Raw genomic sequence first — 129,263 nt, 5'->3', positions numbered from 1 at the left:
ACAGACCTTATTTAATCAATGTAAGTATTATATTTAAAAAGCCATATAACGGTATTTTTTTCTTATTAAAATGTAAGTAAATACTTAATAATAAAAAAAAGTCTTAGCAAAATCTAACTCTTTATTGTCAGGACTTTATAGTTGGACTGTAAGGGCGCCTTCAAATTAGTCGCTAAGTGTCGCGCGGCTGCAGCGCTGCTGCAGCGCTGAAGCCGCGCTGCTGTCTAAATTCCATATAAATTATTAACGCGCGACTGCAGCGCTGCTGCGGCGCTGCAGTCGCGCATCTTTTAAATTACAAAATTTATATGGATTTTGACAGCAGCGCGGCTGCAGCGCTGCAGCAGCGCTGCAGTCGCGCGACACTTAGCGACTAATTTGAAGGCGCCCTAAGTTGTTGCAATCATACTTACATAAGTATTTTTTGTCTGTCTTTACGTTTGTATTCCTGTCTGCACATAAGTAATCTTCTCGATTACAAAAAATACATGTATATGCGGTTATTCATGAAGATAAAACATGTTTTAGAGAGACTACAAGTTGGCATTGTCATTGTCACATCTAAATCTTGGAGCTAAAAAAACACGTAAACCTTATAAGGAAAAGCTATTTTTTGTATTATTTTTTGTACTAGCTGTCCTTGCGAGCCCCGCAAGGACAGCTAGTACAAAAATAATTAAAACAGATTTAAGAATAAATAAATGAAATGCTCTTCAACCAGCCAGAAGTTGCTCAGCTTCGCAGATTAGGCTGCAACCACGGAGAGGGGGGGGGTGGGGGCCCCGGCTGCTACAAGGGGGGAACTCCAAGGATGGCTTAGGACGCAAATGTAATCAACCGACTCTGCACCCTAAATAGGCAATATAGGAAAATAAGGTGCAATTTGTAGCCATTTGGCATGCATCATGGCGTGTATTCATGTGAGACTCTGCAGTTGAAGATGCAGCCGCGTATCTGATGGTATTTGTTAAAACTAATGTACTGTTTCATTGTTATTTGCGTAGTGACTTCTGTTCATGTTCACTTGATTTTGAGGTTATGTTTTGGTAAGTTTTTATAATACTTATATTTTTTTACTTTTAAAAGTTTTTGTTTTATAGGTCGTGGGTTTTTAAAATATTATGTTCAAAAGTTATAAAACCATTTTTTATACACTTATATTTTAAAAAAAACGATGTCTTATGCCATAAGACACGATTACCTACCACCCCAAAAAACATTTATTTACAAATGGAGCCTGCATCTAAATCTAAAGTGTTAATCAAGGTAGAGCAGTAGCGGTAATTACAGTTTGTGGCGACAAATGAGCAACTAACCATCAGCGCTTCTGTAGTGCTACTAGCTAGGTATATCCCTACGTATTTAAGTTAATTTGCACTGCACTAAATTTCCGAAGTAAGTAAAAACTAAGATCACAAGAATTGTGCCCAATCTAAAGGTAAGTATAGTATGCTATACTTAACTTTTTTGTGTTTTTCTGGAAACTTATCTACAGTTCTTAGCGTCTAAAGTTAGTGGGAGTTCACGTAAGTTGGATTTTAAGATACCTACGTTGTGGTTACATTACTACAGCGATACATTACATTACACACAGATACACGTAAATCTTATGACACTCGTCATTCTCATTTCATCGGATGAATAATAGTCGGAAGAATACCACTTAGCAATACAATGAGGAGGAAAACTCGCCCCGAAACAAACATTTCTAGTTAGTTGAAAAAGTGCTTAAGCCGGGTCTACACGGGGCTTAAATGAATGGCACAGAAGTGCACCCATCTAAGATGTGACCGCATCGGGTCCTGTGCGATCGTTACCAAACCGCATAAGCCCCAGAGCACTGCTGCCGCTCTCACGGCTAAAACTTTTAATCCCCACCTAGATACATTAGGTTGCGGCTCCCATACTGGAAACAATAATAAATACCTACACTCGGGACTGCACACCTCTGCGGGGGTAGTCAGAAATAATATTTTATGTAGCTGCAGATAAAGAAAAGCAAAACGAGTATTGTGTGTTCAAATCTGACTCTTACGGCGAGCGCATTAGATTTCGTTTACGTCAACGCGTCTCGGGGGTCACTCTATATGACGAAAGGCGAAGTTTGGGAGCAAAGCTGTTTAAGTCACGACTCTATCTCGTTATATTAAACGAGCCGATTACACGGCAGCTCTCGTTCGTTCGTTTTTCGTCTGCATAGAGTAACCATGTACGCTTTTCAAGTCCTTTTTTACCGTCTATCACCGTCACGTCCACACCTACCGCACATTTGGTCCCTGGAGGAAGCGCGTTATCTCGAGGTGTGTACGGCAATAAGACAGCCACTTTACGTCATAATCCCGCTCATAGATCATATTGTGCTTCCGTACCGGGAAGGGTTAAACGCGCTATTGTTGTGAATTTGTGATATTCAGGGACAACATTGTTACGCAGAGTAGGCGAAAAATGAAATGTTCGCATGTTATCTGCCCTTAAGAGAATATAATATATACCTGATTTTATGTACCTTTTCTCTTTCTTTGAAATGTTGTATAGCACACTATCGGGGACTACTGTTTTCTCATAATATTTATGCCCACAATCGTGCTCGGCTAGTCATAGTTATAATAATAATAATGTACACATCATAGAGGTATAGTCATAGGTTTATTACTCAAAGAAAGTGGTACAAAAACTAAAACTGTGTATAGTATTCACTATTCACCTGTTCCGCCTATATACTGGCTCGCTGACAATTAATGTACCAGCACGTCCAATTTACGTGACCGGAATAGGCAGTACTTAGCTATTAGTGCAATATTATGCCATGGACAAAATTGACCGATCACATCATACCTATTTTGCGTTTCAGAGCCAATGCTTATCATGACATTCATGACCAATAAAAGTGTGCTGGGTGTAATTATCCAAACTCAACACTATCCTCGGCCTTCCTCATCCTCCAACTAACGGCTATTTTAGCACGTAGGTCCAACGGGTTCGTGGGCGTCCCACAACGGCTGAACTTTTAATTCCTGAGAGGTTTCAAAACCCATTCAATTAATAATAAAATAAGCTGGGTGCAACCACATCGATGGTCTTACCAATAGAACCAATATTAAAGCTCTAGATCTAGATGCGCGCTTGTTCTCTTTCCTTATGTTATTAATAAAACTTCGCCTGACTGTAGTTTATACTGATGTTATTAAACACCGTATATAATGGCTACCCGCTTTGCCTAAAATGTAGGTCGTTGCATGCTGAAAGTAGACGAAAGTAAGTTGTTCAAAGATTTTGCGGAGAAGACTCGTAAATATACTGTGGACCGCAGTGTGGATAAGGATTACCACAACTTAATTTGCTTGCTATTACGTAAGGACTTTTAGGCTCGTGTTCAGTGGTTAATTAACATCGCGGCAACATCAGTGTAGATATTCTAAAGCTACCAAACCCTATGTGGTTCGTTTTTGTATGTATTTTAAAGGTTTTAATCGATGGTTTTTAAATAAATATCACTACAAAATAGCCTCGTAAATATGCGTGTAATATGTATATTTAGGTAGGCATATAATAGGGAATATGCAAGAGGTTCAAATAAAGGTCAAATATTATTTATAATAAACTTTGTTATTTCATAACTACGCCTCCATCAATATTTTTGATTATAATTTATTTTTGAGCAAGTAAATGAAGTTGAAAAGTACAAAAAAAATTCGGTAAATTCTAACTTCAGAGAAACGTCACCCATTTTCTTAGGGCGGATGTGACGTCAAAATTCTTTATATATCAATCTCAGAATAATAACTTCTTTGCGTTTACGGCGGAAGTTAAATAAATGTCAAGTGTAAACAAAGAAATGTTAATGTCACCGAGTGTTTGTGATGCTCGTTGTGATCAGATACGATCGATCACATAAAAATTCTTCCAATAGATCCTAGCCTCCTATAACCTCTCCACTTCTTGTTTGATATGCTTGTTTGTTTGCAAAGTTTAGGACTTTTTATATTTTTTGTTGGTAGTGTATAGGCTGCCACTAGTTGTTCTTTTGTAATGAGGCGTAAACAGCCATTCGCTAGTCAACGAGCCACTCAAATATGCTCCATGTTGCAACACAATAAAATTAAATTTGTATTGTAAGTATTATGACATGAACATGACACAAGTTGCTCTTTCTACTTTTAGGTTATAATGGCAGTCGTTAGTATATTCCAAAAGTTGTTATTTTTTCTAAATTAAGTTATGGAAGAATTCTCGTAATCAGAAGAACTGGACACATTAAATTTATTACGCAGTATGAACGAGTAAACTGTGGCCAGCTGCGGAAAAGTTTTTATTATAAATAAAAGATAATATGTATGTTATACGTTATTATTTTTGTACAATTAAATTCGGGGATAATCATGTAGCATGTGAAAGAAAACATCGTGAGGAAACCTCAATATTTAGATTAAACACATTTAGATATGTGAACCCACCAATCTGCAGTGGACCAGCGTGGTGGGAAATGGTCCAAGCTTAGGAAGGGGGTTTAGACCTTTGAGATATGCACAATGGTTCCATTCAAGAGAGCCAGGTGCAGGTTCTTACACCCCCACAGATAATAGAATAGAATGACCCACTAACCCTAGCCTCTCTTACTGAAAACCAAAGTTACAGTAAGTACTTACATACAATACAAATATTACTTTATATTCATATTGCCATAATAGCGTAATATTGTGTACAAAGGTCCTCTGGTTTGCGCGATCCCATTTCAAAAGAGCTACTAGTAGCTATTTACGAGCTCCCATTACAAAACAGACACTGGTCACACTTTATTACCATTACAAAACAGCCACTGATCACACTTTATACACTTCCTTTTTTGTTTGTTACCATGACAACATTGGTTTGTTGAAAATACAAAAGTACTCTGTGATTACTTGATTAGGTAAAAAATCTATGCCGACTGACGGGACTCATTATTCTGAGCCGTGAAGTTAAAAGATTATGACGTCACACCAGCCCGCCATCCTGACGGGAATTTCAAAGTGGTCGTGATGGATGTAATTTTTTAACTTTCTTTAAAATACCTTAAATTACTTATTTTGGCGTTGAATTTTTTTTTACTATAATAAAGTGATGTAAAACTATCCAATAAAAGTATTAAAAAAAATTATGCATATTCCCTATTATGATAGTCATAAGATGGCATATATGAGAGTCATTAGATGGCATATTCCAATCGCAATAAGTATAAAATGATAGTCATGGCTTTGTAGTAAATTTTAAGGTTAATCCTTCAGGGTAAGTATAGGAGATTTTATTACTCCAACCAAGCGATTTTTACGATTCAAACGAGTGAAGTTTTTCAAAGGATTGTGCTTAGTAACAGTACACAGTTAAAACATATAGTACCTACATAAGCTTTTATAGTGCAATAAATGTGAAAACCGACACAAGCACGGATCTAAATAACGTATGCATTAGTACGGGTAGTTAATGCATTTATAATTATTTTAAAATGGATTTCAGCAGCAGTTTATTGTCACCATAAATTTTGTTTAAGATATTTGTTCCATTTCCGTGTTAGAATACATAAAGAATAATAATTAATAAGCCTATGGCGAGTTCGGAGCATGGTTAAAAATTAAGTATGATTAAAATTTTGTGTGAGTAACATGAAGTGATGAAAAAATAATAATTTTGCCTCCTCAAAACATACTATTTGGATCACGTGTTTCTATGCAACGGCGACGTTCTTAAGTTGATCTTTTTACTTATTTCATTTCCATCTAGTATTTCACTACATACTTGCTAGGCCCTATTTAGCGCTAGGCACCGAATAAAGATGTTTTATCTTTTATCTTTATCTATTTAAATGCGTCCAGTCCTTCAGTTCAGATTAAGAACCTAGTCACACAGCCACGCAACGCGACGGCGGCGACGCGGCACTGATAGCTTTGCTACAAACATTCCTTTGTTAAAAACCTCTTTTATGTGTTCACAAAGGAGGAACAGTAAACAGATATCGTTTATGTGGTCTTCAGAACTTTATTTAACTACATACGAGGACAATGTCGGCTAGAAACTCGTGTAAATTAAGCTCCACGATACATGTTGAACTTAGACGGGCGATACATAAAGTTCAACCTGTGTAACCTTTATTTCCTCCCGATTTCACAACATTGTCGATACGATACCAGGGTGGCAGGGAGACGGGAGAATGCAGCACCAATAATCTAACTTTAATGGTAACAAATATGTCATACTCCGTGCGAGGAGGTTTTATATTCTATTAGAAACTGTAGTTTCAGTAAGTATACCCAACTTATCAATTTTGTTTGCAATAAACTTAAGCTTTGACTACATGATATTCATAGCTTATTTCTTTCTGAGATATTTATGTGTGTGGCACTTAGACGATTTCTTAAACTTCTAGTTGACAAAAAAACACAGAGAAAATGCCAAAATGATTATAGTCAATTATTCAAAATTCTTAAAGTATTACCAGTCAGCCTTAAGCATAAATATTTATTAGCAATGAACAACCATGGCAGTATGGAGCATATAACACAGCACCAGCATGGTATAGGTACTAGGATGGTTACTCAGGGTAAATATGAAATACCTAGGGTTAATAACTTCTATGGAGGTCGGACCTTAACAAAACAATTACCAAAATTATTAAATGATCTACCTACTGAAATAAGGGATGAAACAAATAAGGCAAGATTCTCAAGATTGTTAAAAAAACATTTGTTAAGTAAAATATAGATACCTATTGTCTGATGTTTAAACAAGTATCAAGTTAAATTTATTGTTAAGCACTAAGTTTCTTAAAAATATAATATAATTAGTTTATTTAAGAGTGAAGTCTGAATCCACAGACAAACCAGTAAACTGGTTTTGTGGGTCATTGTTAATTGTACTGTGTTTTTTTATGATTACTTAATAAATACATTGAAACAAACAAACAAACAAAATAATGCAACATAGGTAGAGAAAATATTTACTGTATATTTACTTTTACTTTAAGCCATTGTTTTATAACATTTAACATTAAATCCAGCAAAAAGTGTTAGAATAAGCATTCGTAATAATAGTCATAATAAAGGTCATAATCATGAACAAAAGTAGGTAAGTACGTTCTATCAATGAGCTCAGTGTCAATTTTTTAAACGTACCCTCATCTTGTAGTAAAATATGCGGCCCACGACCCCGGGGGGTCATCAATCAACGACGTCAGGGCCGCGGACGCACAACCACAAAATTCATTTAAAATATCATCAGAATAAAGGACAGTCGTCTTCAATCTGTATCATTTCAACAAAGTGTCCCCAATATAACTATAGTTAAACAAATGAAGGTCACAGTCTTTTCATAAGTTGCAGGGATTCCTTTCTTTTATTCTTTAAATCTCTAATGCCTTTTAAAACTTTCTGGCCATTTCGTATCATCTTTAAACTACAGGTAGAGCTTAACATCACTGGAATATTACCTATAGTAGTAAAAAAAGACTTAAGTACTTACTCACAGTTGAAACGTTCCAACTTATCTGGTATTCGCTAAGCAATTTAACTTTGAGCAAAGTCATTTTTCTAGAATAAAAATAGCCATTTTGATTTTATTTCCAAGAGTGGTTTTTGATGAGATTGTGGAACCAGTTTATAAGTTTTTGTGGGGTTTTATTAACTTTACATAGGTATTATTAAATTCATCATGCAAGACATCCAACAGAGATATGGTTGGGCTGCATTCAAGAAACTTTGTCATATAGGTATATTATAGCCCCCTCGGCATTCCCCAATGCCAGAAGACAGAAGTCTTCAACCAGTGCGCCTGGTCGGTGATTGATGACGAGTTCTTATGCGGTGTGGAAAGGTTGGACTTGTCCTCTTTACTTTAGATTTCTCTGATGGTCCGTATAAATTTGATAATAGTTATGCGATTGCAAAAAAGTTATGTTAGGTACCTACTTAGTTTAAATGGTTCAATGACTCAATCTCTGGTTTAATCTGAAAGTGTGGTGAGTTGTTAATTCTTCTTTTTCTTAGCAAAGGTAACAAACACTAGAGCTGGGCTAGTTATTGTTCCTTCATTTGTGTGGCGTTAACTCATTCCTAGTATCGTAGCACCTTCTTGTAGTAGAATGACCACTGTAGGTAGGTGTAGTGAGTAAACTACATATTATGTATGCCACCCCGGCGCAAACAATTTTATGTTGAGACTCATGGATGGAAGATGAAATCATATTTTCTCAATACATACAAACAATATCTACTTATTAGTTAAGTATATATTGATCATGTCACGTACCCGTCAGTGGATCATAAAATTTATGTGTATGAAATGGGGTGGCCTATGTAGCTCCTTTTCTGACTGTACACAGTATACAGAAGGCAATCTTGTCGCCTTATGCATGTAGATATAATTATTACTCTCTTGGTAGTGATGGTCCTTTCATCAGACTGTCAGACACACTAATTACGAAAATGTCGTACAGATTGAAATGTCAAATGAGCGTGTGCCTCGTAACGTAATTAGCAGATAATTACCACACACATAATTAGCCAATCTTCCATATGGCAAACGGTTATTTACTTAACATTAATGAACCGTCGTAATGAAACCTTCTCTTCGTGTCGATTGGTATAAACTTTGAGTCGTATGACACCATACTTGTCATCTTCATCATAAGTCCGTATTCGTCTGTTTACTGACTGTTCTAATCAATGCCGAAAATAGGCTTCTTCTAATGAGTACCACAACACTCTGTCCTCAGTCTTCCTCATCCAGCCACTGCAGGCTGTCCAAGGTAGGTCCAGCAGGCTGGCAAGCGTCTCACGTTACCGTTTCTAGCCGTTCCAGCATTCTACACTTACAGTAACATACTTAAGTACATAGTAAAAACTAGAAAGTTCTGAGCATATTGTTTGCTAGAAAGTTTTGCGAACGCGGAATAAACTTGAAGATTCTGTATTATACAAATAATTACAAAGCGAATGCTCATCCTCGCTAGATTTGTCTTTATTACGTACTTTCCCTAATTAATTATGAAATGAAAATGATACATTCCTGCAGGAAGTAAGTCAAGACCAAGCGATTTCCTGAACCCTGAACTGTAAGTTTCGGGCATAGTCCGATAAATGATATGAATGCATATGATAATACAAAAGTTTGCTAACCTAATCAAATGAAAACAATATACACTCAGTATTGCAATGAAAACACACCATGACACCAAATATTCATTTTTTTTACATTTATTTTAAAATTTCATCATAATAATTATTTACGGTTTTAGTTGGTAATTTTCTGATGCGCTGTTAAATGTATATCAATGTTGCAGACTTTTTCATGGTTCGCGAGTGTATTTCATATGATTACCAGTGCATGATATTCGGTACTAAAGTGACGATGTATATCCTTTATTCCGTACCTGGCCTATTAAGGATGGGTATTTTTTTTTCTTGTTGTGTGCTCCTATTGCTACGTAAAGTTGAAGCAACCAATAAATTCAAAGTGATGTCATATTTTATTTATAAAAATTGAATCTGGTGATGAATGAATAGAGCGTTGCTATTTCAATTTGGGAATATCTAGTTTTCAATGCGTTTGCGAGTTCTGCGCCAGTAAATACAGTTCGTGTATCATAGACACATGCCTACTGTACCTACCTATCAGAAATATGTAACAGTAAGTACATAACTTTCAGTCACACATCGTCTATTTATGAATAAAAATTAATGTAATGGTAGAATTAAAAAAAAATCAAGTCCATCCCGTTATTGTTTAATCTTATTTACCAATCTAAAACATATCCTTTGTATTTGATATTTGGCACAAACTATTTGTTACGTTTGTCTGATAATGATTCGGCACGTACTTGTACCTTTAAATCACAGGCCACAACAGCCATTATTTAATGTCCAATAGGGTTTAATGTTTACTCATTTCCAGCGTCACGACAGCGTTGCAGCAAAGTACCTCTGAACATGTAAACTCTTCGCAAAAATTGGACCATATTCACTAGAGGATAAGGTTGTTCCTAGATTCGGTTGCTGGACCATGGACAGTTCGCTGGGTGATGTATGTCAACACGGTAATACCACTCTAGGCTATATCACTTTACAGAGCCGTACGCGCGATCTGATTCCCGATTCTATTAAACCATCTAAGCTCAGTTTCAGTTACAGTGAGAGGTGATCAATGTTAAACATACAAGTGTTCTTGAACTGTAACTGCAATTAAGTAACTGTAGAAACATAATGTAACCGTTAATGAGAAAGGCCAAGGATAAAGGCGATCTCTGTTTGCTGATAGTGAGGTGTGAAAAAGTCAACGTCATTAAAAATGCCAGACGACACACCATTCATTTAACATCCCGCGTAGTAGAATGGGCAAGTGAACCGCAGCGCAAAATTTCTATATTTTCATTTCATACTGCGAGCGGCGATACGAGTCCGAAGGGCCGGTCCATAATTGGATTTATCCAATTTCACTCGAACTTGTGCTACTGTCGACACAGCTAATAAAAACCTAGCGCTGTCCTCGCAAGCACACTCGCACTGCTCAATCACCGTATTTCTCCTCGTCATATTTATGCGGATACGATACAAACGCACCAGCCTCTTTGTTTGAATATTTTGTACCGTATCAGTATATTCAGTATTCCTATTCCTATTCACTTTGTCGTGCCGGGATTTAGATATTGATAATATTTTATCTGAACACATTTATGTAGTTTGAACTGACAACTCATGGAGAAGTATTATACGTTTCATAATATTATGATGTCAAAACTATTTTTAGCTCTGAGAATGATGTACTTAATGGTGAACGATTTTATTAAGATTTATAATAAAATTAATTAAAGTTGAATAAGCCATTCATAAGTCATACGCTCATTATTCACTATCGAGCGTGTTGAATCATAATCATAAGTCAATAAAGCTTAGGAACTTAAAATATATTTTATTATTATACAACGTAAAGAGTAAGTAATATTGAGAATTTCCTATAGTAAAAGCCATCAGTCCAATTAGCGATAAAATACGAGTTGGAATAAAAACATGTTTTTCGTGCCAAGGATTGAAGGTATAAATCGACATTACTTCGCTAACAAAAGCTACAATTCCGCGATCTAACCGAATCGCTGGATATTCCGAGCTCCAAATTAACGATAGTCATTATGACGCTTTAGTCGCTAAAAACAAATAAAAATTGTCGCCCGCCTTTTACGGAAAATAAAGGTTCAGAAGCGGATACAATAATTCATTTTTATAAAATATTCATTCTTTTTTAATTAAACGCTTGAAAGAAAAATATAACACTGTCTCATATAACGGTATTTAGAGAGAATATGAAGACTCGTCAAGGTTCTTAAATGATTTAAACGTACCTATAAAGAGGTTACACGCCTGTAGCAAAATATTTGCATAGTTTACTTGACTGAGGCATGCCATACATGATAAAATTATATTATAGAGGTGTAGGTATAACATTCTCTGTATGCAATAGGTACTTAGGTAACTATACATTTTTATACTTTGTGTGTTAAGAATTTTTGAAGTAGTTATTTTGATTCATTGTTATTTTTTGATAAAAGAACGTTACCTTGTAATGGCTAATGATGAACCTTGTACGTACACATCTTTTTTTAACAAACGACGGTTTACAAAGTTGCATAATTTATATTTAGTCAGCTGGCGCTTTCTGGTTTGGGTATTTTATAAAATTTAATAAAATGGCGTGGGTTCGAATTCTGCCATGTACCCAAAAATATATAGAAATAATTAATTAGTACAATAATATCACTTAATCTTACGGTTAAGAAAAAACATCATGAGGAAACCTGCACATCCAGATTCTAGATGAGTACCAAAAGTGAATAGTACTCATTCATTATGTTCGCGTCCTATCACATGAGTATTAATTTAAAAATGTACAGCAAAAAGTCTTGAACCACTGCCCACTGCCGAACTTAGAGTTTTTGCTTTAATTTTCGGTAGGAGGGTCACATTGTCATAAAATCAAAAGTAGATTTCATACAGAGTAGAAGGTGTAAAAAATAAGTGAATCAAATATAGACATGTGAGTCTCATTAGAACCGCTTCTGTAAAATCATTAAATTAATGATAACTTCCATGAATCCGCAATGCATCAAGATCATTAAATTTAATGATTTATTTATATACTCATGACTGTCATGACTAAATGCATTTAATGATATAGGTGTATACTTAGTACTTAAATTTATTGCGTATGTCTATATTTACGTCAGTTATTTTATATCATAATATCTTTGTCTGTAAATATCTGGATCAAGACATCTTTCGTCAAAATAGGTTCAGCAGAGCTGCTACACTTCGTTCGTATCGGAGTTTTAAACTTCAGGTTATATAAAGTTTACTAAAAAACTAGTCTTGAGTTTGTTTGCGCCCTGATGAACAGCTGTTTCCGATAATAAAACTAAATTTATTCTGGTCAAGTAGCGCGAGCAAGCTGGGCTTACTCCGCTTTAGGTTCCGATTCCGTAACTATTTTATTATTATTTTACTTGTCTATTCATCAAGTTTACATTCAGAAGGAAAAGGCAGTATTTTTTAATAGAGATGTAAGATTCTTTATCACTACTATATATTATATTCTTTTACTTTATTTTATACAGTACTTTAAAGTATGAAAGATTGACTTAAAAAGCGTTGCGACTTGACTACTGTAAATGAGTCACTATACATCAAAATTGTATATCCCGAAACGATAAAATTCCTAAGAGACGATCGTAAAGTGAAAACAGAGATTATTTTCAGTAATCTCTCAGTCATAAAAGAGTGAGGAATATTAACTATATAGCTATGTAGTTCTTAAAGAGATTCAAAAAACTTTATTTTTACACACGATATTACTATTTTGAGGCCGTAGTAGCTCATTTAGGTAATTTCCCGCCTCTCACGCCAGAGATGCGGATTCGAATCCCGGCGCCCACCAATTCGCAGTGATGCAGCGTGGTGGGAAATGGTTCAAGCTTAGGAAGGCAATTCAGACCTGGGGGATATGCACTAAGGTTCCATTGGAGACAGCCAGGTTAAGGTACTTACATCCCCACAATGATTAGAATAGAATTACTATATTAGACTTAGTTACTAATTTGTCCATCAAATTATACTTTGACCTTTTGTCGACCGGTGCATATGTCGCAGCCATCTGGTTTAATCTCCTGTTTGATTGAACCTCTAGTCCGTTCATTGGACGGCGCTATTCAGTTGTATGACTAAAGGAAATTCGTCAAGTCGTTGATTGTAACGTTCGACGTCTTGACTGAACGTCATTCAGCGAAGTCGTTGAATGGGATATAGTATAGCAACTTTGTAATGTCTGGTTAGGGTGAACATGACCAGACAAGAGTCAACAAAAAGACTATGTTACAAAGCTCTTATCTCACAAATTAACTAAACAAAAACAATAAACGTAGGTACCTTCATATTGTTGTTCATAATTATCCAGTTACGCCACAATTTTTTCTTTGAAACTATCCGCTCGCGGCGTAATAATAGGTAAATCCATGTTGTCACACTATTTTAACCCAAATAACGCACTTCAAAGCTAATTTATTTGCAAAAAACTAACAATATAGGTGCTTTTTTTGTCCACCACCTGACTGATTTTAAGTCAGCTAACTAGTTGGACGTTTTGTGACGCTTGTACAATCAACGTTCGGCCTAGTCATACAACTGAGTAGCGCCATCCAATGAACGGGCTAGTGGTTCAATCAAACAGGAGATTAAACCAGATGCCTGCGACACATATATTATTATGATTTCATCACAAGCAAATGCGCCTAGTGAAGGACTGCCTTAACGCTCAGTCAAGCAGTCGGCAAATTTGTTACTAAGTAAGTTAGCTAGTATCACGTTGCGGCTCGAGTATTAGATGCAACTGCTTTTACTTGATCAAAGAAACTTGTTCTGTCTCCTTCTTGTTAACTTCAGCGTCCACTTTTGTAGAAAACCCGAACGGCGGGCGGCGGGAAAACATGGAAAAATTCCGGAACTTTTCGGTTCGACTTAAATTCTTTTCAGTATGTTCTAAGCTTGGTAGGTACGGTCAGGTGATGAGAAACCTGACCCCCTCTCATAGTAATAATACTTCTGAAGGAGATCAGGATTCTGTGCCCCTTACTTTTGTCAAAAGTAAGTATCTAAGTAAGTGTATATATAATGGTCTTCGCACATTATTTGAACTTGAACATATGACACAGGGCTTAAATATCAATGTCTAGCATAGAGTCGAGTCGCCGGTGAGTTGTTATAATGTGCGAAGACAATTAGTGTCTCTGATTACGGGGTGAAAGCTTTTGTTCAGAAGAACAACCTTTAGAATATCGTTAAAAAAATGTTATTCCTTCATAGTAAAATATCACGTGACCGAAAAAAAATCTCTTTATAGTTAATTATATTATTATGATAATAAATTATTTTGTTGCCAATTGTCACAACTCAAGTATCAAAAATGTTTTGGGGAAAATTTTAAACATAGTATAATTTAAGGGAAAATAGTGTGATATGGGGAAATTTTATCTTAGCACCGTACACTAGATGTAACATAAGTAGGTATACCTGTTCCTGTACAATATACGAGTACCTACACTGCAAGAATCGTTTTGTGCCAGGAAAATTAAAATCAGGTGCATTGCATTAGTTTATTTGTTTAATTATTTTATAAAGGTCGAATTACTCATTCATCGGATACAATTGTTAATGTAGGCTATCATTATTGTGCGACTTTCGTTTTGCTATTTTAACTTATGATTGAGAATCCCGATACGAAAGAAACCTACAAAATTTATCAAAAATAGAAACATAATTGCATAGTCACATGAAATGAAGACTGTCACTGTCTGTTACTTCTCATATAATAAGTAATTTAGTTGTTTTCTATAGGAGTACACACATTCATGTTCGTAAAATCTCCAACAGTACCGAATATAAATTCAGAGTTTTGACGTTAATCTACGCTAGAGTTAAATGGTGCAAAACACAAAAGTGGATAAGTTTTTCGCAAGCGTAGAAGTCATAAACATTAAACTACTACATATCATACTATACCTATTATCATCAGCATTAGTTGGATGGTTGGATCAAAGATCGTAATAAAATGTGAGTGTCTTTGTCCACTGCGACAGACAGGACCCAGGGGCACTAGCGCGAAGTCAAAATGAAAAACAACATTTACGCAGCAATTAGGAAAATCTTTGTCAAAACAAGTTCGCGATAGGTACACTGTGGCCACGTGGTCCCACTGGCCTAGTCCGATAGCCACTTTTGATTGTTATTGTAAGGATTAGGTTATTATGGAAGAAAAATTAACCCAGTAATAACTAAATAAAGACTTACTATGAATAAATAGAGCCCCATTATAGTGAGTTACCTAGCCAAATGAGTGACTTCATTAAATCAGAACATAGGTATAACAACAGAGAGAACATACATACATATGTACATAATAATTATGCTCACGACTGCAAACCCCGAAGGGGTAGTCAGAGGTGACTCGCAAGCGAGTCACCCGCTTTTCGCTGTACATTTGTACTCACTTGATAGGTCGCGAGCCGTACCGCCGAGAGAACAGCTAGCAGTAAATAAAATAATGATCAAACAGCACACATTAGACGTGGAGATCAAAAAGTCGTCGCTAACGTAAGTATTAATTTGCAGGAGGAAGTTTGTTCATACAGCAGCGACCGGCCGCGCTAATGGCGGACAAGGATCGAACTTGTCGACAGTAAATTAACACCGCAAACGATGTCAAGACATTATTAAGTTTGTTCAACAATGTGGAAGTAAAATTCGTTAGGTATATAAACTTACATAAACAAAGTGGTATATTAAGCCGAAACGTAGCTAGCCATTCTGAACCACGTTTGAGAAATTCTAAAAAAAACGCCAAGTTGAGCAAAAACCACCATACCATCCTTTTTTCGAAGCAGTTCCGGCTATTTTTGACCCGCGACTTTCTTGTGTTGTGTTGTTGTAAAAAGAACTAGATGTCTGGATTTTCAGTATATACCTACAATTACGCATTGCATAAAAACTCTTCAAATTGCATTCAATTTGAACCAGTAGTAAGAATTGTAAATTGTCATAGTTCATTTCTGGAAACAACTCCATCGATCATCATTATATCAGTAAAATAATTGGCTGGCTGCGAGCGCTGTATTGCTCTATTATTATGAAATCCGATTTACCGTCGCCGCGTAGCAAGCTACTACGACGTACACCGTAGCAAGCTACTACGACGTAGCGCCGTAGCAAGGTACTACGACGCGGCGTAGCGCTGCAATTATCACACTTCCTAGCTTCGCAGCATTTTCATCGCCACTCCTCGCTCATTTTAAGGATTCTGTTGTTTTTTGCTAAATCTTCAGTGTTGAATTAAAATATAAAAACTACAATATAATGTTCAAGTACCTAAGTACTCGTTGTGGAAATAGTTATTGAGATTCACTAGCAACAAAAAAATCAAGTCTCCTTTGTGGAATGATTTTGAAGACACTTAGTACTTACCTGAATATTGTATAATATGTACGTAAGAGAGACTATTTGTATCAGTATTTTGCATCAGGTTGCAGTTCCATTTAATTGAGTCAGTTGCTGGCAACTAACATCCTTAGCACTCTAACACAGAATAGAATGGGTTTTACTATTTAAACTTAATCTGTGTTACTAACAAGCTACTTCAAGAAAGCAAGTAATAGACTCTCGGTCAATATGTTCTACAATAGGAATGTTTTCAATATGTCTGAAAGCTTTAGCTTTGAATCAGCCAAATATACCTAGTCCATTTATAGATTCATGATTTTTCAAGTTTTATTATTATCGCATAAAATATAACAATTACTACTTTCTTTCATTAGGTCGCTCTTTTAAACGGTTACTTAACATTATCCATACTTTTATGTTTTTTTAGATAATTATGCAATTAAAATCGCGAATGTTTAATAAAAGAGTTTGCACATAATATGAATCCCAATAATAGAATCAACAGCAACACAACTATTTTTTTATGTAAATTATAATAAGTACTAAACAATAATTATGTTTTCAAGTACCTAAATTAAAATATCAAGTACGCGTATTAAGATAAATTTCATTCATTAACTTCTATGATAACTTCCTACCAAACCATTCCATCTTCTGAGCAATTACAAACCATGATATTGTAATTACGGAGGAAGATAATTACTGTAGTATTTAATCCAGTTCTGGCGGGTTACAGCAACAGCTGGCAACTTGGGAGTTGTTAGTGCGCGTTGCGGCGGATTTACATACCTTAGAACTGTCAAAACCTTAGTTTCCGATGCGGTATTTATAGTTATGACAAGATTAACGCTTCCATAATCAGTATGATTGTGTGTTTCCCCTGTAACCTCTACAGCAGCGGTCGCTCTAAGGCTTAGCGTACCCATTTGCAGATCCGGATTATTCAGGATTACAGAAGTGATTCATTAGTCGTATTTGAGTGGAGCTCCCGAACCTACGGTGTTTGATTGTATCAAAGCCATTCTAGTGTTCTAGGCTGTGGCGAACCCGAGCGGTTTAATTCCGGAAAAGCATGCTTGTCCTGAGTAATCATGTGAGATGATAGCCGAGGTAGCACGGTGTAATGGATGTGTGATTGTTCTATTGATCTCAGCCCATCTCGTAAGGGGAGTAGCATTGTTCCTTGAGCGAGCTGCATTAATTGACCAACATGTGCACATGACAATGACAACCGCATACGTGCTGACAAACTAAACATTATTTAATTTCATATATAAACCTAGTTCTTAGAAATCTACGTATAGAATTTGAGGAAAATGGGGACGTAATACTTAGTTGGTTGTTGTGTTTGAAGGTAGTAGATTCGCGTGGGAGTGCGGGGGAGGTTGTATCAGGTTCTGTTACACCATCTTGAGGAAATTCAGATGCAGCCGTGCGAAAGGTTTCAAGCTTGTTATAATTTATATAATAGATCATTAAAAGACGTTTAGCGCACATACATACCAGAGAGATTTGCAACGTTATAGTTTTTATTTTATTACTAGCTGTTCTCTGCCTTAGAAAGTTATCTTTGCCTTAAAAAGTTTTCCCGTGGGAATTAAAAGTAAAAAGTAACCTATATGTCAGGCAACTCCATAATTTCATTAAAATCGGTTCAGCCGTTTTTATAGATGTAACATTTAGGTGGTTTTTCCACCGCACAACTTCAACCTCAGAGTTATAACATACGTTTGACAGGCCACTAAACACGTTTAACATTTGGTGAAAGTCAAGCTCCTATTTCTAAAGCTGGTATTGTTAGTGGATAGAAAATGTCCTCGTTACGGCGAAGGTGTCTCCCAGATGGTCTGAGGTGGCATTGTCTCTGACAGGTGCTAATAAACAACCAGCCATTGCCACCAGCAATCGACTGCTAGAGAGCTAATTCTCGTGTTTAAAAGACAATTCCAAAACTATTCCAATGTGTTTTCATGTATATCAGTTGATATTGAGAGCATAACGCTTTTAATACAATAGCCGTATTGTATACTTATTCATATTTATAAATAGCTATAATACAGGGTGAGCGTCGAATTACAAAACGTTTCTGATACCTTTGCGGAAATTAATCCTAGTGTCATTTTGGCCGTAGAACTGTGTTTGTGACCCGAGAATGACACCTCACATGTCACCCAGTAATTCTGGAATCTCCTTGCGGCTATTTATTCCAGAAAAGAGTATTACTATAGATACTCACCTACTCGTGGAGAATTAATGCTAGTCTCTCTGTGACAAATGCGCCTATATGCGTATGTCGTTTCGTATCGCCCTAAAAGGTTTTTCTATTCCTTTATCCAATGTCCAATTTGTCTACGACGAAATTCGTCAAAATTTTCTTAAATATAAAACAAGAACTCCAGAGGTGCATATTTAAGGAAATGTATAACTATTTATGGGTACGCACTTACCTACCAATGGTATGCTATTCCAGTAAGGACCGTTATGACGACCTTAATAAAATTAAATTATGTACAGAAATGTTTTAAAAATGTAACTTACTTAGAAATATATGAAAATATATAATTTAACACTGCTTTTCCAGAAGAGGTTTCAAATTATGAGCGAAACGCGGTTCAGCACTCTGCCTACAGTTGTAGTGGTCTATTTTTCCGTCTAAACAGTTGTTAAATGTTTTCTTTAAAAGGGTACAGATGTCGGGAATCTCACAGGCTTTCAACCAAAGACTTAAATGAGAAAAGCTTACTCAGAGTCTTAGCGTAAGCTTTTTATTGTACTCCTACTTTGTCCACAGGATAAATAAAGATAATAATGTATGTTTGAAGATTTCTGAATACAAATGTATTATTATTTATAAAGAAGGCAACGGACGGTATTTTAATCCGTTGGACTGACAACTTCCTGTGTCAGTAATCATGGCCGGATATGGTTGTAGAAATCCAGCAGTGGACGATTGATGGCAGATGATCATATTTGTGAAAGTTAATAATTAATGCTAATAATTGACAACATTTCAAAATTTTATACAGTTGAAATTCGAAAACCATTTAGAGATATGGCTCTAATATTCACAAAAAAAAATGTTTCCGATTTTTCTATTGATTTATTTCAGAGAAAAACATAAAAATCTAAATTATCATTCGTGACATCACGATGTGGCATAATAATTAAACGCGCTTTTACTTCTAAAACATGAACAAAAAAAAAACATGTTATGTCACTTTGACAATGACAATGACAAACATCACTCAAATGTCTGTCACTTTTATGTGTCCTTGTCAATGACGGAAGTTCGTGATTGGTCCTTGCCACAAAATAAAGTTGAAGTTGAAGTTGATTGGTCCTTTGTTCATGTCAAGTTAATGTCATCCAACTTTTTTTTTTAGGTTAGGCAGGCAACGAAAATATTTTTATCCAAAGCCTCTACGTGACGTCACTCATACTATAAATATTTTGAACTTTGAAATTAAAAAAATATATTAAAACATTGAAATATTAAGAAATAAAAAAATACGGGTCATCTAAATTTGTGATATCTCGTCGAAAATAAAATAAAATCGGTGAGCATTTTATTTGAAATGTTGTCAATTGTAGTCAATGTTAACTTCAAAAATAATCTATTTCGCCATTTAGGTATACGTATATGAGGTGGGGAAATTCGTATTTTTTATACTTAAATTAAATATTTTACGAACGTGAACTACCTCAACCACAAACAGGATAAGGGTAAGATATTAATAGCCATTTCAGGAAATGATCAATGTGACTGAAATGACCAACATCAGGGACGTCGGTAGTAGGAAATAGTAATCATATCGTGTAATCATCATTGCTACAATTCGAGAAATTCGGCCGGCAGGAATTTGAAATTAGAATCCATAATTTCAAACCACGAAACACGGAACGAGCGGATCAGCAGAAAAGGTTGATGGTAGTGATCAGCCGTCCCGGGATCAATTCCGACCGGTCCGATATTCATTGATCATTAAACACAAGTTACTCAGATAGTACATATTATGGGTGTCCCTGAAAGTACTAGAACTACCAAAAGAAGTCATCCGATGTTGTTTGGCTCTCTCTAAATTTTTTTCTAAATGAAAAACTTCGATTCTGTTTTTTTATTATGTTTATTGTATGAATCAAACGAAACAATATAATGGTAACAAGGAATAAGTATCATCAATATGAGGTAGTATTTTCATTACTTTTGAAACCATCTTTGTAACCTACATTTTTTGTTCATTATTGTCCATTCGTGTACCTAACTACTTTGTTTCCCAACACGTGGGTACTTTGGCGAAATCCTGAGTATAATAATATATTATGATGGTCTTTGCAAAGTAATAATTGTTCCAAATCACGAACTAGCCTTCGGGTAGCGGGTACACAATTGCTTTTTAATAACGTACAATACAACATATTGTGTTATGTATAGGTATTTCTTACTACAAAGAAATGGTGCTAACGTTGAAAATGATTTATGAACATACATAATTATCATGTAGGTGTGCAGTGATATAAACATACTTTCTACTAAATCTAACTACCTAGTTAGGAATTTGATAATCATCATAAAATAGTACTTATAGGTACAGTTATGTAACTCTTTACATGAAACGGTGATTATTGATTTTTGCGAAAGCAGACTTGGCCCTATGATGGTCATGGATAGTATAGTACGTATGTCGGGAAAGAAGTATTGACGTCACCTGCCTTCTGTTTTAAGTGCTGTAATAAAATGTTATACTACGTATAAAACAAAAGCTCTAATTGTAGGTTTTTAGTCATTTCATTTTGTCCTAGCAAGTTTCCGGACTAACATTAAATGAAATTCCTGAAGCACATGTACGTAAAAAACAGGGGAATTTTATTATTCGTTCCCAACAGTGATAACAACTACCTCCGGGATCAAGCGAGGTAACTTTATACATCATGTGTGCCTCGGACTAATCCTCGCCTGAATATGCGGATATATTATGAAATAAAATATAAGTACCAAACTACTCATACTTATTTCGTATTTAAAAATTAATAAATATTAAAATAATCTAAATTAAATAAAAAACTTCAGTCTGAATGGCCAACGCACGCACAGCCGAACCGAGCAGAACATAATCCTGAAACTTGCAGGGATTGTTTTTTGTATGACGTGGGTGCCTACATCATACTTAGAAACGATTTAGCTAAGAGCGATAAGGTTTTCCACTATTATGCTATGTAGTGTGATGCTGATGATAAACAAATAAATAAAATAGAAACATTTCTACGGGTCTAAGGATGTACATCAAAGTTAAACGAGCGCCAAAAGACGAAAATATGCTGCTTCAATATTTGCGCTGCGGAGACCAGATTCTAATAACTTGAATATTTGGGGATATACGAGCCCAATTAATGTTTACTTTCCAAATTGGAAAAATAATTGCCGATTCTTTCGTCTATATATGAATGTATATTGTATACAGAAGGGTACCTTTATTAAACCAAATAGGGATGACTTAGGCCCACTTGCGTGGATCACAGGGTTAAAAATATAAACTCAGAGGTAACTAACTCAGGGTTAACTTTGTAAAATTTTAACCCGGACTTTTGATTGCGCTAATGGAAAATAACCCTGAGTTAGCTAACCTGACGTTTCTTTTTGCACTCTGTGAATCTATGTCCCGTTCCAGGCTGAAAGGGACCAAGTTTCTATTGCCGTAAAAAACATTGTCTTCTATCTCACCTCACGTCCTTGGATAAAACTATCCCTCTCTATTTCCATTTTCGCAATCTGTCAGTAATTTGTATTTTGTTTACAAAGTGTCATATTTGTGATTTCCTTGTAGATATACATTACGAAAATTATAAAAAATTTAAAAGAAGCGGCGGTAGCTCAGTCGGGTAAGCGCTCGCTTCTCACACAAAAGATGCGTGTTTGGATCCTAGCGCAGACATACCAATGAGTTCTTTGGAATTTAAGTACAATGTGTGGCAACTTACTACCACACATTCTACTTACCACAAAACGTTCAAGAACCTTATCATAAGCAGCTCTCTTCAATTTAACCGTACCAGCAAGCAATACTCAACCAATAACAACAGCAAGTATTGATTTTATTGAACACATCCCGGGTGCAAGTTGTGCTTTAGATAACAGCAAAGATAGCCCTGAAAAGAGCTGTTTCTGGAAACAAAGAGGGAGTTCCGAAAATAACAGTTCAGCAAGCTCAAGCAAGCAGCAGCAGCGACCACCACCGTCACCGCGGCAGCTCGGAGAGGAGAGCCTCCGACAGCGCAGAAAAGGAACGAGTCCCCGTGCATTCCCAACGCCACGAGTATTTAAGTTAGCACCGCGCGTATAAGTAGGCTTATTTTCTGTAAATAAATTATTATTATTCTGTCCACTCTGAGTATTATTTTCTACCTACTCTACGCAATATCTCCAAAAATGTATACCATAGCTCTTACGGTGAAAAAAACATCGTGATCTAGATGTGTACCCTAAAGTGCATTGTACTCTTTCAAAAACGGCGATACGGCATCACGTGAGTACCAAAATGTACAGCGAAAAGTGGGTGAGTCACCTCTGAGTAACTACATTACAGTCATAGTCGTGAGCATATATGTATGTAACCACACCATCGTGCTCTTAATTTCACAAGTGGGACCATTTGCTACTTTGCTAGATAGTGGAAAAATATAAGAATGATGAGTTAATCATCATAATCAAACATTTCCAACGAATACAAGAATATTGATAAAAACCTTTTCTTTTGACGTAAGCCGGGTTAGCGTCTTAACCCTCCAATATTGGGGGGTTAAATATTTAAGAGTTTATCCCAAGGTTAGCGCTCATATTTCAGCGATGCAAGACAAATTAATAATCTAACCCTCCTTATGTCAAATATCTCCGAGTTAATTCGCTAACCCAGGTCTGCGCAAGTGGACCTAGGGGGACATTTATTTTTAAACAACTTTTTCATCGCTTTGGAAAGTGTTTGCCATTTGTCGTACCCAATATGTTACAGGCATTATAAAGTTCGGATAAGGCTAAATGGGAATGCAATATGTCTTCTATTTATGTTTGTTTACGTGGGTATACCAAACTTTTCTACTCTCAACAGAAAACGGCTGAGTATTATAAAATTCACGAATTTTATTTCTCCTTTCCTACTGAATTCATTAAAAGTTTTCGTCTCAAACCCGTAGCTCATCTAAATATTTATTCGTTAAAGTTATGCATTACAAATTTACAATACAATTGAAAAGAAAGTAGTACAAACGTGTACACTCTGAATTATTACATTATGATCTGCAGTACGAGTAGCTTTAACATTATAAATAATAAGTAGGTACGTATATTATTTATGTGACATTATATTTCTCAAATGATTCCATTTATTTGTTCTTTAGTATCATATGCTTATAATTATGTTTGATTTTAATATTTTTTATAAAATGCCATTGCGCCAACCCATAATATAGTATATTTTTTGTCAACTAATTAATAAAGTATTTTTTAATCCACAGTTCATTATGTAGACCTAATACGTAATTTATATTTCGTTACGTTTATAAATCCGTGTAAGTAATATTTCATCCCGTAGTAGTTTATTAACGAAAGTTCCAGAATCACACAACAGTCCAGAAAAACCACGGCTTCTCAAAGTACCATGTCCTCATTTCGGCAACCAGTGACCGAGCCCCATCTGCGTGACTTAAGTCGAGTTTAAACCGGGTTTAAAGGTGTAAATAATTAGCATGCAGTTTTAGGAATTTCGTGTTTTACCTCAAGTTAATTAAGCCTTCGTTTAATATTGAAGGGAATACCTACTCATGAAATAATTTTGAATAAGCCGCTTTACGCTAGTATATCAAGTGTATTATAATAATGTTTTGCCCTTTGATTATAAGGTTTTTCCAGCAATCGATCACATAAAAATACTATTCTGATTTATCAGAATGGAAAGTTCTTTACGTGGTATGTGCGTAATGTGCGTTGTTTGACGTAGTCGTAACGGAACTTGTGTAATAACATGCACGGGTTGAACAGAGAAAAACAATAGAAAAGTTGATGAAAAACAGATCTATAAGGGTGACTATTAAAGGCAGTAAACGTAGTATACATTTATTTGTTTGATACCCATCCGTTATTGACAGAATTATATCATAAAAGTTCTAATAAAATCTAAAATTACTAGCACAACATATCGAATACGGGATTAAACTTCGATTTCTAGAGTATAAATTTTTCCATCATAATATTTCTAGCAAAACCGGCGATGCGGATTCGGGCAATCCGTTAATTGTTCCCGGAATCGATATTGATAAAATCGTTTTAACAAATTCACGAATTGACCCATGCGGAGACAAAATGAGAGGGTTACTCTATACTAACGAAAAACGAATGAACGAGATTTGGTTTGCAATCGGAACGTTTAATACAACGAGGTAGAGTCGTGACTCTTGTAACAGCGCTCTGAAACTTAGGTTTTCGCCATATAGAGTGACCCCTCTGGAACGCAAGCAGTGTGACGTCACTCTATCATGTCATATGTCAGGTCATGCCTTGTCACTGCGCGCTACTCATCCCTTGTCATCGCATAAAGAAAGAAGAAAACCTTTACAGGATGTAATTCCACAATACTGAAAGCTCAAGATAGATGAAGTGTAGTCAGTAACTTTTACAAAATTTGTTACACATAAATATCCAGCTACACCAATTGAGAACAAAAAGTACCCAAATCAATAAAATATTAAATATAAGGCATACGTATAACGTACATCATAGTCATCCTACCTAAATTCGTACATATTATATTTCCCCCATACAAAATTTAGCTAAACAAAAACTAACAATCCTTATTCTTAATTCTGTTTTCTGTAACGCAAGTTTGGGTCCCATGAGGCTTTTGTTCCACCCTGTACGAAGTTCCTGACTGCCGAAACCGCTCTGTCACCTCCAGATCCATCACTTACGGGTTCCCAGTAAGGAAATTGACGAATTTTCTTTTGCATACACGGATCAGATAAGCCCAATGGGCCATGAACGGCGGTCGGTAATACGAGCATGTACTATATCTACTGGCAAATCAAGCGAAATTCACAGTTCGATTTCACAAGATAATCTGGCTACCACGGCGAGTGTTGTATGTATGGAGTAAACAAATATGTAGGATATGTAGGGTGTGGACTAAACTAATTCATACAATCGTACGGGGTGATAGAATAACACAAACATATACTTTTGCATACTGTACTCAGTGGTAACCACATGGGTTGCGTGTACGATCACTACGAACGAAAAGTCAAGTAAACCCATGGTAGACACACAAGTAGTAACAAATTATACCGTCGAAGCCTCGTTAGGCTCACACTCTTATAATAATATGTTTTAGTTAAACCTACCTATGTAAACACAAAACCTCTACAGGGTGTTGCAAAAAGCTTATACTAAACCGTGCTTATACTACATGTGCAGCATGGTATATCTAATCCCGAAACTGAAATCTGAATTTCAAATTTCTATGGAAAATGATAATTTTTATCGCGAATTTTGATTTCTAGTTCGGGCTTAGATATACCATGCTGCACACATAGATTTCAGATTAGTATACCCTTTCTACAACACCCTGTATGTGTATAATGGGAATCATGAATCATTACTGAATTTTGTTGATTAGCAAAATTATTAACCCTGAATACCTACCTATTATGTGCAAAAACCGCAAGCAGCCGCAATTTATAACTGATATGAATTACTTTAATTAATATTTACTATAATAAAATTGTGATTCATTGCACTGCAATATATCACTCGCTCTGATGTTTTGATGCAAAAGAGAATGTGAGGCTTGAAAAATAAAATAAAATGAGAGTTTTGTCCAGCAGCGCGAGTTTAGATGAGTTTTTAGTTGCGTAGAGTAGAATCGTTAGCTCGTCTGCTACATGTGTCTATACTTGTTTTGATATACGAAAAGCTCCTATTTTTTAATCAAATGGACAACTTTTCGATTGGTATAAAATTTGGGATCCTGTTAAAGTTGAAACTGTAAAATTGGCTAATAAGTAATTCACATGAACGAGCTTCGGAAGTAGCTTCACTACCACATAATCTACGGTGCAGTCACATAACTAAATTATATTTACAATACTTAGTATAGTATAGTATAGTTATATAAATTAGCAAGATAAATATAAAGAATAAGCAAAACAGAAATTATGTTTTCTTTGCCCCGCCGTAGCCTGTAGCCGGTAATAATTCCCAGTAAAATGTTCAGCCAGAGTTCAAGAAAAGTGTTTTCTAGTATTTATAAACAAGCCGCCATTAGCTTGCTTTATTCTTTTAAGTTTTGTTTGTATAAATCGTAATTAACTTTTTTGCTCAAACATTTTGAAGTAGTCAGATATTTTTGCCATTGTTTAGCTTTTGTTTTTATTTAGATATAAGTAGGCTTTTAAAAATATACAGGTAAATTATATAAATATTGAATAGATAAATAATTTACATTTAACATTTTTTTTACCATCCTTACTAATCGCACTATACATATTATTCACTCGCGAGCAATTAATAGTTCCAGTAGCATAGTAACTTACCATATGGGTGGAACTTTTTCATTGCTCGCGTGTTTATAAATATAATAAAGTTACCCTAACCTAGGTCAAACCTTATAAACCTTATGAAACCATAGTATGAACGCAGCAGCTTTGGATAATACTCCTGACACGATTAGGTATCATCCTTTTTACCGCTATTTAAATACCATTGTTGACATAGAATTGCTACGCTAATGGCGGGAGAGCTATAGCATTAGCGACCGAAGTAGTATTAGACGGGAAGCAAATTGCTACCTTAATTTAAGCTTTCCAATTAGTATTGCGAGCAGCTAAAGAGCTGCTGTTGAAAATAGAAAATTGCTTTCCTGATAAGCGTTGTCCACTCCGTTACATTTTCAGCTTTTAGTGCTTCGGTAACTTGTTTCTGATTGTGAGATATTTTTACCCGAAAATACAGTTGACCTAACGTAGCATTTATAATATTTGTAGTACATTCATGATCATAGTCGTATACACTTTTCTTTGTACGAGTATTCGAGTATAAAACTAAAATTTTACTCGACATATCAATGTTTTTTCTACTTTAAAGAAGCCCTATGGCTTCTTTAAAGTAAGAACTTTACAAAGCAAAAAAGAAACTGACCGCAATTTTTTTATTCTCAAACCGTTTCAAGTTCAACCTAATGTAGCATCCATTATTCCTACCTATTAACAGTGAATAAAATCACAAATCTAACTGATCTAATTCAAAAAAGAGATCAGTATGGTAGGAGTGGGGTGTTATTTGTCAAGACGTTTCTTTTGGACTGACACTTAAAAATTAAATAATTATAGTTCGTACAAACAACCTCCTACATAAAAACCTGCATAATTTTATCAATCACCCAATAATCAAATATTTTTTTCTGTAAGATAACTCCCTAAGCTCTGTTAAGTAAAATAATATTACTTAAACTTCCTACAGTTAAAATATTACACAATGTAGAAAAAAAAAAACCTTTTTCACTTACAAATTCAAGTGGACGCATTTAAAAACGTGCTTTAACCACTATTTGCAAAAGAATGCAGTGTGATTGTGTAAAATAAAATCCTCCTTTTAAGTTTTACCTAGCATTATTCTTTGGCATGGGGCCAAAATCGCGCTCGCCTATGGCGTGTCTTCCACAGAGGCTGGTAAGCTTTCTAAGTTGTATATTATACCTACATGCGTACATTATTATTATAATTTCTGTTGGCATTTCCCGACAAGTGATATCAAGGAATATATGGCGGAGCCTAGACCTACAATAACATTCTGCAATATTTAGTGTGCAATAAGATAGAATTGCGCTTTTAATCCAAATGACGTTTGCGCAATCTTCAATATTAACCCTAGACAATGAACTATATTGCACAATTTTCAATATTGCGCAATATAATTGATCATCTAGGCGCCGCCTAAATAAGTACTTCTCTAACGAGTGATATTGATATTATTACGAAAATTTATAATTGAAAAATACTTTTGCCGTGTACCTACGTTGTTTCCACTTTGTCTACTTTCGTTTTTAATTAATTACATACCTTAAGCCGACAATTTCACATGTTTTTGGTGATCAACTTTTCAAACTTTCTATTCAACTGTTCGTGTTGATGAATATTAAAATACTTTGACATAATGGCTTTGAATTTATATGATGTAAATGGGCCCACAAAAATTTTACGCATTCTGATAATGAGAAGTTTGAATTTAATAAATAAGTAAAGTTGCCATCGCAATTTTAACTCCAAACTTTTGTCTGGAAACTTGTCGCAGGAATCCGCTGGTCCCCGTACATTTGTCCACGTTTTATTATTACTTTGCAACTGTCCAATAGTAAAAAAGTAAACAAAGGGAAATGGGAGGTGGCCGCGAAATGAATTTGCTCAGCCTCCGTCAACATAAAAAAAATACAAAAATATGTAGAGCAGAACAGTTCGTTCCAATCACCGGCACTTTTAAGCTTTAAATCCTTTGAGCATCCGGATATTACTTACAAACTACGGGAAATGAAACAACTGTAAACTGTACAGGGTGTGTGTGTACAGTCCACAGTCACCAACTACAGAGTAATCTTGTCACGGGGGCGACTGGAATGTAGTTAACTGAACAAGTACATTTAAAAGCTTCTAAAAGGGTAAGTCAGTTCAATTTTACTGAATGTAGCGACCGTCATTTGTGGGGGGCTATGCGCATTGGATGAATTATACTAAATCACTACGACTATAATTAAACTTAATACAATTATGTCGTTATCCCAACAAAGCGACGAAAGAGATTGTACAAACCTATAACTACGAGCAGGTACTACGACTAGACACGAGGTACATGGTGGAAACCGATGCAGCCGTTACCAAAGTTATAATATGTAATCAGAAGGTACTGGAATTTTCTTTCCAAATCGACGAACGATAATTGTCACGCAATCGCCATGCTTATTACAACTAGATAGAGTTGTGGTTTGCGCTGCAGTTTTCTGAAGCTTCGGGGCGCTGTGCGAACCAAAGCTCTATCAATGTTCCGCTACTAATCGCAAAGTTGACATACTACGGTTTCGAGGCTTAAGGGTCTGCAAGGGGGAATCGAGGGTTGGCATTGTCATAGAATTATGTAGTAAACGATGCTCTACAACCTTGAAAAAAATCACACAGGTAGCCGAAGAGTCTAGCTAGGTGCTGAATGATTCGAATTCAAGTAAATGATTATGGATAACTGTAAATAAAATTCAGAATATGACGAAAAACCAGAAAATCACACTCCCGTATTGTAACACTCTGTTGTTGTTGAGCACTCTACAAGAGCGGTTGTGTCACTTGCTATCCGATTTTTAATAATTTTTGGTAATATTTCTATTTTTCGAGTCTCGGCGCCTCTCTTACTATCTTGCGGTGTGCTCCATATGGACCCGGCGCCATAGTGTTTTGTGTATTGCTGCGTCCCTCTCATCGCCTGCGTCACGCACAGCGGCTACTGGAGCTTCAATTAAAGATAGAAAAAGACGACCGGAGGTGAGGCTCGAACCATCGATCAGCGGCGCGACTACTAGAGACCCGGCCGTGTTAACCACTGAGCCACGGTAACGTGACTTTGGCCGTGCGAAACTTTGGATACCTATATACACACGGACAGCGATCCAATTCATCCACAATGCCGTGCCTTACATGCAAGAAAAGTATTTTAGCTAATGAATTACTATGTTGTAAGGATTGTAAAACCCAATTTCACTACCAATGCCTGGACATATCCAAAGTACAATACAAAGAATTATCAGATACTGATAAGAAGATATGGCAATGCCAAGGATGCCGCAATGTTTCTCGTCGCAATCGCAACGACGATACGCCGATTGGAAAAAAACAGGCCCAGAATCATCAAGTATCTGCTGATTCATGTGAGACACACCACTTGACAAAGGAGGATGTCCGGGAGGTTCTGCGCTCTGTGTTGAATGAGGAAATGGCGAAAATGAAATCCGTATTGACCTCTGTAATAGAGTCTAAAATAAAAACGGTAATGGAAGAGGTTGTCGCTTTAAAGACGTCAATGGATTTTATAAATAAAGAGTTTGAAGATATAAGGAGTACATTTAAGTCAAGCAACACTTTGGCTAAGCAACTCGAAAAAGAAAACTGTGCTTTGCGATCCGAAATCGCCGACCTGGGTATGCGCATGAACCAGATGGAACAGCATTCCCGGGCAAACAACTTGGAAATCCAGTGTGTCCCTGAATTTAAGGATGAGAACCTAATCAGCACTGTCCTGCAGCTGGGTAGAGTCGTCGAAGCAAGCATTCACGAGGATGACATACTACATTGCTCCCGCATCGCCAAGATGAAGAATAGCTCGTCCAGACCACGTTCAATTGTGGTGCAGTTCGCGCGTCCCAAGGCTCGAGACGGTCTTCTGGCTTCAAGTTTGCAATACAACAAAACCCACCCAAACGAAAAGCTGAACTCGGGCCATCTGGGTATCGCCGGAGAGAAGATGCCTGTTTACGTAGTGGAACATCTCTCGTCGACTAATAAGGCGCTTCACGCAGCGGCACGAGCAAAAACAAGAGAACTGCAGTACAAATTTGTCTGGGTAAAGCATGGTAGAGTTCTCGTTAGGAAAAATGAATCTAGTGAACACATTATCATTCGTAACATGGAATGTCTTAATAATTTAAAGTAATTGTACACTATCTAAGCTTTTAAAAATGATTAATGCATGTATTTCTGTTCCTAACCTAATTCCAATTCGATTCAACAAAGTTAGATATTTTAAATGAAATAGATTTAGAAGAGGAAATTCCTTGTTTGGTATTTGAGGATCTCTCCTGCTGCAAAACACTAATAAGCTCGAATATTTCCGCAAAACCTCAGTTCAATATACTTACATTTAATACTCGCAGTATATACTGCAACCTCGATAAGCTCCTAGTATTTTTGGAATTGTTGGATATTGAAATGGACATGCTTGTTCTTACCGAATGCTACACTAATAACGATAACACTTCAGAGCCACCTAAAATAAACAACTATAACATGCACTATACGAAAAATAGGATAAACAAAAATGACGGAGTGGTAGTTTACCTAAAAAATTGTATCGAGGCAACAGTGGAAGAGCCAAATTTGGCAGAGGGTAATTTCTTAATAGTTAGGATAGGCAACGAGTATAGTGTGATTTGTTCCTATAGACCACCTTGTTTTTCAGATACATCAACTTACCTAAATTCTTTAAACGAACTCTTATCTAATATAAACTCTAAAACTGTAATATTGACCGGCGATATTAATATCAATACTCTGCACTCGGGCACAAAGCAGAACTCTGATGAATACCAAAATCTAATAGCATCACACGGGTATAGGAAAGGCATAAACAAAGTTACACGACCAGTATCTCAAACATGTCTTGATCATTTCATGATAAAATCTAAAGATAAAGCTACAACTGCAGTTTTTGAACCTATAACAGACCATTGCCCAATCCTTCTTTGCATGGAAAAATCTCCCATTAAAAAGTTTTCTAAGATGTATGAAAAAACCACAATGAACATGAGAAGTATAGGAGACGCTCTGTCGGCAATATCCTGGCATGACTACTATCAAAACACGGATGTTAACATAACTACAAATACCTTGATTTCAACTCTAAACGATGTAATCGAAAAAAACACTATCACTGTTAAAGTTGCCAAGAGAAAATTGCCACTGAAACCATGGATTACAATAGGAGTTATTAAATGCCTCAGAAATAGAGATAAATATCACCAAAACTCAAAAAAGTGTCCAAACGAACTAACCTATAAAGAACACTTTCTAAAATATCGTAACGCTTGTAATAAACTAATAAAAAATCTAAAAAAACAGTACTACAAGTCACAACTACAAAAACACTCTGGAAACATAAAAGAAACGTGGAATATAATAAAAGACATCTGCAATCTCACCAAATCAAAACCTCCATCGACCACATTGCTGGATATAAAAAGCAATCCGAAACATTCCCTCAATCTAGTCAATGAATACTTCACATCCATAGGAGCTGACCTAGCTAAAGTCACTCTCGATAAGCTTGCAACGTCAGAAACATCCCTTGCACAGATGAGTCAGTCCCGTAGTTCCCCTGTAGGATCAATGGCGCTCCAACTGACGGATTCCGTTGAAGTGTGCAAAACGATTCTCCAGCTAAAACCTAGCAAAGCCAGAGGATGCGATAATATACCTACATCGATATTGAAAGCGTTCAGAGCCACACTTTGTGAGCCCATAGCATACTTGTGCAACTTAAGCCTACAGACTGGTGAATTTCCGACACGTTTCAAGGACGCTATCGTAATTCCTATCTACAAGTCTGGGGACAAAAAGTTACCAACAAATTATAGACCAATCTCGCTGTTATGTATCTTGGCAAAGATATTAGAAAAGCTGGTAAATAAAAGGCTCATTTCATACCTTGAAACACAAAACCTACTAGCTGTGAATCAGTTTGGCTTCAGATCTAACAGGTCCACCGAATATGCCGTCCTCAAATTAACATCAAACATCACAACATATCTCGACCACGGCGAAAAGTGTGTAGGAATATTCTTGGATTTACAAAAAGCTTTTGACACGGTGTCAATTCCAATTCTCCTCTGTCGGTTAGAAAAGCTCGGAATCAGGGGGACAGCTCTTAACTGGTTTTCAAGTTATCTTTCAAACAGAAAGCAGTCAGTCCGTATTGATCAGTACACTAGTGATAATGCTGCGTGCACCTACGGCGTGCCACAAGGAAGTTCCCTTGGCCCTTCCCTGTTTTTGGCTTATATTAATGAGCTCTGCACAATTCGCGTGCCCCATGCCGAATTACTAATGTTCGCGGACGATACTGTTATTTTGTTTCATGAAAGCACGTGGCAAAGAGTTTCGGAAACAGCTGAATCGGGCTTGGCTAGAGTCTCAAGCTGGCTGGAGGATAATCTCCTAACGCTAAACACAGCAAAAACTAAATACATATGTTTTTCTATGACGGACTCTACCAATCCAGCCGAAACATTTAAAATTCGTCTACACACACATCCATGCAACCGCCAGATTATTCCCGGGGGCCAGCACTGCAGCTGCACAGCATTGACCAGAACAGACGCAATCAAATACCTCGGCGTGATAATAGACAAGCATTTAAAATGGGACTCGCACATAACAACAGTGGCCAAGAGGACTAGAAAGATGATTTACGCATTTAAAAATTTGCGTACCGTTGCAAGTAAAAGACTGCTAATTCAAACCTACAAAGCATTATGTGAATGTATCATCGGGTACTGTATTTGTGCATGGGGTGGAGCCGCGAAAACGCACATGATTGTTCTCGAACGAGCTCAAAGAGCGGTGCTTAAAGTGATGCTGTATCTTCCCAAGCTGCACCCAACAGAAGCACTATATAAAGAAGATACAAAAGTATTATCAGTTAGGAAAATGTTTATACATCAGACCATACGCAGATACCACCAACTTACTGATCCACACCCCAAAGCTAACACGCGTAGGCAACCACAACAAGCAGTACCCCGAACGCGCACGGCATTTGCGGATCGGCATTTCAATATCCAAGCTCCGAGACTGTACAATTTATTAAATAAAAATACTAATACTAGAATTCTCAATAGGATTAAGATCAAAAGCGCTGTGGTAGATTGGTTACGTGGTTTTGACTACGACTCCACGGAACGTTTAGTGTGCCCTTTGAGCTAAAACCAATATATAGATTAAAAGGACAAACTACTATGAGGTACTTTTGCTTTGTAGACCACTTCACTTCACATTACTTAATTATTATTTTTTTTTATCACAACAACTTAGGCCTATGAAATGATACACGCGTATCAACCGACAAAGCTCCTGTAACTGGAAAACTGTCTTCTAAGATACAGAACCCTGTCCTAGTTTAGAAGACAGAGTACCAGATCCAATGAAGGCAAAGTGTATTTAGATGTAATGAATAGATATAAGATCTGTATAATGTTACATGTTTTTAAATAAATATATTTTGATTTTGATTTTGATTTTTGAACAACTTTGTCGTAATTATTAAGAATTTTCATATGATTTTTATCATATTATAAAGTTAAAGGCTTGGACTAGGCGCTAAATACCTTGTTTTTTAATAAACACACACTTATTTTGTGTAAATTAATCCCAAACTTGAGCAATTTTTTTCCCTCAAATCTTCATACAAATATCTATGGCGGCTTTCTGTGTTATAAAATCATAAACACAAGTGACGTTTGACTCAGTTGGCCGCTGGCCTCCAAAGAAGGGTCACGTCGGTTTAGGCAGCACTGACAGCTCGCGATCTTATCGTGTACAGATACAAAATCACTGCACATTGGTTGTCATTGCACTTTTTCAACTTTTATGACACCAACATAATTTGATTTGAAATTGAGGAAGCATAATTCTTCCAGTATATTCAATACATTAAATTAAATTAGATAGTGTGCAATATTCTCGTGACATTACAGTCTCGTAAAGGTCTGATGAGGAGCAGGAATATAGTGAATGGATCTAAGTGATGACAGTACGCACGAACATTAGGTTAGGGATCAAAAATACAGTCTCTTGGTGCTGGTTGAGGTATGGTCTCGTGAGGATCTGATGAGGGCAGTAACACGGTGGTGGCTCAATTTTATTTCAAAGATGTTAATAGCTAAAAGCATCGAGTTTAGGCTATTAAGTATGTTTTTCAGAGAGAGAGAAAGAGATTTTATTTTTCCTCTGGATGTGTTAGGTTTACTGGGTTTACTAAGTTCATTCTGTTAATGACATCAAGTTGTTATGTGTTCATAAGTAATAATTATTTATTAACAAAATGCTGTTGGTTCTCCACGAAAATGTAAAAATAAAAATAAAATAAATAAAAATAAATTCGTAACGTAAAATTGTCAATGACGGAATTTCTTCTATAGACAGTAGCCACAAAAAAAACAAACGATAGATGGCGTGATTTGAAGATAAAGATACATTTATTCGACACATAGACAGCAACAACAAAAAAAAAATACAGATTTAAAGAAAAGAAACACATACTTATACAAAACAACAAAGAAAAAAAAGGATACACATCAAAATAACTGGAAAAAATATAAGCCCCAATTTACTTGTGTGGGACAGGGAGTACCATAATATTTTTTTTGGGGTACTCCCCATCTATGCGAACTATCAGCTTGATATCTTTACCCGTTTCTGAGAAAAAGGGCGGTGACAGACAGTCAGTCAGACAGACGGACAACAAAGAGATCCTATAACGGTTGCTTTTTTTTCTTTTGACGTTCGAAACCCTAAAATTAAGTAAAAATATTATGCTGCTACCAAAAAATGTACTTAAAGGTATTGAAAAAGCGGTATACAGGGTTATTGGTAAGTAGACCTGATCCTTTCAGGAGGTGATAGAGGAAAGCATTTCCAGTCGATTATACCCTATAATGCATTATCCGAAACTTAACCATTTCTAAGATATTTAATATTCAAAGATTTTTTGAATTTTTGCCAAAATTTCATGTTTAAAACCGAAAATAAAAAAACTAGCCATATTTCAATACTTTTTTTGTTTGTTTTGAATTAGTAACATCTTAATAAACTTATTAAAATAATCAAATGTGCATTATTTGACTTAAATTAGACACAATACCTCAAAATAGATAAACATTTTTTTTTAATATTCAAAACCTAAAAAGAAATAAGTTAAATTAAAAAAGAATTTCATACAACAATTTTTTGTGCACTTCAGCTTAAAAACATTGTCAACTTATAAGCTTTCAAATGAGATATTTCAATATCAAATCGATTTAGGTATCACCAAGATATGGCCAAAACAATCAGAAAAGGTGGACAAAATTCAACAGAAAAACTAACAAAATTAGCGCAATTTAAAGGTAAAAAGTGTGATGGTTTTCAGTCCTGTTCACTTTAGTATGGAAACCGATGTTGAGTTTTCTTGACAAGTCCCAATGTTAATGGAAAGTATCGTAGGCGGGGACCAGCAGAGGGTTCACCATTTAGCTGAATGTTACTTAGAAAACGGCCTTGAGTGGCGGTCAAGTTGTTCCCCGCCTGCGATACTTTCCATTAACATTGGGACTTGTTTTCATGTTTTTAGCGTACAGTCGGGTTTTTCGTTTGTTTATAATTGTATTTTTTTATTTGTAACTTTTTAGTTGTTTTTATTTTATGAAATTTTACGTCAGTAGTTCAGGATCATTTTTTATTTCAATAATTTTGGTGTTGTTATTTAAATACCTTCAATATGCATATTTTTGTAATGTGAAAATCAAGCCCTTTCATTTGATACCTTACACGGCAAAGTTGAATTATTATTTTTTCGATCATCACGTTATGTCCTCTAGAGGGCGCTATGTACATTTTAATGGAACGTCACATAGCCTATAACCATCGCGCCATCAATACGCTTCTAACAATACCTCATACATCAAAATAGAAACTTTGTTGGACATGACTGTGTCTTTTTACCATGGAAAACGAATATTTTTTTTCGCGAATTTGCAAATCTCGTAGAACGAAAGTTGTCCAGAATGACTCCTTGAGTCATCCCCTTTTGGCTTAGTATAGCCCTTTTGCGACACTATGTATTTACTTTGCTTTGTCGTCGGGGTTCAGTTGGCTGGAGGATGCCCGAAACTTATTATCTACACACTTTAATACTTGTTACCTTTCTACAAGTAAATACCACATTTGTTTGAGAAAGCTAATCGGGTTCCGAGTATAGAGTAAAGTGGCACCCCTATTAATTTCTACTCTTTCCTGGTGCCTACCAGTGTAAGTAAGAATTATACTTACTTACCCTAAAATCACCCAAAATGTACTTGAACATAATTGTCAATAAAGTTGGCGAGTAAAAGTTTATCGACCCACTGTGCAAACTTACATGTGTGCGTGTCACTGCGTGTGCTGTGTGAAGAGCATTGAAAACCCAAAATTGGCGCGGCACGTCACCCTGTACGGGCCCTTAATACAGTCAAATGGTTTTAAAGCTACCTAGATCAATCTATCTTTGACGCTCTGGACAGCAACCTTGTTTGTTTGTATTATTTTCTGTTTTTTTTTTCATATATATTTATTGTAGTATTCTTTTTCTTTTTGTTTCTGTTTTTTATTGTTCAGTGTGTCAAATAAATGTTTCTTTCTTTCTTTCTATCTCGTTGTATCAAGCACACCGATTACGTGAAAAATTTGTTCGTTCGTTCATGGATTTAGAGAGTGACCCCTCTGTGCCACCACCAAGTATCGAGGAGACATCAAAGGAGCGCAAATTACTATATCCACCTCAAGGAACATTAGTATACATACTTATTAGATAAGTAGATCCACCTATAGCACATTATCGCCTGTAATCCACGTCAAATGCCCACGTCGCCATACTCACTTGTAAAGAATACCATCGCCAATAGTAAGCCTATACATACAGGGTGTTGCAAAATTCGTATACTAAGCCGAAACCTACATGTGCAGCATGTTATATCTAAGCCCGAAACTGAAATCAGAATTTGGAAATTCGCGAAAAAAATATTTTTTTTCCATAGTAAAAGTCATGTGACCAACAAAGTTTCTATGGAAAATAAAAAAAAAATCGCGTATTTTCAAATTCTGATTTCAGTTTCGGGCTTAGATATAACATGCTGCACATGTAGGTTTCGGAGTAGTATACCCTTTTTGCAACACCCTGTATAAGTACCATACTTCCTCACACGATGTATAGTAATTTTCTACCAGATATGCTATCCATCTATACTGTAATGATCTGAAAGAAATATGTAAGTACCTATCAGTGCTATGTTTATGATCAGCAAATCTGCATAATAATTTATATTTTTTTAACAAGCTTTAGTACTTAGGTACTATTTTTTCTATCTATATTCATGCCCCGATTTTTAAGACTCAAATATCAAATACCTACTTAGGTATTAAGAAGTACCTAGTCGGTATTTTAGCCAGCATTCGAATCCTTATCCCACTTAATCGATTTTAGATCACTTTCAATGAAGATTGCGTCGGAAGCAATTTATAGGAAAAGCTTATTCAAGGCAAGTAAATTACATCACCACTTGTGTTAAGCTAGCAGGCAATTTATTAAAATAAATTAACTTAAGGAACTACTTATAAGTAGTTATAAGCCTCATCGTTGATTATTATAATAGAAATTGCAATAAGTACCTACCTATTACAAAAATCATTCATAACCAAATGAATATGGTCGCAACGACGATGACCCTAGAATTTTTATGCTTAAAGTACCTACATAATATCACCTTGGTCTGAAATGAAATATTCGGCAGGTTTAGTCCGTGTACATACTATCCTGCTTCACTTTACAGGAACCTACCTAACACTTGTGTACGTTAATAAAAAACGTTAATAGATGAATGAGACATAGAATAATAATCCAGATTATAGTAATTCGCTTGAAGGGTAAAATACCCAACAATATCCTGTTCAGTAGTTACCTCATTTCCTGTTGTGCCCCGATTGTCTTTGCTCACTGTGTATGTATATACCTATATCTGTCTATAGTATTTGGTATATAACGCTCCACTTAGCTTGTAAACTGAGATTTTCGCTAGAAAAGAACTGTGGATAAATACATATACATAGACATGTACCTATGTAAAAAACTATAATGTTCATGACAGCTAACCTTCCGCTTTCGCGTAAAAAATATAAGTAAAATATTTTTCCATATTATTTTTTAGTGTAATTACCTGCAAACATTGAGTATGAATGGTCTGGAGACGAAATAGGCAGACGTTCCCCTCTGGCGGGGTGGTAGGCCAGAAAGGCCCACCGATTTATAAAAACTAGTTGCAGTCTCAATTTTCACTAGACTCAATCTAGTTGGCAAAGCGTTCGTTTCATAGAAAATGATTTGTTTACATACTAAAATGACAGCTTCAATTCATAGAATATCCGGATTCCGGATTTGATCACAGATTTGGTCATGGTTTATTGTTATTAGCTGTTTCCTAGCAACCAATGTCGAAAAAATGCAATAGTGATGTACCGGTATGTAGATATGTATTAATCGACAAAAAAGGTCATAGTTGGGAAGCGTCCGTAGTCGAATTGGCTTCAGTAATCGTAACTGATCACTGAGGTTAAGGAACAACTGACACGGTCAGCCATTGGTAGGTACAGCATGAGTTACCGATTTCAAATGGTTCTTTTCTGGACGCTTCCGTGCTTCGGACGGGACGTTAAGCCGTGGGTCCCGGTTGCTGCTTCGGCAGCAGTCGTTAAGCCTAGTCAGAGGCCGCCCGAAGGGGCGGCTTGAAAGCATCTGACCGTCGGGTTGCCCACTTACTCGACAACTTCAGTGCATTGTACTCATTCAAAAACGGCGATACGGCTCGCGACCTATCACGTGAGTATAAATGTACAGCGAAAAGCGGGTGACTTCGTTTGAAAAATTTATTTGAAATTAGTATTTCTAACCCATGTTCTCGAATTCATCGATAACACTTATCGATAATTGTTACATTCATTGGCAAGAGAAATGAAGACACTGTGTTCATTATTAAATGTCACTTCACGTAACCCTTATTGCTGGGAATTAAAACTAATAATGATATGTGCCATGAGACATAATCATGGTAAACGGTAAAATTTCCCCCCGCAAAAATTGGGAGACTTTTTTGTATCAAGAAAGATCGCTATGACGCTTCCCGAGGGTACACCTGAGTCCGCGTTGTTCTATGCCTGCAAACTATTATTACTATTAGGGTAATATGGTCCTGCAATGTTATTTTAAGTGTACGCACAACTTTGAATGTTTTAATGAATAAACTTTAATGAATTACAATAAATATTGGAGCAGCAATTAATTATATTCACCACAGAATCAATCGGCTGTTCTGTACACTTTTAAACAATTAATTAATTTATGGTTCCTTTTATCTTCTTCATAATCTCATTTTAAGGTTTGAATATTGATTAAAATTGTTATTTTACGAGGCAAAACATATAAGTAGGTAGGTACCTATTTTCACTAACTACACTCACGTGACTCACGGGCAATGAAAAAGTTCCACCCACAAAAATCCGACACCAAACGTCCCCAATTTTTTTTATTTAAAATTTTAACTAAATATGTATCTCAGAATGTTCTAAACGGTCTATACTAACACCACCTTAAGGCTTTGCACCCAGATTCCTGAGATTCCCAGACCCAAACACCCTGTATTATCGTTTTCAGTTGGTAATATCCTGATGCGCTGTTAAATATACTTCAATGCTACAAAAGGCGTTATTAAGCTAGCTTTTTCCGTTTAGGAGTAATTTGGTGAGTTGAAATTTTTTCATTGCCCGTGAGTGTAGTAATAGGTACTAGGTCACTACCTTGGTATTTACCTAAACAATGTGTGAATTTGTGATTGAACTAAAACCATTGCAATACCATTATTTCTAATATATTTTTATGTGTTTGTAAGTTACTCGTACCTACATTATACACTCGTATGAGACACATAATGTACATGATAATAAATATTATGCTAGACTTTTATTGGGCGTAAGGTATGTACCTATCACATGTAATTCCATTTTTGGAAACAATGAAATTGGTGCAGCGATCACTTAGATGCCAACACCTACCAAGTTGATTCTAGCATCAGCATACCCACATGCGCGCATTTGTTGAATTTCCCACTGCTTAACTAGTCCCTGAATTGCTAAATTACTTTTAATTCAGTTATGTATGTTCTAATGTGCCCAACGGGCGAGGAATATTATGCAGATTTCCCATTTCACAGGCAATAATGCAATTTCAGTAAAGCGCTGTCTGTTGGTTGGTCGATGCTTTAGCGTCAAGAAGTCGCAATATTTTGATAAGCAAGCACCCGATATAAAAGATTAGGTAAACTGCATATAAGTAGGTTTGTAGGTTTTGACAGTTAGTTACTATAGTTATTATTCTGTGATGTTGCGTAGTAGATACCTTCTAATTCAATGGTTTTATTAATAGGGCGATAATGCTTAGAAAATTTTGTTTTCTTTCAATTATCTTTTGAATACCTCGTGCACTAGACATATAACTATTAATCTTGATAACAAACTACTTGGCAGTATTTGATGCTTAACCAAGTACCTTCCTATCAAACGCTCACCATAATCAATTCTCATAGTTAATACGTAGTATACCTACATATTAAACATACTATAATTATGTTTATGGAATTCACGATAGATAATTGCATCGTCCAATAATGTTTGCACTAATTGGTGGTCATAACGTGGACAAAGCTAAGTGTTCTGTGTTCATGTCTGTAGATAATATTATACACAGTGTTGGTCTTGTGTTGGTTGTGGTGTGGCCAAGGTATAATGTATCACATGTATAATCGAATGACTATCAGTTCGCTTAATACAAGCATAATAACCACGACTAAACTAACAACTCTATAATGGAAACAATAAACAGATAGTAACTCCATTTACTTGTCATTATTACAGAACTACAGTGATAAAAATATTCTTATGTGTTGGACCTGTTTTATCCTAAGTACCTACTTTTATTTTCACTGGCAAAATATAGAAAGTTAATTTCATGTAAAATGCAGATCTAGATCTGCTTTAGCACATCTAGACATGTTAACCCACCAACCCGCAGTGGACCAGCGTGGTGGGAAATGGTCCGAGCTTAGGAAGGCAGTTTAGACCTTGGGGATATGCACAAAGGTTCCACTCGAGAGAGCCAGGTGCATGTACCCACACCCCCACAGAGAATAGAATAGATTTTTTCGCATATTTCCAATAGCCGTATTTAAATTTAGTGAGTCAAAATAATTTTAGGACACAAAATCTCATAACAGTAGGTACATATTTCAATATGTGGCAGATGACCGTGACTAATAGGTAACTATATGATTTTGCTTCAGAATTTAATTACCTATGTACTTTATTCAGTCTCCTTAGTCGCACGTGTTAGGGATTAAAATATTTACAAAATACGAATTCTTAGAAACAGATTTATCGTAAATGTTAAACTAAACTAACTTAGGTACCTAAGTTGTAGCAGTACCAGCCGCATACTAACAAAGTTTCACCACAGAGTAAATAATAATTAGGTTCCGTCGTCTTCCTTAGAGACGAGTTCATGGTATCATACAAAATACACAATATCTACAAAATACACAGTATCTACACTCACGGGCAATGAAAATGTTCCACCACTCCACCAGCCATTGCCATTCCATATTATTATTTTTAACGTCACTGGAACTTTTCATTCTTCGCGAGTATGTATAGTAGTTCAATAATAATTATATTTATTAATACTTATAAGAAGACTGAAGAGGACAGCTGCACCTTAATACAACGACGAGGTATACAACAGTTGCTAAAAGGTACCTACCTAGTCCAGTGGAGCGGTGGTAGCTCAGTCGGGTAAGCGCCCGCTTCTCACCCTACCCTATAGATGCGGGTTCGAATCCGGGCACTGACATGGTAACTACCAATATGAGTTCTTTGAATTTAAGTATAATGTATACCATCGCTCTTACGGTGAAGGAAAACATCGTGAGGAAACCTGCATATCTAGATTTACATCTAGGTATGTGAACTCACCAACCCGCTGTGGACCAGCGTGGTGGGAAATGGTCTAAGCTTAGGAAGAACGTTTAGACCTAGCGGATATAATGTACAAAGGTTCCATTCAAGACAGCCAGGTACAGGTACTTACACCGCTACAGAGAATAGAATTGGTACCTAGTCACCGCAACCAGTTACCATTCGCATCATAATAATAAATTGATAATTAGTAGGTAGGGATTTCAAGATTAAAATTAAAGTTAATAAATAAAGCAACCTTGTTGTACCTACATACTAGGTTAAGCTTAGAGTTTATCTAGGACGTTCATAACAACATTACACTCATATCAGGTACGTATAATAGTATTAGCTTAGCAGCTAACGTAGTAACCGTATCGATTCCATAATGGAGTGACGGAAATAGAACTTACACTTTTAACAAATAAGCTTTATAATGGATATAGAGTCAATTATATTCTTATTTAAAAAGAGGTACTGGATAAAGTATTTACTGTAGAATAAAACAATAAGTACAATAAAGAGCCTACGCTGTCCAGTAAATAATGAAGCTTTTGTAGCTAACTCCCACATTTATGCGAGAAACTAAATTTTATTTTCATCTACAAAATTAAAACATCTTAAATTAACACCAACAGACATGTTGCTATTGGGTAATGGAATGTTTTCGTTGGTGTGTTTGGTTGCGGATTATCTTAATAGCTTAAAAAAGAGCTTGCTTTGACGATCTAAAGATTCGAGGCTCATTTGCCCTCCAATTTGGTGGTAAGAGGAAGAGTGAGTTTGGTGGAAGAGTGTAGGACTGAAATATAGCTAGCAATAGTACCTACATAGAAGGTATTTATTTTTATTAACGGAAGGAGTAAGCTAATTAATTACTGTTGTATAGAAAGAATCTTAAAGTAAAAAAAAAATCAAAGTATGTCAGGGAGTTTATTTCATACAGGTATTAGTGATCGAGCCCGGTAGGTACCTATGGCCCCACATTCAATAACCACTACTCATCGAAAATAAATGGATGCAGTGAGTTGCGGCTACACGGGTTCGTCATCGACGTAGATAAACGTCACTATATCGCGATTCGCCATGAATACGGCGCTGTGATTGGTGAAACGCGCATTTAACGAGTTTATCGACGTCGATAACAGAGCCGTGCCGCGGCCGCACGTTGACTTTTTCACCTGAACCGAAAGTCGTGTTTATTTAGTGAAGTGCAGATCGACGACCATTTTTCATTTCTGTATTTTTTTCGGCATCGGGGCCCCAGTAGCGCTCTTCGTTCGTTTGTTTTTTTCATTAAACGCAACACTTCCAGTTGACATGTTAGTTTTCGTGTCAGCTCGAAATGCTTAGGTTAAAACTTTATTAGCACCGAAAATAGAAAATCCCTATACTTCAGCTAGATACGCCGCTGAAAAAGTTGTCATAATTATAGGGTAGGTACCTAACTTTAGTATATTTGTACAGCTATCTACTCTTTTTGGGGTATCTATCTAAGTACTAAAGTGTAAAGTGGTTTAATAGAAAACGGATAAAATAAGTGTCTGCAATTTTCTTACTCAAAAGCAACGTGTAGCCTCATTATTAGCGCAGCTAGCAAAACCTATACCACAGACCGTGCAGAGCCAAAGTTATAGATAGAAACTTAATAAAGCTTTGTTGACTCGTACAATCAAGCACGCATTGAGAGATACTAAACTAATTCCGCATTCTACTATTTAGTTAGTTATTCGAAAACGCTCCCGGGCGGAGGCCGCCACCGGACGCAGTCGGTAAACCCGTCAGAAGTGGGAAGTATCTAGCGCTTCCGCCGCCACAGGGTTCCGTGGGGCGCCCTTTCTATATTTTGCTTCATTGTTGCTGGTCATTTGCATAAATGATTTATAACCAGACCTGGCTTTCTTTGGCCGCAACAACGTTAGATGGAAACGCTCCGAGATTTTCGTGTTATTATTTCGGTAAGTTGTTGTGCGGGATGCACCTATTCTGGTTGTAAGAAAACTCAGGAATGAAAGGCAATGAAATATCACCATGCAAGAGGGAGTTAGGGTAACTGAAGAATTTCACTACAGAAAAAAACTGTATTCGGCAGAAAACAATGGATCTGTTATTTAGGTAGGTTAAAATTACCTACCTAGGTAGGTATTTTGTTAGTGTATAAAGTTGCTGCCGCTGTTGGAATTCAAACATGTCATCAAGCCATTAGTGCACTAATTGGCACAGTTAAATTTAGTACAAATGCAGCTGTGTCTCATCCACTAGTGCAGGGTAAGTAAAAGTAAAATGCATCTATGCTCACGACAATAATATACAATAGATAATCGCCAAGGGGTATCGGAGTCTTGCACCGAAAGCCCCTGGTTCGAATCCCGTCTGCGGCAAAAGGGGGTGGAAGGGTAAAATAAACTTAACTATAGCAGAATAGCTACGATCATTACATTATATTAATTATATTATGGTAGTTAAGTACCAACTTACTTACTTTATTTTCATCGCAAGCGGCAGCGCAAATACGTCATTTTCGAAAAATAACGATTCATTTATATTATGTACCTAAAGATTCCATAAACTGGCTTGACACAGGGTTATCTTTTATCTGGCATAATGACGGCAGTGCACATTATTCTAAGCCAGAGGCATTCCAGTGCTGGACTAGGTAGACCTACATGAATAACTTCAACCTATACTGGTGTATTGGCGTGCTGGATTACTACTGGATTGGAATAATGTACACCTACCTGCCAAAAAACGGTAATTTTGTTCATTTCATGTTAGCAAATGATATTTAAATCTTTTCTTTGTTTTTAATTTAAACTTAATAGTTGCAGAGAACTGTCAAATGAGGATAACAATCTTATCAAGATTCAAATGGGGCCGGCAGGGCGAGCGTTAATAGGTTTTTGAATAGCACTTCGCTTTTTGCTTCTTCCTCCCGAGTTGCTAATTTACTGTAAATGTCTGCTTATTCCGACGGACCCAAATTCATTTAGAGCTTCCATGGTATAAGTAGGTATCTCTACCTTTTTTAATCACTGCGCTCGTAAACAGGCAAACATGGTGTAATGGTGTAATCAGAAAGAAAATTTAAACACTACAATAAATAAATACATAAAGCAATAACATGAATACATCCATATAATACTATTAATGTAGGTAATACTATAACATATCATTTATATACTAAAATAATACGATAAATGCGTTTGAGCGGGAAATAGGGGTTAGTAGGTACTAGTCTAACCAAGCACGTTTTTAAGAAAAATAAACATCAGTATCTCGAATTTTTATGTTTAAATTTTAAAGTAAAGTTTTACCTTAAGCAAAACCTATCATATACCTACCTACAAAGTTGTTAAGAATGACCCCCTGAGTCACCTCCTTCCGTCTATGTATACCGTTTTTACTTGCACAGATTTACCATAAAATAATAATATACGAAATAAAACAAATAACATTCTACATTGAAAGGTCCTTTATTCCATGTACTTATACAGCTTAATCTGAAGTATCACATTAATTCGTAATAAATCAAAAGTTACAGAGAACAAAAATTACATAGAGCTATACAGGGTGTAATATTTAGAACGGACAGTACAGCAAAGTCCGAAACTATAAGACATACTTTCTAGGTGATTCCGTAAGAAATTCGAATATCATCGCTGAATGTCATCAATGTAATTTTCAATATTATATGAAGTCTTGTTTCGATGAACCTACGATGATTTTTTACAGAAAGGTTTGAAATTGTATCATAAAGCGATGATGTGATGTGACGAAGTCATGAGAAAATAACATGAAACATACGTCGTTGAGTAGAACTTAAGTTCATGCTTATTCGAGGGAGGAACTAGGCCTCAGAGATCTTGATAGTTTCAGACGTTCCCATACACACCGTTCTAAATGTTCAACCATGTATATTTACATAGTACAACACTTCATAAACAAGATACTAAACATACATTTTGGGAGATATTTTAATAAATGCCACAATGTTCACTACATACATTAATTACACATCTATAACAAATAAAACTACCTAACCAAATTGGTAAACTAAAATCAATTTTTCTTTGAGAATAATTGATTACTATAAAGATAAAACAATTTAAGACGTGAGAAATATAGAAAATTAAGTCCAAATTCGTGGCAAAAATGACGAAGACATTTGTCTAAATTATGGGAATCGAAAAAGCATAGTGTAGTTTTGAAATCTCATACTTGCCTACAAATCGTTAATAACCTACTACGGCCTACCTATCACAGTGTTCCAAAAAAATGACGAAATCTGAATGGAAAATGTTACATAGCGAGACAGAGAAGCATCATCATCGACCAGCCTAAACAATTCATTATTCCAACAACTGTATCTATTTTCATAACTACACTATTTACTACTTACGCCATTTTGTTAAATTTCACGGGTGGGAGTATTTTATTTATTTATGGGAATCTAACATTCAGGTTACTTTTGAAAATAAATAAGGTATTTACCTACCTATGTTGCAGAAATTGGCATAAACCCATTGTGATATTAAATGAGTACACAATACTATTATGTATTACTTCTTAAGTAGCTATTAAACAATTGTGATTTTTTTCTAGTAATTACTTTTTAAGAAATCGTAATGTGCCACTGAAATTCATAATTATTAATTATTTTTATATATTTTAAATTCATAACATGAAAAGGTTTTAGAGTCTAAAGACAGACAGTTCATACAATATGACATAAATTATTTACAATAATGTTATTTAAAGGGATTTTTATGTAATTAAATAAATATGTTTTTAACTATAATTGTAATTATATTCTATTCTAACCAATTAAGTACAGTCACCATCATAAACATATTATGGTAACAAAGTTTCAATAAAATGTAGGTTCTTGCTGTAATTTTATGAATTTACTATTATTTATATTTTCTATAGATACATTATAATTCCATAAACCTAACATATTTATGATGGTTACTGAACAATAGACATACAATTCAATAATTGTGAATATTTAAAATTATTATCTTCAATTCTATGCATGAATACAATACTGAGTAGTAAATACGCCGAGCAATACACAAACACTATAATCTAATGACTTATTTTACAATGAAATTAAGCTAGCTTTTAATATTAATTTAAACTACATGCACTTTAAAATGTTCGGACAACATAGTTAGTAATTCATAACATAGTTTTGGATATTTCTGTGACGTTATAAAACGACGCCGACGCAAATAAGAAGTGTAAAGTCAAAGTAGAAAACCACAGAACAGATATAAAAAAGTGACTCTTAAAAGATATGAGAAGTTACTGTACTTACTAACGTGAGCCCTTACACCTGTTATGGTTTTACCAATTAGGCCATTCTAGGCATTTAAAGACTATCATTATAGGTATTGTATTTAATTGATTGAATTTATTTACTATTCATTATGTGGAGTTTTGTCCCTTAGACCCAGGTTTCTCGTTTGAGCTAGATACTAAAGTAGGCATTATCTTGAATCCCTGTCCAATGACATTACAGCATTACAGAGCTGAATATCATACTGTATTTGTCTCAAGCTCTACTTTGCTTGAGGTTCTCAGTTAAGAACGAAGCTAACTCAGTTGTGTCGGTACTAAAGTGCATTTATTTATGTGCCGACCAAACAATGCCGTTACTTTCATTGAATTTCTTGTTATTCCACCAAAAACATATCAGGTGACCTATTATGCTGAAGAAATAACTTATTTATTATATACAGTTTTTTTATATCATTGTTCTACGATCGTATCCTATACACAATAATTAATGTCGACGTCGGCTTTTTACTTTACTAACTACTCATTATAATGTATTCCTTACTTGAGTAAGATTCCTACTAACTATGCATGGAACTATAAGAAGCGGATAACGGCAAATTATAAATAATGCGATTCCTACAGTAAATTATAATTTAAATTCTTATTTCTATCTTATTAAGCAATCAATGGACACATCAAATTAATTTAACGGAAATGTACATTTAGCCTTATAACCATTAACATTATTTGGTATAATAATTTCAATTTCCACTAATTAATTACCATTATAAATTACGTTTCAAAATATCAGAATCTAAATTTGTAATTTTGTCATTTTTAAAGTACATATTGCATAAATTGTTTTACTAACGAGCAAAGGTGCATGTACGTTTGATAATTATATTTTCCGTGAATTAAGACTGGTTTATTTGTAGCTCTTATTGTAAAAACGATTGACGACTACGTTACGCGAATTAATTCAAATACATAATAATATTTATAATGTCTATTACTTTAGTCACTTACTTATGTTTCGAAATACTTACTATAAATTGAATAAATTACACTTATGAATTTGTATAAATAACAACAATGCTGTATCAGATCATATTAATTTTATCTACCGACGGCAAAGATTGAATCTATTGTAGAACTTGCCACTGAAAATTTGGGCTATATTTAATTTACAGTAAGTAAATTAAAATGGTTTGAGTACAGTAGCCGAGGGTAGTAATATAATATTGTTCTCAGCGAATGCTGTTCGCACAGCCACCATAATTAAGTTCGACTCGATATTATGCAAAAATGTGACACTGTAATAAAATTTTCATTTCGTACCTTTATTTCAAGAGTCCTAATTAGGTACCTACATAATTCAATTACATATTAATAATATAATTATATCGAAAACAAGCCAATCCAACTCGTAGGATTGATTCGCTGAGCTTCTACTATTTCCGATAAATTTGATAATTATCTTTATAAGATATTAGGTGATAATCAGAGATTGTATATGGCTGCATAAGTGATACTTTACTACTTTTAACATGGAACATTACAAACAACCTTAATGTACAAACAGTCATAGTCATATTAGACACATATTAGATACTTACTTAGATTAAAACACTCATTTTAAAACGAAAATGAGATCAAACATTGTAGTTATTAGCTAATTAATAACTTAACGATAACTTTTTAACTCCATTCAAACAGCATAATTATGTGGCGAAGAAATCATTAAAGGGCAAACATTACAAACCGCTTCCTATTCAAAAAACAATACCAATTCAATTTATACCTACTTATACAAAAAAATACAGTCATATCCATCGTAAAAACAAAGCAATTTATACGAACGAAATGAATTTATACTCAGGTACATGTTTACTAATTGTAAAATATTCAAGAGCAATCTCGTAATACATGTTTTGCCACAAATTAATCAATTGAGTTTGCAGCAGCATTGTTTGTGACAAAACATGAAAAATTTAAGGTAAGTATCAATCAAATAATTGATACGTAATAAGTAAAAAAATCGACACAAAATATAAACCTTACAACATAAAATCACAATGATTCATTAATAATAGGTAGGCAGGTAGCCTAGGTATAAACTAAATAATATGTCAAAATCCATTCAATCATAAACTCATCACGTTCTTTATCATAAAATCTTACGATATTGTAATTAAATTTTATTATAAATAATAAGTATTATAGTACCTAACGTTTAATATAGTAAGAGGTCCGGCATTTGTGTTTTTTTAGTTTAAGCCAGAGCTACTACTTGAGAGATGTCCTACACACTGAAATTCTAAAATATGATATTTAAAAACCTATGTTTCATATTGTTTTCGTATCCCATAGCAATTTGAATGTTTGATACTTCATAGCAAGAATATCTGACAGCATACAGACGGTTATTTTTATAAAGTAGGTAGTTATTTTATTAACCTCCAAAATGCCCCATCTTTATACAGTAAGCTTTGTTTACTTAATGACGCAATAATAATGTAAATACTTGAAAATACCTATCGTGTGTCTCAGTCAACCTCAAACCTATACCATATTTACAATTTTCAGTCCATTCGTTTTTTTTTTCAATCCATCCATGTTATCTAATAAAATATGCTATTTACAAACCATAAAGGCAAGCTCCACAAAATAAAAATAATTCAAAAACAGCCATGATTAAATTTTGCGTGTCAAAAGTTCGTCAAACAACAACACAAGCGTTTCACTGTAACGCGAGCACAAACATGAACAGTCGCATATTTTTCCACATCGTAGTAACGTTCGCAAGTTCATTTAAAACAGTGAAGAAGAAAATAGGGGCTCATCACCTAAACCGCCGGCGCTTCTCTTGGAGGGGTCCGCCCGTCGCTCCCAGTACTCTTTGCTGAGATTGTCGCGCAGCCAGCTGTCTAGTGCCATAGTCTGTTCTCAGTGAAGCGTTTTAGATCTTTTGGATCTCTTTTGAGCCTTCGATGTTCTAACCCACGGCAATACGAAGTCCCTGCAAATAATAAAGAATTAACATTCAAAATAACAAGTTTTTTGAATATCACATAGAAATGCACATGCATTTGTATGTAATATTCAAATTACGTTTCGTTTTTAATTTATTGCAACGTTTCTTTCACTATACGAGCCGCCCCTAAACTGCTATAATCATAATAGCGATGCACATAGAACAAACAAACAAACATTTAACAGTAACATTTATTCATGCAAGCATCCAGCCAGAAGTCCTTCAGGAGGTTCAGGGTGACACAAACATCAAACAATTATGCCATTAGCCTATTTACTCCTTTACCGGATAGACAAGGGGGTTCAGTAAAACACCCCCTTTTTGCAGGAATTATGTACCTTACATAGCAAGGGGCGGCTTATTGATAACGTCCAATTAAATATCTGGACAGGCCGGGAATCGAACCCGTCAAATTCGTCTCAATCTGATACTTACTGTTTGCGAGTTAATTATTTAGTTTCAAATGTTATTATGATTTAGAATATTTAATGTGAATGATTTATACCCAGTATATAGAAGACAGGATTAGGAGAATGGGACACATGGTATTATCGCCGGTCAAATAATTATGGTTTAAATTCAATTATGATCAAATCTCTGCAGAATAAACATTCATAGCAAATGGCCAACGTCACATTACATTTGTTCATAATGTGGAATAGAATCAGGAAACCTGCACTTCTAAGATGGCTGTTCCAAAATTAGACACCAAGGGTTTGTAATGAGGTTTTCGATTTCAAGGTTTGTCCACGAGAACACTTTTGAAGGCAAAGCGAGTGAATCGGGTGTCCTCATTATGAGGCAGAAATAAAGTATACCACAATTTTTAGATGGAAAGCCGAATTTTGGCTGATAAAACTGCTAGGGCAGTCGAGTTTTGAGATTATCATGCGGGACAACATATCCCAAGACGGATATGCGATGCGATGCCAAGCAACCTAACCTGTCAAACTATCTAGGGACATCATCTAGGAGTCTAGTCCAAATTGGGCTACGGCTGTGAATTACTGAAATGGCTATGCAACTAATGCACCGAGTGTGCGTACTCACTTCTTGGGGAGAGCGGGCATGGGCTCGCCCAAAGCCGTGACCGGCAATGTGTCAGTGATCTCGATAAATCTGACATCGCGTTGGGGCTGGGGCCAGACAGTGAATGTAGACGGTTGCTGATTGGTGGACCACGAATCGCGCTGGCGCTGTCTCAGCCGCTCAATATGCCGCTGCTCGCGGATTCGACGCATATGCCACCTGGTGGGACATTCCCTCTCATTATTGGCATTGTACTCGTACTACTACGGAGGTGTTAGTATGCTATGGATTTGAAGAATCCGTGCGGATTAGTGAAGCAATCGCTGGTTTGCAGCGCACGCGCATGTGCCCCTGTAATGGCGCCGATAAAAGGCTATTCCTCATCGTCAAAGCATGGTGTTGAATCCTCAGAAAGCCGTAAATTGATCGACGTTCGCAAACGCGGGTCTAGAATAGTATGTTAATTAAAAAGCGTTTGTTGATATAAATGGATGTGCGGAAAATCTAACGCGTATTATTAAGCAGTTTTATCTGGTTTTTTTTCACGTAGAGCAGAATAATCAATGGGGAGTTTAGTTATAAATTTAAGTTCATTTATATTGCAGCGCTTCGGTTTGATAGATACTTCCAGTGTGGTTCTTCTTTGCATCGTTTTAAACGTTGTTTTTATTTGTTATTAGGTAGGATTTGTTATATTTTAACATTTTTTGTTTTTTTATGGCGACGTAATTGTTTTGAACATAATTATAAAGTAACATAGAAGTTTATCATTTATCACAACATAAAAATGTCAATATAACAGAGATGTAACAGCAAGACAAGCCACTGATGATATACTGATGACAAGGTATGCTGGTAGGATAGAAACGCGATAGAAGTATACATCCAGGTAAGTACGTGCAATGAAAACCAGACCTTACCTATAGAAAATTATTACATACATCTAGTGTAATATTATATCGGCATAGGTATGGGAATTGTCGCTCCGACAACCAAATACAACCCAGTACAACCTCCGACAGAATATTCGGATTACTATGGTTGTATTATGCAATGTTTTTTAATTTTCAAAGACAGTTCTTCATTACAAATCCGTGTAAGATACGCATGAATGGTGTAGTTTCTGAATGTTATATCGTGACGTGTGAGGTGTTTATTTTGAATTTAGTAAACTATCTGATGTCTCTTATACAGTTCATTTTCAACAAAGCTAAGAACAGTGGAAACTAATCGCACCAGGATCTTATTTTAACCATAGCAACCGCGAAGCGATATAATAGGTGTAAATCTGTGTTTGCAATAGCTTCACACAACTATTGAATTATAGTCGCAATAGTATTATTGTATGTGTTGATGTTAACTGATTATTCGCTAGTAGCGAACGTAACGTACCTCTACCATGTAGAGGTACGTTTAAGTGTAGAGTTACATTATTCGCTCGTGTCTTTGTACGCATGCGTATTAAGTCGATCATGATACGCAACTTATTGATTACCTACTGATAATAATAACAGAGAAATGTACAGGTCCAGAGAATAATATAGGCACTTCGTGTTTTTCTAGTTATGATCGTGTTACATACATTTTGAATTTATGATTTTAGCCGGAAAAGGGGAGTCTCAATATTAATCACTAGACCTATATTCAGCACTGATGAAAATGAATGCATTGATGCATGACTTAGCAATCTCAATGTGCACATGCCTGTTTCACAATATCTGGATCAATTGTCCGGTAGCCAACGCATCAGATAAATATCCTAACTCTATTCTTGTGTTTATCGGAAATTTATTTTACAAGTGCACATGACACTCTCAGACTTTGTGAAACAAGCCCTAACCCTATCGTAGAACGGTTTTATTTTCTTCTTCAACAGTTATAACAGATAGCTTATTTATTTCCTGAATATGAAAACTAGCAACGGTGGTGATTCACGTTTTGAATAACGTGTTTACAAACAATTAAAGCTTTTCGAAAAGCATGCGAGCGTACTGAAGTTTATTTTTTGATAGAACATTCATTTCCATTTAAAGTATATTTGAATTTATTACCAAGGCTTTCTGAGAAAGAGAACAGTAAGTACAGTGACACCAACGTATCTGAACCAACATAGAACAAGAATAATTATTATTATTTATAATCTATATGATTTCGGAAGAATATAAAATTGCAGTATACGGGTCTAATATGTTGATGTCACCGTACGTGCTTTGAGCGTGTGAAAGGTAGACGGAAATTCCCAATAGCGCCGTAGAACTGGCCATCACTGCAGCAACATCTTACTAAAAAAACAAAAGCTGCTTCGTCTGACGTCACAGTTCTACAGGACCAATGGGAGAGCACAGAACAAAGATGGCGCATGCTAGTATTGGCGTCTCGCTCGCTCACCGCAGTTGGCGCCTCTCCTCCAGCTCCAGCTTCTGGTGTCGCTTCTCGAACACCTTGTCGTCGAGGTCCTCCTCGACGTCGGCGCAGTACGCGCCTGTGATGATCTTCTCGCGCCAACGGGGCACCTGAAGGTTTCAGTGTTAGAACAAGTTTATATAAAGTCAGCTTGCATACAGAAGTTCCTATGTAGAAAGCTGGTTTCCGACAGACAGAACAGCGCTTTAGAGGTAGAAGAAATAAACGCACTTATTTCTTCTACTAGCGAAAACATACATGTACGGATTTTAGGGTTAATCCTAATAAATATTATTAGTCAGTATGTTTTTGCCTCGTTCAAGTAAAAAAATCTGAACAGATTTTCATGACATTGGGATGCAGTTACACATAGCATACTTTTCAACCCAGAATTCCCAAGTGAAAACCGAAGGCGTCTTTCCACCACAAGCTTCCAACACCTTACCTCAACAGTGTTCTTGACGGGTGCTGGCGGGTCCACATCCTCGGGCTTGATGTCGGGGTCCAGGCCCAGGTACCAGGACACGTCGGGGCCGCCGACCTGGGTGTGGTACGGCTTCTTCGTCATGAAGCCAGGCACGGGCGCCTTCTTGGGCTTAGCTGGAGCTGTAACGAGGTTTGGTTTTGTTAGTTGGTACTGATTGGTGATACGGGGTTGGTTGGTTGTGTAATGTCATTATAATTTTTAGAATTCATAAATGGAGTCAAGTATTTTATACCTTATATTTAGGCTGTGGGACACTCAAGTTGGCAAACTGTTAGACCGTTGTTAGCACAAATCAATAGCAAACTGGGGCATATGAAACCGATATGCTGCTAACTCTGTCAGCAACCACTCATCTGGCTAATCTTTTCACCATGTTGATAAAGTAAATAAATAATCCTAATAATGATAATAATAATCTAGGTATAGTCTAGTCAACGCCAAGCTAAACAAAGGTAGTTGAAACAAAATTATAATAACTTGGTAAGTTCATAAGAACCATACCTTTTTTGGGCCTAATTATCTTTGGTTTCGGTGGTGGCGGTGCCTTTGGCGCCATTTCTTTCTTCATGTTCTTCAAGATGTTGGTGGTGGAAAGAGCGCGCTTCCTTCCCTTCCGTTCTGGAGGCTTCAAGAGCGAAGTGGCATCCTGGAAGCACAGGCGAATATTGCCAGTTTAGTAATGCATAACAGGCGTAATTAAAACTTAACAAATGTGTATGCAGTACAATAGTTATTATTTATGCCAGTAAAAGCTGATGAGTAAATTATATTACTTACCTTTAAAGCATCAACATACGGACTGCCAGGTTTGATAGGTTTTTTAATAATGACTTCTGGGGGTTTTTTATCTTTAAAATTGAATTCATCCTGAGAAATACCATCTTGAAACAGCGGTGAGTCGGTATTCAGAATACTTTGTATCTCCATCGAGTTAAGCTGCGGCAAAGTCAGGTTTTGTGTCTCCCCGTAGGAAAAATCGCAGAGGCTGGTCGCTGGGCCGGACTTAGTCGTGTATATGCGCCAATCGATTTCCGGCTCTGTCTTAACGATGTCAAGGTCTGGGTCGTCATCGTCGCCCGAGTCAACGTCCTCCTTCTTGATTTCATCAGGATGCATGTACGTGTTGGTGAGATTGTACTTGTTGAGTTTGATCTTGGTGAAGATCTTGTTGGGGTCCTCTGGTTCTGGGGGCGCAGGCTCGTAGATGGGGGGGGGCACGGGCTCGTAGATGGGGGGCGCGGGGTCGTAGATGGGGCGCGAGGCGGCGGGCGCGGCGGATCGCACCTGCATGCGGCCCTGGTTGTTCTTCAGCAGCATCAGCTTGGGAATGGGCGACTGGTCGCGCAGATCCTCGTCGCACAGCTGGTAGGGGTCTACTCCGGTGGGCGTGGGGTCGACGAGCTGCAGGCGGTCGGACAGGGCGGTGTACTCCGGGTCGAGAGGCTCGTGCTCGAGCGCGGGCGGCGTGGTCGGCGGCGGCGGCGGCGGCTGCGGCTTCGGCGGCGGCGGAGGAGGAAGCTTGTTGTTCCCGTTGCGAGACTTGCCGTATGTGTTGATCATTTTGGATTTTTTGTTCACGGTGAAGTTGCGGTCAAACATCTTGTCTTCGTCGTACGGATTAGCTGTAAACAAATACGTACAATAATCATTATAGCTGCTCAAGAAAACAAAAGATGCTGAATGAAAATAGATTAATTTTAGCAATGTTACACTCTGAAATACAAAAAGATACTTACTGATGGTTTCCGGTATTTCCAGCTTGACCGGTGCTGGACTCTTGGCAGGAGGTTTGGTGATGGTGGTGGTGGGAGCAGTCCTCCTACGGTTCCTCTGCATTTTTTGTATCGCTGGATTAACACTGCAATAATAACAATTATATTCACTTTATTGTACATATTACAGAGTAGGTTTTTTATGTAGGATATCAGTTCTGGAGAACTGTTTGAGACTCAGCCTGGATTAACTGGTAAATTTATTTAAATTCGCAGTACATACTTCCATAAAATATTTGAATTATATGACAATGTTTACTGGTATCATAGAAATGCCTTGTCTGTAGTCTTACCTGTTGGCAGTCACTGCATACAGTTGCTCCGGACGAAGTTCTGTCTTTGTCTCAGTCTTACCAAACATACGCTTCTTTTCCACCATTTTGAAGTCTGGGGGTCCTGGTGGTGTTATTTTTTTATTTTCGTGAAGTGGAGTTACCAAAAAATCAGATGGTAGGAGACTTGGCACATCTGTAAAAGATAAGTTAAGGTTGAGAATATTTCCTTATGAAAGATGAACTCAGTTTCAATGAATAGTTTGTGATTTAAAATAAACCTTTCTCTGAAGCACTTTTTAGCGAATAATCCTGTGTGTAGGTGCTTATTTTATTGATGTCCGAACCATCAAGAATGAATGAGTTGGTGCGTGGCTCTGGTAGCAGAAACTCAGTAATGCTGTTCAGCATAACCTGAAATGATAAAATTAATAATATTTAATAAATATAAATTAAACCGCTTTAGAAAACATTTAATTGTTATAAAATATTCAATTAATATGAAAATTTATGACTATTTAATCCTTCTTTCAGAATATCACTTATACTAAAATTAATTATGTGTTAACTATGTATTGTTTTATATATGCAGGTATTCCCTATATAAATGAACTATTCTTGCAAATAACTTGTAATTTATCATACCTGTGATGAATTAGTGACAGTCTCAGTCTTGACTGGTGGTTGAGTTACACCAGCGACATGGACCAACGGTGGTGGGTTACTGGAGTGACGCTGGTTCAGTGTCACCCTCCTGTCCATACGCTGCAGCCTGGATTTTAACTGAAAGCCAAATAGAAAGAGTTAAATTATACCCTCTTACACATAACAAGAAGATAAACAGATAATCTACAAAATAAAAGCTTCTTCTTCTTCTTCTTCTTCTTCTTTCGTGTCAGTGAAATGCGATTTTTTATATTCGTCCAGACCAAAAAGAAGCAACTTTGATAGCATTCTGGTTGGCCTGGAGTAAGTCTTCCCGTGTGCAGGTGGAAGGGCACAGGGGACAGGAGAGTAAATGCTCCATAGTCTGGGGGGCGGTACCACAGTCGCATAGGTTGGTACCAACGGTATAGCCCCACTTACAGAGATTGTCCTTGCAGCAGCCTACCTCTGCTCGCAACCGATTTAGAGTCTTCCAGATGTGCCAGGGGAGACTGTTACCGGGAGCAAGTTTTTCCTCAAGAGGTAGGAAAGGATCCAGGGGCTGCTTTTCCTCCCAGAGCCTTAGCCTTGCGTTTTGTGGGTTTTCATCCGTTAAGGACACCTCACTATTTAGAAACGCTTTGCGGCTCTTAAGGCGGGAAGGTGCGGCAGTATGTGAGTAAAGTGGATGTCTGGAGTCGCATTCTTGTTTGGCTTTCTCAACAGAACATGCCACTTTACGCCGTATGCTAGGGGGTGCTATCCCAGCCAGAGAGTAGAGTTTGTGGAGCGGTGTCGGTTTGAGGCATCCCGTAACTATACGAACTGAGTCGTTAAGAACAACATCTACTTCTCTAGCATGCGCGGACCTTGCCCATATGGGGCAGGCATATTCGGCAGCTGAGAAGCAGAGTGCTAGGCTACTTGTTCGTAGGACTTGCGGAGAGGCGCCCCAGCTGGTAGACGTAAGCCGTCGCAGAAGGTTGTTTCGGGAGCTGACTTTCTTCTTGGTGATTTGGCAGTGAGTTTTGTACGTGAGGGATCTATCCAGGGTCACTCCGAGGTATTTTGGTGACGAGCAGTGCTGGATTTTTACCCCTTCCCATGTTATGTCCAGCTCTCGATTTGCCTGGTGGTTGCGTAGGTGGAAAGCACATGACTGAGTTTTTGATGGGTTTGGCCTCAAAGCGTTTTGACTGTAGTAGTCACCCAGCTTCCGCAAAGCTGCAGTCAAATAAAAGCAGAAAAATATGATGTGTAATTTACCAATAAAGTTGTAAATATTGTATAGTACTGTGAAAGATGTACAAATTAGTAAAAAAAGTCTTTAGATCTTGGTTGCGCAAAGTCCCAAATGTGATACAGCAAATTTTCTTATATGGAATGACATGAACACAGCTTATTATTATAGTTAGAATAATTTAGTACAGTGATAATTGTAAAAAAAATGTGACTCGCAATGCAATATTTATAATTACTTTCGCCCAATATTGTCCAAAGCAAAGCAATAAATATAGTTTAAGTTGTAAAATTGTGGTATTGAATATAGAATAATAAATAAGCGCCAGCATTGTCTCATAAATACAATTCAAGAATTTTAGAAATGCTTCAACATGTTTTATGTCAACATCATCAGCCTAGGATAAATACACACACATAGGCCTCTCCCAAAGCATCCAATCATTACCAGCCACTTATTGCAAGTGTCACCCCATCTAGCTGGAGAGCATCCTATACTATGTTTGCCTATAGACACAGTCTCCACTCCAGAACATGTTTACCCATCAGTTATCAGTTCTTTGACAGATATGACCAGCTGACCAGACCTTTGTTATGCCCATGTTTATATCAATATGTAAAAGATGTTTGTTAAATTTAACCTGAGAGACAACAATAAATAAAGAATCCTAACCTCTTTAGCCACTGATTATAATAAAATTAGCAAAATAATATTAAAATAATGCAAAAAACAGACAAATACACATAAACATAAAATTGCTTGATATTGAGAAAGTACCAAAAATGTACCATGTTTTGGTTTTTTAGTTTGGAACCACTTGGATTAATTTTGGCTCAATCTTCAAAGAATAATGATTGTATAATAATGTGTAGCTACAAGATGAAGTTTATGAGTCTGATTTATAATTATGTGCAGCTAAAATGAAGACTATTGTACCTTTTTTGAATTTAGTGTGAAACAATTCGAATTTCCCTAATAGCAGAAGACGGCACCAAACACAACAAATCATTAATTGCTCAAAGAGTTTCAATGCACACTAAACATGTTAATTAAGTAAGTTTTTATGTTATATTGCAAGGTAAAACATGTATGGAGAAGTATGGAGAACAGAATTGTTCGATGAGCATACAAATATGTGTGTACTCATCGAAAGAATAAAAAAATAACAGCATAACACACAAGAAATCTATCAAATACCAATCAAATAGTCAGACAAGTACTTACTGTTTCATTCTCCTGGCGAATGGTTACTAGTTTCTTTTCTGTCTTTGAGATGATGTCGTTTTGCTGCTGTATCAAGTCGAGGTGGTAGACAATGAGTGCTTTCAGGTTTTTGTTCTGTTGTTGTGTGGTGGTGAGCTGGGCGTTGAGGTCCGAGGAGACCGGCGCGGGGGGCAGCGGCACGGGGGGCGCGATCACAGTTTCCTCGATGGTCAAGGAGCTCACATCGACCTTCTCTTCTACTTCTTCTACACTCTCTGGGTCTAACTCCTTACTCTCCGACGGGCAGGCGTAGATGTGATCAAAGGAAAAACTCAGCAGACCGTCTTTAGCTTCCAGTTGGTTCAGTGTAGAGATTTCAGTTGGGAATTTCACCAATTTTTCTTTAACACTACTGCGACTGTTCATCTTTAAGGAAAGCCGATCATTAGACAATTACCTACGACAAGCCCGCCGGCTGTCAGATACTAAAACTACTGACTTTTTAACATAGTTCGTTTCATTACCACTGATACAGTTCACCGTTTTTCTTAAAACAACACATGAAGTCATTTAGTTTCAATATTAACTGAAAATTATACAAATTACATTGTCAAAACAGGCACCGATCCTGCGCCCTAACAAATCTATATTACGTACTGTTCTACCATTTCTGAAGCACATTCAATTATGACACTAAATGCTTTTATAGACATTAGTATGATATTTAGTACAATATTACGATAGCGAGGAGTATTTAAGGTGGGCTTATTATTAGTAACAAACACTTTAAAACACGCATTTTACAACAAGCTTTTTCTAGCGTCAAGTCAGTCAACAAGGCGTCAACCATACAACCATAGACAGTTTTTTGTTTTTTTATCACAGACAACACTGTGGAAAATCGAAGCATCGTTATTATTCTAAGTTTTGTACTATCTTTTTTATTCCTGCCGTAGTTTTGTATTATAAATTTATAACGCAAGTAGATGGTATAAACTTACTGATTATAGGCTGAAAAAAAAGAGTCGAAACAGGAAATGTAAATCGTAGTCTGAGTATAAATCCAAAAATGTGTAAGTAAACGAATTTTCTTAAAGCCATCTTAAAATTTATTATTTTGGCATAGCACATATATTCCAAATCAAAACAGAAATCGTTTTTGCAGGTCTTTGCATCTTTTCGATTTCAGTAGAAGATTATTAGAATAAATAAAATGGTTCTGTGATAAAAAAATATATTTCACAGACTGCAATAAAAAATTAGCGCCATTTTTTAAATTTATTTATTTTTTAATGGAAAATGCAAATGATCAATGGATCGTAATTCGTAAATAGTAAATAGATATTACTTAATAATTATAATGTGTGAATCTCTAGTGATTTATGTAAGGAAATAGTTTAAGTATAGGTGCTAATCCCGCAGTCGTTTAAAAAAGACAAAAAGCATCCAGAAAAAATATTGCCGCCATATTTTTGACAAGGTTTACATCTACCTACCGTGTGATACCTACACAGTAAAATGATTATTATTATTACTGTCGTAACTTTAATCATGATAGAGAAAGGAATTCAGGAACCAAATTATTCAAAGTTGGCTAATACCTAAGGTAGGTTACCAACTTTGATTAAGTACTTAATATAATTTTTAATTAAAGTACTATATTTTAATAACGACCCGAATGAAGCTGCTCTCAGCTTCCGAGTGTAAAGCGCAGATGGCGCTAGTTCAGTTCTCTCTCCTACAACGGGGCACACAATGGGTCTGTATTCTGTATTGTCTGGCCGTGGTTGGGTCAACCTATGCCAAGGAACTGACTATTGTTCCAATTCCAACAAAACATAATAACTGAGGTCCTCCAGGGTGTACCTAACAGTAAAGCTTTACCTTTACTTTATCATTCCGTTTCAAGATTTGGGATTTTATTGATTTCAATGTCCTATCCTACCTATAAAGCATAAGTGTAGTTATTGTTAAGTAGATAGGTACCTACTTAATATTATTATTCTTTAAATAAGTATGCTTAATTCATTTGAACTAAGTAAGTAAATTAAGTACCTACTTAAGTTCTAATTTATTGGATAACGTAAGTACCTACGTAGAAGAAAATCCAAAACCAGTAAGTAAGTTAATTTTGTGTATTCCAAAATGTATGGCCATTGAGATCGATATGGACACTGGTAACAAAAATATGGATTAGTTAAGTATAGTAGTCATTTGCCTGCCTACCCTATCAAAGTGTTTCTGTCAACCGTAAGTACTATCCAAGTACTATCTAACATTTAAAACCTGAGACATTTGACAAGCCAACAGGATAATAATATTACACTTTGCACCATTCAAACAGAGTACATAACTATTCCAAAATAGAAAATGCGAGAAATCGTTAAGTTTCTACTTAGTAGGTAGGTACTTATTGCCTACCTAAACAGAATCAGATAACGCCTGCGTAGCCCGTAGCCTGTAGCTAAGGGATCAATCACCATGCCAACGAGAAATGACGTGGGTGCTCAGGGACTTTATTGATCGAGTTAAACCAAGACTCCCAGAGACATCTGTCGTCAGACGGGCGACGTTATACATAATACATACCCACTTCTGTACATAGGTAACGATAACGATTATGTACATAGGTACACCGAACCAATACAAACAAAACACTGTCTACACAATTGTACCTACTTATAAGTATCTAACTCGTATACCTATGTAGATACATAGGTTTTCGATTCTAGATAGATCTCATGTTGCTCCAGTCTAATGGAGATGCTGGAAAAAAGCAAGGAATGAGCTTTTGATGCGAATCAAGTCTTGCTGGCACATTGCCAAACTTTCGGCCATTCACAACACACAAGTCTATGGAAATAAACATCTATGAATAAAGTCCACGACTCCAGTATCCTGTAAACTCGATAGCACACTGTTGTGTTGTTTTAGAAAAAACGGTGTCTTAGGTAATATAAGACGTTTATTACATATTAAAGCTGGCTCATCAATTTTGGATTTCGTACCATCCCCCCACAGGTAAGAGTTAAAGTTATAAAGTCAGTAGCTTTTCAGAATTTCTTAACAATCTCAGTTTACGAGAGGCTATTAACCATAGTAATATTATTATGTTATTCACTCATATTTATAATGGTGGAAATTGATCCCTGCCCCTGAGTCCCCTGACCGATCCAGAGACTACACTGGAGTCCATCTTCTAAAACGATTCGATTTAAAATAGGTAAGTAAGTATTATTGATTGTCATAAAAATCATTACAAGGTCAATAGAGTAAACTTATCTCTGTATTTTTTTTCGTTCTAATATGATTACTGTATCTGTTGACATGAGGAAGGAAGAATACTTAAGCTTTGTTATCAAAAAGCTCAAAAAATGAAAGGTCTTTAAGTGGAATTCGGCTGTTTAGATTTAAAAACAATGATCCACCATCATACTGATGGTTGCAAAGTTGTAATGCATGACGGTACCTGTGTAGTGTGTAATGTAAATTTGTTACCTGAGTGATACAAGTATATTAATTGATTGTTAGCTTTGAATAGCCTCTCGGAAACTGATCGTAGTTACACCTAACTAAGCTTAGGTGATGAATGATAGGTAGGTACGCTCAATGGGCCTGTCCTACTGTCTAACAAGAATCTCATTATTTAGTTTTAAAAAGTGATTTATGTTTATATCATTGTCAGCCCGTAATCTTCCATTGCTGGACGTAACTCTCTCCCTAGGAGCTATACTATAACACAGTGAGATTCAGATAGACCATCATAATTAAAATCGACTAAAATACCTACCTAATACACAAGTTGTTAAAACAAGGGTACCTAAGTATAGTTAGCAAGCCGAAGAGGTGTCACTCAGGGTGTCATTGTAGAACTTTTGAAAATTCGTCATAAAAATTTTGATGGGGTGGAGTTTTTTTTATCGCGAAGTACCTAGGTACCAAAAGACGTGGGACAAGAAGAGTTACCCACTTTCGGCTTACTATACCCATCCCATATTGCAACACCCTAGTACGTAGTCATTATTAAACGCGTAATTTGTACTTGCCTTTTCACTTTTAACCTGGAGAACCTGTTGATCCCGTCCGTCCTTAGTCCGTTGATCCGTTCCATTAGATCCGTAACAAAGTGATACTTACAATTCAGCAGGGAAACACACCGCTAGCGAAGATGAAACGCCTCCGATTCCTGAAGAGGAGTTGGAACAACAAAAGCTTGAGCACGAACGGCAGATGCAAAAGGTAAACAGTGATTGCGGAGCATTATTATAGTAGAGTCAAAATACAATAATAATTGAGTAAAGTCAACGAAAGTTTTAAGCATTCAGATTGCTTCAGTTAAAGATTTTTACTCTCAGAGTCGCAGCAAAAACTATGTATTAGATATAGGTGCAAAAGCTCCTTCTATAATAAATACCTACTCCAGGTCTCCAGTATATTTTATATGCCTAAGTATATTTATGAAAGTGTAAGTGGGCCTTTTATCACTTGTACGAGTACTGGCTGTATGAAAGGCTTGATATGCGCTAAATTGACTCTACTATAATACCAATCAAATTAAAAGAGTAACAACAGTGTTAAGCATCAGCACAGGTGTAGAAAAACACACATAGGTAATTTATATTAGAACTTTATATAATGTAAGTACCTATCATTTATTGTAAGTGTAAGGTAAGTAAGTATAATATAAAGTAATACATAATAATATACATAGAGTTTATTGAGGGACCAATTTAAGCGCAACTCGAGTTTCATTTTTATTTTATTCTTAGCTATATTACATATTTATTTGAAATTGAACTGAATTCATAAAACTACTCGTACTAAGTTGGGCGTTACGTTAGGTGGGATTTTAAACATAATTTTATTATAGAGTAGTTAAGTAGGTACTTCAATCAGTAATGAATTTCTCTTGCAGGAAAAAGAATGTCAGGCCAGAGAAGCGGAGGAGGTGGCCCAGCTGGACATAGAGCTTCTGCATCAGAGGGCCATCGAGGCAGAGGAGGAGCAAAAACGGGAGGTCTCGTATATTTGCCTCCAAACAAAATTTTTTTTGGTGTCTCATCCTACAAATACTCATGCATTCAGTATTACATTGCAGTATTTCTATTTATTTATACAGGGTTGAATTTTATTTCCATTGCTAGACCAACTCAGAAAGCAAGAAAAAAAATGTCTTCTATACATTTCGATATTACGTTATTTAAATATGTTGGTACCTACTAGTACCTAGGTACTAGCCATATTTATCTGAATTCCTCAATGTTACGAGTATTGAAGGTTAAACTTGATGGTTAAACATAGCCCAAACCGAAGTTATGTTAATTAAGCGAAATTCCGGGGATAAGTATTGAGGGTTGAGTTTATGTAGAGAGAGGGACACGGACACATAATATACACAATTAATATGGTTTGATTAAAGTTATAGCCCTAAAAGTTTTTAATTACAAACACCACAGAAAATACCTTGCTGTACTGTATTAAAATGCCGTTTAGAACACGTTTTGTAAAAAATGTGGCTATAAAACTTTACACTTATCGAACAATTTAATTTGATTTCTGAAGTACAGTACCTATCTGTTAGTAAGTCAGTTTTATAAATAACTAGCTGTTCCCGCGCGCTTCGCTTCGCCTTAAAAAGTTTTCCCGTGGGAATTCCGGGATAAAAAGTAGCCTATGTTCTTTCCCAGGGTCTAAACCGTATGTATACCAAATTTCATTCAAATCCGTTCAGTAGTTTTGGCGTGAAAGAGTAACAGACAGACAGACAGACAGACAGACAGACAGACAGACAGACACAGTTACTTTCGCATTTATAATATTAGTTAGGATTAGGCACAACCATGCAACAGAAAGGACAATAGGTAACAAACAACAACACTTTTGTTATAAGAAGGTACATAGGTAGGTAATATGTATAGGTATACTTTTATTCGGGGTAAGGGTAACACAATAAGGGTAAGTCATTAATTAAACAAATACAAGGTAGGTTCAGTAACAAAATAATAAATAACATAGATAGATATAAGTACATAGGTATACATAGGTACTTTTAGGTATAATAACTAAATCCAGTGCAAATCTTACATAGTAATTAGTAATACTTATAGCATTGTTAAATAAATGTTATTTTAACTATAACTTAAGTACCTAATATTTAAAAGAACCTAAAGATTTCCTGGAAAGATCACGTTTAGAGATAAGATCTCTTCAGTAGGCGGCCTTTACTTTAACATGTGTCATAGTTTAAGTTTATTACTTTCAAAATTTAGACTGTTATAGCATGGTGGGACACTCACTAACCTTAACAGTCCATCATGTAACCAAACCGAGGTATTTTTAACCTAACCGAATGGTGTGAAATTAGGCCTAATTAACTTGCCAATAAGAACTGATTTATCATCAAAGCCCCAAAAATGGGGAAGAAAACCAAGTGAAACTTTGACAGCACCAGCGAGTGTGCCTTTTTGGGAGAAAAAAATGCGACAGAACCATCAACCAATTAGAACAGCCGAAGGCGCCATCTGTAATTAGCTTATAGATTTATTTTCTCCCCATTCTTTCATAATTTTCACCCCCAGGCCGACCACCACCGACATAACAATCCATAAGCAGTGTCTCTCGCCTGTCAAACATCTGTCAGATGCATAGAAGTAACGTCAGATTGGACAAGCGAGCGACACTGTGTCGGTGGTGGTACGGCAGCTGGTGGTGATAATTCTATTACTTTAATGATAAATAGGTTCTCATTGGCATGTTCGGTGGTGATAACCCCACAGATAGCGGAGGCGGTGGAGGAGTTGCGCGGCATGAACACGTCATGGTCGCACCACCGGCTGTGCGACCTGCAGCGGGCGGCGCGCTGGCGACACAGCCGCCCCTCCATACCAGACACTTCGAGACCGCTCAGGAACCATGTAACCCTTATTATGAAACGTAGACTAAAGATTGGTTTAGTAGCTATGCAAATTGAGGCAGGGAGTATCGGTTCCCCTCAGCTCACATCACAGGCTAATACAAAAAAAAAACACAAAAATATATTAGTGGTTTAGAACCTGTTATAAACGAAAGCTTTCATAAAAATCAGTAGTGTAAAGGTTTTAACTAGAACCATCTTTAGTCATCGTTTTATAATAAGGGGCAGTAAGTTCTCTACTCTCATTTACCTATTCACTTCTTTCCTCTATTCTATTCTGTTATCTATTCTATTCACTTCTTCCCTCTATTCTATTGTGAAGGTGTAATAAGTAATGATCCTAGCTTTCTAAAATGGAACTTTTGTGTATATTTCTAAGGTCTGAACTTCCTTCCTAAGCTTTCCCCTTTTACCACCACGCTGGTACACTGTGGCTTGTTGGATTCACATATCTAGATGTGCTCAATCTAGATGTGCAGGTTTCCTCATGATGTTTTTCTTCACCGTAAGAGCGATGATATACATTGTACTTATACTACTTATCATCCTAATCATCATCGTCATCAGCCCACAATCATAACACTGCTGGACGTAAGCCTATCCTAGGTTTTGGAAGCTATACACTTACTAGTAAAATATACCTACACAATAATATCAATATTTATACATGGTTACACATAAATTCATATTATGTACATAGAACTACACTCACGGGCAATGAAAAGACTCTACTGAGAAAACTACCAAATTACTCCTAAACGGAAAAGTTTAGCTTAATGACACCTTTTGCAACAATAGTGCATCAGGATATTACCAACCAAAAACAATAATATTTTCAAATTTTAAATTAAATGTTTGACAATATAGGGTTAGTTTGAAGTCTGCATTTTGTGAGTGGAACTATTTTATTGCCCGTGAGTATACTTAATTATCTACCAAATGTAAGATATAGGACCTTTCAGCACCTACCCCCCTACCAAATGGTATGTTGTACCAACTACCGTAGCTTCAAAGCTTAGTATAACTATTGAGTGTCAGATTGTTAACAACATGGAAATACACTCACGTGCAATGAAAAAGTTCCACCTGCCATTGACATTCCATTATGTTAGTGGAACTTTTTAATTTCTTGTGAGTGTAGATAAATTTATATCATTGTAACTCTGAGCAAAAATTGCGACCTACTTTTTATAACAGAGAACAAAGAAAAATCATAACATTTATAAATTATCATCACAAACGAATACATACAGGACACATAGCGTTTAAGACAGAGGGGAGTAACATCAAGTGGGTGTAGGTAGGGGTACATGCAACACATATGCCTTGACAAAGGACAGACACGAGAATTCAGATAAACTTTGTCATTGTAGGCAAGCGTTCTGAAGAAGGCATGCAGCGCGCATCTCACAAAGCCGGAGTCCACACAGAGCATCGCAGACAGTGACGGAATATTTATCAATCTCTCACGGTACCGAAGATCTTCGCGAGGTGAGCTGGATTCCACGACGCACTGGTTCCCGGAGCCGCGGTCGCTGAGTAACGTGTGGGTGGTTTACAGATGACGCGCTAAGCCTGGCGGCGGCGCCGGCGGCGGCGGCGCGGTCGTGGCGCGCGTCCACGAGTGACGTCAGCCCGAGCGACCCGCCCGAGATGCAGCGAGCACCGTCGTGCCCCGGGTACGCAACTATAACACATACACAACGCCTAGCACTCACTTTTACCGGAGGCCGAGGAGGCGGCGGCATCAGCGGCGGCGGTCGGGGCGGCCCCAGCGGCGGCGGCGCCCGGGGCGGCCCCATCGTCACCGGCCGCGGCTTTTTAGATTTATAAATTCGGTAGTAAACCATCATCGCAATATATGGATGTTGTTGCGATTCGGATGGAGATGTTGTTGCGAAACTAATGTGTATGTGATTGTATGAATGTTAATGAGTATTTAAATTTTGTATGGTTTTATGAGCACAGTCGCGAGTTAGGCTATGCGTATGTAGGTGCCGCCCGGGTGATTTAAAATGTACTAGCGAGTATTGCGTCGTTCAGGTACAAACAAGCAGCCTAGATCTCCCCCACCCTCTCTCCCGGACCAAGGTCGTGTTGTCCGAGTCGATTTCAGCTGCATCGATTTATGACCCGATGCAACCTACGCTAACGTAATTAGGACATGAACTATATGCAATACTTATTTTTTACATAAGCCCTGAAAAATTACAAAATATTTGTTAGTCAGTCAATTTAAATATATAATTAATTAACAACGATATTAAAGTTAGGTCAAACCCTCATATGTTATCTGGAATGCTGTAAGGCTGCGGGCTGACTAAATCTAGAACTAGGGTAAATCGGTAGCGGGTCGCGGAGGCAGCGCGCCGGCGCGGGCCTCGCGCAGCCGCGCACCCCCGGCCCTGACGCCCCCGCGACCTCCCCCGCCCCCGCGCCCGCACCCGCCCCCGCCCGCGCCCACGGCCGCCCGCCTCCGCAGTGCCCTCCACACGCCACCAGTTTGTTTCCCGACTCTGATACACCGTGCGCGTTGTTTGTCAGTGCAGGGCCACCGCATCCTGTCCCGGTGAGTGCCTGCGACGCCACCAGCGCAACCCTCCTCTTGTACCTCTGACATATCTAGAACTATCCTTCATTACGACTAGATAGATCCAGTCCTTAGATGTTATTTCCGATGTTTGTGTGATCGCAAAATCTAATTCAACAACCTACTCTATTGGATCTAGATGTTAGCGTAAGGATGCATGCTCTGTGTTCTTTACTGTCCTGTCCCTGATTGTCTGAAGATACTAACTTCCCTGTGTGTCATTTTGATTATCCCCACTGGGGTCGGTTCGTGGACCGGCGTGTGGGGCCAACTCATTGCAGATAAGACGTTTGTAGGGAGTTAAGATGCGGTTGCTAAGCGTAGGAGGAGAATGAGGCGATCGGAGATGCAAGGCAGGACACCGGAGAGCGGCTTGGGCGCGGGTGCGGGAGGCAAGGAGGGCGGCATGTCGCGCAGCGAGTCGACGGCGAGTCGCTGCACGCCGCACACGCCGCACACGCCGCGCACGCCGCTCACGGCGCCCGACAGCGCCAGCGTCGGCTCCAACCCCATGCCGACCATCTATCGGTAACTAGCGCCGCGCCGCCGCCGCCGCCTCCACTCTTACACCGCCTCATCCAACTTCTCTCAATGCCAGTCAAATTGCTGCCGATCGACGGTGATCGTCTCTTTAATGAGTTCTACTGACCCTGGAACCCTGAATGCTAATCTTCTTTATCGAGCTCGAAATAAGATACTTTTATGTTGAGCGTTGCACTGATTAAACAAAGGAGGCAAAGGAGGCCAGGGTCAGGAAGAAGCGAATGGCGAGCGAGTGGCAATAGCCAGGACTGGTTCCGTGGCAGCTAGTTGACAGAGCACCTAGCTCGCCCAGCACTGCATCGTGCACAAAGACTGTCGCATGCCAGCGAGTAGGTTATTACTTGGCATAACTGTAAGCTTATTGATAAGTCATTACTGAATTCGAGGACTCTATAAACTTACATCTCTTTAGAAGCCTGTGTCTCAGTGGACCGACCGAAAATATACCTACATATTATGTATTATGCTGAGCTCTATGAGATCGATAACTGACTATATTCCGAGACTGCAGTATTGTTTCAACTTACGAAATCGCATGGGCATAATATTTTAACCTAAGTACTTATAGATATTTCAGTCCTATTTTAGGGATATTAGCAGTAATTAGCACTTATCAATAGCTTACAGTTTGGCTTCTGGTATTTAGACATTATGTTGGCTTTCTCATGTTGAATCATAGCGGGCATCGTATCGGCAGACACAGGTACGTTTACCCCTCAGTTCCCTCATATTCCTCACTGTATATTTTCCTTCTTTCACTTCGCTTTTGTGTGTGTTTTCTTACAGCATTGAAGAAACTATTCTTCTCAATGAGAGGAAGATTGTGCGTAGACAAAGTGTTACGTTGAGTGATTGCCGCCCACTATTGGATAAGTGGTCTGGTCCAAAAACACATTTAAATTATATAACGATATATTTGTTCTTTTTTCTTATTACTTACTTAGTTGACACCTAAAGTACATTTTTACAACTAGTTAAATAACCTCATAACAAGGATTATAATATTACATGCACAAAATCACTTCTTGTGTAAAAAATAATGCAACAAGAAACTTTTACATTCCATGCAGCCATATTTTTTAGATTTTTTCGTAGTTTCGACTAAAACAATAGAAGTACCTAGTCCTTTATTAATCTTTGTACCTGTCTCATTTTTAGATAACTACATAGCTATTCGTTGAAAATACCAATATAACAAACTAACATACCATTGGTTACATAGAAATCATGATCACACCATTAAGTAAATGATAGGTAGTTAGAAGTAGAAACTGTAGGAATCCACAGTTCGTATTATTAATAAAATGTGTCATTCACTTAGATTCAAAATAATAGCCTACTTATTAATTTAATATTGTAGACACAAACACTTAAATGTTATAATATTTGAATTGATTCAGATTATTTTGTTAGTGCGTCAAATTACATTATGCTAGATGCATCTACAGTGACGATTCAATAAAATTAACCTGAGGCTATAACTTTGTCCATTAGATGCCGAGCTCCAATCGCGTCCCTCGATTGTATGGACGATTTTAGTGCGAACTCACAACAGATGCTGGATCAAGGTAGGTTCACACATTCTTCAACAAACCTGCCATAATTATAGTATAATATTAGACGCGAGTTAAAATTTTATATTTGAGTTTTTTGCACATGACCACTTAGGAGAGTTGATATCTGAAAGTCTTGAATGACTGTGTATGTTGGACCTTGATATCTCTGAAACAGATTAATATTGAGAGCTTTTTTAGTAGGTATTTGGAGTTTTTACCACAAAGGGTCATTCTTATTCGTCTTTGCGTGTCGGTTTCAAACACAAGAGCTGGATTAGCATTTGTCACCAAGGTGAATAGATCAGCCAGTCTCAGTTACCAGAATATCGCTGACTACCCAGAGGTGCACCAGACATGATATTAGGTACAGTTGATAGGAAATTAGGAGAGACACCTTTCTAGTTACATAATATAGAAATACATACTAGCTTTTCCGCGCGAGCTTCGTACACAAGCCGCCATATTTTGTTTTGATTACCGAGTCACCGAAAGACATGTCCGCAGCCGGCGAAACAACCGTATCTCGTCATATGTCTACGTACCTCGGAAACCAAACGACAATGCCGTCTGTGGTGACTCCGGGGCTCCGGTACAAGAACCTGGGCAAGTCGGGGCTGCGCGTGCCCAACATCGGCCTGGGGATATGGACGCTGCTCACGGACGACTCTTCCGAAGATATCGTCATGACCGCTCTCGAGAATGGCATCAACTTGTTTGACCTCTCTGAGGCACACTGTGGTAATATTTTTAAACTTTATAGGTAATCATAGCCATTTGGAACCATGGATTATTTGTCAACTAATTGTTTAGGTACATGTTAAAAATATTTGTTTAAAATTTTGCAACAGCCAGGGGCGAAGCAGAACTAGGCAGGATTCTGAAAAAACGAAACGTAAGGAGGACCAGTATAATCATAACAACTAAAATATACTGGAGCACCAAGTGAGTACACGTAGGGTCATATAGCAAGGAATTGTCATAATAAATTAATCATCACTATAACATTGTCACAATTTTCAGCAACATTCACTAATTTGCACGTTTTGTCGAGGGTTAAGTACAATCATTAAAATTTACAAAAAATAATAGCTTTGCCGTGATGCTATGTAATTTTCTATCGATAGTAGGTACTTACCTTTTAAAATTCTGTTTCTAAAAGAAGGCTAAATCATTCACACTAGACAACCTAGTTAGATTGCCGGTCGCTCAAGAGTAACACGCTGTATCTCACGTTCTAAACGCTTGTAACGATGAAGCTTTTGGCTTATTAGAACCTAACGTGTTTTGAACTCTCCAATTATCAGGAATCCTAATAACAGGTCGGATGAGAGAGGCCTATCCCGTAAACACATCATTGAGAGTGTAAAAGCTTCCCTATCGAGGCTGCAACTGGAGTACATTGATGTGGTCTTGTTGCACAAGGTGGATCCAGTGTGTCCGATGGAAGGTTGGTTATCCAATTTCAATTCATAATTCCTTTTAAGCTCTTGCTTGTTTCATAAACGTTCCATTTGTTATTCTAGAGCTAGTTCGTGCTATGAACTTCGTGATCAACCAAGGATGGGTCATGTACTGGGGAACTGCCCGCTGGTCTCCAACTGAGGTAACGTATCTCTCTTATGTCTCTACTTTGTTATTTTCTATACCTCTTGTTTTGTGATCTTCCCTATCGAACAATACCCACAACAAGTGACCATGACCCCAAAACATCTCTACATGACTTCACATCACGATCAGCCTATTAACAAATGGCGTTCTTTCAGATAATGGACGCGTACACAAACTGCAGACAGTTCAACTGCGTGACTCCGATCGTGGAACAGACCGAGTACCACATGTTCTGCCGCGAGAAGCCCGAGCTCTACATGCCCGAGCTGTACCACAAGATCGGCGTCGGTAAGTACCATGCGGTCTGCAGACACATTCACCTGCTTCTCATTTGTGACTGTTCCTGGTATCATCAGAGCCCTGAGAGCTCCGTCTAATTTTGAATAAGGAATGACTTTCAAGTTTTCATTTGTAGAAAATCTTCTAAATGTTCCGATCCGATTCTGATTGTCGAAATGAGTTCACGAGGGGCTAGTTAATTGTTAGTAATTTTGAAATTCCATCACTAATTGCTACTTCATCAAATCCTATAATTTCAATTTGGCTGTATACTGTCAACTGCAGTCGTTCCTAAGGTGTAATCTCTTCAATATCGCCAGGGATGATGGCTTGGTCCGCAATAACTACTGGCAAAGGCCTGGGTCGTGAGGAGATCACGGGTCTCTTTGCCAAGTCAAGGTTCAACAGAAAATATAGCACATTCAGTTGGTGCGAAGAAGACGTCGCAGGAACCGAAGTGAGACAGACAACCTAGCACGTTTTAGTTGATGCTTAATACCACTAATGTTTACAATAACGTATACGTAATTTTTAATCGTTTAAACATCATGTTTTTATAGTTTAGCCAGTTGAAACACCTGCCGCACCAAGTGTCATAAAACCAAAAAAACTAACCATGAAATGCTAGCGATTGCAGCCTATCATCTGTTTTGTTAAAGCACAGCTACCGAGAGTAAATGATAGAGTCCACTGTAACTGAACTGAAACAGTTTTTATTATCCATGCTTCGAAACGCTTCCTAACACACCATGATCCCTCTATACTCCGATGAACCATGTAGCGCAATCGAGTGTCGGTCTTTTAGCCAGCGAATGATTATGAGACGAGTGACTGAATTCAACTAAGTGTAGTCAAATCCCGTGCAGGTGCGAAGCTCAGGCAGTAAGGAGCAGGTGACTGGCGAGGAGATACAGCGCACATACGGAGACAAACTCAGAGATCTGTCTAACTTGGCAGATTCACTAAGTAAGATTGTACATTATAATGATTTATTGCAAAAAATATGTATGCTGTGCGCGTGGTTGAGATCAAAACCTTTTGAGACATACAGACACACACACACTTATGATCACAAAATTTCACTGAAGAAGTTTCGGAAAAGCAAACTTATTAATAAACGAAGAAGATAATGATGAACTATTTTAATAATTTAAGACAAACATTACGGCGAGGCAGAAACACAAACATTTAAGATTAGATTAATTAGTTCTAATTAGACTAAATCGATAATTTGGCATAAGAAACGTTTACATATGACGACCATCTTGACAGATTGCTCCATGAGCCAACTGGCGGTGGCTTGGTGCCTGAAGAACGAGTCAGTAAACTGTCTCCTGCTGGGCGCCACCAGTGTCGACCAGTTCAAGGAAAACATACATGCTCTGCAGGTAAGTAGCTCATTAGCATGGTCATCGTTATGATCGGCCATCCGTAGGTAGGGCCTGTTTTTGTTTTGGGTTATGCCCATCCGATCAATACAGCTGCGTCTCTTACCAACTGATCCAGTTAACTGATCCATTACCAACTGATCCAGTTAACTTGTGACTTGGATGATGCATTTTTAGCACTTCTACCCGAAGGCTATCAATTCTTCGGCTAATTCCCAGCAGCCAAGGTCTACAGTGATGACGTATTGTTGCCAGATCGTCCCGCAGCTGACGGCCACCGTGATGACGGAGATTGAGCGTCTGCTGGGCAACAAGCCGGCGCGCCCGCCCATGGTGTCCACACTGGCCATGCGCAACCAGCAGAACAACAGCAGCACCACCGTCCGCGTCGACATGACGTAAGAACACCACCATCTGCACCCATATTCACCACTGTGCGATCAATCAATCTATCATCATCCTAATCAATAACTAACACTAACTCATTAATTCATTTTGAATCTAGAACGACCTGAAGACCGATGCTACGCACAGAAGGAAGTATTTGCCATGTAATGCCAACTTGTCTCGTTCATAGCGGAACGGCGACTTCTGAGACTGATCCGAAGCCCGAGTGCTCGACATCAGTCGAGGTAGTGGAGCGGGGCGAGGACGCGGTCGCGTCGGGCTCGGGCACGGCCCCCGCCGTCGCCCCCGCCCCCGCTCCCGCTCCCGCTCCCGCCGTCGCCCCCGCCCCTCTCTCCGTCTTCTACCGAAGGTCGGCTATTCATGAAACTGCATCGTACAGCTTTATACGACTGTGTGCACTTCACACTTCCGAGCTCTTAGTACCGTAGTACCTGTGTCGATGTCTACTACTCTCAGTTTTCTTGGCCCTATATATTATACCTGTATCTTACTCTGAGTTCTTATGCAGGAAACTGTACTTGGCGTTTTGTAGGTGAACGTGTAGGACTATGTTTTCATTTACTCCATGCAACGATGTTACAACCCCTTGCCCACCCGCTTCTTGTGTTTCGTTTGTTGTTTTTATTTGTGTTTGAATATGGAATCTACGGTCGCTGTGAGCTAGAAGTGAAGTGGGGGGCAGTGAGGTGCCCGAGGTCCCGCATTCACTTCCCGTCTCCGGGATCTGTTCTCCTGCATGACATGTAGGTTTGGTGGATGTCGTACTGATATTGATACTTTATGAACTGTTCCTTTGTTTTGATGATGTACCCCGCCTCTTGTACCGTAGTTCCCCTTCCTGTATGCTGCTGTGTGTAAAATAAACAATAGTACAAACTATATGCGATGAATTGTTGTCTGTAAACTATGTTTATCTATGTATTAGTACATATACAATATATGTATGTACTTACGTATAATATCAATGTTTGGACGCTGTTCTATCTCCAGTTGTGCTGAGGTTCCTCTCTGCCGCTAGATGTTTAAGACATATATTTTTATTGGGTTTTTAAATTGGGGAATATAAATACCTTCGAATAGAGCATAATAATAAGTTACGGCGAAGACTCCAAATAACCATTTACCATAACTTCACTCGCTACCCATATTGTTAAATATTAATAGAGATGGGTACCCCAGTATTGTTAACACAGTTACTACCTCAGTTGGCCAAATGCAGTTACGAATCAACCATTACTCTCACACTTTCCCTACAACATTGTTGAGGGTCGCCTAGCCATACATAGAACAATACTAAGTCCATGGTTGGTTGTCTGGTTGGCAGTGGCGCGACCACATCGGGCACCGGGACTCCGAAGCCGGAGGCAGTCGAGGCGGCCCTTGAGCCCGAGGTGGCCACTCCCTCCAAGGAGCCCGGGCGGGCTTTTTGTGAGATCCAGTGACCGTGGTGGCGCGGAAGCACTGACTCTGCTTCCAAGTCTAGTAAATCAAAGGTCTGTATACGAAATCAGAAAAGATTATGTGGGAAGAAGAGGGCTAAAACTAAGCTATAATGTCTGTTCCAGGAATCACTCAAGGAAAACAAGCCGAAATTCTTTTTGAACAACGCAGGCGAAGTTATCCAACGAACCGGTTTGTAGTATTATTTATAAATTTAGCTTGTTCCGAGTTACTGTAGGTGTAAGATTGTAATATTTGCTTGGTTGATTTCAGAACAAGATGGAGTTTCGACAGATGTAGTGATCTCAGTGTCATCGCTTAAAGGTAAGCAGCCAGCGTCAGGCGGCAGCAAAGTGAAAAAGTCCAAGTCGGACGGTGGACGCGCGCGGTCGCCGTCGCTGCAGCGGTCCACCTCGGGGCAGTTGAACCCCGTGGACCGCAGGCGCTCCCGCCTGGACCTAGCGTCCCCCGCCGATGTCTAATACCCCTCATATTGAAAACAACACAGAAAAGCAATCTACCCGACTGAAAATATTGGTTACCCAATTTGAAAATAGGAATTGATCAATTTTAGTAACTGAATTTATAGGATTTTTATAGGCTAATGAATCGAAGCAATTTCAACGTCTTAATTTATAGGGAAGAAGACATCACGCGCCGGGAAGTCACTAGGTAAATAAGAAGACGAAGCCTTTAAATAGTGCGACGTAACGTAGGTGTATATCTACTTAGAACTCTGTAGATCCATGTAGAACTTCTAGTTTATGAATCTATTATAGCTATCATCATCCAAAAATAGTATATCATAAAAATGTGTCTAAAATGTTATGAATGTACATAGGTAGTGAAAAATATATTTAGATACTTATCAATTAAAATATTATGTCAACGTTATATTAATATACATATGCCTATGTCAAAACAAAAATTTCATCGTAGAACATAAACAGAGCTATAGTAGGACACAACTTCGAGATAGAATCATGCACAATTTTAAATTAATGAATTGATTCCTTTGGTAAAACTGACTGAGAAAGCTGTTGAGTCCTTTTTATATTTTCTTTAAGTACTTTCATTATCTTTCTATACTCACTATTTTAAACAGTATTCCGCTTAACTCCGCTTAGTAATCATGCTGTCTAGTATTAATTACATCATAATCATCCTTCACCATAGCATAGGTGTTAGGTAAGCCTTAACAAGTCTTCAATGAGAAAAGTTAAAGTATAGGTACAATGAACTAAAGGTGGAACCATGTCTGAATCATGAGATGAATCAAACACATAGATAGGTATATAGATAGGTATGTGGCTATGTAGTCATGCGGGTATATAGTTGGGTATCGCAGCTCTCTGCACTCGACTCGTTGGCATCTATTGTCATCCATTTATATTAGCAGATAAAGTTAGGGACATCAATTGATGCCGATCGCTCTTAGAGCCTTTTATGTCATGGATGTTTTTTGTCGATGTTTATTCGTGTCTCTCTAGTAGTCTAGAGTAAATATTATTATGATGATCAAGTGATGAGGATAATATTATACTTACTTACATATTATATGTCTGTTTAAATAAATGTCTAATTATTACTAAAGGTACTTCATGAATATAAATAAAATTCCATATAAATTCAAAAGAATTTCTTGATGTTCTTAGATTAAACCTACTAAACCGTATTTTTGTCTACCTTATATAACATTTTGTATCCATAGTAACTATAGCAAAATTTTCAAAATTATACGAGTAGTACCAAACATTTAAAGAAAATTAATGTTGTATTCAAATCGATGTCTTTAATATAATTATTATTGTAATACTTATTATACTCAGTAGAAATTTAATCATTCATATTTGTTAGATTTAATAAGACATTTCGGAGTCATTGTACCTGAATATTTTGGTTAGATGAAACACCTCTGTCTATGTTAACAGAGTAGGTATTACTCAAAAAAATATGTTTAAAATAAGCTTCCTAATTCATCCTCATTCTAGTCGTAAGTTTAAAATATCAAATCACTCTAGTTTGTTACCCTCGCTAAGCGAGCACTCTAAAGCTAAGGCATAAAATATATTTATTCATGGATTAAATAAATTGTGACTAAGTCAACATAACATCACTCTTTTCTTCACCCTGCAGTCCTTACATCATCATTTTCCATTCTTCCTCTATTCTGAATTCATGTTCATTAGTAGAAAAGCGAAATGTAAGCGTAGTTGGGGCTAGCGCCTGGGGCGTTGCGTAAGCGGATCACATGTAGGTCGTAGCAACTGCGCCGACGCCGCGCCGGTAATCAGCGAATTAGCCGCAGCCCTCGTGCAGAGGCCGCAATCCTTCCAGAGTAAATATAGCACTTCAGCTGACAGTTCCGCTAGTAAATGGTCATTGCTGGCCGAGATGGAGTTTAAGTGGAGCGATGGACGGACGCGCCGCGGACCTCTCTACGATGATCTACTTCAACTGGCTGGACTACCTGGTGTTCGGGGCCATGCTGATGCTGTCGGCCCTGATCGGCGTGTACTTCGCCTTCTTCGCACCAAAAAAACAAAACACGACCGCTGAGTACTTGATGGGCGGGAAAACGATGGGACTCTTCCCGATATCGATGTCCTTGATCGCGAGGTAAGTGCTCTTACATTGGTTCACATTTATCAACTACAACATTTACAAAGGTTGGCAGATAGTTAGACTGTGTCTGTATGTTTGTTTCAGTTATATATCGGGTATAACTCTTTTGGGCCTCCCTGCGGAAATGTATACTTACGGGACCCAATTCTATATGGTGGTGGCGTCTGAATGGGCGGTCTCGTTGACTGTCGGGTTTATTTACCTCCCCGTCTTCTACAACTTACAAATAACTTCTACCTATGAGGTACGTTGAAATTCAGCAATTTTATTCGTTTAATGCTAGGTGTATGTTTAGCAGAACTGACGATGGTATCATTGTTTTTTTTCAGTATTTACGACTCAGATTCAACTCTACTGTTAGACTATTTGGGACTATTATCTTTATATTAAAGCTAATGCTCTACATCCCAATAGTGATATATGTGCCAGCATTAGCGTTCAGCCAAGGTACTGTAATATGTTGTTTATGAAATATAATTATATTTTCCTCGCAAATTGATCTATAGGTGTATTCTAAGACAATTTAAAATTTTCCAGTCACTGGGGTCAATCTACATCTTATATCGCCAATTGTATGCGTCGTTTGTATTTTCTACACCACACTTGTAAGTACCAGTTTATGTATAGTTGCTAACCAGAGATTTAGTAATACGAAACTAAAAATTTAATCGATTTGTTTTATATTGCATCTCTATTATGGCGCATGCGCTTTAAAGTTCAACTATTATCCTTTCGGACCATGAGGTTGAGTTCTGAAAATGTGTTATAATTTATGTAATTTGTGTATGACAGGATATAACGAAATGCATACTCAACATAACACAAATTCAACATGTTGTAAACTCAACCCAATGATCCGTTAGGCTTTCAAAAGTATGCAATGATGCCACATAACAAAATCATATCTACCTATCTAATCATTGCAAGATTTTTCGGTAGAGTAGCAGTTTGTAATAGCACTATGTTTTCAGGGTGGACTGAAAGCAGTGGTATGGACAGATACTTTACAAATCGTCCTCATGTACTTTGGGGTGATATTTGTTCTGGTGTACGGCACTTGGAAGATAGGCGGCGTGGCCAAAGTGATCGAACTCAACGAGAAAGGAGACCGTTTAGAGTTCTTCAAGTAAGTATGTCTACATTAAATGATTCAATTTCGTCATAAAACATTATGATCAATAATTTTTTAAACAATAATTAAATGTATTTACATATACTTAGTATACCTAGGTAAAATTGTATATGTATACTCATACATTGGATTCAGTTAAAGTTGAATGAATGTTATCTTCTTCTAGGTCGGTTTTGAATAAACCACTTTAAGTGCTACGAAGAACAAAATATTTTACAGAAAACCAGTCTTTGTCTTTTAACTAAGCATATTTCATTACAGCATGAACCCGGATCCGACGATAAGGCACACATTTTGGTCGACAGTATTCGGGAACTACTTCGGCTGGCTCGCCTCGTGTTCAGTAAACCACGCCATGGTACAGAGATGTCTCGCTCTGTCCTCTCTGAAGAGAGCTTTTATGTAGGTCTTTGTTTTGATTGTATTATTTTGGTATTACTTAAGTACTTACTCCAAATATTTAACGGAAGACCTTTGGTTGGACCAAAGACATCATCATCTATCCTACACATTTATTACGTCTATTGACTGTCTTTCTATTTACACCTGCTCGCTAAATGTTTGTTTGTAGAACGGTAATGATCCTGGCTGTAGGGGTGTCAACAATAGTGACTCTCTGCTGTTCCACTGGGCTGGTGATTTACGCCACATTCGCAAGCTGCGACCCGCTGCTCACGGGGGCTATCAAGAAGAGTGATCAGTTGTTACCATATTTTGTGATGACTCTGACTGGCGCCATACCAGCTCTGCCTGGCATATTCATGAGCGGTGTATTCAGTGCTGCTTTAAGGTAAGACTATTACTTATTAGCTGTTTTAAACGAAATACTACTGATAAGACAAAGTGTTTCTTATTATTAACTTGCAAAAAAAGCTGTTTAGGTAGGCTTCTACAAAAAAAACTCGGATACCTACCTGACCTATAGTTATCGGTCCAGAAACCTGGAGGATGACCAACGTTTAAATGATCTTGATGTTGCTACGATAGTATGATTCATATTTCTTTAGATAACATAAATCTGTCTCAATCAAATGTTTTTTACAGTACAATGTCAACTGGTCTAAACTCAATGTGCGGTGTGATATTTGAGGACCTCATCAGACCGGCCATCAAGCGACCGATATCGGAAAAGAACGCTAGTTTAATCATGAAGTTAATTGTGGTTGTTGTAGGTATGTATATGTATAAGTTACAAGTAGATACCTATTTTTTTATTTAAAGTTACTACAGTCATGTTGAAAGTAAGTATATTGAAGATTGTGTTTATGTTTTCCAGGGTTTCTTTGCGTGGCTCTAGTGTTTATAGTCGAGCACATAGGTGCGTTGATCCAGGCTGGCAAAAGTCTAGACGGGATCACATCGGGGACCTTACTCGGATTATTTACTATGGGACTGTTTATACCGTGGGCCACAGCGAAGGTAACATTTCTGTATTCTTTGCGTTCTTACGAGTAACTAGCAAAGTCGCTAAATACATTTGCAGAATAGGAACTCATAGTGCATCACCGGTAGCGGTCACAAGCTATTCTATACCCATAATTTATGTATTAAGTAGTTTTCTGTATTATTTTTATTCATGACCCATCACAGTAAAAAATTCTTTGAATCGTCGTATGTTGTACTATTGTATTATCAACGTAGTGTAATACTATTTTTCCAGGGCGCACTAGCAGGCGGTATTTTCTCCATTTCACTGATGAGCTGGATCTGCATGGGCACTCTGTCCAACGTGTTGCGAGGGGAAATAGTGTTTGTGCCAAAGCCTATATCCGTGGAAGGATGCCCGGCTAACACCACCTTCATCACAGAAACGAGAGTCATCGATGATAAAATTGATTCGTAAGTAAGCGATCATTGTTTATTTTTTGAGTCGCACGTCGTGCGGTTTTAGAAGTTTGTTTACATAGGATAGATTGTCTTTCCCCGTACTTATGTACGTATTATTAAATAAATTGAAAACTTGTGCTTACAGTAAAAACCAACAAAGAGTTCAAAAGTTTTTGAAAAAAGCTATAACGAATTTTTGCTACGAAAAGACTACGACAGGTCTACGACGCGGCGTAGCAATCTCGTAGTCGTTCAAAGTTCGTAGCAAAAAATATTTTCTAAATAATTCCGGTTTGTAAGTCGTGTGTATTGTGTTATTTATTTGTTAATTGTACATTAATGTCACAGGTCCGGCACATTCTTCCTGTACCGCCTGAGCTACCTGTACTACACGCTGGTGGGCATGGTGGTGTGCGTGGTGGTGGGCACCATCGTCTCCTTCCTCACGGGGCCCAACGATCCCACCATGGTGAGAAATAATATGTGTATTTAATTAAAAAGTTGTAATTTCAGCGTTTCCTCGAGGAATTCAGGATTGATAGGTGCATGCATGCCCCATTTACACGTTTAAAGATTTCCCCAATGTTATAGATGTTCATATACTACACAGTATATAATATACCCAGCCCAGGGTATCGGACCCCGAGTACCAACAACCGTCAAAGTTACTGAGTTAAAACTGTTGTAGGTACACCGGGACCTGTTGACCCCGGTGATCTACCGCTGGCTGCCGAAGCAGCACCCTCTGTGCCGCAAGCCGAGACTGCAGAGCGAAGAGCTGGTGCTGAAGAGGATCCAGAGCCTCCAACGAGTAAGGAACAGTTTGAATATTCCCTGTACATAGTCTAGATAAAGTCAATTATTATTATTAGTTATGCATAGTATTTTTATACTTTTTTTGCATCATTTTGTAACTGCTCATAGTTATAAAGTTATAAAAAATTTCGGTTTTTATATTCAAGATAAGACCGTGTTAGACGCAGGTTAATTTGTTTTTAATATTTCCGTGTCAAGTGCTTAGCTTATTTAGCAGTCTAATATGTAAAATTAAATAATGCTTATATTTCTTTTTCAGAAAGGCGTTGAAACGAAAAAAGACAGTGAGGATATATTGTATCAATGAAAGTAAAGTAAATGATATTTAATTATATGGGTAAATGTGAATTTAAGGAGTATTTAATGTTCTTGTGTATGTAATTACAGTACGAAGGTACTTTTAAGTGTGAAAATAAATAAAACAGCGTTTAATATATTTTGTCTTTTAAACTTTAAACTAGGATAACCTGATCCTGAAAATCACTGACAATTTACAATAAATCATCAATAAGTATACAAAATTATGATATTCTTGATTAAAACTCTCTAAATTAAACAAATGTGTAGATTATTATAATTTTCAAAGTCATTTAATATATCTAAGATGTTATAAGGATACAGAAATAAGAATGCCTTAGATATAATGTTGAATAAATTACTGAAATGACACTCCAAACAATAACAAATGAACTGGCGTACATTAGTAGTAGTTGTAATCTTGTAATAGATATAGAAACAAGTTGACTGAAAATATACATATTTATTCTGAATTTCACTGACTGGCTTAATCTAACAAGACTTACAAGACTCTCACAAAAATAGATCTGTTAAAATACAGTTAAGCCTTAATTAAATTTATAAATTACCACTAGCAACGAACAATTATAAAATCTTCCCGTTAATTTCGTTAATCGATTGACATAAATTCAACAAATGCGTAGAGGCATATTATTTCTTACAAACTGCAACATTATCTAGCAAATACGTTTCTACGTGTAGCTGGAGCCAGAATATACTACGTTACAAAATAAGGCATAGGTCACATCACTGGGTTTCACTGTACAGGGGTGTATAGTTTTTGGCGGCAAGCGGCCGCGTCCAAGATGGCGGCGGTCTAGAGTTCGCTCCTCTTGCACGTGCGAACGTTGACGGGGAAAAAGACGTTCAGCTCGATGAGGGTGGCTAGTACCAGGAACATGACATACATGGCGAGGCAGGCCCGGCCCACCGCCGCATCCAACTTGAACTTGTTGAGCCAGAATGTCAGATACAACATCAGCAGCGTCGACAGAAGCGATATGGCAGAGTACTCCAACCCCATTGAGTTTATTTTCACCTGCCGATGTAAAGAAATATGAGTGATTGAGTGGCAGTGAGCTCGCAGCGCATTGGCGATTTTTAAAGAAATTACTAAATGAGCGGCGCAATGTAAATATAATAATTAAATTAATAAAGGTTAAACCAAATGAGTATTTTTGGTAACAATAATGGATTACCAACATAATAATTAAGTTAGGAGTAATCTATTAAGAGCCTGTTTTACAATTAAGTTTCCGATGCTATAAAAATCATGTCACAAACATAAATAATAAGAGAGGGAAAACCATAGAACATAATTTAAACCACAAATATGGTACTTATTACATTATAAATCAGGCTCCCACATAACACATCATACTATACAAAATTCTGATATTTGTAAGTACTTACATAATAACAGATTGACAACTAATTTAAATAAATTCGCAAAGATACAAAATCGCAATGCTTCAACGCATAGCCAAGAACTCGCAAATTCAATGGAAAGTAGGATTAATTAACGTATAAAATATTAATCTAAGTTATTTCTAACCCAATAATGTCCAGGCTCTGCAGGCGTGAGGGATGCCTTAATCAACCACGGCAGTCCAAGGCACAGGAGAATGTCAAAAGTATTTGATCCAATGGAATTGCTTATACCCATAGACCCGTGACCTACAACAAAAATGATAAAATTTACATGCTATTCAAAAACTAAAAGCAACTTGACCCGTTTGACTAATTCAGAAGCCATACCTTGCTTAGCAACTATTACACTGGAAACTGCTTCTGGAACCGATGTGCCTGCTGCCAAGAAAGTGATTCCCATAACTGAATCAGGAATCATCAATGTATCACCTGAAAACACGCAATGATTTTATAAATGAAAGAGCCTTCGCGGTTTCATAGTAATTTCAAGTCAAAAAGGTAAACATACCAATAATGGTGATCATCCAAGCAACTATGTATGACAATGAACCGATCCACACAATACACATAATGAACGTCAAGGGAAACCATTTCTTAAAGCGTGGTTTCTCACAGTCGGGTATTGTAAACAGGAATACTAGATGAATTGGCCACGTCACTATCCAGGCAGTCTAAAATATAGAAAAAAAAACATTATTTTTGACTGTAAAAAAAGAGTACGTTAGTTTATTTAATTATGTGCATTACATAACTTACTTTGGTAAAACAGGTTTGCCCTGTAGGCCATTTCCACAAAGAATGTTCATATCCATTGGTTTCTTTAGTGGTCTCTACATCCTTGTCATTCTGTCCTTCAGCATCACTGACGATCTCGTGGTCATGAACGACAGCATCAATGTCGCGAAGACTTATTACTTTGTCGTCACCACCGGCCACTTTCTCCGTGTCTATATCAACGCATTTTTCGTTGGAATCAATGTAAGGAATGACACTTGCCACATTTCCATTATGCTGATGGTGATCGGATTTCGAGGACGCCGTCTTTGATGATATACCATCTGAAAGCAATGCTAGTTTAAATTGTGAAATAACGAATAAGTCTCTGACACAATACATACAGTATGAGTGTGCATGATACTTTTGTAGATGAGTTCAGTGGCACAACTAACCTTCCAGTACGCCTTCTTTATGTTCGTCACTGCTCTTGTCCTTAGCAAATCGTTTCCAACTATCTACAAACAAGGGATTAGTAGGTATTTACAAAGCTCTGGTTAAAATGTAATCAAGAGAATGTGGTACTTACTTTTGGCGAAGTTTTGGATGGATTTGTCGTAGTACATGATGCAGAGGTAGACTCCGTACAGCAGCACGAGGAAGAAGGCTTCGTACCACTGCACGTACTCATCGTGCATGATGCAGATGAGGATGGACACGGTGATGCCGTACGCGAGGCAGTCGCGCGTCAGCGGCCACCAGTCCAGCGGAACCACCTGGAATAATTCATGGAGAACCAGCCTCTATAGTTTTTTTACGTCTTTGCTGACTTTATCAGCATTAAGAATTAAATTTCATGTTTTTTTAATGGGTATTATGAATTTATGTCAGAAGAAGTTTCCAATTCCTGGGTAGAGAAGACCTGAGAAGACTGGGCAGAAAGGTATAGCCTCTTTATCAATTCGGAACCCAGATCGCGTTTGAGTACCAACAGTGATCTCACCATGCCAGCGCCGATGCCGCAGCAGGCGGCCACGGCCAGGATGTTGAAGACCGCGGAGCCGACGATGGTGCCCACTCCGATGTCCCCCTCCGTGATGAAGGTCCCAATCACGTTCACGAAGAGTTCTGGAGCTGACGTGGCGGCCGCCATGAAGGTGGCGCCGGCCACATCATTCGTCATGTTCAATGCTGCGTGGAAGAAGAAATAATATTGGTGACCATTGATGCTTTTGTATGTGCTAGAAGAGAACTAGTAGTAGTTTGAGGGCTAGTAATGAACCCCGTCAATCAAAATCGGCATCCACACCACCACCTCCGTTATTTGAAACTAACGAACCGGTCCTGACCTTAGTACTTTAAAACTCAAATAGGCAAAAACAGAGTAGTCCAGTCTGTTGGACCTGGTTATGATGCTCCTAGAGGGATTTTTGACCGTATATTCACTAAACACCAGAAGTAAACAAACCATACCAGTGCATATCCTATCCACGGCCGGCACAAAAAACTTCTCGCAGACGACGGCGAGCGCTATGAACAGGTAGAGCGAGATGAAGGCGTGGATGACGATGGCGCCATGTTGTCGCTGCAGCTCCGTGAAGAAGCCGGCCGGGAAGTCGTCGATGGCCGGCGGCGTGCAGTTACGCGGCCCCGGGAGCCCGGGTAATCCTGACAACAGATAAGGAATGATTAGGCTGTAGTAAAGGCTGATGCAGGAGTAAAAGTTAAGTAGAGATGCTGCAGTAATAAATCGAAGTAATCATCTCCCGATTAAAGACCCTTCAAGGCGAAAACTGTGGAAATACCTACCATACCGAAAAAAGCCTTATATTGAATCCAGACATTAGTAGTTCTGGAATCCTATAAGCAATTAATAACATCAAGCAACTGCAACTTGGACAAACAAGAGTCATCAATTAATCATAGTGCTAACACAACGGATTATTATTATCAGTATTATTTTAATGCTTACTACTACCATAGAATAACGAGTTACTTGTTATTCTATGCTACTACCTAGTGGTACAGACATTGCTCAACATATTTGATAGGAACACTTTCCTATCTATTTTAAATATACTTGACGCTGGCGACCTTACCTACTTCAAACGAAAAGGCGATCTCCACACGTGAACATAAAAACAGATTAATGTTTAGCGTTGTAAAAAATACCTTATTCATCAAAGTATTCTGTTGTAACTACTGTCGTGTTACATAAACTAACTATGCACCTGCACTTTGATTTACCTCTGGTCTATACTTTGTTAATACTCGTACAATGTGTATCTTAAAGATATAATTAAATTATACCAAGGTAGAGATAAGAGTACTCACATTAAAACCAGGAACAACTCATAAAGCAGCCTTGACAAAGGAGAAATTACTCGTACAACACGCAAAGATTGCATAAAAAATATATTCATTTGTTTTTAGAACTCGGTACAACTTTTGTTTTAAATCAATTTAATGAATTTTATAATTTTACTTGACATGAATAAATCATTAATTGAATGATGAACGAAAAAAAAATAATTTGTCAAACATAGTTTAGGTCCCCATTAGGTACTTCAATTGCAGATTTTACTTTTTATAATGCGCTCTGTGCTTTACAAAAAAATGGTGTACAAATATTATGAAATACAATAAGAATTTTAACAAAAGCATGCAATCTTCACAATAAAATATAATAATACCTTGAAGTGTCGATGTCGGTGACAAAATCAGATGAGTTTTGGCATATCAAGTATAGTGCCACAAACTTATCTGTTCCGGTGAGAGCTCACGTAAACGTCTAATATTTCTTAATTCTATAAGATTTTAAGTTTGTCTGTAGTGGTAATTCGCCTTTTGGGTTTTAATAAACCCATCTAATGTATATCAAAATATAATTAATTAGTAAGTAATGAGATATGGATCAATTTAGTTCGCTCTCACCGGAACAGATAAGTTTGTGGCACTGTACGGATTGAAGGAATGCTAATTATTGTCATCGGTATTTTGTATTGAAACACTTAAAAGATTAATGTAAATCCTAGTTGTCGTATAGGTATTTATTAGATAAGAGTTGCATAAGGTGCAACTTGATTCAAAGCAATCATCTTGATAGTCTGAAGATAAGGTACAATGTAAGGAGAAGAAGTATGAATATTATGATGATTGATAGAACATCAATATTTAGAAAATGATCAAAACTGGCTAGTTGATTTACCATCCTTAATAAAATTTAAGCTTTGAACTGAATATAGCGATTTTCTTTATTAGGTGGGTACTTTCGTACGCCTCGCCTTTTGGTATTAAAAATCATAATAATGGACTCTTTGATCATTTTCTCATCAAACATAATAATTTTGTCGAGATCTGAATAAGAAATAATATGGACTTAAGTAAGTACTTATATTCAACTGCTATTTTCTACTAAGTACCTAGGCCAATTCATATAATATTAGGAATAATGAAGAAATAAATATTATATATTAATAATATGATTGGGAGGGCAGCTGTGGTAGCTATAAGGTATCCTCCCGCCCAATCTAAATTATTATAAGTTAGAACGTAAGTCTTTATACACCTAAACAATAACGGTACCTAAAACCCAGTCAAATAAACATCTTAAAAGCAAATACCGATGGATATCTCGACTCTAATATGACATGACTACTTGGCCCACTTGACCCCATTTCATTGATTTACAAGTCATGGGCAATCTTTGAACCGAGTTTGCATGTCTATTGAATTATATTGTTAAATGGCCAACTGGGCAGCGACAATCAACACTACTACACCACACAAAGGAGATGTTGAAAACTTTAAACGCGGCAAACTAAAATAGAATAGCAATGGTTAAGATTTTTTAAAATTTATGTATTCTACTTACCTATAAGTATAGATAAAATTAGTTATATACTTAGAATTTTATTAAAAAGGGAAACAGATATTATGATGATCTTTAATTTCTTGATGATTGATGATCTTTAAATTCGAATCATTTGAAAGATTTGTTTTTATTTTGAAAAAATTATACCTACACAAATTACCGTATTTAACGTAGATTATTTCCTGTGTCTTAAAATACAGCCGGTAAATGGTAAAGTCAACAGGCTAATAATGTGCAAATTGTCTCAAATGGCCGGTGCACTAAATTGTATAAACCTATTATCTTGTTTTAGGAAGGTGAGGTCTAGCGCCATTCTCTTAGCCATTAAGCTGGCTGCACAGAGTACAATTTCATAAGTGTCTTACCTAAAAAATACAAAAACAGGTTTAGCTTTCGATGAGAATTAGTTGTAGTCAACTCATACATATTTTATTTATACAGAAACAATGCAAGAACATCATTTCTTGGATATTTCTTTAACATGCGTATGTACTGATTCATTAATGAAAGTATTTGTCTTTTTATTGTCCTCATTACCGTGACAGTAATTCAGAGATTTCACAAACACGATCGCTGGCCACCTTTCGAGTCTCGAGGCTATTTCCCTAATATAAAGTCAGGAATGGCTCTCAAATCATATTATTTTCTCGACCTAAGAGTCCTAAAAATATGTATAATCTAAACGCGTTAATTTTTTTACTCACAAATACTTAACAATAGTGGTAGGAATAACTCGTAGAGGCTCAACAAAATCGCTTTTTTTCGTAGCTAAAGCGCCCAAAGGGTTAATACCTACTATGCGGCAATGAATTTAATTTGTGCATTACTGATTGCTCATAAAAGTCTAAATCGCTAGCGGTAAATAACCCAAACATTATTGTGTAAACCATAGAGTAATTTCGCTATAGCCAATTGGTAGATGGTTAATTGTAGCATGATCATTCGCAGTTAGAGCAGTAAAATAGTAGAGGGAAATATTATTATCTGAATTGGATTATTAGTGCTCATTACCAGGTAGTGCTATTAAAAACTCACCCGAAAAAACGATTAGGTTACTGTCGAATTTGGCTACTTACTTTTTTCATAAAGTACGGTTCGTTTATCCGAAAAATTTATACATTATTGAACTCTTATTTCTTTATTAGATAAACAGTGTGCTTGGAATAGGAGTCCCGGCTCCGGGATATGCCTGTCGTGGCCTTGCTGGTATTTTCCCTGATCACGCCAGTTTTGAACGTTCCAAATTGTGCGTGACATATCTCATTGAGACACTGGCACATCAGTGCACTATACAAAGGTAATTGACAGATCACAGAGGGCAGGAAGTCCGCATTAACGTCGTATAAGACCTCTTTCGATCCGTTTCTTATGTGTAGCTCTAGGGCTCGATGCACTGGCCATCGTTTAAATCAATTACTGTACATACCTAATATTACTTAACTGGCAAACCATTTAGCATACGAGTGAATGAAGACTCAACAAATCCTAGCAATTTTTTCCATTCAATCTATTAGATGGGTAGTGGAATGCGTTAGTCGCAGCAATAAGCATTTCCGTTGTTAGGTAATGCGATATGGCTTAGATGATATGGCGTGGTGCAGTCGGGGGGCAAGTTGGTTATAGCACAGGAGCGTTGTTAGTTCTATAGCCGAGATCAACCTTGCCTGTCAGCCCTGAGACGCGCTGCCAATTGACAATTTGCGCGGCCGCGGACCGGACGCGGCGGCCCGATGCCCGCGCACGACCTCCCCTTCTCACTTTAGGCATTCACATCATATTTGCCAAATCATTACGAATAGTACCTACATACTAAAAAAAACAGTCTTACATGTATGGGCTCAAAGCTGGACAGTAAAACTACATCTGCTCATCTACACAGTCAAAATTATTTTAAGTATCACAATCTTTCACAAATCTTCAGATTTGATAATCATCATGGTAATTTTTGGGAGCGTCACATACACAATTGCATCAGAGTACAACATTAGCAAGGGCACCTGCCAAAGCCAGGGTAGTGGTCATAACTACTGGTAATTCTTCTATTATCGACCGACAGTCATTGTCCAATCACCTGCCCCGCCCTAACATTCGGCTAAATAAGAGCATTGTCACAGGTCTGCGAGCCACTGACGACTTACGCACGACTGCTATAAGAGCGAATCTAGGACATCGATTACAGCCGGTGACCAAAATGACCTATCGGTTAGGGTACAAACATTAAATGTTAGTGGCACCAAATTAAATGAAAAATAATGTATTACTGATGATAGCACGTACCTGGTCCCATGCTGGATCTCCTGCTCGGCGGCTGCAATACTTACTCTGCACATGCCGGGGTCCGCCGGGCGCCGTCCACTAAACTCACTTTCGACTACATCTCAGACACATCGCCGTCGTGGTCATCATGCACTGTGAAGCAGCAGGTGACCCAGCCATTCACATTCGGACGCACTTGGAGCTGCTCCGGAGCCGGTGTTGCTGGTGCCTCCCCAAATGTCGGCGAATGCCCAGGAAATAGTGAAAGTGGTCGTACCCGTGTCGGTGGTGTTTGTTGTCGACATTTTGTAGTGTCGTGGTGTGGAGCGCGGCGCAGGCGACCGGGGACGTCGCCACTGCCGTCCGAATGGCGTTCGTATTCAAATGGACATAATGGGCCCGCCGGAGAGCTCGTCAAAAGAAGAATACGGGAGCCAATTATTTATTCCCATACAATGCACGGACGTGGAGCGTCGCTCGGGCGCGGTGCGGGAGTGATGTGCGCCCGCGCCGCGTCCAGACACATACCTATACTCTCTACGCATCCACGCTCTAGGGATGGCGAGTCAACACACTTAGAACCATCCCGAATATAAGTTATGTTGCGTCTTGTACGACATTGTTAAGCCAAAAATGATGGGACGTCACGGTGTTATCCGTGATTGACTAAGCTCAGGTCAATGAGGTTGGCCTCTGCGCCGCCGCCGCGCTAGATGAATTAAGATTCATTGACATATTTGAACACGCACCTTATGTTCCAGCGGGAGCAGAGCAACGCACGGCCTTTGACCTGCAGCCCACTGTACCACTTGACCACTTAGCTTTTGTCCGACTTCAAGTTTCTTTCAAGATCTCTTTTTCTACAAATTGCCAGTTTTGGACGTACTATTCGAGTGGTAGATGTCAATTCATGATTTACTCACAGCTAGCTCACTGTGATTACTACTTCCTATATAGGTTCAGACATAACTCGTGTTATGTAACCAGCTAGACCCGGTGCCGTGTCATAGGTAATGGTTACCTACGTACGTACGAGTATTGGTTCTCTGTAGAAGAAAATGAAATCAAAAGGATTTTTAGGGAAAACTCCACACGCACTCACGCTTTTTCCTACAGTACTCACTTGTTTGATAGATAAGGGTGCATTTTTCGCCAAATGTGAAATAGGTGGTGAGGCCATTGTCATCCGTCGTGCATGAATAACCAAGACCCGAGAATTACAGGCCGGCGTGTTTTCTTAGATAATATTCACATCTTTTACCCTTTCGATCGGTACTGTACAATTTATGGTTCTACCTTTTTTGGCCTAAGATTTATTTGCCTAATCTCGTATTGCACAGTAACGTTTGGTCAAAGTCTCGTTTCGCCGAAAATCGTATGGCATAAATCTTGATTAGTAAAAAGTTATTTCGCATTATCTTGTTTAGCCTAATAATGGTATGGCCAAATCTTGAATAGCCTAATAATAGGTTTATACAAAGTAATCATATTTGTTTGGCTTTAACTTTGACGGAGCGTCTCTCTATAGCGCAAACTGGTGCCTTGTATTGTTTCCGCTGTTTGGAAAACGCTCCGCTCCGCTTCGCTGCGCTCCGCTTTGGTTTTGATGAACATGTGCACCTAACACGCTTCTCCTCGCTTTGCTCGTCGTCGCACCTATCTTTAGGTTTCGATCTCATGGGGTTTGTAATAATTATGTTGCTCGTTAACTCTGATTTTTTAATCATTCAATATCGTGATTTTCGGGATGTAGGAGAAAAATACCACAATTTGTACATTTACTACATACTTAATATATTATTTATTAAGATAACATAAAGAGAAACAAGATTATATACATAGGTATATACGAACATAAATTTGAGCAAACGAAACTTGGTTGTTTAAAGATTGTGCCTAAAGAGTTTTAGACGAAACGAGCCTTATGCCACATAAGTCTTGGCAAAGTGATGGTTCGGCCAAAAAAGTTTAGACCATACGAGTTATGCGAAATGAGTTTTGGTCAATAAAGATTATGCGAGATGAGGGGAACCCACAATTTATATTTTTTATGAAATTTCGGGTTATTAGTGTGCAGCTTAATGAAATAAAGATAAAGAAAGAAAGAAAAATGAAAATAAAGAGTACTTGTAGTAAAATGCCTTATATTTCCAATATTTAAGGTACTGTAAGCCCCTCACAGTATTCTACCCATTTTTTGTATTTTTTTACAAAAACTCTGAATATGTGCAGAAAATACATATAGGTACATACAGGGTGAAATTCCACATCCAACTAATTTACAAGTACACAATCCAGTTCTACAGACAGTATAAATTTATCAGTAGCTGAGAATAGTGCGTGCTTGAACGCATGTAGCTGTGCAACAGAAACCCACAGTTATCACCTTGGGTAAATATATTGATACATCATGTCAAACATAGGAAAGTTTCTTGGCTTCTTCAGGTGCTAATCTACAGATTAACCTACTGTTAAGTGGAATATTTTCGTGACCGACAAATTCTAATCTAGATTATTTACCTATATTTATTAATTCAACTTAGAACAAAACAGCTGATTATCTAATTTGGCCCTGAGTTAGTACTATCTATCTATGCCAATGTTTTTAATATTGTAATAAATTGTAACTCCCTATGAATTTAACGAAATTTAAACATAGATCTACACGAGCTTAACAATAAGTGACATAGGAAACGAATGGAAAGTATGAAAACTTTTTTCCAACGTACGATAATTTTTTTAGGAGTCACCTGTATATAAATAATTTCTGGGATTGCAGCCCTTTTCATAAGGCATGTTATGTTGAGAAATCTGAACAAGAAAGCGAATTCATTGCCCATACTTATAATATATTGAAATACCACCATACCTTCTTATCTTAAGAGCCGCAAAGCAATACGCATGGAAAGCAAAACTACTGAATTAAGAGGAAAAATATCCTAAGACAGGATATCTTAATACCTGCCGAGTAAAATTGGTTTCAGATAACAGACCTACGAGGCACATATGAAAACAGCGGTATCTGGCTGGAAAGACAACCTAAGTAAGTGGGTCTATAGAAATACATACAGTGGGTACCAATCATTGCGACTATTGTACCACCCTACATGGAGTATATGATCTCTGAAGAAAGTAGAGAATTTGCAATAACTGCAAAATGCAAGGGTATGGTTTGTATTAATTGTAAAATTATTTTCGTCCAGAACATTCTTACCGTGCCTAATCACACCAACCTAAATGTGAGAACTAATCGTAGCTAAAGGGTCCCTTATTTATTTACATTGTCCAAGATAACGAAAGATAACACTTTCAATGTCCATGTCTCACCAATCTATTTCCTTTAATCGGCCCAAGTTTCGTTCAGTAGTATCACCAGTATTGGCAGGCCAACACGTCGACTTGAGAAAACTTTTTCTCATTTCCTCTGCCAATGCTATCTAGCTGTATACACAGCAAATTATACGAGTTCTTCATTTGACAAAAGCTTCATCTAAACTCACTTTAGGGGGTTTTAAATTGTTACTTATTTAGTATTTAGTTAATTTAAAAGTAATTATTAGATGGCAAACATGTTGATAAGGACTAGACATCTACAGTGGAAACACCGTGTTGCAGTGATAATAAGAGTGGTTCTTTTCTTTGGTATACCAACTTGTTACTTGTTGTTTGGGGGCAGTGCAGACGGCGGCGATGATATTCAGCCGGTTGGGATAGGTAAACAAGCTTTTCTTTACAGCATTCAGGAACCATGCTAGATATTGTATTTTTTGGGATCCCAAGAGCCCATTACCCCATGTATCTGTAAATTTCAGAGAATTAATTAAATATACCAATCAAATATCTACTCCCAATATTTTTGCCCTATCTTTACCTGAATAATAATTATACCATTACACATATTGTTGTGTACCCCCGAATGTATTACCCCGAAACCTGTAAACAAAAATTATACAGCTACGTCTACACGCGTCTGAAGTCTAGCGACACCGTTGCTGACACTACCACTGCTGCAGGCTGGTTTTTTATGATGGTTCTCTTCTTTGTGATCAAATTAATGCTTTCTATTGAGTACTATCGAATAATGATGTAATGTGTTTCAGGAGAGCGAGTGCCGTCGCGCCACTTGATGGCGACGGCTCTGGACAAGGGGAAGAACTGCACCCCGGCGGCCATCTTGGAGTTCCCTCCCGACGGCTTCACTCGCTCTCAGAGGCAGCACGTACGAAACTATACTTACACTTACTATATTTTATACAGAGTGTAAACTTTGTACATACACTCACGAGAAATGAAAAACTTCCATTGACAATGGCACCAAATTACTCCTAAACGGAAAAGACTACGTTAATGATGCCGTCTGCCATGTTGAAGAACATCTAACAGCGCATCAGAATGTTAGGTACTAACGAAAGAAATTAATATTTTGATCAAATTCTAAATTAAATGTTAAAACAATTGGGGTTATTTTGGTGTTGACATTTTGTAAGTGGAACTTTGTCATTGCTCGTGAATGAAGTGTACCCTCCCGACCTTGGCGGAGCCGCCGTCGCGTCAGTGACAAAGACTACAGCTTGACTAGCTTTTGTCACCTGGTTCTATTTCACGTTACCCTGCTCGAACTCATTAGCTCCCTCGATATTGCTCAGTCGCCAAACCCCGTCTCGGAATTAACAATCTACTTACTCATCGTTAATAAATCCCTTTTTTAGATCGAATAATCCCTACTTACGTAAAAGAACCAGGAAACACTTTTGTATTTTAAGTTATTCCTTTCTAATTTACTATTTTAACATACCCTACGTCCGAATAATTTCTTAAATCAATTTATCGATTATTGAGTACATCGATGTCTCGGTACATTGACCTGCCTACCTTACCTTATAATACTCAATAAGTATATTAATTTAAAATTGTATCTTTTTTCAGGGTTTTATATTTATTCATTGCCTAGTGGCCCTGTACGGGTTTCTTCTATTAGGAGCTGTTTGTGAGGAGTATTTTGTACCAGCCATAGGAATCATATGTGACAGTAAGTACTTTTTTTATACAATTCATATAAATTATGCTCGCCTTACATGAGGCTAGCTTGAAAATCTAGTTCTTGAAGACATTTAGAGCAACTTGCACCAAAATCTTATACCTACATTCATGAAAAATCTATCCATATTAATTTATTTTTAGATTTAACTCTATATTAAAGCTAGAAGTATTAACTATCCTTTCTTGAAAAACGATTAAGCCTCGTATGACGAAGTACAGTTATTTTCATGTTGAGTGGCAGTCTGGTAAGTGTGTTCCTTCAGAAAATTATGAAGTGCCTTGCTATCCGAGCCTTCCTTTGAAAATGCAACAAAGTAATGTTTGAAGAAAACTATCAATGTTACAACACTCGTAGATATCGGATACAAATATTAAATATGAATTGCGTATTTACCTACCTAATGGAAATATTATTACTATTTATTACATTATTACCTACCTACTATCGCATTAACCGATAACACTGAGAGACTCTCGAAGGGAAATTATCAAGTCAAGGATCAAAACTAATACTAAGCAACATATTAGTAGGCAAATAAAGATAAAATAATAAATATAATCAATTTCTTGTCTAAAACAGACGGTAGCAACAATGCTTCTATCAAATTAATTCACTAAATTATATAAAAATATACCTAATGATGCACTAATTTAATCACAATAGTCGATTCATCATAATCATTATCAGAACTGTCTGCTTGATTAGTCTTAGAAATTATGAAATGCTGGAGTTTATTTTTAGGAATCCAATCGAGAATTATGACAATAATTTATCAATTATTACCAAAGCAATTACATAGGTATATACTTAGTACACAATCCCTCTTAATTCTATATTCGTTAGTAGGTATATTGGTTTACACCTTCTTCCCGTTGTAAACTTTGAGGATCTACGGCCTACGGAATCCTGAATAACTTGTCACCAAAAAACGCTCCCTTGCGATCTTGCGGTCTTTTGGAAATTTAAACGAAATTTTATTGTATCAAAAGTTTAACCTCATATTTTTTTAATCAAATTTATATAATTTAATACATGTATCCATAAAAATCTAGTATATTTATCCTTTTGAGCCGTACCGGTAATTTTCAAATCAAATATTCGTTTATTAATATTAGTAAGATCTTATCTAATCGAAAGATTTTGGGAAGTATTATGTTCCTTGATTATTTTGCAAGTCATTTCTGCCACATTTGTTTGACATTAGAGGCTTTTTAAATATAGTATTAGGTACTTTTATCGAATAATACGTTTTTATACTATATTAAAATTATATACATATACAAAATTTTAACAAAAATAAACAATTTATAGCCAAAATAAAAATTTCACTCAAATAAAGATAGAGGAAAAAACACATAATACCATGAATACCTCACATTACAGAAGAATTTGAAAAAAGTCCGTTTCTCAAAATTTGCAACTTCATACTTTAACCCTTGTTACTTCTTTGGTTGGAAGTGCATCTCAATAATATTATAAAAGGGTCAGCGAGTCGTTTCATAAAGCCACAATGAGTCTGTTATTGACACCGAGGTTCAATGCGCCGAGCGCTGAACTTTGATGCAATGGACCCAGCACAAATACATACATACATACATCAATCATTCATACATAAGAATGACCTATCCCAAGTAAATAACTTCTGATAATTCCATAAGGTCGCTTAACACCATCTGGCTGAACGATAGAAAAATCTCGATCACGACATACAAAAACGCGTTCCCATCAATGAATCATCAAGAGCTATGCCACACATAGATTCATACGCCAAACTTATAACACGCCTTATTGATCCATAACACAATAAACAACTTCCCCAAAATTTAAAAGAAATAAACAATTCCAGAGCTAAACATGGCGGAAGATATAGCAGGGGCCACGTTTATGGCAGCGGCGAGTTCTAGTCCGGAGCTGTTCATCAACTGTGTGGGGACCTTCGTGACTGAGGGAGACCTGGGGGTGGGTGCCATCGTGGGCTCAGCTGTCTTCAACGTGCTCGCCGTGCCCGCCTGTTGCGGCATACTCGCTAGTAAGGTGAGACAATGAGGTCCAATGCAAGCGCTAGATAAACTAACTGCTGATGTTGCAAGATAAGCATGCATCTAGCAATTAAAACAGCATTTATTATTGTTTGATGATACGCTTTACTAATTTATAAGTATTTCGTATTCTTTTGCGAATGTTAAGCTGTGCGTTTGTGTGTAAAAGAAAAGTTGTTATTTCTAAACGTGTCTTGCAGAAGCTGCCTGTAATGACCAAGGATCGGTCGAGGCTTGCCATAACCTGGGATTTGCCACAAGCAATCACCTAGGTATTAATTTAAGGATTTCTTATGGCATTTCTTAAATTAATTTTAATACATTTTATATTAAATAATAATTAAAGTAGATCCTAGTATTCCCAAAGTTTGTCGAAATAATACCTACAAGTCAGCTTTACTGAAACACTCACTTCACAACTCTCTATCTATAAATCAGAATTTTGACATGTTTTCTATCTACTTACCTATGTTAAACAGATAAACCCATTGAAGCGAGTATAGCCTTCGGTATAGCACTTAATTTACTATCAACTAACAACAAAAATTCAATTCCGAAAATTCAAACATAATCATAATAGGTAGGTATCTACATACTTCAACATATTATACTACCGCTGCCTCAATGGGTTTACCTACGTCTCTACATCCTCACACCTGACCTGATATCTCCCACTCCAGGCGATAGACCTGGACTGGTGGTCGGTGTCTCGGGACTGCCTCATGTACGCCGTGGCCGTGGTGGCTCTGATCCTAACACTGCTGGACGACATGGTCTGCTGGCAAGAGGCACTGCTGCTTGTCCTCATGTATATCTTCTACATACTTGGTAAGGGCTTTTGCGATTTTATTAGTGTTATAAATATGTCTTTGACTGCAATCCCCGAAGAGGTAGTCACATTGGCAAGCCACCGTCTATTATTTGTATTTACCTACATTTGTATCGCCTTTTTTTATTTATTTATTTATTAATGAAGCATGGAAAACCAACAGCATGGAATTATAGAACTAGGAATAGTTAAATTAATAGTAACAAACATGCCAGTTAAAGGTTTTCACATATAGATATAGTTTAAATGAGTGCTATGCACTTCGGGTGGAAAAACTTAGGATCTAAAATCTAAATGTTCAGGTTTCATCATTATGTTTTCCTTCTCCATAAGAGTACGTGGTATAATTGTACACAAATGCCTTATTTAATTATTTTAATGTTAAATGGCAGAATTCGAAGGCATGGACTCACGAATAAGGGTCGAGCATCTTAACCGTTCCGCCACCACAACTCTTAATTAATGCTTAGTTCAGTATTAATGTTACACTGTATACAGTGTAATTACTGTTGTTTGATAACTACATACTTCGCACCCCTAGATTAAAAATGATCTAAATATTTTTTGGTTGTGTCGGGAAATGGTAGGTTAGTGGTTTGGTTCGATTTGGTGACATTATTAGTGACCCAAAAAATAATGTAATTATAATATAACTCAGACCAACTACAAATAATTTAACATGAATTGATCTTTTCAGCCATGGTGTTCAATGGAAAGCTGTCACGTTTCGTCCGAAGTGGGTGCTGTGGATTCAACAAGCCCAAGCCGTATACGGAAGTTACGCCTCTGTTGGCTAAAGGTAGTCTAGTACTGTCTTATACATAGTTGACCCAAATATAAAGTCAGTCATCAATCACAGAAGCAATAATAATTTGCAGATACAGATACTGTTTACAAACATTCTTATAGAACTGTCCTAAAGCTATCCTTATCAACTTCAACATTGTACCGTACATACATAATATGCAATTATACCTATGTATGTGCGGTAAGAAAGCGTTATACCACGAGTTGGCATTTAACGTAAGCACCGTGGTCGGAAGTGATGCCTTACGATACGAGTTACGAGTACTAGTCAATGAGAGCCTTACCGGTCGAGGTCTAGAGGTCAACTGCCGGCTTCCCAACGAAGAACACCAAGTTATGCAGAACTTAACTTCTATGACTTGCAGCACTTATATATATACATATACGAATACTAATATAAAAAAGGTCAAAATATCAATGAGTGGAACCTAAGTCCATGCTTAGGTTTTACTTAGAAAATTAAAGAAGAAAAATAATATTTACCTTCTTACTAATCTCATTATTTTCACAGAAAAAGCATTGGCATCTCCTCGTTTCGTGAATGGGTCTTACGCACAGTCCAACCTAGTGAACGGATCTTCGTACACCAATTTGAACGGCGCTGCCCATCATCACATGGAAAATGGCACGGCTGTGGACGCGGAGAAGCGAAGCGTTGGTAGCGATTTAGGTATGATACAAATATTAAAATAACTAAAATGCACTCATCATCACGACCGATCACGTCACCACTGCTGAAGCACGGTCTCCTTCCAATGAAGGAAGGGTTCTTAGGCCTAGTCCACCACGCTGGCCATATAATACATAGGTCCTTCTCTGAACTCTCGGCACTTCACTAGGTCAAAGTGTTTTGATTTGTTACCATTTACTAAAGTGAATATATGTAGTATATTTTGTTACAAAAAAGCCATTATGTACCCTGTTTAAAAAAATGTTTCAATCACTAACTCCCTTAACCCTTTCACCAGAATCAAGTACAGAGTCCATCTGGAGCTGGCCGGGAGATAAGTCCTCGACATTCTCGAAGCTGTACTGGATGGTGACGTGGCCCATCAGGTTCCTGCTGTGGACCTCCATCCCTGACTGCCGGAACCACCCCAACCTCGTCGCCCTGTGTTTCATGATGTGCATCGCGTGGATCGCCACCGTGTCTTATTTGGAGGCGTGGATCATCACTGTTATTGGTTAGTATAGGAAGGAACTAAGAGTGAAGTTTCAAGTATAGCTTATGAGCATACAGCGCTTTTTTAACACCCTGTAGGTACCTATATGTATAGATAGCTAGATGGCCTAATTCTGCGAACTTATTATTTAGCGACTTTCTTAGTTTGTCGTCGACACAAGAAGATAAATACCTGTTAGTTAGTTAAAGAAGTTAGTTTTTACAACGCAAGCGAAGAATCCAGCTCTCAGTAGTTAGAAAAAGGTTATTTCTTATTTCCATAAACTTAACTTTTTAATGCTTTAATCATCAGTAAGTAGGTACTGTCTATCGTTCGAAGAAATAATCGAATCAAGTGAACACCTATATAAATGTGATGTCTAATAATAATTTGCAGGAGACACGCTGAATCTTCCAGACAGCATCACGGGCCTGACGATACTGGCGGCCGGCACCAGCCTCCCTGAAGCCATCTCCAGTGTCGTAGTCACCAACCAAGGTAATTAAACTTATTGACTCAATCCCCCGATCGTTGTAAGGATCGTCTAATTTTAATAAACTATGCTACTCCTGAAGGCCTATCACGGACTTACGTGGTAATTCGATACTACACAAAAATATGGAAAAAGTACCACAGCACACTACCACTACACTAAATAAATTACTATGCATATCAATCTTTTGTTATGTCCGATTGGTACTAAGTACATTTGATACTGTGAACTCATGATATAACCGCCATGGAAACAATAAATTTTCTAAACGTTGGTACACTTTTACTATCCATAATGCACGCACGATTTATTAAATTGTTAACTGTTTGTATCTATATGTAAATGTAAGTACATATTGACTATTTGAAAGTCTGTTGTATAACGTAAAGTAAACAATATCAAACATTCATAAAATTGAACTCTGTATTGTTAGGCAACTAGGCACGATCCAGGCCTAGACTATAATATCGGGTTTCTCATAAAGTTACCTAGGATCATTGGAATTTCCTTCATCTTGTTTCTAAAATAACTAAGTAAGTAAGCTAAATTACTTTGAAGACGTTTTTGCATATGTAGTGGTAATTTTTGTTCATCCGAAGTTACGGTTGAATTTAGGGTACAATGTAATAACAATGATAGGTAAAATTAAATCAAAATGTAAATTTTCGAATCAATGATCCCTGTAAATACGCAATCCCACTACATATACAAAAACGTCTCCAAAGTAATTTACCTGTACCTACCTGCTTATCTAGATTCATGGTAAGTATAATAATATGACCATGGGTAGATTAAAAAAACACATCACATCATAGCAAATCTAAAACTAAAACATATTAATATTAATTATTTCCAGGCCACGGCTCCATGGGTATCAGCAACTCCATAGGCTCCAACACGTTCGACATCCTGCTGTGTCTAGGCCTGCCGTGGCTGATCAAGTCGCTGTTCTACCCCGCCACCCCCGACCATCACTGGGTAAGAGCATCATGGAAATATATGTGCAAATAATAAGTACCTACCTAATAATATGAGGGGATATTTCCTGGGTAAGAGCAGCGTAGTCAACTACTGGCAAATAATAATAATAATATGTATCCCAGCACTGGGTAAGAGCATCATGGAACGCAAAATGGAAATAATAATAATTATATGGTTTATTATTAAACTACCCACTATATATTGTACTTATTTAATTAACGTGTAATATTGAATAAGTTTGTGTATTGTATAAAATATAAATAAGTATAATTAGTTATTAAGTACCTAATTACGTGGAATGATTCATCACGGACAAATCTCTGTGATTTTTGTGATGCAATGATATAAGTAATCAATAATTCTGTAAAATAATTTGATAAATAAATAATAAAAAAATAAATAATAATAATAATATGTTTCCCACATATTATTATTATTATTTATTTTTTTATCACCTGGGTAAAAGCAGCTTAGAACTTTACGTGCAAATAGTAATAATATATGTATGTGGAGCGATGTCACACACGGCCATTCGACTTCAAACTAGGCAGAGCCTGTAACATGGGTATCGGACAGCTGATATATTATATTTACATAGATACATAGATAGATCTATATTCATAATACTAACACCCAAGACCCGAGAGCAAATATCTGTTTTAAAACTTAACTTACAAATCTATCTAATAGAAGAACTGAAGACATGATATGATTTGCGATGGTCGTTCAATGCTTTGCCCGATGTTCGGGGGGTATACCTACTTTTTACTCGGTGTTTGTCTCATAGGGCTTGGCATATACCATACTACCATACATTTGACCGCCGGATAACACACACGAAATGAAATCGGAAGCATAAGGTCGACACTCGATAATTAACACCATCTATTATTTTGTTTCAGGTGACGATAAATTCTAGCGGCATCTCCTACAGCGCTATATCGCTGCTTTCCACCCTTTTTGCGCTGTATGGCTGTTTAGCGCTGAATAAGTTCAGCCTGGACTGGCGGGTTGGGGTCACCTGTGCTGTGATATATCTGGGCTTCGTCATATTGGCAGCGCTGCTAGAGCTCAATGTATTCTTTGTTGTCAATCTGCCTGTTTGCCCGCATTAGAATTAAGTAAGAACTACACAGTCTTAATTAAGGTGTACTTAAAGACATGAATGAGGTGATAAAACTATCTACTGCATAATATTTTTTTTTACTATTAAATGACTAAAAACACAAATTTTGAAATGGGACGTCTACCTAATAAAACATAGGTACAATAAAATAGTTTATAGTCATATAAATTTAAGAAAGAAAATAGAAATTGAAGTGTTGTTATTTGCAGTGAAATTAATGAATTTGCGATTTGTCCTCATAACAGTTGCCCGAGCACAGGATTCGAAACCTCCGTTTACGTTGCGTATTGGTTGCGTATCGTCAAATGTCACTGTCAAAATGTAAGGCAAATTTGTTAGTTCCAAAAGTGGCATTTGTTTTTTCCATGTTAGGTGGAATTTCACCAAACGCTAAACGTATTTAGTAGCCTGTCATACGTCTACCAGTTAGTACAAAATGTATTTAAAATTTGATTTAAATACGTTTAGCATTTGGTAAAAGCGACCCTTCGTGTAGATTCGAAAATAGTATCGAATCCTATGCTCGCGCCTCAGCTTTGACTAGGTTTAAGTAGGTGTGTACCTACTAGGACGTAAGAATTTTTCACGAAATACACTAAATTATTAACCTAAATCGAATCATTATCATCGGCTGAGTAATTACGTGCTACTACATAAGTTTGTAACTAACATAAGCATATATTTCTGTTCTTTTACTTTTAGGAGTTTTAGGGACTACATTTAGGTACTGTTGAACTGGTGTTAGTAAATAAGATCTATCTATAATAATATTAAAATATTAAATACCGTTTGTTACTAAGAAATGAATCTTTTTTATAATTAAATGTTTTGTATTCAGTATACTATCTTCTACCTTGTTTCCGAAGAAAAGACCGTGGGAATATCAAATTTCACAGGCTAATTAGGTACCTAAGTTTTTGTTTACGATGCCAAATCAGTGTCAATTACTCCCTAATTAAATGTAAATCAGAACAGAGGGCGGGGATCAATGGCACAGATCTTTGTTTTGCTTGAATGATGTAAGACCGAAGCCTCATACATAACGCGGCAAACGACAATTATTTCATACTGAGTGCGCTCAACTTTTCCTTCTGGAGCGTAAAAGTGTAAAAACGAAAACAATACGTACACACAGTCGACATATGCAATTAGAGACGGCATCACGCGAGTGATGCGCACGCGTAGGCACCTACCGGCGCTGCTTATCATACATCTACTCGCCACCGTCTCCGAACCTATGCCGGATAAGGCCTAACAGGTTCTACGATCAGGTTATCTACACTTCCTTCCATTGTACCGGAAAACATTCACGTAGCTTCAGTACCTATTCGTAACTCACAATGATTATTCAATACCCTTCGACCCGCGGAACTTTACTTACATATGCCTTACGTAATGTTTCCGGTATCTCACGACTTTAGAACAACAACAGAATAAAACACAATCTCGTAACATGTTCAATCACATTTTATAAAAATACGCAACCCATAAATTAATAAACGCAATCAACATATACATAATACACTTGTACCTAAGTTTTTACCAGCTATTTAATTACAACTAATTCAGTTTCATATGATCGCGTGCGCGTGAAGTGCGGTGTAATGACAAAAATCGCAATTAGCCCGTTGGAACGGAGACAAGCGGAATTCAGCTGCGTTTGAACATAAATGCATGCAACCATGAAACTGGCAAGTAATTACGACACAATACGTAACAGAGGGGGTCTACCCCGTGAGCCGCGGGAAGAAGGAGAGTAGCCGGCTCCAGAGCGAGGGCCGGCGCGTGGGCGCGGCGTAGGTGACGGGCAGCGAGGTGGGCATGCACACGCGGTAGGGCTTGGCGGCGCCGGGGCCCACAAAGGGGTAGGGGTGCTTGGCGAGCGGCGACGCGGACGTGCCCACCAGGCTGATGGTGGGCCGCGGCGCCGACGCGCTCTTCACCGACAGGCGCTGGCTGGCGCCTCCCAGCAGCAGTACGGGGATGCCCCCGGGCTTGCTCCACTTGGTCGGCGGCGTGGTGGAGGGCGACGACCGCGGCGTCGGCCGGGCGGTGGTGGTGGAGGTGGTCTCGATAATCTCGTGGTAGACGGATTCGTCATAGTCCTTCGTTTCGTCGGCGAGGGGCGCGACGAACACGACCTGGCGCAGGCTGTTGATGTCCTGCACGAGCTTGGCGTGCTCCTTGACGATGTCGTCGGTCTCGGTGAACAGGTGGTCGAAGCGCTTCTGTATCTCGAGCGCGTTGAGCGGCGTGGGCGAGGTGGATACGCCCGCTCCGCCCGGCGGCAGGGCCGCAGACACTTTCAGCTTCTTCTGTAGTCGCCAGGCTGCAGTGACAAAACAAAATGGGTCAAGAATGGTACTGTTGTGTTTTTGATCTGTTGGGAGAGTCTGCCCTGGAGCCTATGATCACTATTTTTTGATCACCTACAACGGCCACAACAGGAACAACCACAACATTGCCCAACCGCTGCAAGGGCTGTATGTAACTAAACTTTAGTACAAATTGCAATAATCAAGCTTAGATAAAGTTACCTTCACTTTTTGTCCTGGCTGGCACCATGGTCACCTTCATCGGCATCTCGTAGCAGTTCATCTGTAAAGACACACACGGGCTCTATTAGGAAACGTGGCTATTTCCTGGTGGTTACAGGTACAATTTCGCTCGCATTATTATCGTCTATTAGAAATTAACAGAGTAAGGTCATTAACTCGCGAGTGCGGTGAACAATGCAAGAACTCGCCAGCAGTTCGCAAGCGTGACGTGATTAGATAATGTGCGACAAAAAGTGCGAGCACCACGACAGACACTCGGCCACAGTTTAAACGCTCCTATAGAATTTACTGGAATTGAGGAATCTTTCATTGAATCATCCTTTTGGTCTAGTGTCGGTATATTGAACCTGCTAATAAGTTACCTACCTACCTTGAGGATATGAGCAAGCAAATGCTGTACTCAGTCGTTTTAGAGTTAACGCATGTAGATAATGAAAATCAACCCTTTTTAGGTATGAAGCATCTCAGAGTCCAGAGAGTTGACCACCTGATGAACATCTTTAAAACTAAGGTATAATGTCCAATAGACTAGTCTTCTATTTGAATCCTGCAAGTGTACAAGTGGTGAAGGACATGGAGACTTCCAGCCTAAAGAGACGATGATAAAGAGATACGATACCTAAACCTAACTATAGTATATCGAAGTTTAAAGTTAACACACAACGTCTGAAGTTCTGTCTTGCGCAATGAACCAAGGTACCTATATAAGTACAGTTCCGAAACCGATGATGATAAAAGCATACTTGTTTATCTCATTAACTACAGTATGTATGTATCAGATATTTCGTGAAGATATTAAATTTCGTAGGAAGCTAATGACAGGAAAAATCGCTATTGCAAAAGGATTTATATTTTCCAGTCGCTGAGCATCATGATTAATATCAACTTAGCCATAGCGCACGCATCTGAAAAGCGAAAAACTAACTTCCTCGTGTAAAAAATAATAGCTAATTAGCGTATCTATTGCGATACCTATCTTTATTGTTTAATAAATGGCTGTTATACGCTGGATTTTCCCTAGGTTAGTTCTCTAATTAACTTTGTTTGATAATTACATTGCCTGATACACTTACTTACCTATCAGACGATTTTTCCTGATTTCGATGGCACATTAATAAAATTCGCAACGTTGAGTATCGTTCGCGTAATCGGCATATAAAAAACCATTATGTCAATTAGAGAATTATGTAGATTGGCCTTTTGCATGTACCGTGATAATTTATATCTGGCGACTGTCCGCCGAGTATAAATTAGATCGCCACTCGTACTTATTAATTCGCCATTAATAATTGTACTTAATATGTTAATTAAGAATTTCGACTACTGACTTTTCCAAGGCAACGTACGTAACTACGTTTACGGGGACTTTTCAGCTCACTCTTGTTTCTTCGTTTGATTTTATCAAGTACAGTTTCACAACTTCTTTTTCTTGTAGGTACCACAATATGCCGTCTAATTTACCACCATAATATCGGAAAGACTCTCTACCTCTATGTGCCGAGTGAATCAAGCGAAAACGACTTATAAGACCTATTATGTCCTACTCTTATCCACAACTTATAGGGTATATGCATAGTAAAGTAGATATCTATATTATACTGTATCTCAGAGTGTGGAGGAAAAAGTAGGTCAACTAAATTAAGTATGACATTTGACTATTTTTTTAAATAATAAGTAACTACTAACTAACAAGTACTTATTACTTCCATGTTAACAATAACACTGGTCAACGATATATTTTTTTCTCCGATTTTTCTAAATGTTATCGAGCAAGTACATCATATTATGTGTTTAAGGAAGTATAATTATTTACTATCACTACCTACTAAGGGGCCGTCCATTAATCACGTGAGGTTGTTTTTCTCATTTTTTGACCCCCCCCTCCCCCCTGGTGATATTTGGTGAGGTTTGGGACCAACCCCCCCTCCCCCCCCCTGAATCACGTGTATTTTTTGGAAGTCTATGTAAAGGCTATTTTTGTCTAGAAAAAATATAACGAAAATTGCGTTTTGAATTAAAAAACATTTATTTATTAACCGCGGCGCGCGGGGAGACGTTGCTTAGAAACGGTGGGCGAGTCAATCAAGGTCATACTACAAATCGTAATTTTTTTTGCGCCATTAAAAATTTCGGTTTAGAAATATCTAGCGCTTTTTGACAAAAAATTAATACACGTGATGTCTAACGAGACCCCCCCTCCCCCCTCGTGATGTTTCGTGAGGTTTTCCGTACCCCCTCCCCCCCCCCTTTGAGCCTCACGTGATTAATGGACGGCCCCTAATAGGTTTAGCTTTTAAAATATACAAATAAGGTTTTTTGACTATAAGTCCGGCAGTCAACTCATCCGTGATCTGTCCATGTATACCTGTAGGTACATAATGATAATCCTTGCCGATATTTAAAAATGTAGCTATCCATATAACGTAACCTAGGCATAACGACCAACCGAGTCTCCTGTGTGTGTTCGTGTTTTAACATTAGACCATACAAGCAGTTCTGGCTTCTGGAAACCTACTAACGTGTATACAATTATATGTCCCAGCAAGGTACGATGTATGTGTTAGTTTAGTTATTAATCTAAGATGCATACAAACTCTTATCTTATACAGTTTGATCAACTTATGAACTCTAGTAGAGCTCTTTGATGTCATAAGAACGTTACATCCATGGGAAAAGTTGTATAAAAAATATTCAATAGATTATGATGAAGAATTCTCGTAATACTTACAAAGAAAGTGATAGAGCCACAGATTCTAGACAATGTGTGGTTGGTCTCAAATATAAAATTTACCAATGTACGAGTAATAAAGTGGAATCCTAATCTTAACTAATATTATAAATGCGAAAGTAATTGTGTCTGCCTGTCTTTGTCTGTTACTCTTTCACGCCAAAACTACTGAACGGATTTGAATGAAATTTGGTATACATATGGTATAGACCCTGGAAAAGAACATAGGCTACTTTTTATCCCGGAATTACTACGGGAAAACTAAAGGAAAACTAAACTTAAGTGAAGCGAAGCTCGCGGGTACAGCTAGTAATTTATAAATTAACTATTCCTAAGGTTTATCCGGCTACTTATGAGCCGCAAAATAATCGAGTGAGCGCATTTCACTTAAAATATTAACGTTTTTAGACGCCATGTTTGCCGTGCGCCTAATTGTTTTGGTGGAGTAGTAGTAGATGAGTAGTAGTTAGGTACGAGTAATATTCTGGTGTGCTGTTAATGTAACTCAATATTGCAGTAGCTAGCCTTTTCCGTTTAGGAGTAATTTTGTAGTACTGAAACTTTTTATTGCTCGTGGGTGTAGGTAGATATTATGTTATGTTATGCGTAAAGAGAATTAAACCCAAATTATGTTATTTATAAGCGTTATGTTTATGACAACTAAGGTAAACAATAAATAATAATCCGGTAATGAGACTGATAAGTGATCAGACTGGCTAACTAATCCTTTCACCGTGGTAGCAAATCAATGTAATGTAAAAATAATGAAAAAAACTAAAAAAAAAATACATCGTGTAAAAAAAATTTGGAACATAAACGGTAGGTACAATCTCAAATCGAATCCAATCCTTGGGTAGGTTACTCGACTAAGCAGATCGAAGCATACATTACTATGGCAGAAGCAACTTCGACCAGGAAGCTGCTAGGCGCAAACGACAGTGTTGGTCTCCATACTGGTTGCATCGAAACATCATCGTCATTCCTCCAAATCGGAAGACAAACGTCTTCTATCAGAGCTTCCTGCCGGTGATGACGTATGGTTCAGAAACGTGGACTCTGGCGGTTTCACTGGTCAACTGATTTAAATTCGTTCAATAGGCAAGGGTTGAGCTTGCTCGGGGTTTCTCTGGAGGACTAATTCAAATAAAATATGTGATGACCGAGAAACGAGATCTCAAGTGTCGACCACGAACTGCAAGCGTAGCGTGGGACGCCTTCCGCACGCTGGAACTTATACAAGTACCGGTAGCGGCTGGCGGAGGAAAGCTGAAGCTAGTTTTGTGTTGTGGCGGTCTTTGGGAGGGGCCTATGCCCAGCAGTGGCATATACCGACGGGCCGCTGATGATAAGGAATAAGAATATTATAATATCTTGGCCCTTTTTCGAAATTGAGTAAAAACTTTATTGAGGAGTCTGTGATGTTCAATACACACCGAGTCCAACACTAACAACAGAACATCTAACAACAGACTAACGACTACGAAATACATTCGACGACGGAATTAATGTTTTGTTAAAGCATGGTGAGACCCTCACTAACCCTAGCACTCCGTTAGATACTGTAACAGGCAGGGATGTTAATTATGTAAGAGTATACTTAGTGAAACTAGGCCTTAGCTTCTCTGGTACCCTATGGATGACCTCTCAAAACTAGGTATATTAAACGAGGAATTTTTGCACAGGTGTCAGTCACTAACCACAATGGGTAATCTGATCATCAATATTACATCCGGTAATAAACACAAATTGGGCATTGTATAGCCTTAACTCTATTTTAGTACGCTAACTTACAGGATCTTCAAGCATTTAAGTAAATTGATCATACCTTCCTATATGTAGGTACCTACGTGGTTCACTTCGTTATGAAGCATTGTCTTCTTACCTACTGAATAATTAACTAGATTACACTTTAATATTTACAAGCTAATTAATGCCGTTTAACGTATTTAACACTTGTCTTGTTACAATTAACGCACGTGATAATATCGAAAGTGAACGTGTAAGTTAATTTACTTAAATATTCAACATAGCCTAGGTATTCGCATGTATTTTTAAAAACATTGTTTATCGAATTAGAAATTTCCATTAAGCCTAGGGCTTTCGACAACAATATATACCGAAATCAATGGCTATGGCTGTTAACGTGTAAGTATATCGTAGTTTATTTTCTCTATGCGTGTAAGAATGTATTTGTATAGTTGTACACGATTGTTTTGTATTTTTTACGTTTGGTAAGTACTTCTAAAATGTAACATATTTTTAAATAACTTTATGTAAACAAAAATTAGATATCGCGAAGCAAAATTACACAGTACCTAAAGAGAGGGTTATCAGATAGTTATCACTCATCACTTACCTCCAAGGTCGGCATGTAAACCCGCCGTGGATTGTAGATCCTGAAGGCTATTGCTTCAGACAGAAGCAACAGCACAATCTGGAGCACCTGATGGCAACGCATTTTTGTCTCTACTGAGGGATCAAACGCAACGGGCCTCCCCCCACGGCTGGCTGGTGGGAAAGTAGAGGTGCAGTCGAACTATCGATAGTCGCTCCGCTATTCTACTAAGGTATGCCTGATGAATGAAATGATGTCTGGTTTTACCTCGTACGTATACGATACATAGATAGACACAAGCTCTATTAATAGCTAGATTTAGTAAGCACTTGGGTGTTGGGTGTATTATGTATAGGTAAGGTACTACTTCTCTACTTTGCAGGCCGTACCATGTCAGGTACCAGAGATTTCGGAACCTATTCCTACGTTATAAAACTACAGCGTATTCTCACATTCTCAGCGACCGGCATTTTCGTTGAGTACCTACAGCCAAATGTGTTAAAAATCTATGCATAATATTGGACCTAAGTATTATCCGATTATTATTATAACTATGCATAATGAAGAAAAAAATATATGGATGGTATTACGCCTAAGAATTAATTATTGTAAATTTGAATTTCTTAGATACCTATCTTTTGATATCATTTATCAATCGTTATCTTCACTTTTGGTTTTCTCATCATAACTTCGATGATCTAAAAGATAAGATGACGATTCTATCGCATATATTATGACTAAAGGTACAAGTTATGGGGCCTACCTATACCTACCTAACACAATATATTATAATTATACAAGGTGTGGCTCATGAGGTTTTGCAACACTCTGTATATAAATAATATCTGTAGAATCAAAAAATCCCCCATCAAGTAGCAGTTCGATTCGCTTGTAAAATTGGATCATTTTGCCATTGACGTTTGTTGTATACGAATCGAATCTGCGATTCAACAGTTTTTAGACGGACTACATGGCAGCGACTGCGTGCAGTTGATATAAGACTTCAGCAAGTCGAACATACAAGTGCAAGCAGTTGAATAAAGCGACTGCTGATGCGACTACATGCGGTAGTTGTGGTGCAATTCGTCGGGTTTTAGCCTAATTGTTAGTGTAGCATCGGTGATCATAGTCATGCGGTCAGAATAGTAAATGATAAACAGGGTTACAACATTCATTCATTTATTATGTAGCTTGACCCGAACATTATTTTCGGTAACACAAAATATCATTACGTTTTACGCGAAAAATATGACAGGTACAATCAAACAGGTATTACCAATACGAAAACCACTTAGAAAGAACAAACTGTAATAAACCACTTAAATTCTCGTTATAATCTATGCGTATGATTCGTTTATTCTGTGAGTAAAGTAATGTATCCTATCCGAGGCGCCTGGCGTGACCACCAACCTCTGCCAGGTACATAAATAGCGCATCAAACCTAAATTAAATTATCCCAATGTAAGCCCTATACTTATACAAAAACAACCCAGAATATAATCAATTTGCTCACCTTTAGAGCCATCAATTCCAGCATAAATATAGATACTCAACTGAAAGTTATAGTTATCAAAAATTTGAAAAGAAGTCTAATTCTACTTAAATTCTATAAAAAGTATTTCTTATCAAGAAATACTTACGTTAAATATCTAAAGGGAAAAAGATAAATTTCAATTGCAGATGTTTGCAGAATTTTATGGAATGTCATTAGTAATTGAATTTTTCGTTATAAATTGGATAGGTGGTTTAATTTTTAGATGCAGAATACCCAAATTGCTCATATTATTATTCATACTTATTTATTAAATACTGAAAATATTATTGATGGAAAACCATATTCAACTAAGTTTTAGGGCCTTACCATCAAAACTTAGGTAGATGCTAAACGCTGTAAAAAGGCAGTCAGACGCCTTATAAATATGTACGACAAATTCTGTTCTTAACACCCGTTAAACGTGGTTTATTTTATTAATGGTAATACAACTAGTGTAACTATTATGTGGTGCACTAAAGATGACTCCTAGAGTGACGTATCGCCTGTATACGTCCGGCGCACCCTAGGCGAGCCTTTATATTTAGAAAAGAAAAAAAAGACAAAATAATACAAAATCTGAGATTAATAATCAGTAATACAAAAAATCATAATCATCTTATTTATTTATGTATGCGGCCGCCACATAAGCTTTTCTAAATGAAGCGATTAATTACAAAAATAGCACAACATGCATATGGCTATGGTTCACGGTGGAGTAAATAATATGCAGTAGTATAATCATCGTTTCAATATCTTAATGATAAAGTAATTAAAGTTAACAAATTCTAACATGGATTCTTCTAATTCGACACGTCCTAATTAAAACGGCGGGCGCTTTGATATTATTATTATATTATATTATGGAAAGACTTTTCATATCTGTTTTTATAATTTTTTACCTTTGCAGTTTTTGGGATTTGTAGGAGAAAGCGTCAATTCACACGTACCACAACCACACCACGTCGCAGCGACATAATGTGGTCAAGCTGTGATTACGTGTGAATTGTGTGACAGCGGCTTTTTGCAGTTGCGTTGTGGCAGCGACAAAATGTCGATGTGGTTGTGTTGTCGCTGTCGTTGCGATGTGGTAACCACGTGGTTGTATGCAGTTAATAGGGAGAGGAGGTGGCCGCGGTGCCGTCGCCGCGTGGCGGCGTTGCCGACGCGATGTGGTTGCGATGTGGTCGTATTACACAGGTGGTCGATGACAACGGCAAAATGTGGCACGTGTGAATTGGATTATTCATTTTCAATACAAAATATACGCCCGACCACACGGCGTGGTTGTGTTGTGGTTGTGGCTGTGGTGCAGATTAAATGCATACGACGACGCGGTTACCACATCGCAATGACAGCGACAACACAACCACATCGACATTTTGTCGCTGCCACAACGCAACTGCAAAAAGCCGCTGTCACCACACTATTCACACGTAACCACAGCTTGACCACATTATGTCGCTGCGACGTGGTGTGGTTGTGGTACGTGTGAATTGACGCTAAGTTCTATATCGTCCAGTATGCGAATATTGTCGACTATTGTTGATAGTAATTCGATTCGAACTGGAGTTTGTATGAGTTTCATTAGTTTCTAAAGTTACCGTCAGGGGCGCTCATCAAAATGTCATACAAATAGCTATCGACTGGAGTCGACAATATTCGTGATAAGCACACTGGAAGCATACAAAGATAATGCAAGCATAAAAAAATCTTAGGGAGCACACACAATATGGAGAGTAACCTTTAATAATTATAATCAGTCATAAGTAGGTAGTAAAATAGGGTCACAACCACCGCGAACAAGAACCAAATAATAGATTCCAGACAGGAGTCCTTATGATGTTTCAAAGATATTGATCGTAACATCGATTAAAGTCTCCTGTATAGCCTACCAAGAATAACTATATAAATATTACACAAAAAATCATATGTGAAACATAAAAAAAAATTGTTAAATGAAATACAAAAATAACTTTTTCGTTTACCATAAATTTATAAATTCGTTCATTACGTCCGATGACATTTCAGGTAGTTAATATAAATCTAATGATCTAGCGTTGACTCCTGCCGCACACTTTTAGGGCTATAATTGGTCCGTTTCAGAGGCATAACAAGAGTACAAAACAAGACAAATACAATTTAGTTTGCTTAGTACAAAATGACAATATTTTTGCCTATCAGCAGCTTATTTATATTAACTAAACTCAAATGTCAAACGGTGTAAGTAAGGACATCCAGTCAGTCCTAATCATATTAATATTAGAAAATATTTGCCTGTTAAGTTAGGATCCAAAGGCCACAAATAGCAAATAATATGATCATGCAAACTGATCTATTTGTTGTGCCTTTTATAATACAAGTAGCCTTTAGTATTTGTTCGAAAATTACAGTTTATATGTAGGTATGTATTAAGATAAGAAGAGAATTCAGTTACCCCTTAGTCTGTTACTATCATATAAAATAAATTATCTTCCCTAAGCTTACTAGAACATTTAAGAGATTTATTACTGGTAATTTACAAAAGAGAATAAAATATAACTATCTCAAACCTAAGTAAGTAACTATTTATATATTAGAACAGTTGAGGTATGTTTTAGTGTTTTGCGTGTAGTTCTCGTGTGCAATTAGTGTACTTCCATGCATGAAAATAAATGTTCTTCAACCTGAGTTATTAAACGTTCACTTCACAATATCATTCGTAAACTAAACTAAAGGCGTGCTTTCTAGGCAGTGATATCTAGTATTTAGTATGAAATATGATATCTACTACGTTTGGCCCAATTATTGCTTGTAACTTATTTTTAACCAACCACGAAATCGATGTAGACATTTACTTATTTACGTAGCGTTAAATATTTTTAACAAAGTCGGTGTCAAATATCACTGGCAAATCGCCCGGGCAGTGGTAAATTTATAGAATTCTTAAGTTTGAAGATTTTTAACACTAATGATATAACTTTGGTTCTTTGATACAGCAGAAAGTCATCTCCCTTGTGAAATCAAAGCTCGCCAAAGAATCTTAAATTACCCAAAAACCGACATTTATTTATTATCCTTACACACATTATGGAATGTACACCAATCATCGCAAATACCTACATTGTAATCAAAACATACTTTCAAAAGGAAACAATGCAATAACTATTAAAGAATACATACTGATATTCACAAAAGTTAATAATTATTAAGTAACTGCCGATTATGTTTAATTGAGAATTAACAATGGAACATAATACTTAAATTTCTATTTTACTTTTATGTTAGTAATTCTCAATTCGCAAACCGGATCCAATAAATCTACGAATTAGTTTGTCAAGTAGAAAGTTTAGATAGTACAACGACCAGCATTAAATTATTTTCTATCGTTACTATATTAATATTCATAATTATAAATTATCTTAAGATAGTGGTAATCATCTCTAAATTTGTAAAATAAGCAAGCAGGGGTAAAACGTATGAAGACATATATTTTTTTAGGAAATAAATACAATTTCTGTTCAGTATATGCAATGAAATAATTTTACATATACCTAGGTTGTTGCAAAAAAGGGTATAGTAGGTGGGCTCTACTCGAATTTGCAAAAGTTCTAGAAGAAACGTTGTTCTAGAGACCATGTATCACAGCTATGCCATGTCATCGCTACATTTAAAGAATATTGTTAATGTATCGCAAAAAGGAATATAATTTAGGACAATAACGGACGCAGATTGTTTTTTAGAATTACGTAAGTATATTAAAAGCAAGATACAGATTACCCCTGATGATTAAATTACTTTTAGTTTTGATAATAACGGTATGAAACAGTCATTTTCTGTATCGGAGGCGAAGAGCACACCGGCACGAGACCGGCCAAAGATGTCTCCTGCCAATCCTGCAACAAAATAATTCTTGTTAACTTAGTATACATAAATATTCACTTATGGGTGTAACATAAAGTGGTAGTGATAGATAGAGAGGATTACCTATAAAAACAAGTATCTCTGAACACCTGATGTAGCGGACAGTGGACGTTTTAAAAGAAAAGAAAATACTTTACTATGTAACGCTAATTATTTATGAACTATTTAACCTGCCAGCGGCCACGGGATCGTTATCGGCGTCGATAAACTCGCTTAATGCACGTTCGTAATCACAGTGCTTTATTTATGGAGAATCACAATATAGCGAAGTTTATCTACGTCGATAACGAACCCGTGTAGCGGTTGCAGGTACCGAAAGACAAAAAAAATAGTTTATTGTGTTGCTCTTCCTACTTTGATTTGTATGGCATGTTGTTCAAATTTATTTATATGCAGAGACGGTTACAGTCTCACCGCTCAGTCAATGCTATACTAAGCATAGCACACCGCACGACCGTGTGGCATCACTCTACAGCCTTGAGTAAAGAGTAATTTATTGCTATTGGCTAAAAGAAAGTTCAGTTACTAATTTAGCCAATAGGAAGTGGTGTAGTCACTAAATTACTCTCCACTTGACTAAAATATTAGCCTAGTGCCAACAAGGCTTAAAGTCAAGGCCCCAGTGGCGCGTCGTCGCAGCACATATTTTTTTATGACCGTTCCTTTGCGCCGACACACGACGCAATGCACCAATGGGGCCTCGATACTCCGTTTTGTCGTCACTCGTATCTGCATGTTTTAAGTGCAGGGAGTTTTTGACCAATAATCTCTGTATTATGACTAGAAGCCTCTTTGTCCCTGCTGAGAGACATCAAGATGGATAGCTACACAATAATTTCATACAAAATTGCGTGGATTAATGTAAATTCGCACCAAAATGATATTTACCAATTTTATTCGCGGGGCGAAACTTCTGATAGAAAGGCGGTGGATATACCTAGATAGTACACTACCGAAGACTAAATACTCCATTGGTATGGTAGGAAACGCCAAGCGCAGCCAAATATATGAATGCATATTAAACCACTGCATGGTTTGGTTATTGTTATTATATGGTATTTTAGCATATATGCTACAGCATCAGAAAATGGTCTAGTGAGCCATGTATAAAAACCAACATAAACATGTTTCATACAAAAATATACACGGGCAATATGGCAGTATACTAAAAATGGTGTATGATATAGTTACACAAGTTATAGAATACTGCTTAATCTGTATTATAAAAAAACAATGAGAGCGGACATCATTAGCAAACTATGTTTATTAAGATGCTGTGGATTTCTGTTAATAAATAAAAAAAAAATAGAGAGAAACGGATATACGGCATACTGTAGCAGTCAGACTACACAATAATGTGGGAGATAATTCACTCTGTTATTTATCATACATGTGCAACATAACACGTACATACTATTTTCAAGTGTGTTATTCAACATACTATTATCAACATTGTCGTTAGAAATTTGTGCATTAGTTTTGATACATACATTATCAAAATTCTTGCCTCTTGATAATTTAATTTATGAATTAATAAATAAAAAGCCCTATCCTGTGCAGAATATCCTAGGAACAAACAATAACTTCATACCACATCAATTTAGTAGCAGTAATGTAATAAAAGTGATTTTTAATCACCTATGCTAGGCTATAAATATTATAATATATTATGTTTCTCCAAATATGTCGCGATGTTAAAAAATATAAGTATTATTCACAGGTGGTCGATAGCAGAGACGTGTGGAATAAGCATGGGGAGGCCTTAACCCAGCAGTGGGACACTAATATGGCTACATAAAAAAAAATCACAAGCTTCGCTTTGATTTAAAAGTTACATTCGCCTCTGGATATTGGAAAGTTAATTTTATTGTGATCTGTATTTTACTGTTTGCTGTAAATCTGTTTTTTTGTTGGTTAATGTGTCATACAGAGCGGAAAGCAATCTTAAATCGTCAAATATTTTTTTAAGGCCAAAGTATTGAGTCTTTTATTGTGAACAGTTCATCAGTTGATAATTTTATAGATGTTGAAACAGCTCATAATATGACGGTTTTCAGAGCAAGTGTAATAAAAAAATACTAATACAAATCGCAAAGCAACAAAGCTAATAAGGTAGTTCATTTTTCGTCATTAATTCATTAATTATATTGTGAATAATAGATTATAATTTCTTAAGCTTTAACAGAAATAACAAAAAGATATTCTACCAAATAGTCTTATCATAGCAATATTCAGCAGTTGATACACACAATATTGAAACATGTTATGTAGGTCACGTCAATCATGTGCTTACTCATAATAAATTGTGTAATATTACTTAGGTACATTTACATCAATCAATATTTCAATATTATGGTACAACTTGGAGAAAGACGTCAAACAACAGAAATGTAGAATAATGCAAACCGCTGCAAAGCTAGAAGATATCATTAACAACGAAAAATACAATATAAGCCAGCATGAATATGTAAAACGTTGATGAAATAATTGCTTATGCAACATTCGCTAGCATAGCAGTTTAACCAATAAATTATTTTTTCAGGAACATTGTCACTACATTCGCATTTTTCTACGGTACACACAGGCGCGGCGGGACAGGACGCCAGCGTATTGACGACGGTTTTAATGGATCGAATTCTGTTTGGAAAGACACACAACGTTGAGTGTGCCCAACAGTCATCGTAACTAGAAGCACAATGAACCATAAAACCTCAGTAAAAAACAAAGTAATAGTACCTTATTTCCCCTTAGACGTCGTCGCCTTGGCCGGTTGCGGCGTGATAGTAATCTCATCGTTAATCTTGACCGGCTTGAGAACCGCTGCATCTTTGGGCGCGTCGGGCTTTCCCTTATCGACCACGCGCTTGGCCACCACGCGGTGGGCAGAGTACACGTGGTTCTCAAACTGTTTGTACATGCCGAAGGTGGCAGTGCACACGGTGCATTTGTACGAGAGATGCGCCGGTTTGAGAGTCAGCTTGTGGTCTCGCGCCACGTGACTGAGCAATTTCCATTGGTATACCTGGAATTAGTAAATAAGGAAATAGTTATTGGACGCTTAAATGGGCTTTATTGTAAAAGTAGTAATGAGTTAAACTTTGAAATAGTAGTCTGCATCAGCTTATTTTAATGTAGACTTCCAATTATAAGAATACTTTACAGTGTCCTGATTAACGTCACGTTGGATTAACATACTCATAGAAGGAGAATAACCTGGAATGATCAGAAGAGTAGAATAGTGTATTTATTGTTACATACCCTGCCACAGACGGGACAACGTCCAGCGTCCTTTCCCTTATTGGCGGCTTCTTGCATGGAGCTGGTGACGAGCCCGTGCGAGCCCAGCAGATGCCGCTCCAGACCTCGGTCCGTGAAGAACCTGAAACGTGAATCGGTATTAAATATTGTGCACAAACGGCTTTGTTTCTGCTGTAGACATTATTTTACATAGCTAGAAGAATAGGACAGAGCCAATACTAATATAACATAAAAAGGATTGAGGGGACACTGAAATAAAATAACCCTAGCAAAAGCGAATAGATTCACTTACCGGAATTGGCATTTCTGGCAATTCAGCGGCGGTCTGTTGTAAATCATTTTCGGGTGGATTTTCACTTGATGTGTCCACAGCATGTGGTTTCTTAGCTGTTCCAAATCCTTTATGTATCCATCGCAGATTTCACAGATAACGAATGTTCCTTTAGCCTGCGTCCCCAGAGCCAGCGGGCTGCCGGGCTGCGGGTTGCGCGGCAGAGGCGTGATGGAAATTGATGGCGCCTGCTGTAAAGGCCTTGCAGGCTTTCCCGATGGAGTAGTCTGAAAAATATATAACATAATATAAATTCGGTTACTGTAGTAGAGTAGTACTAGTGCTCCAAGTTGGAATCCCCATGAAGAACTTATGGCAATCGTTAGAGTGGATGTCAAAACTGAAATAGCAGGCAGACAGGTTGGTCGGAGCAGGTCTTCATTGATGATAATGAGGGCATTTTCATGTACTTCATTCAATCAGTTCGCAACCCTGCATCTTCATCAGGTAACATCATGCACCTAGCAGGCCGAAATAACATAGCAATCAATGAGGTAACTTACCAATCCAGGCACTTGCAAGGGCACCGGTACATTGTTCATGCCCCGCAGGGCTGGCATGGCAGTGACGGGCGCGCGGGTGAGCGCGGGCACCGCCGGCGTGCGCGGCCGGGTCTTGAACGTGGCCATGGCCGACATGATGTTGCCGACGCTCACACCGCGCACCGGCGCCGCGGGGCGGTTGTACCCCGAGTTGTAGCCTGCGTTGCCTCGCTGCTTGGCTATCTGAAATTGCATCAAGTATGTGTACAATTACGATTAAAAATGACAAATAAACAGTTATTGTTGAAAGTATGTGGTATATTTACTCACCTTTGGTATCTTCGCTGGGGGTTCCCACTCGACTGGTGGACACAAGTTCATGTCTGGCTTGAATCTCTTAGCGCAGGATATGATATGTCGGGCCAGCTTGCCCTTGCCATTGTCCTCGAAGGGACAGTTGACGCACTGGTGGCCGGCCGGCGCTCGCTCCAGTCTGCCCCTCACACTATGCTCCTTCTCCATATGCATCAATATATCATGTGGACTCTTAATTTCAAATGGACAAAAATTACATCTGTACAAATTATTCTTCATGTGAGGTACTTCTAAATGATTAGCCATGGTAAGCATTGACTCCGACTTAAAAGTACAAAACTCACATTTAACCTGGTTAAATGTGAATGGTTCATTACTTTCTTTACTAAGCTCTATATTTTTCCTAAGTGATGCCAGTGAAGTTTCAGTTGCTCTTGTGCTATGACCACCTTTCTTTTCTCTATTAAGTTTACGGGTTTGTTGTTTTAGCAAGTCGATTTGAACAAACTCCTGAACTAAATTCTGTCCAATGTCCATAAAGAATTTACCAAGAGAACAATTGAAATAACTGTCTGGCTTCCCTGTATGAGATGCACCAGGCATAATTTCTTTTACTTCCTCAATTGAGTCATCATCTTTAATTTTTCCCTCTTCATCACTTAAAATATCATCTTCAGATTCAGAAGAATTGGATCCATTCCATGAATCATCATCTTCTTCTGTCCTTTGTTTACGCCTGCGAGCTGGAAGTGAACATTATAATATAGAAAATGTGCTTCATAGCCACACAACAGAAAATTACCATGAAAAAAATTGTAGCCATACCTCTATTTGCTTCCCTTTTCTTTTTCTTTTCTTCATCTTCAGATTCAGATACTTCTTCCCCTCTCTCTTTTCGTTCTTTACGGTCTTTATCTTTTGCTTCTTTTTTTAACTTCTCCTTTTCCAGTCTTTCGAGTTCCTCCTTAGCTTTTTGGTCTTCTAGTTCTTTACCTAAGATATCAACAAATTCCCTGAAGGGCTTTATAGATGGTTTCTCATAGACGTATGGGACGATGAATGACGGGGCTTCCACAACGAACATGTCGTCAGTGAGGGAGGGCAGCACCGGCGCGGGGGGCGACGCTGTCTGCGAGCTCTGTGAAGACGGCGCTGCTTTTACACTGACCGCTGTGACTGTTGTACCTCGCGCTGCTATACTTTGACAAAGATTTTGAGCATTGAGAGAAACATTCTTAACTGCTGACGACTTCTTTTCTTTGTCATCCAATATAGAAATTGTATCAACAATAACTACAGAGTCCTTCTGATTGTTATTATTTGTTTTTGCCTTTTTTGCACTCATCAGAGATCTAGTAGATCTCTTTGCATTTGGCATGCTGTTATCTTGATTTAAAGGATCTTCCATAGGCACAACTTCTACATCAGACTCATCATCATTGTCTTCACTATCATCATAGTTCTTTCTCTTTGAAGCGCGCCGGTTGCGCCTTAAAGTTGCATTTTTGCCATTACTCAAACTAGAATTAGAAGTTTCTTCATTTGTCACAATGCAATCATCGTTATCATCGCTCATAATTTCGTGAACTTCTGAGCCATTTTGCGTTTTACAATCTTCGACTAAAACAATGTCACTATTATCTTGAGCATCATCATCTTCATCATCATCTGAATTAATGCTAACTGTATCTGCAACTTTATCTCCGTTTTCACTATCTTCATCCAAAGAATCTGCGTCATCAGATTCGAACACAAAAACTCTCTCTCTCTCCAACTGAAACAAGTGACACTGCAAAGATCATGGAAGCAATGTTTAGTAGATTTGAACGAACCCTCGAAAAAATGTTAGACAAAATAATGGATCGTATGATCCATCTAGTCACCACCGTCATCAACTCCAAATGATCCAGCTCCTTCGAATTGCAGAATGGAATGCCAACGGATTGTCAGATAGAAGACAAGAACTAGAAACATTCATATACTCAAATAAATTAGACATAGTATTAATAGCTGAAACAAGATATACAGTAAAGAATTACTTAAAGATACCTGCCTACTCTACATACCTAACTAACCATCCATCTGGAAACACACATGGGGGAACAGCAGTCATTATAAACTCAAAAATCAAGCATTATGAGATAGAAAAATATGAAAAAGATTTCCTACAAGCAACATCTGTTATAGTGGAGACTAACCAAGGTCCAATAACCGTCTCAGCAACGTACTGCCCACCAAAACATAAGATATGTAAAGCTGAATTCAACAAATACCTAAAAAGTCTAGGGCCTAAATTCATAGCAGGTGGAGACTGGAATGCGAAACATGTGTATTGGGGATCCAGACTCACACTACATAGAGGAAGACAACTATACGAGGCTATAACTGAAAACCATTGTAATAGCATGTCTACTGGGAAACCAACTTATTGGCCTACAGACCCAAATAAAATTCCAGATCTACTAGATTTTTTCATCACCAGAAACATCACGAAAGAACACAGTTTAGTACAACCAGCTGATGACTTATCTTCTGACCACTCTCCCATTATAATAAATGTAAGCTCTGAAATAATACTGAAAGAGACTATATTACATCTTACCAACAACCATACGGACTGGACCACCTTTAAAAGCCATATAGAAGATAATCTAAACCTCAATATTCCACTAAAAAGTCAGGAAGACATAGAGAGAGCTGTAGAGCACCTGAACAACACAGTACTGTCAGCTGCGTACCTTGCTACACCCGAAGTAAAGAACACGTTCAATCAAGCTGACTACCCCTGGGATATTCGAAAAAAGATTTCTGAAAGAAGGAACCTCAGACGAACTTGGCATCGAACTAGAAATCCAGAAGATAAAAGAGATCTAAACAGGGCCTCAAGACATCTGTCAGTACTAATAGAGAAATCAAAAAATGAAACAATCCAAAAATACCTGTCAAAAGTTGAACCCAACACCAGCTCAGATAATTCCATATGGAAAGCCACGAAAAAGTTGAAGCAGCCGACTCTAGCAATTGCACCCATCAGGAACATGGATAGGAGCTGGGCTAGAAGCAGCAAAGAAAAGGCAGACACATTTGGCGCACACCTTGCTAATGTATTTAGACCTAATGAACCAGCAACTGATGAAGCAAGAGAACACACTGAAGAAATTAAAGAACTAATAACAGCTCCGTTCCAAATGTCCAGGCCTATAAAACCAGCCAGGCCAGCGGAAGTGCATAGAGTCTTGTCAAACCTAAAGATCAAGAAAGCTCCTGGATATGATCTTATAACACCATTAATGCTAAAACGCTTACCACGAAAAGCTGTAGTACTGCTCACCACTATTATCAATACTATCTTAAGGACAGGGCATTATCCAGCACAGTGGAAAATTGCACAAATATTAATGATAGCTAAGCCAGGAAAACAACCAAATGAAGCCACCTCTTATAGACCACTAAGCTTGCTACCAATAATATCGAAAGTGTTCGAGAAAGTGCTACTAGCAAGAAAAAAACCTTACCTGGTAGACATAATCCCTCAGCACCAATTCGGTTTTCGTGAGAAACATGCCACTATAGAGCAGGTGCATAGGCTTGTAAATGAAATTACGTCATCACTGGAAAACAAGGAATACTGTTCAGCAGCCTTTCTGGATATATCCCAAGCTTTTGATAAAGTTTGGCACTTGGGACTGAAACACAAGCTAAAGAACCAACTACCACACCCCATTTACTCAGTACTCAACTCCTACCTATCCAACCGATGCTTCCAAGTAAGACATGATGATGAATTATCCAGCTTATATCCAATAGAATCAGGAATACCACAAGGTAGTGTGCTTGGTCCCGTGCTATATATACTGTTCACGTCAGACCTCCCTACGACAGAAGAAACAGTGGCAGGTACATTTGCTGATGACACAGCTTATCTTGCTAGTCACAAAGATCCAGAAATTGCATCACAGAACCTGCAAACTGCCCTCTATAAAATGGAAAAATGGTGCAACAAATGGAGAATCAAGGCTAACGAATCCAAGTCTGTACATGTAACATTCACTCTCAGACGAGAAACTTGCCCCACTGTCTACCTGAATGCGCAACCCATACCAAAAGCAGAAGATGCAAAATATCTAGGAATGCATCTAGACAGACGACTCACCTGGAGAAAACACATCTGGACAAAACGAAAGCAACTTGACTGCAGATTGAGATCCATGGACTGGCTAATAGGACGCAGGTCACAATTATCAGCAGAATGTAAAATTCTGGTCTATAAGGCCATTATTAAACCCATATGGACCTATGGTATCCAATTATGGGGAACAGCATGTAAGTCCAACATTGCCATCCTTGAGCGGTTTCAGACAAAAACATTGAGACGGATACTTGGGATACCATGGCATATAGCAAACAATCTCATGTATATGGACTTAAAGATACCTACAGTGGCAGAAGAAATAAAGAAAGCCAGCCTGACCTATCAGTCACGACTTTTCCATCACCCTAATGAGCTCGCATCAGCACTGCTAACAGATAATGCGCCGAAATTTACACGACTTAAGAAAAAGAACATACTTGAACTGAAATTATAGTGGAACCTTCCCATGAATGGTAACAAAAAAGGAGGATGGAGGTCAATGGGCCTCACTCTGCTACTACAACAACCCAAGTAGATACAAAGTAGAGAAAGAGATTGCTTATTATAGCCCACTGCTATAGATTGCAATGATGCAAACAAATGAAAAGTGAAAAAAAAAAAAAAAAAAAAAAAAACAGATTCGTCTTCGTTTTCAGAATCCTATAACAAATAAAATATTTAATATTATTTTAAATAAATGCCTCTTAAAATGTATAAGGTATTTTATGTATAAATATTATTCATGCTAGTTTGGCAATCAACTATAGTTCTGCATTTTTGGAGCAACAATAACCACATTGAACCCTATGAAACAAAATACATTGACAAAATTGTAATTTATAAAGCTTACTATTACAACTATCTGAAATACTGACCTCAGTGTTACTTTCAAGTGCTTGTTTCAATGATGTAGATGATTTAATTTTAGCTGCTTTCATGTAGAGATCTAACCTATCATTTTCTTTTTTCTCTGCTTCTTTTTGGGATTCAGTCAACACTGTTTCAGAACTATTGTCTTGGGATGAAGGCTTTGATTCAGTACTATTGTCACCTTTAACTGTGTTATCTTCAATATTTTCGGATTTTTCGTTACTGCTTTCATGGTTTGAGTTTTCAGTTTTATTATTTAAAGGATCTAGGTTTCCATTTTCTAAATTAATATCTTCTGAGGTATCACCATTGCCACAAGTAGTTTCTGAGTTCTCTATGTTTGCTAGGCTGGCTTTGTTCTCTGTAATATCAGGGCTTGGTTGGTTATCTGTGATATCCAAGTTAGGTTGTTTTGCAATGATATCTTTATCATTCTCTGATATGTTTTGATCATCCTCTGCATCCATCTGATCAGGGCTTGGTTGGTTTAATGTAATATCTGGGCTGAGTTGGTTGTTTGTGGTATCAGAATTTTGTTTGTCTTCTACGGTATCAGGGCATGCCTGGATATCAGGGCTTGGTGGATTCTCTGTGATACCAGGGCTTGGTGGATTCTCTGTGATACCAGGGCTTGGTGGGTTCTCTGTGATGTCCAAACTTGGTTTATTTTCAGCAATATTACAGTCTGGTTGGCTCTCTGCAATATTGGCTTCTGTTGTCGGTTTCAGGGACTGCATGTTGTCACCTTCAGCACTAGGAGACAGGGTCTCCATTGGCTCCTCCATGGTACCATTCACATCCCCATTCATAATAATCTAATAATCTCCATGAGAATACCTGAAACGGTACACATTCAAATTTATTAACTTCAGGTCTTAAAAAGTTGTCCTACAATGTTTTTTTTGTGATTGTGTATGTTATAACTTTTGTTTTTCATAGTTCTTGCCATTTTCAAGTAAATGTTCATCATTGTGATCCAATATTTGTATGTAGCTTTAAGCATTGCTTTATCCAACAATTAACACAAATGAAATAGTCAACATGAATACATCTATTTACACCATATTCTATTAGAATAAATGTTGGATAACACTGCTAAATTCTAGGATTCCCAGTTAATCATGTATTTGATCTACTTAAATATATACCTACATCAATACATTATATAAAGTGGACAAGTAGGTACCTACCCACTGTATATGAGAAGTTGTATCAAGCGGCATGTACAGGTGTACATGAGCTCATTTTACATACATATCCAGGACTTGTTTCATACATAACATTGATCACATATTTATAAACATCAAATACACGTGTGTTATGCAGAGGGGTGAGCCAAACATTGTAATCAGGAAACTCATCATTTTCAAAAAATGGCATCCGAATTATGACGTACACACATTTAATGGGTCACTCATACACAAAACAACACTTGAATTTTCATAGCAATGAACCGGCGTTTTGGGAACACCATTTTTTTAATTTGTTTTAGTAAATATAAAGATAGTATTTTACCTGAAACACAGCACTAGTATCCCTGTCTCTCGGATACAAAATATTTTCGATCTTGTTCAGCACCTTCTTGGTTATTTTATTTTTTGATAGAAAACCATAACAACCTTACACGCTACACGTTCAATACACAGGACCAAAGTTTTAATTTCAAATGAGCGGCACAATAGCTATAATTTAATTCGTAAATAATTAGAGTATTCTTAATTACTTATATCTTATTCAAGATTTTTTTTTAGCAACGGCACTTGGCAAATCTTTTCCATCACACAAATACAATATGGCGGCCAAACCATAGCCGCGCGCGCTATCCGCGATTTGGCCGCATTTGCTAGTGATGGGTTTTGTCGATATATTTTTTTACCGGAGCTCAGAATAATTACTATGAATAAATGAAAATTGTTGATTCACGCTATCTCTGTACAAGTCAATATACCGAATCTTATACAGTGAAACTATAAAGTTCTGAAATTAATGTTTGAGGAACTAAAATTTTCAAGAGCCTGGCACCATTAGAAAAGAAACATAAAAGTCATAACAATTGTTTATGTCAATAGGCGGTTGGCTGTTTTTTTGAATTTTCTTATTTATTATAAGGATAATCTAGATAAAAGCAACAATTTAC

General features: G+C 37.4%; 7 protein-coding genes across 23 annotated transcripts; 3 read left to right on the top strand and 4 right to left on the bottom strand.

Moving 5' to 3' along the window:
• Window positions 1-30,204: 30,204 nt before the first annotated feature.
• LOC125491293 lies at window positions 30,205-31,230 on the top strand. Its single transcript, XM_048632882.1, has one exon. It carries the CDS (start codon window positions 30,205-30,207, stop codon window positions 31,228-31,230), a length of 1,026 nt encoding a protein of 341 aa, XP_048488839.1.
• A 15,363-nt stretch (window positions 31,231-46,593) lies between these two features.
• Window positions 46,594-69,727, bottom strand: LOC105380505 (bromodomain-containing protein 4). The gene is made up of 12 exons (XM_038121850.2): window positions 69,139-69,727; window positions 60,529-60,933; window positions 58,065-58,202; window positions 57,701-57,833; window positions 57,441-57,615; window positions 57,112-57,233; window positions 56,153-56,997; window positions 55,877-56,021; window positions 55,334-55,494; window positions 54,874-54,998; window positions 52,507-52,704; window positions 46,594-51,441 (listed from the first exon to the last, which is right to left on the bottom strand). Exons 1-12 carry the CDS (start codon window positions 69,271-69,273, stop codon window positions 51,369-51,371), a joined length of 2,655 nt encoding a protein of 884 aa, XP_037977778.2. The 5' UTR covers window positions 69,274-69,727; the 3' UTR covers window positions 46,594-51,368.
• Window positions 63,137-84,068, top strand: LOC105380545 (voltage-gated potassium channel subunit beta-2). 14 transcript variants are annotated; one of them, XM_048632894.1, is made up of 21 exons: window positions 63,137-63,528; window positions 64,655-64,746; window positions 65,423-65,524; window positions 67,284-67,421; window positions 68,794-68,911; window positions 68,982-69,099; window positions 72,048-72,121; window positions 72,614-72,847; window positions 72,958-73,051; window positions 73,414-73,556; window positions 73,633-73,712; window positions 73,873-74,005; window positions 74,293-74,453; window positions 74,848-74,962; window positions 75,269-75,384; window positions 75,640-75,782; window positions 75,962-76,141; window positions 77,117-77,285; window positions 77,358-77,424; window positions 77,506-77,556; window positions 77,872-79,340. In XM_048632894.1, the coding sequence occupies exons 2-18, from the start codon at window positions 64,738-64,740 to the stop codon at window positions 77,232-77,234; spliced, it is 2,076 nt and encodes a 691-aa protein (XP_048488851.1). In that variant the 5' UTR covers window positions 63,137-63,528; window positions 64,655-64,737; the 3' UTR covers window positions 77,235-77,285; window positions 77,358-77,424; window positions 77,506-77,556; window positions 77,872-79,340. The 14 variants fall into 14 exon arrangements, with proteins under 14 accessions (XP_048488851.1, XP_048488850.1, XP_048488852.1 ...); XM_048632893.1 differs by having other exon boundaries at window positions 64,652-64,746; XM_048632895.1 differs by having other exon boundaries at window positions 63,143-63,528; window positions 64,652-64,746; window positions 73,429-73,556.
• On the bottom strand, window positions 84,069-92,725 carry LOC125491299 (sodium/potassium/calcium exchanger 3). 2 transcript variants are annotated; one of them, XM_048632909.1, is made up of 10 exons: window positions 92,482-92,725; window positions 87,548-87,742; window positions 87,078-87,265; window positions 86,664-86,850; window positions 86,530-86,592; window positions 86,117-86,418; window positions 85,869-86,031; window positions 85,688-85,789; window positions 85,485-85,606; window positions 84,069-84,968 (listed from the first exon to the last, which is right to left on the bottom strand). In XM_048632909.1, exons 1-10 carry the CDS (start codon window positions 92,507-92,509, stop codon window positions 84,747-84,749), a joined length of 1,572 nt encoding a protein of 523 aa, XP_048488866.1. In that variant the 5' UTR covers window positions 92,510-92,725; the 3' UTR covers window positions 84,069-84,746. The 2 variants fall into 2 exon arrangements, with proteins under 2 accessions (XP_048488866.1, XP_048488867.1); XM_048632910.1 differs by lacking the exon at window positions 86,530-86,592 and having other exon boundaries at window positions 92,482-92,724.
• A 2,818-nt stretch (window positions 92,726-95,543) lies between these two features.
• LOC105380508 (sodium/potassium/calcium exchanger 3) lies at window positions 95,544-104,927 on the top strand. Its single transcript, XM_048632908.1, has 11 exons — window positions 95,544-95,918; window positions 96,305-96,423; window positions 97,131-97,233; window positions 99,092-99,279; window positions 99,965-100,112; window positions 100,811-100,912; window positions 101,432-101,590; window positions 101,889-102,104; window positions 102,480-102,581; window positions 103,433-103,554; window positions 104,460-104,927. The coding sequence occupies exons 1-11, from the start codon at window positions 95,765-95,767 to the stop codon at window positions 104,670-104,672; spliced, it is 1,626 nt and encodes a 541-aa protein (XP_048488865.1). The 5' UTR covers window positions 95,544-95,764; the 3' UTR covers window positions 104,673-104,927.
• Window positions 104,928-106,118: 1,191 nt separating this feature from the next.
• On the bottom strand, window positions 106,119-112,778 carry LOC105380509. Its single transcript, XM_038121787.2, has 3 exons — window positions 112,326-112,778; window positions 107,221-107,281; window positions 106,119-107,012 (listed from the first exon to the last, which is right to left on the bottom strand). The coding sequence occupies exons 1-3, from the start codon at window positions 112,425-112,427 to the stop codon at window positions 106,411-106,413; spliced, it is 765 nt and encodes a 254-aa protein (XP_037977715.2). The 5' UTR covers window positions 112,428-112,778; the 3' UTR covers window positions 106,119-106,410.
• A 688-nt stretch (window positions 112,779-113,466) lies between these two features.
• Window positions 113,467-128,938, bottom strand: LOC105380510 (MOG interacting and ectopic P-granules protein 1). 3 transcript variants are annotated; one of them, XM_048632421.1, is made up of 10 exons: window positions 128,642-128,938; window positions 127,132-127,963; window positions 126,900-126,916; window positions 122,950-123,872; window positions 122,140-122,867; window positions 121,831-122,052; window positions 121,289-121,554; window positions 120,997-121,117; window positions 120,475-120,760; window positions 113,467-117,710 (listed from the first exon to the last, which is right to left on the bottom strand). In XM_048632421.1, the coding sequence occupies exons 2-9, from the start codon at window positions 127,933-127,935 to the stop codon at window positions 120,476-120,478; spliced, it is 3,366 nt and encodes a 1,121-aa protein (XP_048488378.1). In that variant the 5' UTR covers window positions 127,936-127,963; window positions 128,642-128,938; the 3' UTR covers window positions 113,467-117,710; window position 120,475. The 3 variants fall into 3 exon arrangements, with proteins under 3 accessions (XP_048488378.1, XP_048488376.1, XP_048488377.1); XM_048632419.1 differs by lacking the exon at window positions 126,900-126,916 and having other exon boundaries at window positions 122,950-123,913; XM_048632420.1 differs by lacking the exon at window positions 126,900-126,916 and having other exon boundaries at window positions 122,950-123,898.
• Window positions 128,939-129,263: the final 325 nt, after the last annotated feature.

This window comes from Plutella xylostella, chromosome Z, assembly GCF_932276165.1.
Source record: "Plutella xylostella chromosome Z, ilPluXylo3.1, whole genome shotgun sequence".
In the NCBI taxonomy this organism is placed as follows: domain Eukaryota; kingdom Metazoa; phylum Arthropoda; class Insecta; order Lepidoptera; family Plutellidae; genus Plutella; species Plutella xylostella.
The sequence above is the reverse complement of the archived record's forward strand: the minus strand, read 5'-3'. Positions and strand labels throughout refer to the sequence as shown.

Bases quoted from the DNA above. Each gene is read 5' to 3' on its own strand.
- LOC125491293 (XM_048632882.1), top strand. From the start codon at position 30,205: ATGCCGTGCCTTACATGCAAGAAAAGTATTTTAGCTAATGAATTACTA.
- LOC105380545 (XM_048632894.1), top strand. The intron at 72,122-72,613 runs GTAGGTTCACAC...ACATGTCCGCAG, and splicing joins ACAACAGATGCTGGATCAAG to CCGGCGAAACAACCGTATCT. The intron at 73,052-73,413 runs GTGAGTACACGT...TCCAATTATCAG, and splicing joins AAAATATACTGGAGCACCAA to GAATCCTAATAACAGGTCGG.
- LOC105380505 (XM_038121850.2), bottom strand. From the start codon at position 69,273: ATGATGGTTTACTACCGAATTTATAAATCTAAAAAGCCGCGGCCGGTG. The intron at 57,234-57,440 runs GTAAGACTACAG...TTATTATTGCAG, and splicing joins TATGCAGTGACTGCCAACAG to TGTTAATCCAGCGATACAAA. The intron at 56,998-57,111 runs GTAAGTATCTTT...ATTTGTTTACAG, and splicing joins GGAAATACCGGAAACCATCA to CTAATCCGTACGACGAAGAC.
- LOC125491299 (XM_048632909.1), bottom strand. From the start codon at position 92,509: ATGTCGACAACAAACACCACCGACACGG. The intron at 86,032-86,116 runs GTAAGTTATGTA...TCTATATTTTAG, and splicing joins GGCAAACCTGTTTTACCAAA to ACTGCCTGGATAGTGACGTG. The intron at 85,790-85,868 runs GTATGTTTACCT...GCGTGTTTTCAG, and splicing joins TTGGATGATCACCATTATTG to GTGATACATTGATGATTCCT.
- LOC105380508 (XM_048632908.1), top strand. From the start codon at position 95,765: ATGGCAAACATGTTGATAAGGACTAGACATCTACAGTGGAAACACCGT. The intron at 99,280-99,964 runs GTGAGACAATGA...CTCCCACTCCAG, and splicing joins GCGGCATACTCGCTAGTAAG to GCGATAGACCTGGACTGGTG. The intron at 102,582-103,432 runs GTAATTAAACTT...AATTATTTCCAG, and splicing joins TGTCGTAGTCACCAACCAAG to GCCACGGCTCCATGGGTATC.
- LOC105380509 (XM_038121787.2), bottom strand. From the start codon at position 112,427: ATGCGTTGCCATCAGGTGCTCCAGATTGTGCTGTTGCTTCTGTCTGAA. The intron at 107,282-112,325 runs GTAAGTGATGAG...GTGTCTTTACAG, and splicing joins TTTACATGCCGACCTTGGAG to ATGAACTGCTACGAGATGCC. The intron at 107,013-107,220 runs GTAACTTTATCT...TTGTCACTGCAG, and splicing joins AGCCAGGACAAAAAGTGAAG to CCTGGCGACTACAGAAGAAG.
- LOC105380510 (XM_048632419.1), bottom strand. From the start codon at position 127,935: ATGAATGGGGATGTGAATGGTACCATGGAGGAGCCAATGGAGACCCTG. The intron at 122,868-122,949 runs GTATGGCTACAA...GTTCACTTCCAG, and splicing joins GAAAAGGGAAGCAAATAGAG to CTCGCAGGCGTAAACAAAGG. The intron at 121,555-121,830 runs GTAAGTTACCTC...TATATTTTTCAG, and splicing joins CCTTGCAAGTGCCTGGATTG to ACTACTCCATCGGGAAAGCC.